Here is a 144179-nt window from a genome sequence, read left to right as displayed (position 1 = left end):
TAGTTCAACGTAGCATCTTCGTCTCCATTACCGCAAGACGTCGTTCATTGTCTTTTATGGTCGGCCAACACTCAGAACCATAGAGAGCGACTGGACGGACGACATTGCGGTAAATTTTAGATTTGAGACGTTCGTTGATACGTCGATCACAAAGGACACCAGTTGTGGAACGCCACTTCATCCAGGTTGTGTTAATGCGTGAAGCAATTTCATAACGCAGCTCTCCATTGGCTGATAGCGTTGACCCGAGGTATTTAAATCGCTCAGTTCTGGGCAGATCACTGCCGCTCACAGTGATTGTGCCTGTTTCACGGGGATCGGTCGTCAAAAATTCAGTTTTGTTTAAATTCAATCTGAGACCGTGTTGTATGAGGCGATCATTCCATTTTTGAACAAGTTGCTGGAGATCATTTTTGCTATCAGATGCTAGGAAAACATCATCTGCATAAAGCAGTGTGTAGGGCGCTGGACGTTGGATATCCCGTGTGACGGTGTCCATAACAAGGACAAAGAGGAGTGGTGAGAGGGCACTTCCTTGATGAACTCCAACAGAGACACGAAGCGGTTTGATACACCCGCCATACTTCGAACTTTACTTTTCGGATCGTGGTAGAGCAACTGAACCCAGCGCACGAGTTCTTCAGGCACGAAGTGTTGTCGTAAAGCATACCAGATGAGTTCGTGTGGCACACGGTCAACCGCTTTTTCTAGATCCAGAAATACAATGTAAAGAGGGCGATGCTTCTCACGGTGTTTCTCCATGAGTAACCGCGCAGCGTGTATTGCGTCAGTAGTTCCGCAGTTCTTGACAAATCCGGCTTCATTTACGGTTATTTCAACGATTTCGCGGATACGGTTGTCAAGAATGCGTTCCAAAAACCTCCATGGTATGGGAAAGTAATCGGGTCGGACGGTAATTTGAACATTCTGCTGGGCTACCTTTCTTTTTCCATATTGGAACAGGGGTACTTTCTTGCCAGTCATTCCTGAAAAACCCGGTTAAAGAATTCACTGAGCCACAGTGTTGGGTCCCAGCTCTTCGCTTTCCAGAGCTCTGATGCGATGTCGTCGGGTCCTGTTGCTTTCCCCGATTTCATTTGTTTTATTGCCTCCTCGACTTCAGTTGCGCTGACTCGTGGATCTGCTCCAAATGTCGGCAATGATTGTGGAAGTGAGCAAATTCTTCAGTTGAAATCTGCTCGAAGTATTCTCGCCATCTATCCGTCGCGGCTCAACGATCAGTAAGCAAAGTACCGTTCTTGTCATTAACGCAACAGAAGTGTTCGATATCCTGTGTGCGTTCATCACGGCTTTTAGCAAGTCGATACAGATCTCTCTCGCCATCCCGAGTGTCCAGTTTATAGTAAAAATTTTTGAAATGATTCGCTCGGGTGACAGCGACCGCTTTCTTTGCTTCCCGGTTGGCATTCTTATAAATTTGCCAATTAGCAGGCGTTTTATCGTCGAGAAATTTGTGGTAGAGGCGTTTCTTTTCACGGACCTTCATTTCAACATCATCATTCCAAAGCCAAATATCTCGGTTGATGTACCGCTTACCCGGCTTGATGACCCCGAGGGTTGCAGAGGCCGCTTTGTGGACCGTGTCTTTCATTTGGTTCCATGATTCTTCCACATTCGTAATGGTCAGCAATCGTATGAGTGAGACCGTTTCTTCTTTCTTCTCACCAAATCGCCACCATTTAATGCGCGGCGGGCCAGTGCGTTCCTCACGCCGTTTCATCGGTGGCTTAATTCGCAGGACAGCAATCAACGGCCGATGTTGAGGTGCGATGGTCTCATAGGGAACGACTTTGCAATCAGTGACAGTGGTAAAATGTTGGCGTTTTATGAGAATATAGTCGATTTGCGTTTTATTGTTCCCACTATAAAATGTGGGAAGATGAGACAATCGTTTGATGAACCATGTATTCATAAGTACAAGGTCATGGGTGTCCGCAAAATCGATTATACACTCGCCACCTTCATTGCGCGCTCCGAACCCCTTTCCCTCATGGCACCTGTTACCGTCTGCCTTTTCACCCACATGACCATTAAGGTTGCCGGCAAAGATTATGTAATCGTCAGCAGGCACGTGACAAGTCTTTTCATCGAGAAGTTGCCAGAAGGCATCTTTCTCGGCATCAGGTCGGCCTGTCTGTGGTGCATACGCGGTGAAGAAGTGAATAGTGCGATCAGCTGATATAATGGTGAGCTTCATCAGCCGATCATAAAATCGTTCGACTTCTTTAATGACATCACGGAAACCCTCCGAGATGGCAACGCCAACACCATATTGAGTGTGTGGGTTACCAAAATAGAGAAGTTTGTAGCCATTTTTACCGCGTTCGCGTTCAATATCGCAGCTTTTGGAACCAGACCATCGGGTTTCTTGCAGAGCGCAGATGTCAATCGCCTTTTCCGAAGAGCTCTTGCGAGTTCCTCGGTCTTTCCAGTTAGGGTACCAACATTTAGCGTGCAGACACGTATTTGTTTTGTTCGTTGTGTGCGGACTAACTTGCTTACGTCCGGACGCCGTCCATGCGTCAAGAACCCTTGCCCATTTCTCGACAGGACCGGGGCCCGTCCTGCCGCGTCGACTGAGGTGGACGCCCTAGCATTTCTCCGAGGCCTTTGACTTAATCTGATCATCATATTTGTAACGACATTCTATGCATTTTCTTGGTCGACCTGTCGCGGGGCCTGTCACCAAGAGAGATCAGGTAGGATTTAGCATAGTAGAATAACTCCAACTATACTCTATTTATCTCTTTCCCTGATCTCAGCATTTTATTTTTGTTTTACTGAAGATAGTACAGAGTACGTTGCCTCAAACCCTCCTCCTTTACCTGGGCTTGGGACCAGCATACTATGTTAATAGCATGGCGGAGTTAGTTCCCAGAAATTTCATGCAGTTATTTTACATGAATATTTCTTAATGTATGAATAACTGAATATTTCTTGAGAACAATTAATCTCTTTTATTAATTTCTCTATGATTCGATGATCTTTGACTTCATTATTCAAATTTAGATCATCCAAAAGTCCAACTTTGGGATAAATATTGAATATCTAGCGTGCGCTATGCGATCAACTCGTCTCGATCAACGGCATCGTGTCGAACGCCGAGAAGGAAGATACCCAGGGAAAAAAGAATTAGTAATACGAAATGAGAAATGGGACCACAAAACGATCAGGGAAAATACGTCAGAAAAAAATTGTACTTAGTCATGCCACATCATTTTGTAATATTCGCCGGCTTTGATCTTTTGCCGACAGTACTTTTCGCTTGGAGCTACTGTTGTGCTTAGTTCTGCTGGTCTTGCGTCTTGTTATTGGTGATCGGCAGCGACTCCACTATTCCTTTACGGGGTCCATACACTAAATGCTGATCCAGACTCCTTCCCAATGCTCTCTTTTGGATTAGATGCAACGAGCCCTGTTATTGAATTAGAGCCTCCCTTCATTGGGCTTCCAGACTCCCCTTATCCAGTTTAACCCCAGCTATCCGGATTTTCAGTAGATACCACTTTCCTACTAGTACAGAGTCAAGTGAAAGACAGAAGATACCACTTCACATGTGTATGATCACTTCTATCTTCAGAACTTTGCTTCCGTCTGTGGCAGATACATTCTGTAGTACGCGCCAACTATCATTTTTGTCATCAATCTGCAGAGTCCCGATTCGAATCCGGCACCACGGCTAGGCATAAACCCTCGCTGAGTTGGGGTCTTGGTTTCCAGCAGCCTCACTCCAATCCAACTTAGTATAATTGTTTTAATTTGCACATGTCTATGCACATATTCATACATACATACGTGCGCCACACATGCTTATGTAATAATTATCCCAGCCTACAAAGTTTTTATGTACTTAATGTTTAGGTAGCCCAGCTCGGCGTATAATAAAGTTATATGGATGGAGGAATATATTCTAGCCTAGCGGATAACTGGCGTTTCTGGTAACCTTATGCCGCCGCTTCATCTTCCCGGCAGACTACTGTGCCTGCTGCTGATCGATCGGATGCTATCAGGGTGGTCCGCAGCGCTCAACGCCGGTAATTATCATAATAAACTCCATATACCGATAATGGGAAATGTGGGAAAGTTTTATAGTTCTTTATCTTTCGCTTTTAATGAAAAGTCATAAAAAATGATGTCCAATTTAATCGGGAATCAAATAAAAGATTAACATCCATATGGAAATCAATTTTTAGCGGCGAGGGTAGCCTCGACGCTGGGGGGTTTGGGGCTAATCTAGATTATTATTCAGACTTAATAAGAACGGCGGGCAATTGAAGTCGAAATGAGGCTCTGAATATTCCTAGTTGCTTTTGATGTGCGTATCTATATATGTGATAACAGAACTGCAGTGAAATATCGGGAATAGTATGATGCAATGAGCCTGTTATGTATGGGCGAGAAGAGATTCAGGAAATGGCAACAGGCATATGTGAAATTTCAATTGTAATCAAAAAGACAATTGCACATTTGACCTAATTTGTCTGAAAAGGAAGGAACGGAGGAGTTGAAGTTCATCCTAGCAAACTGGGAACGATAGTGACTAGGCGGCACTGGGTAAAGCCTTCGAAATGTGGGCAATAGAGATGATTATGCCAAAGGTCAGGGGCAGCCCTTTGATGCTCCAGTGGACCTTCGCTTCTTAGCCGGTTTTCGATGCCTGACGTTCTTGTCGGTCTTTCCTTTTTAGGGATCCCCCGACATTGTCGGTTTCGGGGTAGGAGTACCTTGTCTAGTACTCGCTATACTCAGCCTGATAGCAGTAGATTCCCAGCTGGAAACCGCTAGTTCGTCCGGCGCCTCCGGGAGATCCCTGCGTTTAGTTTTTGCACAGCAGTGCTACTGTTGGTACCGATTGTACTACTATCGACGGCTACTGTCTCCTGGCTGGATGCCAGCAGCTCGTCCTCCGATGGTGCACTTGGTATCACCACTTTTTCTTTTCTCTAGTTGGTTTGTTTTTGATTAATTGCCCAAGGTATTCAAAGCTCAGATATTGAAGACCAAGTTCCCCATTGGCCACGCAGCCCTCGGTGTATGCTCTTCCACCTTAGCTTATTAGAACTTACTCCAGGTCAGAGAGGATGATCGCCGGGCTATTGCCTCGGCTCATCCCCTCGCCAGATCCATTCGCCCCTAACACATGACTAGCTAGCAAAGAGATCCTCGTCAGTTGAATGAGTTAATTTCCAGCCCGGCCCTATACACTCTTAGCCCGTCTGAAAACGGTTTCCAGCGGCCACTACGAGGAGGTCGTGTGAGGACCTACTGAATTATGCAACTTTAACGTGAAGCATAATCAGATCAGGCCGCCCTTCTCTGATGATTTGTTGATGCCTCTGACATCGCAGTAGGTGCTGCCCTTCACCAAAAGGTGGATCAAGTTTGGCAGCCATTGAGCTTCTTCTCGAAGCAGTTGAATTCCGCTCAACGGAACTACAGTACCTACGATCGCGAACTGCTCGCCGCGTACTTGAGCATCAAATACTTCCGTTTCTCCCTAGAAGGCAGGCCGTTCACAGTGTTCACGGACCATAAGCCGCTCACGTATGCTTTGAAACAGAAGCCCGACAAAGCGTCCCCTCGTCAGCTTCGACATCTGAGCTTTATAAGCCAGTTTACGTCAGACATCCAGCACGTGTCCGGCAAGGACAACATAGTTGCCGACGCTTTGTCTCGTGTCTCCGAGGTTAACATCCCCGCCTCACTCGATTTCTCGGCTATTGCCAAGGCGCAGGAGGATGACGCAGCACTTCAGAGCCTCAAATCCAAATTTCGGGAGTTGCCCATTTTCGGCTCAAACCTCTCTCTCTGCTGCGAAGACTCGGAAAAGGGACCTCGGCCATACATTCCGGCCACCCTTCGCAAGGAAGTATTCCACGCAGTTCACGACTTAGCGCATCCAGGCATCAGGACAACAAATCAGCTAGTCACCGAGAAATATTTCTGGCCCTCTATGAATAAGGATGTCAATTCCTGGGCCAGAGAGTGCATCGCATGCCAGAAGTGTAAAGTCTCCAGGCATGTAAGGAAAGAAGTGGGCTCATTCCCCCGCACTACCAAGCGGTTCCACACCATACACCTCGACATAGTAGGGCCTTTGCGAAACTCGCACGGTTATAGGTATTGTCTCACAATCATCGACAGGTTTACGCGGTGGCCTGAGGCAATACCTCTGAAAGACATTACGGCGCAATCTTGTGCCGAAGTCCTCTGTCGAGAGTGGATACCTCGCTTTGGCGTCCCTGCAGTGGTCATCACTGACCAGGGAATGCAATTTGAATCCACCCTTTCCTCGGAGTTAGGCAAACGCCAGCGGACTACTGCATACCACCCGCAATCCAATGGGATGCTAGAACATTGGCACCGGACGCTGAAAGCCGCCATTATGGCACGCGACGATCCGTCCTGGACCCAAGTCTTGCCTCTCGTCCTACTCAGTCGACGTACAACCCGCCGAGAGGAATTTGCTGCCAGCCCCGCGGAGCTGGTATACAGGGAGAACCCGGGACTTCCAAGTGATCCGGTCTTCAACAAGAGATCGGGTCTCACAGAATCGGGGTTGGTGCGTCTGCTGAGAGACAATCTCCGACGCATCAAGGCCGCTCCTCCCACCCAACACTCGTCCGCACCTGTCTGTGCGCCTAAGGAACTGGACACGTGTACGCACGTCCTGGTCAGGACGGATGCCGTCCGGAAACCACTGCAGCCTCCTTACGAAGGCCCGTACCGCGTTCTCGAGCGGGGAGAACAATTCTTCCAGCTCGAGATTGGTGGACACAAAAAGGCGGTCTCCCTGTCCAGGCTGAAGCCCGTGTGCAACCCTAAACAACGGCGCGTTCGCTTCAAGGACTGATGGGGAACACAGTTCCGGATTCGATCGCTGAAACCCCTCGGTTTCATCTGGGGGCGGAGTGATATGGCGCGACAGGATTCGTGGCATTCGGAATTTATTTCGAATGTCGCTTTGGTACCGAAGTCAAATGGATTCCCTCTACCGGCGGCTTCTACTGTATCTACTGTACCTCCAGCTGTGTCTACATCTCCTTCTGCCAAGGACGACCATACCAAGCCCCCCGTTTCAGCCCAATCACTGAATTCCGCCGAAAACGTGAACCGCAACACTGGTGCAGTGCCAAAAATGTAGCGATCGACGTCGTCATCTGCATGTTCCCGACGGCTCAGGAATCCGTTAGACGAGACTGTGACTTCCGAAAAGGCGCTTTCTACTGTGCATAACAATGTAGCCTGAACATCATCTCAGGAGTCTATGCACCAGGCCTCTCATTCTGTATTGAATTCGCCTGCAATGCCCTCCTACATCAGGGTTGCTTCCACTGGCTCTACACCCCTAATCCAGCGGCCCCCATGCGACGAATTACGGTCCGAGCCTCCGATCCTGTCTCGCTCCATCGCGCCTACGAGGGGACAATATCCGCAGCCTCCTCAGCAAGTTTTGAATCGGAACACAGCCGCCCCACTTTCTGACATCGTTCCAGTCGCCAACGAAGCTCCGCTTCCCGCTACCGCTATATATCCTGGCACTTCAACCATCCATACCAGTGGCCCCAAGTTAAAGGTGGCGTCCCCACCTAAACAGCTCTTCATCTCCAGGCTAGCATTCACAACGTCTACGGACGATGTTCTGGAGTATATAAGGAGCAAAGTTGGTTTACTCTCTCCTCTGTCCTGCATTAAACTCACAAAAGACGACAACACCGACCGGGTCATTGCATCTTTCAAGGTTACTTACCCACACGAAGTTGATGTCCTCGGCAACCCTTCTTTCTGGCCTGAAGGTGTATTCATAAAGCCGTATAAGCGCCCCAATTCGCGGGTAAATTTCAGGGCAACCCGCCTGCCTCGCCGAGCTATATAACTGGATCCATGTTAACTGTACGTCTGTTTTACCAGAACGTCAGGGGTTTAAGAACCAAGCTGGGGGCCTTCAATTTATCCGCGCTGGCTCAGCAACACCATGCTATCTGTATCTCCGAAACCTGGCTAGACGATGCCATATTATACTCCGAGCTCCCCGAAGGGTACTCCACTTTCCGTTGTGACAGGGACCGGGATGCTTCTCGTAAGTCCACTGGCGGTGGAGTCCTAATTGCTATAAAAGATTCACTCTCCGCTGAACTCGTCTTCTCCTCCTCTGGCTTTCCTTTTGATTGTGTCGCTCTTCGTGTCTCCCCGCCCAACTTCCTCCCGTTCATTGTTTCTTGTGTTTATGTCCCTTGTGCTAGCCCTTCTCACCTGTATGAAGAATTGTTTGACAGTTTGTCCGAACTCCTTACCGTCAGATTCCCTTCCCTCCCTTTCTTCCTTTGTAGAGATTTCAACCTCCCCATGCTCAACTGGCCTAATCATCCTAGTCTTTCAATTCCTTCCAACAACCTCTCCCATTCTTCCCTCCCTCTTTCTTCCTTTATGTATACTTGCTCTGCCCTCAATTTCAACACCACCAAAAACTCCTTGGGCCGCACTCTCGATCTCTTTCTTTACAACCTCCCCGAGCGCCACCTCTCTTTATTTCCTGGCACATCCCCGTATGTAAAAACCGACGCTCACCATCCCGCGGTTGAATTTGAAGCGGAGCTCCTTCGTTCAAAACCCAAAACCAAGCGTAAACCCACTAAGTTCAACTTCCGCAAAGCCAATTTTGACGGTCTGAACTCAGCTTTAGCGTCTTTCAACTGGGTTCATATATTAAGTAATTCATCGTGTGATCAAGCTCTTAACACCTTCTACAATATCCTCTCTGACCTCCTCTCCTGTTATGTCCCTTCTTCCCCTCCCTGCCTACGTTCTTACCCAACTTGATTCGCAACGGAACTTCATATTAACATTCGCTTGAAACATACACTGAGGAAGAAGTTTCGGGCTTGTAAAAATGACGCCGACCTTGCTCACTTTAAAGCTATACGATCTACTGTGAAGTCAATGGTCAGAAAGGCGCGTAAAAGGTACCTATTGAGCGTCGAAGCCGTCCTTGCCAGCGGTAACTTAAAACCCTTTTGGTCTCACGCTCGCAACTCTCGTAATCCAACTCAATCTGTTCCTTCTTCTATCAGCTTCGCTGACTCCACTGCCAACTCCCCACAACAATCCTGCGACCTTCTCTGCACCTACTTCTCTTCAGTGTTTTCTCCCTCGAGCCCTTCACCCTCTACACCTTTCATAACCACAGACTCCTCCGAATCACTAGCCATGCCTCTCCTTACGCCTTCCTTGGTCGAGTTCCTCATTGGTAACCTTGACCCCAATGTCGGACCTGGGCCCGATGGGCTTCCTAATCTCTTCCTCCTTAACTGTAGAAAACACATTTCCCTCCCCCTGTGTATAATCTACAACAAAAGTCTAGACGAATGCTACTTTCATCGTCTCTGGAAAGAGGCCCTTATCATTCCTATCCTCAAGAGCGGAGACCCTTCCCTTGCTGTGAACTACCGCCCCATTTCCCTTCTCTCCTCTTGCTCCAAAATCCTAGAAAGATACGTCAACGACTGGTTGACCGCGTACTTCGGTCACCTCATTGTCAAAGAGCAGCATGGTTTCGTGAAACATAGATCAACGGCTTCAAATCTTCTGGTCTCTACCAACTTTGTTGCTAAACGCTTGAATTCACGACAGGAGGTACATGCTGTTTATACTGATTTCTCCAAAGCCTTTGACACCGTTGACCATAACATTCTCCTCTCTAAACTTTCTTCGCTAGACTTCCCTCCCTCAGTCATCTCCTGGCTTTCCTCCTATCTCTCATACCGTTCCAGCAAAGTTTCTTTTCATGGTCACTCATCTTGTTCCTTCTCTCCTTCCTCTGGTGTTCCCCAAGGCTCTATACTTGGCCCGCTACTCTTCCTGTTTTTTATTAATGACCTCACCTCCATCCTCACCTGTCCGTATTTGTTTTACGCAGACGACCTTAAATTGTTTGCCTCTGTTTCGTCTCCATTGGACTGTGCTCTCTTACAATCCAACCTTGATAATTTAGCCCGTTGGTGTTCGGTCAACAAGCTAACACTGAATGTCAACAAATGCCACTGGATGCGCTATTCCCTGAAACCCTCCCCATCATCTTTTTCCTATTCTCTCAGTGGTCAACCCCTTTCACTACTGACCTCTTTCAAAGACCTGGGTGTAATATTCGACGATAAACTTCGTTTCAATTCCCACTTCGTTGACATCATCAATAGAGCTTCCAAAATGTCTGGTTTTATCCTACGTTCCTCGTCCGACTTTACCTCAATCCAGCCCTCCTTAACACTCCTCAATTCCCTTGTCAAAAACATCCTTGGATATTGCTGTGTAGTCTGGTCCCTCTACCGCATCCGTGACGGCCGCGCTCTTGAAGTTGTACAACGCAAATTCACCCGGATCCTCTTTTACAAAAAGAACCTTCCACGGGTTGATTATCCGTCACGACTCCGCACCCTCAATCTCCCCTCCCTACAGCAACGCCGTATCTTCCTTGACATGTGTACTCTTTTCAAACTCTGCAATGGTCTGATGGACTGCTCCGCCAACTCGGATATTACTCTCCGTATCGCCTCGTCTCATGACACACGTAATGCGGACATTTTTGATGTGCCCTTCGCCGAGCTCGAGATTTACTTTCACTCTCCGATCCCGAGGTTTTGCCGGTCCTACAATGCCCTACAGCTTGGTTCCTTTGACTCTATGTCCCTCTCTAGCTTTAAGCGCAAAATATGCCATTTACTTGCTCCTCCCTCTGAGGACAATATGTAATAAGAAATTTGCTTTCTGTGTATTGTCCTCATTAAATAAATAAATAAATAAATAAATACCAGCGGACAGATGACGTCACCGGCGCTCCACTCAGTTCAGACCTCGCTACAAGAGTGAAGAACAGAGTAGGTGACGAGAAACGTCAGATGAAAATAATATTATAATAATAAGAGAAGACAGTTGGCAGTCATTGTGAAAAGAACGAGTTTTGTGCAGCAAGAAAATAGTTACGGACGGAAATCAGTATAATTTCTAATTTCCCGGATTTATAATAGGAGTACTTTTTTGAAATTGTGTTTTGAACTTTGTTAAATAGAGAACTTTGTAAAATACAAAAAACATGCCAGAAAACTATTTCAAATGTACATGGTTTGTTAATATTAGCTGGAATTCCGGACGAATGGTCCCGGAAGGGATAAACTCATGCTAGTGAACCATGAAGTCTCTTTGCTCTTTCAGCTTTCGAATTTGGCTTAGTTCCCCTCCAACTGTTCTGTGGGGTCCAAAATCCCCTCCGACGACAACGCCTCCCCAAAGGGCTTCATCTTTTGTGTCTTGGAGGACATCTTGTCCCCAAGAACCTTCTGAGGTGTTGGCACATAGCCGCTATCAGTATAATCTATTCTGAAACTAGAAATTTTTTTTTTTTTAATTTTTGTCAAACAATATACAGTGGCGGAAAAAATGTGCTCAACGTTGTTAGAGATATACTCACTCATTTAAAATTCGAATTTTCTACCAAAAACTTTGTAATGAATTTAACGGAATAGGAGAATCAGACGATCATCCTACGTAGCCGAAAACGACCTAAAGGGCAGAGCTATCCCAGAAACCTAAAAGTTAGAGAAATTGTGAAGCCCCACCCGCAAAAATTGAAGTTCCATCAAAGTGCTCGGTCGACACGTTCTTGCATGCCTCTGTGCTCAGGAATGTGGGGGGTGTCCTTTGAACGTTTTGATCCCCCACGTGTCATTATTACAGAATTAACCTGTCTTTTCCGATGCGTGGGTGCGCATCGGATTTCAAAAAGACAATAAACGAAGGAATTCGCGACGGCCTAAGCAAATAAAAACCAGAACGTCTCCGGACCCGAGTGCCGCGATCAAGAGGAAGGATCCACGACGGATCACAATCCCGATCATCGTTTCTTCTGCCTCAGATCGTGATTGAGGCGCGGCCCCTGAGGTTTCCTCCCTTCTTTGACACATCCTCAGGCCATTATTTCAGAGGATGTCCCTAATAAAGGTTTTGCGGGATCAAGGAGGAAGAGAGAGAGAGGAAATTCTCAAATCAATCAAAATTATTTAAAAAAATTCAGTGTATGATGATGATACAAACGAGTTCACAATATTTGTAATAATGACGAATGAAGTCTTTGAACAATTGTCCACAATGGCAGAAATCAAAACTATGAGTAGCTCCGAAAGTGTAAAATGTGAATAAATCCATTAAAAACCCTAACGAATGGCTTTCATTAGCTCTGTGTTTATTGTCCGAAAAACAGAATTAGCACCAACCGCTCAACCAATCGACGGTTTGGGATTTGAATTAACATCAGCTTCTGGACGAGAGTGACAACCTCCAAAAAAACGCCACAAACCACAAACTCTAGCAATCACTTTTTGTTCGAATCGCCCCCTTTGTTTCTCGGAATTTCCACATTTTCGCCATTGGAGACGATTATTTGTCGACTTCCAAATGTTTGCGAAGGCAGTTAAATCCGCTTGTTGATGAATCCCGAAGATTGGGCCTGCCAATCAACATAACCAAATCCCAATCTATGTCCTTCAAGAGAAGCAAAATTACACCCCTGCTAATTAAAATTAATAAGGACGAGTTCGGTCAGAGACCTCTTGAACTCCATTATTCCTAAAACCGTAAAGGCAGGCAGATTAATTAAGTTTTTCAACTGGTGTTTTTTGAGGTCTCACACCCCGTAAGGCCATCAATCTCTATAGATCTCTGGTAAGGCCCATTATAGACTATCTGCTTGTATCCTGAGAAAATGCTTGGGACTGACCAGAACCACCCCATTGCACCAGATTTTTGCTTTGGCCAACGAAACGCCTCTCCGTTTCAGAAGACCCCTCCTGGAAGCCAAAGAACTTCTTAATTTAAAGGAAAGAAATCCCAAAACCTATCATTTGGTGGTTCAGAACCCGGATGCTGGAAATGGTCTCTTCTAATGTTATCCCTGCAATCTCTAATAAGATTCAGGTAGTCTTGTCGTATGATTTGGGAGCCACTTGTGGCAGAGTACAGGTGGCGACTGCATGTGTCAGGGCGATGGAGGGCCTCAAATCAAGGAGTTTTCTGGTCCTGGTGTCTGATGCTGCGTGGTGGTCCGGGTGGGACCCAAATCTCATATTTGTCTTTGGATGTCGGTTCGGTTTTGACGGCTGAACTTTTTGCTGTGCTTCCGGTCATGGTGGCTTTCAGGATGGGTGAGGAGAAGGTTGCTCTCATTACAGACTGTTGCTCTCAAACAAACTACGCCATCGCATTACCTAGTTGGCAAAATACATGCCCCTTTTTAAATCTGTGGTTATGGTGCTCAGCGCACGCGCGACACCCATTAAATGAGCTCGCCCAGGTAAAGGCCCGTAAGGCCTTGTGCTCTAGTCACACAAGTTTCGTCGAACCCTCACCTGTTTATATTCTGAAGGCAATTCAGGAACATTCCTATACAGAGTGGGAGGATGACTTTTTAACGATATCTCCTGTCAAAGGACCATTTTTCTCTAACTTTCACGCTGCTTTACCCATAATTCAACCGGAGGCTATGCGTACGCTTACAGCGTCCGAAGAAAAATTACTGAATCGCGTTCAGACCACTCACACATATAACCACGTTTTTCTCAATAGGTTTGGAAACATAGATTCACACTTGCATGGCTAGAGAAACTGAAGAACACATAATCTTCGAGTGTAAGGACTATGCCCGGTTTCGGGTTAAGGGTAAATGGTATAATATGTTTTTTAACCTTTAAAAAATTTTTTTGAATAGAGATCCTTCCATGATTGGTGACCTTTTATATTTATTTAAGGAGGCTAGAGTCAGATTATAATACATTGCATCGATCTATCATTTCCCCTCGGAGTTCCAATGGTTCGCAATGGTTAGTAGAGTCGCGGAGAAGCGCCTGATCCACACCGTGTCAGATACCTTTAAAATGCCGAGCAGCCTCTACGTGTTCATCCGTCAAGTTGCTACCGGCTTTCTGGTCTGGGCTGGGAGCCTTTCAAATGAAGGATGCAGTCAATCTTTTATTTCACCCGAAGGAATACTGAATTTTGGTTTACCGGACCTCAATCACCCTCGATTCTACAATGCATCCTACTTTTCCCGGCCTCTTATTTTTTTTTTTTATTCTAAAACTTGTAATGCATTCTGGTCATCATCATCAACTACGATAACGACTAAAAGACACTAACAGCCATCATCGCGTGAATTAATTTTTTTAGGAGGGAAGGTCAATGAATGCCAAAGGTGAAGGACTATATAAAAAAGTAATTCGGTTAGGACCCATGGAGAGCAGAAAATAAAAAAAAATATGGTTAGAGCTATTAGAGTGCTCTACAACAAATCGCGGCAGCAAGAAGGAAATTCCAAGGACAAGTCGAAAAAGGAGCGTGCGGGAAAAAGCTGTAGATACCTTCGTAGGGGTGTGGCTAGACCAACTTAATCAAGCAAGCGCCTCTATAGAAAGAGCTGTCCATGTGGCTCGATACAGCGCTAAAGCATGTGACCCGTCCACGCCTAGGATATGCTCATTTCCCAGTAGAAGACCAAACCACTGGCGAAATACTGACCTAGACAGCCTTCGATCAGCCTGTCACCGAGCGAAAAGAGTGACTCAGAGGACGGTAGGCAGAATCGACCTAAGGCAAAAAGAGCGCGCCTATAAGCAAGCCCGCAAAACACTTAAGTTCACCATCAACGGAGCAGGAGGGAATGTTTCAAGGAGCTCTGTTCTGAAATGGACGTAAATCCATAGGGGAGCGTCTATAAAATCGTGACGGGAAGATTTCGAAGCCGTTCATTTCTGCTGATCATGTTGTCCTACCCTCTTGTTGAAAATCGTCCAGGGGTTATTCAACCAGCAAGACGAAGGCACTGACAGCTTCCAGCTACCTGTGAATGTGACAAGCTGCTGGAGATCTGCGGTAGAATAGGAGATAACAAAGCTCCGGGTCTGGATGGCGCGCTGAATAGGACCCTCAAGCTTGCAGTGAAATCCAATCGAAGCGTACATATCCGAGGGGATATTTCCTATATCATGGAAGAGGCAGAAGTTAAACTACTGCCTAAGGCTGGTAAACCTCCAGGTGAGCCTACCTCCTACAGATCAATATGTATTTTTGACACTGTGGAGAAAATGCTAGAGCGAGTAATCTACAATACATTACTCGTGATTGTTAAGAGCCAGGGAAAGCTAGATCAACCATAGTTGGCTTGGCCGAAAATTCAATTCACGGAAAGTGTGGTACTATCAAATATTGCGTGGTGATGACCCTGGGAGTGAGAAATTCATTCATTTTGGCTAATTGAACCCTAATACGGGAAACTCTGGCGAAGATTGGTATTGCCGTCTATTACGCTGCTATTGCTAGCAGCTATTCACAAGAACGGACGTCGGGAGTGTATTGTCTCCACGGGTGTCCCACAGGACTTCGTACTGGGCCCATTGCTAGGGCACATCATGTACAACGATGATCTTAATCTTTCGGTTCTGGAGGAAGTGAAAGTTCTGGCCTGACACTTGCAGAGGAAAAAATGGAAGCGGTTCTCATCACCAAGCACCGTAAAAGAAATTATGGCCGCATTCAAATTATGAATCATATCATCACTTTTAAGCCTGCCATCAAATACTTGGGAGTGATGATAAACGGGGAGTTCAGCTATAAGTATCACGTGCAGTATGCTTATGACAATACATCCACCACTAGTATGACCCTGGTAAGGATAATGCCGAACGTGGGAAGACTATCTCAGATGATGATGACGAACATACACAATACAAAATCTATCGCAGATGAAGAACACCGGAAGGAACAGACAGAAGAGTGTTGGGAACGCTCACACAGGCTCATTCCTAGGACCATGAAGTGGTTGGAGTGACGACACGGTAAGATTAATTATAATCCTACTCAGTTTCTCACGGAGCATGGGGGATATCGCCAGTACCTGTACGGGTTTAAACTGGATGTCTCACCCGATTGTTCAGACTGTAATGGAGTCCCAGAGGACCTGGACCACGTATTTTTTCACTGTCCAAGATTTGTGGAAGAAAGGAAGAACCTAGAGGAGACTCTAGGAGAGGTGCTAGCATGTCAGTAAAATTGGGTTGCTATTAACTCCATGACCGCATCTTTTCAGAGCAAACTGCGAAAGACTGAGGAGATGAGAAAAGCGTGGTTACATACGCAACGTAAAGATGAAAAGTGATCAAGCTAAAGTGAGCTTACTCCGCCCCGTGATGTAATATGTTATGGTGGTTCCACGGGGCTTGGGGGGAGTCGGGGTGGTTTTAGTGGGTAAGAATCCCACACGCTGGCGTGCCTAGACTTGTGTCTTTTGAAGTTTTCCACCTCTTCAAAAAAAAAGATAGACAGAGAGACTTTAAACCAATTTAAAACCGTAAACTTGACTGTAAAAGCTGACAAAAGGCAATCTGGAATGTATGATTTCTTCACGTTATAATCTTTGTGATTTACTTTCCTCATAATTTTATCCATTATAAATTTTTTCAAAAATGCATTTGCATAATTAATTTTATACGAAACTCTCTATGAAATACGCTTGAAAATTAGAAATTATAAGAAATCAGAATTAACCAAAAATTTCCGAGCTGGTACTGTAATACAACTTCCTCCCCCCGTAAACCCATCATGATCCAGTTAATCGCTCAATGTAATCGTATTAACAATTCCATCTAAAAACCATACAACCTGGTCCTAAAGAGAGGGTCAATCGATGACAATTATCACTGTCGGAGCATTTCCCATAATTTAAAGGACCCTAATCACAAATATCTCAATTTCAAATGCTGAACACTCAACAGACCTATGTCGGCTTTATTGTTTGATCTCAAAAGGTAGAAAAATGGAGGAAGGTACAAAGGAAATGTCTCTATGAAGCTGTTAGAATTGAGTCATATGGAACTCACTCGTGATTACTATGCAGTAGGGTAGGTCGGCCAACATCAATACCGGTTTCTGGCTGTGTCTAATTAGTATTGTGAGAATTGATTATTTCTGGTAATTGTACGTTGGATAATACCAGGACAATGGCGATCATATTGTGTCATTTTTGACTTATAGACGTAGACCGGGATGGTTGCAATCTTTAATATAGAGTTCGGCTTTCTAGGGACTTCCATCCATGAAATATGCACCTTCACATGCCGACAATGTACTGAATTTATGAGACCGGATGGGAACATCGATAGTCGGTAAAGATGGATTATGTATCTTACAAATTGCGGTCCACCTTCAATAAACAGTTAACTATTCTACTATCCGAAATGACCGCCGCCAGTGCCTCGTGAACAGACTTCACCACTTATCACCATCAGTTCCAAGTGGGAAATTAGCATCTCCAAAGCTCTTAGCACTTTCCGTTTCTTTTACGCTTTGGTGCAACGGAAATAAACAGCTACTGCTTCTGTTCTACGCTCGCAAATATCTAAATCGCTTCTGAATACAATCTCCAAGTGTGTTGTAGATACGCTGAAAAGTACGTTTATAATCCAAGTCCTATCTTCCACAGTTCCAAGCTCCAACTCCAACAAAGATTGCTCATGTTTTTTTCGCATTGTTTGTACTCGCGCTTGGCTTGCTCCCCTCATTTTGGGCTTAGCTCCAGCTCAACTGTGACTAAACCCGTGTACATATAGCGGAAGCACGTGGGTGGTCTCCCCAATTCCATAATCTCATTTTATGTTCATGCGCTACGTGCCATTTGATTTCACTGTTGCCCGACGATAGCTTAACGCTTGGCGGTTAAGCGGCTAAGCGGTCGTCCTCAGAAGACAATTTTTAGTATTGTCCATCATCGAGCCCTCACCATGTTGTTGACGTTAGTACCCAACGCAGCGAGCAGTGGGAAGTGTGGAGCTCAAACGTGGCGGTAATAAGCAGACGATTGCATCTCGTACTAAGGGGGCTATATTTCTTCAGGGCAGATTAATCCTCAGCTATTAAGATTCCCACTTAGGTGGGTGTAACACCCTCACAAAAAGATCTTCCTTAAGTTTCAGCTTCACTTGTGACCACATATGCCCCATTCAATTCCCCTGGGTAGTCCTAACCATTCTATTACCTCGTGAGATCCCCAAATTGACAATCCCTTTGGTAAAATTCCACAACCGAATTCCATCTAATTGCTTGACAGCATTTATTGTGCACTGCCGCCGACTGCAAAGACCCCCTTAGCGTAATATGTGTATTGTATAATTTATTTACTCACTTTATTGTTCTTTACATTCAGCACTGAATAATAATTACGACAGCAGCTCGCATGCTTGGTGGCACGTTCTAAAGTGGAAAAGCTGGACACGAGCGGGGTGAAAACACGTCGATCGGGGAGCCAGCGGTTTGGTTGACGCTAGAGACTAGCGCGATCGTAAAATAATCATGGGGAAAAGATAATCCCCAAATGTTCGCACATTTCGCACTTTTCGCACATGTGTAGCTGCCGAGTCTCATGCTAGAAAGTGTATTGTGCTTATCAACGTCATTTCATCTCATGACCTGGTGCAGTGGTCCAGGCAAGATCTTTATCATTTCTGTAGCCGGCGAGGAAAATAGCAATGTTCTTGCATTCTACAGCGTAAACAAGGCACTTTGTCAATCTTCTCCACGTTATTTATTCATTCTTCGTTATTAGCCGCCGTGGTTTTAGGTGTCGAGTATCTTATGGAGATCTCGACTTCCTTGCAAGATGCTCGTAGTCAGCGTAGGAGATACCTATGTACTGTAGAGTTTGAACCCTTTAATTTCCTGATAGCACTCTGGGGATCAACGCAGAAGTTACCCTTCCCATTGACTCCCTGATTACGAGTGCTTGGAAAAGGACACCCTTCCTCCCAGCCAAAACACCCCCAAATTACATGACCTGTTTCTTCAATTTAATCTGGAATTTCACCCACCTTGAAACCAATTCAAGTCCTGCTTCATCAAATACTCGAGCAATCTAGTAAAAAATTTCAAGAATCTAGAGTTCCCTTAAATAACTGCAAACATCCAACATCATGGACGGATAGAGCGCATAGTATAGTACATGCGAGTAGATGGCCGAGATCGAAAGATTGAGACCTCCACCAGAATCACTCGGGATTGAGCGGGCAGCTGGTCACGGGTCGCACTGCTCCTCAAAACGTCGTTGGTGTTCCAATAAGTAAACTTCCAACAATATAATTTTCTTCGTACACAATACGCACGCACACATTGGCAGCCCAAAGACCGCACCGTGTGCGCCATGAGCCCAAATAAAATACACGCCATACAACGTCTTGCTTATGCACTATACGAGCACTATCTGCATCAAATTATTGCTGTTTTCTGCGCTGCCTTGAAAGCATTACGAGCATGGCAATCGCAGGCCACCTAGTAGTATTTTTCTTTTCGGTTACCCCCGCGCCAGCCGTTTACAATCTCAGCCCAGTTGCGGGTGTGTACGGTCGAGTGAGAGTGGATTGGTTTCCTCTCCAATACAGTCAAGAGTCCAGAGCTCCGAAACGTTTACCAAACCGATCAAGCCATAGTTTCTGGTTCTAATTCAGCTCCCAACCCTTAATGGCCGTCCTTCAGGCAGTAAATATTATTAAATCTGCTGGGAACTCGTCTCAATTCCATTAAACATGAATTCTACTTAATTTCCCATAAATTGAAAATGGCGCCCAATGTGGGATTCAAGGCAGCCTGGGCACTTCAGGCATAAAGGTTTTGTGTTCATCATATGTGAGAAACTCTCTACCCACGTTTTTCCAGCTAAGAGTGCAAAATATTCCGTCATATATTGCCGAACAAAATATGCATATGTACATACAAATTAAAGAGACACAAAATTGATCTAACGCATCTTCACGCAGTCCGATGCGTAATGCGACACGCAAAAAAGTTCAGAAAATTGAACTTCTGCGATTCGTGACAGATGATAGTTTGTTGATAGTTCACGTTATTTGCAATATGGCGGCGCTTTTCGTTTTCGACAGTTATTGTTGAATTATAATTAATTTAAATTAATTCGTTTTGAGCACTAGGCAAGGCACTATTTGCGTTGTCTATGCTAATTATTAATGTCACTTGCATTAGTCTCGTCGCTTCCATTAATAAAAAAATTAATTTAAGCCGGAAGTATGTGCATTCTTAGAACTCCGCCATGCTATTAACATAGTATGCTGGTCCCAAGCCCAGGTAAAGGAGGAGGGTTTGAGGCAACGTACTCTGTACTATCCTCAGTAAAACAAAAATAAAATGCTGAGATCAGGGAAAGAGATAAATAGAGTATAGTTGGAGTTATTCTACTATGCTAAATCCTACCTGATCTCTTTTGGTGACAGGCCCCGCGACAGGTCGACCAAGAAAATGCATAGAATGTCGTTACAAACATGATGATCGGATTAAGTCACAGGCCTCGGAGAAATGCTAGGGCGTCCACCTCAGTCGACGCGGCAGGACGGGCCCCGGTCCTGTCGAGAAATGGGCAAGGGTTCTTGACGCATGGACGGCATCAGGACGTAAGCAAGTTAGTCCGCACACAACGAACAAAACAAATACGTGTCTGCACGCTAAATGTTGGTACCCTAACTGGAAAGACGGAGGAACTCGCAAGAGCCCTTCGGAAAAGGCGCATTGACATCTGCGCTCTGCAAGAAACCCGATGGTCTGGTTCCAAAAGCTGCGACATTGAACGCGAACGCGGTAAAAATGGCTACAAACTTCTCTATTTTGGTAACCCACACAGTCAATATGGTCTTGGCATTGCCATCTCAGGGGGTTTCCGTGATGCCATTAAAGAAGTCGAACGATTTGATGATCGGCTGATGAAGCTCACCATTATATCAGCTGATCGCACTATTCACTTCTTCACCGCGTATGCACCACAGACAGGCCGACCTGATGCCGAGAAAGATGCCTTCTGGCAACTTCTCGATGAAAAGACTTGTCACGTGCCTGTTGACGATTACATAATCATTGCCGGCAACCTTAATGGTCATGTGGGTGAAAAGGCAGACGGTAACAGGTGCCATGGGGGAAAGGGGTTCGGAGCGCGCAATGAAGGTGGCGAGCGTATAATCGATTTTGCGGACACCCATGACCTTGTACTTATAAATACATGGTTCATCAAACGATTGTCTCATCTTCCCACATTTTATAGTGGGAACAATAAAACGCAAATCGACTATATTCTCATAAGACGCCAACATTTTACCACTGTCACTGATTGCAAAGTCGTTCCCTATGAGACCATCGCACCTCAACATCCTGCGAATTAAGCCACCGATAAAACGGCTTGAGGAACGCACTGGCCCGCCGCGCGTTAAATGGTGGCGATTTGGTGAGAAGAAAGAAGAAACGGTCTCACTCATACGATTGCCAACCATTACGAATGTGGAAGAATCATGGAACCAAATGAAAGACACGATCCACAAAGCGGCCTCTGCAACCCTCGGGGTCACCAAGCTGGGTAAGCGGTACATCAACCGAGATACTTGGCTTTGGAATGATGATGTTGAAATGAAGGTCCGTGAAAAGAAACGCCTCTACCACAAATTTCTCGACGATAAAACGCCTGCTAATTGGCAAATTTATAAGAATGCCAACCGGGAAGCAAACAAAGCGGTCGCTGTCACCCGAGCAAACCATTTCAAAAATCTTTACGATAAACTGGACACTCGGGATGGCGAGAGAGATCTGTATCGACTTGCTAAAAGCCGTGATGAACGCACACAGGATATCGAACACTTCTGTTGTGTTAATGACAAGAACGGTACTTTGCTTACCAACCGTCGAACCGCAACGGATAGATGGCGAGAATACTTCGAACAGATTTCAACTGAAGAATTTGCTCATCCTCCACTTCCACAATCATTGCCGACATTTGGAGCAGTTCCACCAGTCTGAAGTGAACTGAAGTCGAGGAGGCAATAAAACAAATGAAATCGGGGAAAGCAACAGGACCTGACGACATCGCATCTGAACTCTGGAAAGCGAAGAGCTGGGACCCAACACTGTGGCTCAGTGAATTCTTTAACCGGGTTATTCAAGAAGGAAGAACACCATCTGACTGGCAAGAAAGTACCACTGTTCCAATATGGAAAAAGAAAGGTAGCCCAGCAGAATGTTCAAATTACCGTCCGATCCGGTTACTTTCCCATACCATGAAGATTTTTGAACGCATTCTTGACAACCGTATTCGCAAAATCGTTGAAATAACCCTGAATCAAGCCGGATTTGTCAAGAACTGCGGAACTACTGACGCAATACACGCTGCGCGGTTACTCATGGAGAAACACCGTGAGAAGCATCGCCCTCTTTACATTGCCTTTCTGGATCTAGAGAAAGCATTTGACCGTGTACCACACGAACTCATCTGGTATGCTTTACGACAACACTTCGTGCCAGAAGAACTCGTGCGCTGGGTTCAATTGCTCTACCACGATCCGAAAAGTAAAGTTCGAAGTATGGCGGGTGTATCAAAACCGCTTCGTGTCTCTGTTGGAGTTCATCAAGGAAGTGCCCTCTCACCACTCCTCTTTGTCCTTGTTATGGACACCGTCACACGGGATATCCAACGTCCAGCGCCCTACACACTGCTTTATGCAGATGATGTTTTCCTAGCATCTGATAGCAAAAATGATCTCGACCAACTTGTTCAAAAATGGAATGATCGCCTCATACAACACGGTCTCAGATTGAATTTAAACAAAACTGAATTTTTGACGACCGATCCCCATGAAACAGGCACAATCACTGTCAGCGGCAGTGATCTGCCCAGAACTGAGCGATTTAAATACCTCGGGTCAACGCTATCAGCCAATGGAGAGCTGCGTTATGAAATTGCTTCACGCATTAACGCAACCTGGATGAAGTAGCGTTCCACAACTGGGGTCCTTTGTGATCGACGTATCAACGAACGTCTCAAATCTAAAATTTATCGCAATGTCGTCCGTCCAGTCGCTCTCTATGGTTCTGAGTGTTGGCCGACTATAAAAGACAATGAACGGCGTCTCGCGGTAATGGAGACGAAGATGCTACGTTGGACTAATGGCGTCACACGTTTAGATCACATCCGAAATGAGGATATCCGCGATCGTTATGGGGTTGCACCGATCGTGGAAAAGTTGCGAGAGAGGCGTCTTCGATGGTATGGTCACGCAATTCGTGCAAACGAGAATTCACTTGCAAAGATTGGTCTGAACATCGAAGTCGATGGTAAACGACCAAAAGGCAGACCTAAGCAACGGTGGCTTGATACGCTAGATGGGGATTTGAAAGCCTCGAGATTACACCCAGATCAGGCATTCGATAGAGCCAAATGGCGAAGCCGATCACGACGAGCCGACCCCGCTTGTGAACGGGACAAAGGCTGAAGAAAAAAAAAAAAAGGTCAGGGTTCAGTATCTGGCACGGCCTAAGGAAAATCGCTAGTGGGATTGTTTTGCCCTGCTCATGCAGTCTTCTAATTTTTGGATTTGGATGGTTTTCAAGTTTATTGAAAAACCGCTCCGTAATGTTGAGAATATATTCTCTAATGGGATCTATATTTGCTCGCCGGTATACTATGGCGTTCCGTTCCGTTCCGTTCTTAGTCTTCCAATTGTAAGACAATCCAGTGCAATGTCTTAATACACGGCGTTCGAAAGACATGCATTTATCCATGGCTTTCGAAGAGCAAGTGATCCACGAAGGGGCTCCGTAACATATGATGGGCCTGATGAGAGTCTTATATAGGATCAACTTAGTTTTGGTGCTTAGACCCACTTTTTTCCAAAGAAGAAAGTAGATCTTGCGCAATGCACCATTTGCTTTTCCAATGGCGAGTTTAACATGGTCGTTAAATCTTAGGAATTCGTTGAAATTGATTCCTAGATATTTGATCGATTTCGACCCTCTTACTATTGTATTCCCGATTTCCAGTTTCAGGCGTTTAGCCTTCCTGTGGATAGATCTAGATCCCGAGTATGTAGATTTCCTCCTGAAGATACAGACTTGTGTCTTGGTTGAGTTAATTTTAATACCCCAGCTCTGGTAGTAGTAGCAGAGGTCAACCAAGTAATCCTCTATATCGCTAACTGCCTTGTCTGGGCGAAAATTAGAGTAGACGAGTGTGTCGTCGGCATACTCCATAAGTTCTGTACCGACTACAGTTATAAGTTCATACTCCATAAGTTCTGTACCGACCTCAGGGGAGGGGACATCAGCAGTGAAAATATTGTATAAAGTAGGACCAGAAATGGATCCCTACGGCACCCCAGAAGTAACCGGTAAGAGATCGGAAATCTCATTTCCGACACTGACGTAAAAATGTCTATCCTCGAAGAAACTGATGGCAAGTCTGATCGTCGGGATTGGGAATTCGTATTTGATCAGTTTATAGATTAGCCCGTTTATCCAGACGGAATCAATGGCTTTTTCTAAATCCAGAGCGCAAGCTACCGTGGGTTTGTTATTAACGTTAAGTCTGCTGGCCACAGTATCGTGGAGGTAGCTCAGGGCGTGTTTAACACGGAAACCGAACTGATGGTCTGGAATAATGTTGTTAAGATTGCAGTGTTGGACCAGCCCTACGGTCCATGCTCTCTCAAAAAGCTTCCCCAGGTTAGATAGAAGTGAAACGGGTCTGAAGTTACCAGCTTCACAGGAGACACCTCCTTTGCGAATGGCTATAATTTTGGCTATTTTCCAGGTGGATGGAAAGTAGCCATTATTAATGCAGTTATTAAAAACCGCAAGCAGGAACCTAATGAAGGCTACTGGAAGATTTTTTTAAGACGAAATTCGTAATTCCATCTGGGCCTGCTGACTTTTTACCGTTAAGGTTATGGGTAATAGCAGTGAGTTGTGATAAACTCAGAAATTTGCTCGAATCAGTAGGCTTGTTGGAAGGGTTCTGGGCAGAGAAAGACGTGATTCTGTAGCAGTTCCTAGAAGTGAAATCTCTGACTGTTGAATCAACAGTCTTAGTGAGAGCCGTTCTGTTGCTCGGAGGTGTTGCGTTGAGCTGTCGCTCGAAGAATATCCCCAAATGTTTTTGCTTTCTCAGCATCACTGCAGACTCGCATTTTGTTTTAGGTTAGAACAAAGTTGCGGGCTTTGTATTTCCCTGTTAGCCTGTTGATATTTTGGAACATATTAGCTCCAGGCTTAATGTCTGCAAGTTTGCGGGTCAATTCCTTGCTACGGAAGGTCGCTACCATACCACGGATTAGCGTACTGAGACAGTTAATCCGGGAGAGTAATGCATTATATTCCGCATTTATTTTATTCCCGTACTCGTGAAATTTGCGCTTAAGATTACGCCTCCAAATCTGCCTAACTTTCAAGTGGAGCATTATCTCATGTGGAAGAGAATTGAATTCAAACTCATCGACTTTTATCAGCTTAGGGTTTCTGCGTGTAGCAGTGTCAATAGCGTCAGACACCAAGTTAATAGCCTCGTCGATTTCTTTGTCCGACAGATTGCGATTATGTGAGAGCTTTTTCAAGTTGAGTTTTGGTGCTAACTCAGCCCTGAATTTATCCCAGTCAGTGTGGGCGAAAGACCTAATTGTGGTCATTACTCTCTTTTTCAGAGAAAGAGGTGAGGACAGTTTGAGATTGACCGCGAAATGGGCGGACATGCCTGGTAAGGTATCACATGGTATTACCTGAAAGCTTTGCTTCATTTCCATAGACAGAAGGAAGTAGTCTAATATAGATTGACTACTGGGCCTTGACGGAGAATTCGGCAAGATCATCACGAGATTGGTAGGCGAGAAAGGGTCGTGGATCCATTTGAGCAGGGTTTTCCCATTACAGTTAATGGCCGTGTCGCCACAGTGAGTGTGCCTGGAGTTAAAGTCGCCTCCAAAGACAAGGTAGTTAGATTTCAACTGGAGATCGCTCAAGACTTTTAAGTCATGGCCCAGTTCCTCATTTCTAGATTGGCACCTAATATAAACGGAGACAATGAGAATCCGTTTATTGCCTGCCGTTTTAATGAAAGCCGCCGCGGCGGAACAGGTTAGCAGGTTGTCTACGGCGACTTCCTCGAATTCATAATCTTTTTTGATTAATAGGGCAGAGCCGGTGTTGTTATCATCCCGGATGGTATTATATCCGGTGAAGTTCACGTTATGCCTGCTTTTAAGATGGGTCTCCGAAACGCAATAAAAGTCTGCTTTCAGAGAGTTGATCAACACCTGGGCAGTGGCACGTTTGGCGTGAGATACAAGGGACGCGGAGTTAAAAGTAACGATACTTAACTCCATAAATTAAGAATAAGTTTAATGGCAGCGAATTGCCGTTGTTCATTCGTGCTGGCTGAGGTGAGGGCTCCAACCAATTCACGGAATGCAGCCGGCTGGTTTGGGAGAGACTTTGTTAGAGGTGGAGGTGCAGGGGCCACGCGGGGCAGTGATTGTTTCATGGCTTCGGCGTAAGATATGCCTGGTTTGGCCAAACTTTGTGACAGTTGTGTTTGGTCTGCTGTGCTTGTTTAGATTTGCGGACTTTGGCAGCTTCTTTTCGGGCCAGCATATCTTTATATGCTGGGCAACCGCGGAAGCTGGCGGGATGTCCGACTTTGCCGCAGTTGCAGCGTTGGGGCACCTCCGTTGAGGGGTGTGGGCAGTCGCCACGCGGATGTTTTGTGGTGCATTTAACGCACCGATGTACAATTATACAATTTTGAGCAACGTGCCCAAAATTCTGACAATTGAAACATTGAATCTGTTCCAACGGTCTTTTTTTTCTAAGGTAACCTTCTGGTGTAGAATGTATTTCACCTTGAAGGCGTCGTTGAGCTCTCGAGAGGGCTCGAAGGTCACTATAAAAAGTCCCGATTGAGACTTCATTGGGAGAGAAGGGTTCTCCTTATGTATCATAGAACTTTGTCCTAATTTGTCAGGAAGTCGGCTACAGACCGGATTTTAAGCTGCGGATGCTCAGCTTTGAGCTCCGCCAGAATTTCTACAGCATCGGTTTCCCGATGTAATCCTCGAATAATGAGGGACTGCTTCCTCAGGGATTGAGGGGTGCTAGTTGTGGCGTTTAAGCCTCGCTCTTTGATGAGAGCGAAGATTTTGCCGTGATCCTCCATGGATTCGGCGAAAATGAGGATCTTATCCGCCCTCGTGTTCTTGAACGTTGCCTTTATCCCTTTTGTCTTAAGGAACTTTAGCAGAACAGGAACATTTAATGAATATCCGGTAATCACCGGTATCCTTTGCTTCTTTGGTTTCTGAGCGGGGGTTGGGGTAATATTTGCCTGGGGAGTGCTTTCATTAATCTTAACACTTTTGGCACTAACCTTACTCCTTTTTGGCTTACGTCTTGTGACGAAGTTGAATGGGTCTTCGTCCTCCGATGTTGCAACAGTGATGTTGCTCGTTACGGTTTTGTTGGCTCCAACGTTGTTGGCTTCAATGTTGCCGGCTACGATGTTGCTGGCTTCTAAGTTGGTCGGCTCTCCCGAGACATCTCCGGCGAAAGCAGACGCACATCCCACGATGTCGTCTACTTCAATGGGCTGCCCGGCTTGCAGGTTTTCCTTCTCCTGTCGTTTTTCACGTTCTGCTCTGAGCTCTGCCCGGAGCTCTGCGATCTCCTCCTTCAGCATTTTTATTATCTCGAGCAGATTTGCTCGATTCTCGTCTCCGGGGCTCGGGCCACCCTCTTCGTCAGAGGGGCCCCCGGTCTTCGCCCTCTTGGCAGACATTTTGTCCCCAAGCCCGTCCTGCGTGGATGTCAGGAATTCGGTTCACTAAAAGAAAACAGAAAAAAACAATCGCATGTAAATTATGCTTTAATATACGGTGTCTCCATAATATTGAGATCCACTGTATATTGTTAACAGAACGATACTTCCTTTGTTTAATTGCTCTACAGAGCACTCCGCTTAACACTTCCGTCGCTTTTGTCACTTTTTAATTTTCCGTTCCTAGAACACTTGGATTGCTCCGCAACACGTCCGCTCACTACGAGATCTCGAAGCGAACTCCATTTTTTCTTTGATTATGATTTTTTGTATATGTCAGAACAATTTGCCTCTCTTGAGCGGACACCCCTTTTTTCGGGGATAGTAGATTTTATAATTTAAAAAAAAAAACTCTTAAAAGCATACACGACACACAAAATTGTTCGTAGAAATTCAAACGCAAATTGTCCACAAACTAATTTGGGGACTCCCCTGATAATAAATGTGTGTGCTAATTTCGTTTATGATCGCAACATTGTCTCATTCAATCGCAGCAAGTTGAAGTGAAAAGTCTAAAAGGTGAAATAATTAATGATGTCAGAGAAAAAAGTGCTTTCTTTAAAAGAGAAAATAGATATTCTCAACGCATATGAAAATGAAAAAACATCAGTGCATGTGGTAGTCAAAAGGTAAAACTATAGGCAAATAATGTAAAGGCGGTCAAAGGGTAGTATAGATTGGTATTCACGATGGAGCATAAAACCTGGGAAACATCTGCTGAATCGACACCAACAGCTCTACTACCAAACCCTATCTCCACCTCCACGTGGTGATCGCTGGGAATTCTTTACAAATTCTCAAAGCTATCAGCCGGTAAACCGGCTTACCTGCTTCCGTCTCTGAAAGCTTGTAAGCGCCTCTGCCCACATAGGTAACGAGTTAAGCAGGATGGAGCGCACGACTCCGCACCATACGTTTAAGAAAGTGCCGCGGTGGCACTGGCTTCCTTTTTGGCATGCAAATTTTAGCTGTTATCTAAAGCTCAATTTGGTGTCAATTATCAACACCAGGCTTTGATACGACCGTATATTCACCGACTTCCACTTTCACAGGGTTCTTTTTCCTGCGGTTCGTTATTAACACCGCTTTCGTCCTCACGTCCACCAAGATCAGCCTAACTCTTTCCTATTGCCTACTGTTTTCGTCACGTGTACCTTCACATCTTCTGAGTGTTTTGCTGCAACAATAGCTAGGTCATTAGCAAAGCCGACAATCGTAGTCCCCTCTGGGATGGGAAAAGCAAGCACCCCATTATGCATGATAATCCATAACAGGAGACCCAGTGCCGTTTCCCGTGGTACCCCGGCTGTAACAATGTACCCTTTGGGGTGCTCATCCGACCCGCACCAGAGAGTCTTCTCTGAGAGGTAATTTTCGACCAGATTCGCTAAATAACCGGGGATACCTATGTCAGCCAACACCATTATAATTCTGTTCCAGTTGGCCGAGTTGAATGCGGTTTTGACATCCACCACCAACACGGCAGCAGCCGCCAGAAATCAGTACGCCTTTGACAGTTTTACTACCAGGGTAATTGCGTTCATCGTAGAGTGGGCACGCCGGAAACCAAACTAATGCTCCAACAAACCATAGTTGGCTTCGACGATAAGTAGGAGTCTGTTATAGATGGCTCTCTCCATCATCTTCCCCATTGTATTCAGCAGGCAGATAGGACGATACGATGCAGAGTTTCCAGGTGGCTTGCCATGTTTCGGAATCAACACCAACTTCTCCTTCTTTAAGGCACGCCACGAAAGTGTTGGCGAAAAAGTGGGGCCTAGTCATCACTGTCAGTTTCAAATTTCGGTAGGGGATACCATCCAAACCTGGGGTCTTGTTGTCACCGATCCTACCACATATTTCCCGTAACTCCTCCACAGTTACTGGAGATGTTATGCCGTTATTTAATTCGGCACCCGTCTGCCTTCCCCTATTTTCGTGGTGAGGGAACAGAGTGGTAACAATCTGTTTCAGGAGGCGCGGACAGGTCACCTGGGGTGATCTCCTCAGCCTTTTCATTACCACTCTGTAGCCCCTCCCCCACCGACCTGGTTGTTCCACCAGTACTTAGGTTGCCTACTGGGGAGCAATCGCCTTCTGGGCATAGTAGCGTCGCATGCTTCCGTCGCCCATCGATTGTTTTGGGTGTCTTTTTCCCCAACCGTACCATTCAGCGAAATGTAGGGTTTAAGCGTCGCGGAAAATGTGTCCCCCTCAAAAGCTTTCACTGTCCAACCGAGCATATCATCCGGCATTCTGCAAGAACTCTTTTTCAAACTCGATTCGCCCTTGATTTCCATACAGATTGCCTGGTGGTCGCTGTGAGTATAGTCCCCACTGACATGCCAAGCGACTCTACTGGCTAAAGAAGGTCAGGTAAAATATAGACTCCAGGTCCCTTCCCCTGAAATTGTACGAGGCCCCAACATTCGCCAGTATTACGTCTAGCTCCGCGAATGCTTCGTCACCTCACATTAGTTATCCGGCTGCCTATTCAAGAGCCCATGCATTAAAATCGCCTGCTATTATGGTATTCCAACGGTCTCTTGCATCCAAAACTAGAGCGGGAAGCATCTGCCCATACTGGATAAGTGCAGCGCTGGGTGGAGCATACCAACTATAGATGTGGACGCCTTTGACCTTCGTTCTCATGAAACCCTCTTCCGGGTGGTTTTGTTCTTCACAGGCCCATAACGCTGCTTGGCCCGTTTGGTCTTTGGCCCAAATGCTACCACCGTGGTTTCGACATGGCTTACTAATTATGGTCACATCGATGTTTCTCTCGCGGATGGTTTGCGAGAGTAAGTCTTGCGCCGCCTCGTAGTGGTTGAAGTTGATTTGTATTAACCTCATCAGAATGAGCAACCTATATTGCTGAAATTATACTGAAGTTGTCGTTGTCGAGCCTACAAAGATGCATGCAACTTCGCATTGTCCCACTGCAGGATGACTTCTCGAGATTTCTTCAATTTTCGCGGCTTCATTCAATCTTTGACTGTTTCTCTTAGTGGCTGGGTACCAGAATTAGTTTGACGCTAGTCCTTCCCCGTCCATCCCGCGTGCGTTAGGTTTTTATGATTAAGTCTCCTTTTCCTTTAGCTCCTTTTGTTAAGAAATTGTCGGTGGTATCTATTTATCTATTAGATTAGTTGACCCACGGTGGGTTTATTTTTTTTTTTTCTGTATTGAGTCTAGGCACGTGAGTAAATCTCTGACTATTGAATCTGCGCATGATAAAATCTCTGTGTCCTGACAAGGAGACAATATTTGTGAACTAAGATCCCTGGCCCTCATCTCGCTGAACTGCTAGGATTTGAGTTAGCTCCAGCACGTGCCGTCCGGTTCCAGATATTATCTCGCACAGTCGGTAGTCACGACTGGCAAGCTTATTAGGGGATTCCTCGAAGGCTTTTGTTCTTAGCAAAAAATTGCGAAATCTGGGCCGCGTTCGAGAGAAGAATCCTCCGACGCTCCGCTTTTCCAAGTCCCTCTCCTGTATATTTTTCATTGTGGAGTTTACCGTACACCAATTTCCCTCCGACTTCAGCATTTCCCCAACGATGTTCTGCCAGTTTATATTGATTTTCAGAGAGTCTTCCAGGCTCCTCCTCTCTGAGTAACATCGTGAACATTAGAATATATCATTCTCCGGTCCTCAGGTGTGCCACCACATTCAGGACAAAAAGGAGAATTATCCATCCTGAGTTGGTACAATTACTTCCTGTAACCACCATGTCCTGACAGGAATTGCCTCAGATGGTAGTTAATCTCGCCGTGTCCTTGGATCCACTTCTCAATACGGGGAATCAAAGTATGGGTCCTGCGACTCCTCTGCGAGTCATTCCACCGGTGCTGCCACTTTTCCAGCGACTCTCACCTTGCCGCCTTTCGGTATTCTATATCCTTTTCAGGTGGCTTCGCTCTCCTTTTCTCGTCCAGGCAACCTCCATCGGGATTATTCCCGCAATAAGACACGCTGCGTGTTCGTAAGGTGCTGCACACCCTTAGTGCCACTAAGCGGTAAGTCATCTTTACCCTCTTCCGATTACTCTCTCATGCTAGTGCTTCCTCCACAACTGGTGCCGCGTATAATCCTGTGGAGCGAACCATTCCTGCCACAAGTAATTTGCGACTGTATCTTGGACCTCCAATGTTAGGCATCATCCGCGCTAATGAAATGCTGGTCTTTGCCGTTTTCTCATGGGGAAAGTCCAGGTGTCCCTTGAAATTGATTTTAGCGTCAATCATCACCCTCAGGTATTTGATAACCGACTTCGAAGCGGTAATGTGACCAACACAAAAATTAACCCTATTCCCCTTCCTATGATTGGTAATCAAGACCACACCCATCTTTTGTTTCGCAAAGTCAAGCCCACGCTTTTATGGCACTAATGGTTTCGTTACGACAACCACGGCTAGATCATCAGCGAAACCGATTATCGTGGCCTCCTTTGGCACGGGAAGGACAAGGGCTCCATTGTACGTTATGTTCCACAGGAGAGGACCCAACACCAAGCCCTGTGGTACTCCTGCGGTGACGGCGGACTGCTTGGACGTCGTCGACGTCCTCTCGCGGATATCTTCCTTGGCCGTGATTTCATCAATGTCCTTACATTTTATAACAATCTCCTGCTTTCTGGCCGGTATTTGTGCTTCTCCACCTTGCCGAGGAAATTTTCAAACGTTTTGCCCAAAGACTTTTTCAGCACCAACATCAAATCTCCTTTTTGGGAGCGTTTGATTCGGCTGATGTTTTCTCCAAGCTCCACCAGCTCAGGATCGAATTTGGCCTTCCTGAAGGTATCGGCATAAGTCACATCACCTTTTTTAAGATGATAATCAATTCGGGCCGTAATCCTCTTTTATGCGTCACATTATCCTTCAGCCAACTTTGGTCCATGCTTGGTTCCTTTTTGGGGGCTTTTCGGCTTTGGCGGTAAGAGACCTTTTCGACTTTTGGTGTCCTGCGAGGATCCAAAAGAATCGTTCGCGCACTTTCTACTCCTCTTTTGATGCTTATCGCTCTTTAGATTGCGTTGCCTGAGTAACGCTTAATTTCTTCGAGGCATTTTTTCGTCCTTGGCACTATTGCAAAGGTCACGAATGGGCTGTACCATGTTTTTGATGGCCTGTGTTTGTCCTTTATGAATTTGGACAACTCTATTATTTTTCCTCCGAGTAGGGCAAACGATGATTCGTCCTTATTCTGGCACTGCTCCTCTGCTTGGTTTTCCCAATGGGCACTTCCGCATTTATTAGACTTCCGGAAGCTTCCCTGATTTCCTTCCTCCATCAACGTTGATTTCGGAGGAGATCGCAGAATCATCGCTTCTCCTAAATGAATCAAATACCAAGTCCTAAGACATGTCCCGACCAAGTGTAGTCACCCCCCACTGTGGACTGATGAACTAACAAACTGGTGAGGCATCTTTCCGTGTTTTTTGAACAGGCGTTCTCGGGAGTGATGTACTCCTTTTAAATGCCTCTTTCTCCAGGTTACTTGTCATATTTCATGCGACGGCGGCCGAGTAATGCACCATCGAGGCACTGCAGTCGAGGGATATCGACGGCCGGGATCCTTCTTGCCCACTCCCAAAAGCCGCCGGTACTGGGGTTCCGAGTCCCTGCACCGTAACTTCTTCTCTCCTTTCTTCTTCCAAATTGGTTTTTTGCTCTGGGTGTCCTTCCCATAGCCATTTTTCTCCACGGGTGGGTGTTTTTCTCCCATCTACCCGACCTACGCGAAAACATGCCCAACCACGCACTCCTCCCAATGCGTACAAATGCATATTCCTACGCATCGCTGAGCTTTCCTTTATCCGCATAAAGGACGCATCTGACGGGAGATTTGGCAACTCCACACAAGTTCGCTTGTCCGTCTGTCTGTCTGTCACACACGATTTATTCAGAAACCACTGAACGGATTGTTACGAAATTTTCTGAGAACATGTGGTCTGTGTGTCCCTTTATATGCTCCGGGTGGTGCCATTTTGTGTTGAGGAGGACTCCCCATACATGCGAAAGGGGTGTGACAATTTTTTTCACAGAATATGGCCGTGTGAGATATCAAATGAAAGGTTTCGATTAGTACTTTTCGAAACTGATCTCATTTCTGATGTTGGGTGACACATAGGCGAGATAGGCTCAAAATGTACATATGGAATGGAATATCGTGCATAGAGAGTTTCTTACATAAGATGAACACAAAACCTTTATACCCGAAGCGCCCAGCCTCCGGTATTCCAACTTGTTTTTTGTTGTTTCAAGAAAAAAAAGGGGTGGGCCGCAGCTGAGCCATCATCTCATCGGGCCCCTCATGAAGAGGAAGGGAAGACGGGGGCACCCGTCACGTGGGTATCAAAATCAGCTTGAGGCTAGTCCTTCCCCGTCCATCCCGCGTGCGTTATTTTTTTGTTCTTTAGTCCCCTCCCCTATTAGGCCGTTTGGCAGCTTAGCTCCTTTGGGAATAAAATGTTTGGTGGTATCACTCCGCCTCGAGACTTCACGTCTCTTTTAGAGTAGTTTACCCCGGGTGGATTTCGTTTTGTTGACTCAAGGCACGGGATAAAATCTCTGTGTCCTGACAGGGAGATAATATGTGAGAACCAAGAACCCCGGCCCTTATATTATCTCCTGCAATCGGTGTTCACCCCTGGCAAACCTGTTAGGGGAATTTGGTTCGTTGACAGCCTTGGTAACCGTGTTGGTACCAAGGTGATGCAATGCTGGACTCTCATGGTAGCAGAGGTGGCGCCCAACGTGGGGCCACAGTTGTTACGTACAAAACAAAGTTGACGCCCAACGTGAGGCCACAGTTGTTACGTACGGAACAGAGTTGGCGCCCAACGTGGGGTCACAGTGGTTGCGTACAAAACAGAGTTGACACCCAACGTGGGGCCACAGTTGTTACGTGCGGAACAGAGTTGGCGCCCAATGTGGGGTCACAGTTGTTACGTACGGAACAGAGTTGGCGCCCAATGTGGGGTCACAGTGGTTGCGTAGAAAACAGAGTTGACGCCCAACGTGGGGTCACAGTTGTTACGTACAGAACAGAGTTGGCGCCCAATGTGGGGCCACAGTTGTTACGTACGGAAGAGAGTTGGCGCCCAATGTGGGGCCACAGTTGTTACGTACGGAAGAGAGTTGGCGCCCAATGTGGGGCCACAGTTGTTACGTACGGAAGAGAGTTGGCGCCCAATGTGGGGCCACAGTTGTTACGTACAGAACAGAGTTGGCGCCCAATGTGGGGTCACAGTGATTGCGTACAAAACAGAGTTGACGCCCAACGTGGGGCCACAGTTGTTACGTACAGAACAGAGTTGGCGCCCAATGTGGGATCACAGTTGTTAGGTACGGAACAGAGTTGGCGCCCAACGTGGGGTCACAGTTGTTACGTACGGAACAGAGTTGGCGCCCAATGTGGGGTCACAGTTGTTAGGTACGGAACAGAGTTGGCGCCCAACGTGGGGCCACAGTTGTTACGTACGGAACAGAGTTGGCGCCCAATGTGGGGTCACAGTGGTTGCGTACTAAACAGAGTTGACGCCTAACGTGGGGCCACAGTTGTTACGTATGGAACAGAGTTGGCGCCCAATGTGGGGTCACAGTTATTGTGTTCATAACAGATGGTTTGCGAAAGTAAGTTCTGCGCCGTTTGACAGTGGTAGAGGTTGATTTGTTTCAACCTCATCAGAATGAGCAACCTATATTGCTGAAATTATAGAAAGCGATTTTGTGGTCAATACATCTGTTATTCTTTTAGATAAAACCCATATGAGTTAAATATCCAAAGATTTAAGTATAGAACTTGCAGATTTCTTCAAAAAAGTGTCATTTATTGAATGCTCTGATTGAAGACACCAACTCTCGTGATAGCGTACAAGTGATTAGCGTTGGCTAACTCTGCCAAACTAAATGTTTAGCTCAATATGGCCGTAACTTTATAGTATGAAGATACTCACCCACAGTGTAATACACACAGTCGGCAAACATGGTGTAGTGCAGGCGACAAAATACTATCTCGACTAGGGTATCTTTCAATACAAAGTACGTGCTCTTGTACGAGCGAGCCGTACGAGTACATATGGGAAAGATACAAGATACTCATTCGAGCGTCATGGGTTGGTTTGGGCAATTCTTCGGAAACTGCTGAGACTGAAATAGGGTCTTTTGACTTGTTGTTGTTGCCGATGTTGTTCTTGCTCAGGCTGGTCGCTGAGTTGAGCTGATGCTATTGTTGTTGCTGTTGCTGTTACTGCTGCTGCTTCTGCATGTCTGCTGCTTTCCTCCGTTGCTTTTAGATACACGCAGCATGGCAATGTGTGTATGAGTAAAAACAAGTCTCGCGCGGATCCAATCTTCCTCTACTGATCAAGAAACATTTTCTCTCGTCACGGTGAACAGATTCAATCAGATTGTCGTAGATCCTTAAACTTGGAACATCGTTATCCGCCGAGGAGAAAAGTAGTTGTAGTGTATCTTGTGTCTTGAAGCAAGCATCCAAGATTCTGGTGGCCTTCGAAGATCTTTAGATGTTTTGCGTCCACGGCGAAGTAGTAAGACGGTAGTGTCGAGATAGTGTAGCGAATTTCCGAGTAAATAGAGGAAGATACCACAAGTATCTGATCGTGGCAGCTGAGCATCCACTCAGAAATCTGTGCATCGGCTCGAGATAAACCTGCAAGTGATCTTTCGCGTAACCAATGTGTATTCTAGTTATGAATTGATGAGTGCCACCCGCATTTCCCATACGTCCGCCACTCATCCACTACGATCACTCGGCGCGATCGCTCTCTGGTATTTTCCCAAAGGTTGAATGAAAATTAAGAAATTAATGAAAACAAGTTAAATAAAACGGAAGAGGACGCGGCGAGGGAGCGGAAAGTCGAGGCTACCTTACAAATTAGTCGGAGTAAACGAAAAATGTTTGAAGACTGATCGATGTGATCGCGCGCGGCGACGGCAGTGTGCGGTTAGCTCGAGAAGTGCTTACCTGTTCTTGCGGCTCACCTGAGATTTCCTCGCCTTTCCTACTTGGCCAGTGATCGTACTGGACCCCTTGGTCTTAAGAAAACGCAGCGGAGGTTCGACGGTTTCTTCTGGGTGTTTTTTGTGCATCCTCGCCTCCGATTTCTGACATCTCAATTATCTGTCTAGTGTTGTTTTGTTACTTAATTGGCCGTTCATGAGAGCGCGGTGCGGTTACTCGAGCAGCTTCACGTTCAGCCTCAATGGCAGTGAATATGTTTACGTGAATGGCTTTCTTTCGGGCGGTTAACTCGACGAAAAGCAGTTAACTCAATCTGCCGTTGAATAACGTAAATTCTCGAAAGTATCTTAGATGTAAGTCGAAAAAGATAATTTGATGAAAGTAAATGCAACCCGCAATGGCATTGATGACGGAAGTAAGTGATTTAGCGAAAAACTCGCCGCGATGGGGGGTTTGAGTGATTTGTTATTCTAGTTTGCTAACTAAGAAATGCTACTTTAAATAAACGAAAACGTAATCGAGCGCAAGAAGTTAATCGAATCCGAGAAGATGGTTGTACCGACAATGGATAATTTACCACGTGTTCCAGACGCTCATGGGGATGTTATCGACGAGAAGCTGTTTTCGGACCTGTATATACGAACTACTTGGGTGGACGCCCAAGTAGCCCTGGATCAAATCGATAAGGTTAGTTTTCAAGAAAGATACTCAGCTTTTCCCCTCCTTGTAGGCGATAAGTCATACTCTAAAACTAAGTACATATCAGCAAAGGAACATAGGTATCCTGGATAAAAAGGAACAGTAAATATCTGACTCCTCCTGTATAGCTCCCTATGCCCCAATGGATAGATAGGAATGCGAATACTACCTAATTAAAACCCTCAAACAGTCCCTTTATCATTGGCATCAACTCGCTAGTCGAATCAAAATTTGTCTTCACCCTTATCCTGAAAGGGCTTGGTCTGAGACATCTTTTTTTTTCCGGGGACTATATTTTTAAACCTTATGCCATTAAACGATTCAGAGAAAACTTACCAGACGCGGCCTTACTTCTGGTCTGGAAGCTGCATGACCGAAAGCGGTTACAAGGTCTTATTTGCTCCTTGATCATATAGGGTAGGTGGGGGTAAAAACTCACATTTTTTTGCTCTAGCAATTGATCGGGCGCAGTGAAGAGAAATTGCGGCGCAGTAAAGTTTAAATCAATTAGATGGAGATGCTAGATCAGTTTGCCAGATGAGCAGCTCTGAGAGTTGAGGGTTGTTCGATGGCTACCTAATTGTCAAACTAAAGTTTAGGAATACCTAAAAGTGGAAGTTTTCCATGATCAATAACGCAACAACCGGTATTCGGTCTAGGTCTGCATCAACAAGGAACTCCAGACACCCCGGTTTTGCGCGGAGGTCCATCAATTCGGTATCCCCAAAAGCTGCCTGGCGTCCTGGCCTACGCCATCGTTCCATCTCAGGCAAGGTCTGCCTCGTCTTCTTTTTCTACTATAGATATTTCCCTGCGAGATTTGTTGATGTCGAATGGTGTTGAGAGTGATCCTGCTGCTTTTATCTGGCCTCGCACATTGCTCAGAGTCAACCTAGTCAATCTTATTAATTTCGTCGGAATACTGAATTCTCTCATGGTCGTGTACAGTTTTAGCCTGAATGAAAAGATGGTGCAACTGATGGCCACATTCCAACAGTTTTTCCATCGCTTGCCGGAGACAGAAAATCTGATCTGTTGCTGATTTGCCTGGAGTGAAGCCTCTTTAGCATGGGCCAATGATGTTCCGAGCGTATGGGGCTATCCAACCTGGCATGATAGCGGAGAGTACCTTATAGATGGTACTCAGCAACGTTATACTTCAATAATTGTTGCACTGTCTGATATCTCCCTTTTTATGTATTGGACAAATAATTCCTCGTTGCCAGTCGTCAGGCATTGATTCGCTGTCCCACACCTTGAGCATAAGTTGATGAACCGCTTGGTATAATTGGTCGCCTCCTTATTTAACCAATTCGGCTATAATTCCATCGACTCCTAGCGACTTTTGACTGTTTCTTCGATACTTGGAGGTGGTCCGTCATCTTCAGTTGGCGGGACCTCCAACTCGCCGATGTTCAGGTTGTTCAGTAGCTCATCAAAGTACTCAAGACATCACCCCAATATGCCCATTCTGGCGAAAATCAGATTTCCCTCTTCGTTTCGACAGGTTGACATCGAGATGTGTAAGGCTTCATCCTGCTGACGTGTTGGTAAAACTTCCCAGCCTGGTGCGGCTGCATCCTGTACTTTTCGAGTTCATAGACCTGTTGGTTCCCCCAGGCTTTGTTTTTCCGTCTGTGAAGTCGCTTCTCCGTTCGACAGAGTTCGTGGTAAGTATTCGCGCGTGCCCGGGTCCTTTGAGAATGCCACATTAGTCGGTATGCAGCATTCTTCCGTTCCATTTCTAGCTTACATTCATCGTCAAACCCGCCATTCCGGCTCTTTTTGCGGCTGGGGCCAAGTATATTTGTGGCCATATTTATGATAACGTTCTTCAGGTGATTGTGAAGATCATTTGTTGATGTTTCATCTCCAGGATCTCTGTTGACTGCGGTTATTGCGGCATCCATTTCCCTCGTATAGGTGTCGCGGAAGGCTGTGTTGTGGATAGCTTCAGTCTCAAATCTCACCTGATTGTCAGAGGGTATTCTCGATGATGTTGTTATCCGAGTCCCCCTACATGTTCTGACATTCATCAAGGTTGAGAGGAGGCGGCGTTCAATCGTCCCGTCTAGAGAGTCCTACGTTTTCCGCGTAAACCAGGTACCAGGTAGAATAATCCGCAGTCCGATATCATTTGTATTTTGATGTAAGCTATGAGAGTCGACGTATCGCCTAAATACAGGCTCCGTCCCTACTTGGCTGTTAAAATACCCGAGTATGATAATGATATCACACCAACCATACGGGCCCGTTTTACGCCATTTTCCATCCCTCTTGCCAGAACTTCATTCGACAGCTTCTCAGATTCTGTCAAATCTGAGGCTTGTTGACGTAAACCCGCGACATCAAAAAACCCAATAAAAGAAATCTGGAACGGGTAAATCGGGAATCTGGCTGGCCAGTATAAATCACCAGAACGAGAGGTTAAGCGACCCGGAAAAACTTCCTCCAGAATATCGGTTATGGCTCGTGCAGTATGCGCCGTTGCACCGTTCTGTTAGAACCACATATTCTCCAGTCCCAATTCATCCAATTGAGGAAGAAAAAAATTGGTTATGGCTCTGTAACGTGCGCCGTCTATAGCCGCCGTTTGGCCTACGGCGTTTTCAAAGAAAAATTGCCCGATGACTCCCCCAGCGTAAGCAACACACCACGCAGTAACTTTGGCCGGGTGTAATGGCTCTTTGTGGGTGACACACAGATTTTCGGTGCCTCAGAAACGATTATTTTGTATATTCACGTACCCACTAAGATGGAAATGTGCTTCATCGCTCATGATAATTTCCGTTGAAAAATCGTCCTCCTCTTTGTTGAAAACCAGGATGACTTGAGCGTAGGTTAGTTTTCTTTGGGATAGGGTAGGTGAATGTTGGACCCATCGTCAGAGAGCTAGCCTGGAATTGTTTGTCACATTACTTCGGGCTAGTCCCCGAACTCTCAGTTCAAGGAACCCCCTGCCACCGGTCGAGCTCTATATTCTTTGCAACGAAATGGACCCGGGGCAACACAGCTCCACTTGTCAGCACTCCTCAGCATCTCATCGACAATGTTGTCTAGAGAGAGATCCCCTGTGTTTATATAAAGCTCCTGATGAATCCCATCTTCCCCAAAAAAACAGTGTGATGTGCTTCATCCACAACTCCATTGCAAACCACACAATCCCAAGATCGTGCCTTTCCAATCTTGTGCAGGTCAGACTGAAAACCTCCATGCCCACTTAAGAACTGGGTAAGGAAATCAGTCTTACCATGCTTCCGATTCAGCCGATGAGCCACGCAGTCCATCTCCCTCTGGTTCCATTTTGCCAAGAGAGTTGTCACTCGTCTAGGGTGCGTTGGTGGTCTTCACGAGTAACCACATCTCTTGGCTCTTCTCCCTAGCGCTTCCTATGGCTTGTCGCTCTTTAGCATGAAGGGCAACAGGGGTCACCCACGCGATCACCATCATGGCCGGTTCAGAGTCAGTGTGGTACGCAGACGCCACCCGCAAAGCTCCCGTCTCTGTACTTACGCGAGACGTTTACGATATACCTCCTTGCCAAAAGCATCAGCCCATACCTCTGCCCCGTAGAGCAGAACAGACTGCGTTGCACTCATCAGGAGACGTCGCCTGCTAGACCTAGGACTCTCAATATTTGCCATTAGCCTACTTAACGCTGAAACTCCAGCTACAGCCTTGTTCGCTGCTGCTTTGATTTGCTTAAAAAAAGCTCATCTTTGAACCAAGAGTCAGCACGAGATACTTTACCGCCGGTTTTGAGTCAATTATCGGCTCGCCGAAGGATATGGTATGCGGGGTCAGAATTCTCCTTTTAGTCAGGATGACTACTTTGGTTTTTTCCAGTGCGTCTGTTCGATAGTGCGTCCAGCAACAAGCGCCGTGACATCATCTGCATAATCAACCAGGCGCGACTCCTCTGGCATATCAAGTTTAAGTTGACTATCAAAGATAGCGTTCCAGAGGTCCGGCCCAAGGATGGATCCCTGTACTACCCCCGACGTGACCTCCATCCTCCGCTGACCCTCTAGCGTTTCATAGAGCAGGGAGCGGTTCCTCAGATAGTCTCTCAATATCCGTAAGAGATAGTTCGACCGTGGAAAGTATTGTCTAGTGTGTCTAGAATGTCGTTTCCGACGTCAAGCGTTACGAGGAGCACCACCCGACGAGTTCGGCTGCTATGCGCCTCCGCTCGTCGAATGGCATCCCCGACTTGCATGATAACACCAACTGTGGATATCCCCACTCTAAAACCGAACTGCCGTGGAGATAAGTCTGGCGCAGCGCATATCGCTTCAGCGAGTCTACTTCTGATGAGCTTTTCGAACACTTTTCCAAAGTGGCGGCATAAAGACGGCAACTCGAGGTCGCCTTTCCCTTTGCTGATCAACGCAAGCCTCGCCACCTTCCAACAAGTAGGGAAGGTGCTCTCTTCCAGGCAAGCGTTGAATGCGCCGAATAGTAGATCTGGCCGACGTTGGAATATCAGTTTGTATACCTCTGCTGGAATACCATCGGGTCCTGGCGCCTTCTTGTTTTCATAGAGAGGACTGCCTGTTCCAATTCTTTTATAGAGAAAAGTGGACAGTCATTAGCGCTCTCCGCGCCGAGGTCATCATCCTGTACGGAGTACGCAGAGAATAGAACCCATACAATGCGGTCCACCTACTCCGTTTTAAATGAACAGGATTTCCGCAGAATCTCGATTTTTCGAGTTACCAGTTTTTAACCGAGTCCCCACAGGTCTCGTCGACCAGATTCTGCGAGCACCGAGCTTTACTCCTGTTTACTCCGCTGCGGGGTCTCCTTTTGGCTAATTTGTATTCCGTCATTATAGCACATGGCTTCTCCCGGTCGTTTAGATTTTGTGCTAAGCGGCGGAACCTGTGACAGTCCTTCCGGAACTCTATAATGTCCAACGTCCACTAGTACATAAGAGATTTGCCACGTCTCGATGCCCTCCTGGGCATGAAGGCTCTGCAGGCCATCGTTATCAGGATCACAACTGAATTTACGACAGCATCAGCTGCAACGCCACCATCCGTAGGAGTACCCTCCAGCGCGGCCCTACCTGTTCCAAGAGTTTCGACAAACCTCCTGGTGTCCTCCAGAACTCGCCACCCGTCCACCAGCAAAACCAGTGACTCCGACGGGAAAGTTACCTCTGGAATGCTCCCTCACAGCCTGGGCGTCGAAACGTTGAGGTCGATCCGGCATTTAGAACTACCAATCCTGTTCTCGCTGCCATTTCGACAATTCGTTTCCCTCTGGAGTCTGGATGGGGCATGCCTCAAGTGGCCTGGCACTGAAGTCACCCCCGGCCAGGATCCGCCCATCGCAGCATAGCCTCATTCGGCGTAAGAGAGACATTGAAAACGCTATCCTTGAGCACCGAATCCAGACAAAGCCGCCCCCTCGGCCGTGGGTAAGAACCCTAAGGAGGGTGCCGTCCCGAACCCATATGGCACCCATGCCGGCTGCTGGGAAATGTAATTACGAAACCATGAGCTATGGATTTTAAGTAGCTCGAAACTAAGTCCACAGTCAACTCCAACAATTTTTCTCCATTTTGAGGTATCCAATGGACTTTGTATAAGGCCTACAAATAAGTTCTGTCGGTTTTTTTTTTTTTAAATTTGAAGCTTTATTGTGAAAAATTGGTTAAACATTCATTGTTCAAAGCATTGTCCATCGCTACCCACAACTTTCTTCCATCTTTCAAGCAATTCATAGATACCATCGCGCCAAAAATCGTCCGGCTTGGCCGCTATCCACTCAGCGACCCATTTTTTGAGTTCGTCGTAATTGGAGAAGTGCTGGTCAGCCAGGCCATGCTGCATCGACCGGAACAAATAGTAATCAGAAGGAGCAATGTCTGGAGAGTACGGCAGGTGGGGTAGGACTTCCCATTTCAACGTTTCTAGATATGTTTTAACGGGCTGTGCAACATGTGGACGAGCATTGTCATGTTGCAAAATAACTTTACCATGCCTTTGCTGGTATTGCGGCCGTTTTTTCTTGAGTTCGTGGCTCAAACGCATCATTTGACGTCGGTAGAGTTTGCCCGTGACCATTTCGTTCGGTTTTAGCAGCTCATAGTATACCACACCCAGCTGGTCCCACCATATACACAGCATGATCTTCTCACCATGAATATTCGCTTTGGCCGTCGATGATAAGGCATGGCCGGGCTATCCCCACGTTGCCCGACGCTTGGGATTATCGTAATGGATCCACTTTTCATCGCCAGTAACTATTCGATGCAGAAAACCCTTCCTTTCTTGTCGTTGGAGCAGTTGTTCGCACGTGAAAAAACGGCGTTCGACGTCTCTTGACTTTAGTTCATACGGAACCCAATTTCCGACCTTTCGGATCATTCCCATTGCTTTTAAACGGTGGGAAATGGCTGGCTGAGTGACTCCAAGTGTTTTGCGTTTGCGGTGGATCTTGGTCGAGCAATGCCTCTAATTCTTCATTTTCAAAAATTGTTGGCCATCCGGCGCGCTCTTCGTCTTCCAAGTCAAAATTGCCACTTTTAAACCGTCCAAACCACCTCTGACACGTTCGCTCAGATAGCGCATGGTCACCATAAACTTCCACCAAAATGCGATGACTTTCGGTTGCTTTTTTCTTCATATTGAAATAATGAAGTAGAACTCCCCGCAAAAACACTTTATTTGGTACAAATTTGGCCATTTTCGTTGATGAAAAAAATATTGTTGTTTACACTTCAATTAAATAATTTATACTGACGTTTGTGCCTATTGACAGTAGCTTTCCGATGAATGTTTGGAAATGTGGATCAATGGAATAAAAAACAAGCTACGCCATCTATTGTGAAAACCGACAGAACTTATTTGTAGGCCTTATAATTAATTTCTAGCGTGTTAAGTTCATTAACGTATTTAGCATAATATTAAACAGTTCGTCACTGAATTCGTTATCAACTCAATATAGCTTGTCGCCTACATATAATTTGCCCTTGACTAATGTGCATATCTCTTTGATGTGGTGGCCTTTAGAATGTCGACAAAAAAGATCGTTATCTTAAAGAGCACATAACCTTCGCCAGCACCAGTTCCGATAACTCAACTATGCAACCAGTCGTGGTCCACAGAGGTAACCAGTAATCATGGCAACCAAAAGCAGGGTTCCCTTCACCAATCACATTTGTCATGCTCTGATGCATTTCTCAGAGATACGCTTGCATTGTATTCACCTTTGGCTACCAGTTCGACTTCAATCGCTAGGAGACATTTAGCTATAGTAATCTGGTTAACTTTTCATCTATTGGGATTTTGGAAGTTTGTAATATCTGCAAATAAGATTGCGCAATGGAACTATCTAAATAGATGTCAAAATAACGAAAGAATTCACCACTTCTTGGGAAACTGACTGAGTAGGCGGCTTATCTTGCCTCCCCTATCTCTGGCATTCTCTATTAAAATACCAGCCAAATGACAGTTTGCTTATATCGCCTATCGGAATGCTATTCCCGTAATCTATGACTCTATTATTGAAGATTGTCTACTATACATTCTACGACGCTCAGCATTGTTTCCTTGAGGGTCGACACCAACACATCCCATTTGAATCTCTACGGTCAGAACGCTCTGTAACAACGTTACGTGCGTGTTATCTACCTCTGTCCCTGCGTTCTTGTTTCTCGTTAAAAGAACTCGCCTTACACCATTGTTATTGGCAACAGATTTCCGAGTAGGCACTGTGAGTCTTCCATGTTTCCTACACGCCTCGTAAAATCTCTAAATCGACAATCTCTCTACGAGTCTACGAATCTATGAATCTTTACCTCTCTATATATGTCGAACTATTCACTCTAAAGCATGGCAAATACTTCCTGATGTCTCAATTTTCTATACACAACTTAATGGACTTCCATTCTACAGAAAGGCCACCTGGGTGGTCTTCACGGAGATCTTTTTGACCGCCCGGAATATGTCAATTAATTAAAATGTCAGAAGACGAAAAAATACAACATAGTGCGCGCAACATACCAGAGAAACCAACAACGAAGAGGTAAAAGTATTAAGGGGTATTTCCACTTTGGAATTGATATTTGGATGAATAGATTTGAAGGAGGTATAGATACTTGGATATCTCAGATAGAAGAGATTGCCATAAGTATCTGAACTATTTTGACGTTTTGGTTCTTAACTAGAGAAGCAGAAAATTCGGTGGAAGTCCTTATAAAAAAATTCCAAGGGGTTCTTGTTGGACCCTTCTAATTTGTCCCAAGTTTTCCGCAGGACTCTAATTTTCACAATTTTTGGCACCCCCTCTAGTGAAGTCTTTCTCTCTTTTGAAGTAAATCGCTGAAAATGTCTGACAATTTCCGTGGCTCTGGAATATGCAGGTTAGATGATGTAACGCGCTACCTCAAAGTAAGCCTACCCCCTTACTATTCACCGAAAAGCTATAAGAAAGCGGCTAAGGCAGAAGGCAAAATAAGAGAAACGAGATCATCGTCAATATTATTACGACCAGTTTCAGCACGCTTCAGGTTGATTTCAGTGGAGCTTATTCCGTAGTGTGGCGACTACATCACATCATCATCGGTCCAGGTTGCTCTCGTAGTTCATCCAGCCTAGCTTCTAGCTAGCCATAAGCCAACAGATATTCTACGCTAGATCTCTATGGAAGTAACGAACCAATTTAATTGTACATTTGGGTCAGAGAACATATGTGAGTACACCACGATGGAGAAGATGAAGATCATAGCCCAGAGGAAAAAATATCGCACAAGATCACATAAGATCTGCAAGATCACCAGATCAGCCGTGGAATTACTTACTTACAACATTCTGTTGCGATGGTTGACGACGATGAAAACAACGGGTAGACGAACGTACGACCACCAAATATAGACTATATATATAATCTGTAGATTGAAGAACATAACGTCTACCTAGAAGATTGGAATGCGGTTGTTTGGGGCTATGTTGGAGCGCCTTATGGGCGCCCATCCTATTCAAGCATCTTACTTTATTAGAAGCTGCCAAGTAGTGGAAATTGAATTGGGTAATTAAGATTTCAACGGTTGGAATTATTCAAGTGCACGTGGATAGATTTTGAGTAATAAAGATGTAAATGAAACCACCAGGAAAATTAGATAAAGATTGCAAATTCTATCACCTATTCATCTTGGAAGTATTTTGCTTTACCGAAAAGATACTCCTATCAAGCGATGAGGGGTCTTCCCTTCCCTGGAAAAAAATTGTTATTACAAAAGATGATGTCATGATTTGAAAACATAAAATATCTATGACCTCAAGAACGATGACTATCGCAATATATAAAAGTCAACCTTTAACTAGATTCTCCCATCATCATCAACATCAACAACCGGTATCCGGTCTAGGCCTGCCTTAATAAGGAACTCGAGACATCCCGGTTTTGCGTCGAGATCCACCAATTCGATATCCCTAAAACCAACGCCATCGCTCCATCTTATGCAGGGTCTGCCCCGTCTTCTTTTTCTACCATAGATATTGCCCTTATAGACTTTCCGGACTGGATCACCCTCATCCATACGGATTAAGTGACCCGCCCACCGTAACCTATTGAGCCGGATTTTATCCACAACCGGACGGTCATGGTATCGCTCATAAATTTCGTCATTGTGTAGGCTACGGAATCGTCCATCCTCATGTAGGGGGCCAAAAATTCTTCGGAGGATTCTTCTCTCGAACGCGACCAAGAATTTCCAATTCTTCTTGCTAAGAACCCAAGTTTCCGAGGTATACATGAGGACTGGCAAGATCATAGTCTTGTACAGTAAGAGCTTTGACCCTATGGTGGGCCGTTTCAAGCGGAACAGTTTTTGTAAGCTGAAATAGGCTCTGTTGGCTGACAACAACCGTGCGCCGATTTCATCATCGTAGCTGTTATCGGTTGTGATTTTCGACCCTAGATAGGAGAAATTGTCAACGGTCTCAAAGTTGTATTCTTCCTGTTTGACCAGTGCGGTTTGATGTTGTTGGTTGATTCGTCTTCGGTGCTGACGTTGCCACCATATATTTTGTCTTGCCTTCATTGATGTGCAGCCCAAGATCTCGCGCCAATCGCCGCCTGCTCGATCTGGATGAAGGCAGTTTGTACATGTCGGGTGGTTCTTCCCATGATGTCGATATCGTCAGCATAGGCCAGCAGTTGGGTGGACTTAAAGAGGATCGTACCTCTTGCATTTCCTTCAGCATCACGGATAACTTTCTCGAGGGCCAGGTTAAAGAGGACGCATGATAGCGCATCCCCTTGTCGTAGACCGTTGTTGATGTCGAATGGTCTTGAGAGTGATCCTGCTGCTTTTATCTGGCCTCGCACATTGGTCAGGGTCAGCCTAGTGAGTCTTATTAATTTCGTCGGAATACCGAATTCTCTCATGACCGTGTACAGTTTTACCCTGGCTATGCTATCATAGGCGGCTTTAAAGTCGATGAACAGATGGTGCAATTGTTGTCCATATTCCAACAGTTTTTCCATCGCTTGTCGCAGAGAAAAAATCTGATCTGTTGCTGATTTGCCTGGAGTGAAGCCTCTTTGGTATGGGCCAATGATGTTCTGGGGGTATGAGGCTATCCGGCCTAGCAAGATAGCGGAGAATATCTTATAGATGGTACTCAGCAACATGATACCTCTATGATTGCTGCACTGTGTGATATCTCCCTTTTTATGTATGAGACAGATAATGCCTCGTTGCCAATCATCAGGCATTGATTCGCTGTCCCATACCTTGAGCACACGTTGATGAACCACTTGGTGTAACTGGTCGCCTCCATATTTAACTAATTCGGCTGTAATTCCATCGGTTCCTGGCAACTTATGATTTTTGAGCCGATGAATTGCAGGGACTGTTTCTTCTAAACTTGGTGGTGGCAGTATTTGTCCGTCATCTTCAGTTGGCGGGACCTCCAACTCGCCGATGTTCTGGTTGTTCAGTAGCTCATCAAAGTACTCAACCCATCGCTCCAATATGCCCATTCTGTCGGAAATCAGATTTCCCTCTTTGTCTCGGCAGGATGAGCATCAAGGTGTATAAGGCTTCATCCTGCTGACTTGTTGGCAAACCTTGCGCGCCTAGTGCGGTTGCTCCCTGTACTTTTCTAGTTCACAGACTTGTTGGTTCTCCCAGGCTTCCTTTTTCCGTCTGTGAAGTCACTTCTCCGCTCGACGGAGTTCGTGATAAGTCTCTGCGCGTGCCCGCGTTCTTTAAGAATGCAACATTACTCGGTATGCGGCATTCTTCCGTTCCGTTGCTAGTTTACATTCATCGTCAAACCAGCCGTTCCGACTCCTTTTGAGGCTGGGGCCAAGTATGTTTGTGGCCGTATCCATGATAACGTCCTTTAGGTGATTGTGAAGATCATTTGTTGATGCTTCATCTCCAGGTCCTCTGTTGACTGCACTTATTGCGGCATCCATTTCCCTCTTATAGGTGTCGCGGAGGGTTGTGTTGTGGATGGCTTCAGTGTTCACTCTCACCTGATTGTCAGAGGGCATTCTAGGTAGTATTGTTATTCGAGCTCGGAGCACCATGCCAACGAGATAGTGATCCGAGTCTATATTGGCCCCCCTATATGTTCTGACATTTATCAAGGCTGAGAGGTGGCGGCGTTCGATCACCACGTGGTCAATTTGGTTGAAAGTGGCCCCGTCTGGAGAGGCCCACGTATGTTTGTGGACCGCTTTCCGCGCAAACCAGGTACTTCCAACAACCATTTCGTGTGACGCTGCTAATTGAATAGTCCGCAGTCCGTTATCATTTGTTTTTTCGTGTAAGCTATGGGAGCCAACGTATCGCCTGAATGCGGGCTCCTTCCCTACTTGACTGTTAAAATCCCCAAGTATGATTTTGATATCATAACTGGGACAGGCTTCGAGGGTTCGTTCTACTGCCTCGTAGAAGGTATCCTTCTCCGACTCTGCAGTCTCCTCTGTAGGGGCGTGAACGTTAATGAGGCGTCCCCGCGGAACTACTACAAAGCATTTCGTCGCGGGATGGACATGGCTCCAGCCTCTCCTTTCGCCCATACATCTGCCCCTCTCAAATCGCACTGAGTCCGCCTCACCATGCCATTTTCCCAATTATATTTTCTGTTCCTCCCAATGTCTCCTCTCGACTCTTCCTTCCCTCTGAGAATCTAGGACAATGGAGAAAACATGCCTCGGGTCCTCCGGAATACCATCGCAGCTGGGACAGTTGATTGAGCTGTCTAGGGTAAACCTATAGAAATTTTTACGGTAACCGCCCTGTCCCGTGAAAAACTGCATTAGACCATACTTTATCATATCAATCTGTGGGTGTATCGACCCTTTCCCGCCCGCTCCTATCGTTGTTATCATCTGCTTAACGATTCCTCCCTTTCGGCGTTTTTCACGTGCCAATCAGAGGAAGAATCGGGTCATCATATATGCGTGTCATCACATCATTCCGGCTACTGCATAGGCCGCTTCGTCTGAAATAGTTCTATAACCGCAGCACACTCTTAAGGCGGTCTTTGTATAAACCGTGCTCATCTTTTGAGTTTGCAATTATCAGCTATAAGCAGTCTACGAGTGCACCGCGAGCCCCCAACATTTGGCATCATCCTTGCTAGGGCCATGCTAACATTGGACCCCTTAATGAAACCATATTGTAAGTGTTGCTTAAAATTCAACCTCACATGTGTCATCCAAGATATTTAATTGCTGGTTTTGAAGTGATGGTATGCTTCTCCATTCTGATACCGGCAGTGGTTCCCTTACGCGGCTACGTGGTAAGCACCACCTCCGTTTTATCCTCCGCGAGTGCAACCTTTCAGTCACTTATTTATAGCAGTGATTGCTTCGGATGAATATAAACACCCGCCAGATGTTTTGTAACAACAATCATCGGCGTAAACCACTATTGTGGCCTCGCTAGCATCTGGAACGTCGAGGATATCATTATACATGAGAGAGAGAGAGAGAGAGAGCAGAGATCTGGTAACTCCTCACAGCTTTGTCTGTCTGTCTGTCTATCGCATGCATTTTTTCTCAGAAATGGTTTTAACGATAGACACCAAATTTGGTGCAAGGTGTACGTTACGCATACAGTGAATTACGTCCTTCTACGTAGAATTTAAGGGTGGCCCCCATATACGCAAAAGAAGGTATACATTTTTTTCATCGTAGATAGACATGTGGAGTATCAAATGAAATGTCTCAGTACTTTGCGAAGCCGGTCTTAGTTTTCACAATTGTTGGAAAGGTGTGGAGTGCCGGGGTCTAAACTGATCAATTCTTTCACGGATCCATTCTCAGGAATTGCGCAAATGTAAAATCTGAAAAAAAAATTGCCACCATATGTCTGACATAATATATGCATATACGTTACGTGCTAAGGGTGGGTAGATGTTTTTTTGTAAAAGAAATACACAAAACCTTTCATACTAGCTTCCGGTTTCCCAACTTGTTATATTTTTGCCCTTTCATGGGCCTTTCATTTTTGGGAATAAAAAAAAGTCTGCTGGGACTAGATCTGATGAGGGAGGAGGCTGAGGAGCAAGTGTCATTACATTTGCTGTACAAAAATCGCGAATGCGAAGTGAAAAATAAAGAGGAGCGTTATCGTGATGCGGCATCTACACTTCACTGCAACACTGGCCTCTTCTTCTAATAGCTTCACACGACGGGGTGCCTCCTCTTCAAACCCGATGAAAACTCCCTTTTAAAAGTTATAGCCCGGTATAGCACGGTTTTTTTATATCACAATGGCTCAGTTTGAATTTTCAACCCTACCCAACTAAGGGGGCGGGATAGCGAGGATGTGTAGAAAATCTGATCCCGGGGAGCGGCGGACACTCTTTCTTAAAAGCCATGGCTTCTCGAAGTGGAGGTACTTCCATGTCAAAAAGTTGAGATTTCACTATGAACCCTATCCCCGCAGAGTTAAAGGAACGTATGAAGGGAAAAGCGGAAGGTCCTCTCTCTCAAATCCCGTTGAAAAATCGCGGCGGTCAACCCTCTTAAAAGTATGATGGCTCAATTGGTGGATATTTTTCAAAGGGGAGTGATCGCCACGAGTTTTCATCGAGTTTGAAGGGGGGAGAGGTCCCCCCTCATCTCCATTAACTCTTCGTCTCCTTCGGGGGTGGGGTTAAAAAGTCAACTTTTACCAGAATTTTTTCAAGTGTTTGGACAGCAATTACTGCTTCAATATTTAAGGGGGTCATCCCCTGTGTCGGATCCGCGAAATCGAATTTTTCTTTTTGGCATCAATTGTATCTAGATATAGTGTACAATATATGGGCAAAGTGATTTTTTGATATTCGGAGTCGTTCGGAAATTTTAGTGTTAAACACGTGATAAGATTTATGTCGATCGCCGTAATAAAGCTCGTATTTATCGGTCCGAATGACTTTGCTCAAAGGATAAGAATTGAAGCCAAGACCGTACACCTTTTTTTGGAGATGGGTGTGTAAATTGCTTTGTATTTCAATAACGAACTATGTGATCGGGCTGGAAAAATGACTATGCATGCTCAAGATATTAATAAATATATGGTGAAAAATTCGTATTTGCATCTTTCTCCAGTTCTTCACAAAAAATTTATAAAAAAGCCAAAAAAACGGCCTTCACACGGGATGACCCCCTTAAGATTTCAGCGGTTGGAATTATTCAAGTGCACGTGGATAGATTTTGAGTAATAAAGATGTAAATGAAACCACCAGGAAAATTAAATAAAGATTGCAAATTCTATCCCCTATTCATCTTGAAAGTATTTTGCTTTACGGAAAAGATACTCTTATCAAGTGATGAGGGGTCTCTCACTTTCCTTGCCTTACTTAACAATTAGTTACCTTAACTGACTACTCCGGAACAAAAACCATTCAATAATATTCTTCTTAAAAGATCGTTATTACAAAAGATGATGTCATGATTTGGAAACATAAAATATCTATGACCTCAAGAACGATGACTATCGCAATATACGATATAAAAGTCAGCCTTTAACTAGAATCTCAAAGAAATATAATATCTCTTTGCAGGTATCATATTTATGCCTCCCAATTTTTAGAAGATGTCTATGGGTTTTAAGAGTTAGTTCCCAGAATCTAAATTGACGAGATGCATTTAATGGTCAATTTTTACAATCTATAAATAATATTTTATTATGACGTAAAAAAAAACCTTATTAAAATCGGTCTTTTTTTTGTAAAGAGGATTTCAATTTTCAAACCGATCTGACCTGGCCACGCCACTCAAACTACTGCATTGGGTGAGATAATAACTAATCTCCCCATGTTGTTTCTCCACTTCTTAATGGTACGTCATCTGAGACGGTTCTAAAGGCAGAACACACCCTTATTTGCCAGGGCCATACTCATCGTGGATCCCTTGTCACAACCATATTGAACGTGCTGTTTAAAGCTTAGCTTCGTATCTATCATCACTACCAATGTCATTCCTGATTCTAATTCGGCCACAATGTCGCTTCTGACGCTTTCTGATGAGGAGCACTTCCGTTTTTTCTTCCGCAAGTGCCAGTCCAGCTTCGCAAGAGTATAACTCATCATCCTCTAGATGCTTTGCGACTACAACTAATTCTATATCATCGGGGTAACCCACCACCTCCGGAGCCGGAAGGTTAAGTACATCATTGTTCCGGAGTAGTGGGCCCAGTACGGAACCTTGTGGGACTCTTGCGGAGACAACATACTCCTTGGGTCCATCATCGGTGTCATACCTGAGAATCCGTTCTCGCAACTATCAAAAATGGCTGCAAGATAGGCGGGAACACCAATTATCGCCAGGCACTTTCGTATAAGGTTCCAATTGGCCGAATTAAATGCATTCCCCAGGACCAGGATCATCACCACGCAATATTTGCTGTCGCTTCCATGCTGTAGGGAATATCCCCTCGGTCATGCACGCTTCAAACAATTCAGCAAACCTGTCCGGTCTGGATTTTATGCCGAGCTTAAGAGCTCGGCATGCCGTCAAGACCGCAAGCTTTGTTGTCACCTATTCTTCTGCAGATCTCCAACAACTCGTCCGTGGTTGCTGCAGGAATTGTCACATTCAAAGACCTCTGAAATATATCAGTGCTCCTCTCTTGCTGGAGGAATAACCCCTGGATGATTTTCACGTGATCACGTTATCTGTGAGGATGACCGGCCTCTCAATCGTCCCATTATAATTCTATACTCGCTCCCCCATGGATTTAAATCTGCTTCCAAGCAGAGCTCCTTAAAACATTCCCTCTCGTTCCGCGGGATGGCAAGCTTGAGGTTTTTGCGGGCTACTTTTTAAACATGTTCCTTTTGTCCCTAACCACTCCCACATACCGGCCCTGAGCCGTTCGTCTGGCTCGGTGGCAGACTAATCGAGGGTTTCACTATTCCACCAGTAGTGGAACCTTCTAGCCACAGATGCGCCATTTGTCTTGGCGATGGATTATGTGACATGGATAGATCTCTCCGTGGGTCCATTCGAGGCCCCAAGCGTTGAAATCACCAGCAAATACCTTTGGACTTCGTCCGCTTGCATCAAGAAGAAGACTGTCTAACATGTCTTCAAATTCAGACAATGTGGCCCGATGTTTGCGTTTGATCTGTCGTGATGAGAGTACGGCGTTGCATCACCTTGGCACTAAAACTGTCAGCAAAGCTGTCAGCCAACCAAACTCCCCTAACAGGTTTGCCCGTCGTGAACATTGACTGCGCGAGATAATATGTGGAACCGGACGGCATGTGCTAGAGCTAATCCGAATACTAGCAGATCGGCGAGATGTGGACCGGGGTTCTTGCTTCTCAAATATTACTAATTAATTTCAATCGACACTTTTTCTGCCTCACGTCTTCAAGACGCGCGGCCTTTTAGATTCCCATAATTTCTTGGCACCTGGAGGCCATAAAAATGATGGATGATCATTTATTAAGGTGAGATCAGGGAAGTTAGGAAGGAGAAGGGGACGAGAGGGTCCTCAAATAAAAGATTTAGATCAACTCCCAGGAAAGAAGTCGTAAACCGGAAGCTCAGCGCTTCAGGTATAAAAGGTTGTGTATATACGTTGAATATAAATAATATTCAATTCGATGTGGTACTAATTTTTATTTCTTAGGGGCGATAATTCGGTGTGAAAGGGACAACTTTGATCTACTATAACTTTATTAATAATAGAAGGATTGTCACCAAAATTTCCAGTATGATGCTCGGTGTTAGTCTAGGATGAACTTAAAGGGGGTTCGCAATAAAATTTCAAAATATAATAATACACTATTATTAACTTTATTTGAGCAGATACTTGGATGCAAGGCATTTTGAGGCCTAGATACCGTGTGCATGGACCACCATGATTTTTTTTTCAGATTCGTCGGTTGGGTAGTTTCTTCGAATGGGTCCTTGAAATAATTGACACTTTTGGGATCCCCATACTCTCCTCTTTTTGAACCAATGCCAAAACTAATATTTGCTTCAAAAAGCACTAATCGAGACCTTTCATTTGATAAAACCCCATATATTATAGTATTCGGTGAGAAAAAAATCGCATCCCTCTTTTGCGTCCCCTCCCCGCAAGTCACGTAGTCTACTACGTCCGACCGCCCATCCGACTTTTCTTTCTACTTTGTCAACCTCGCTTTCAAGCATCGGCCTCAGATTCCACTTGATTCCCTGAATTGTGTGCATGAAGGAGAAGGAGAACAGAACAAAAGAAAACCAGACGCTCCTAAGGCTCTACGAATAAAAGCTCCGTCCCAGACAATAAAGAAACCAACTCAGTCGTACTTACATCGAACCGACCTCTCCCTCAAAACTCAAGAATTCCAGCAATATTGGCTGTTTTTCCGGCACCTAAACTCGTTTCAATTTCCAAAGACAAACACTAAAAATTCTTTTCTAATGATAATAATAATCGTTGGCACAAAAATCCATATTGGATCAGGGCCTTGAAGCGTGTTAGAGTGATTCATTCAAGACCATAACGGTACACTACAGTACACTGTACTTCTAATGCACAGCATTACCTCGTCTTTGTGAAAACAACAACAAAAAAGAAGTTATTGATCATTTTGAAATATTCTAAATTTTGTTTATTACTTTTGAAAATACTATAAGGTTTAAGGTTTCAGGAAAGTTAATAGGGGGAAGTGTTTTATGATGAAAATTACAAAAGATAGTAACAATAATCACTTTTAAATTAAAATTTTAAAATATACTACAGTTTGTTGGTGTAATAATGGATAATGCAGGTGCTTAAGAAAACTATTATAAATAGAAAAAAAATGAAATATGCTGCATACAAGCAAATGAATCTTCTCTTCTATTCATTGCTACGCTGCCATTTCCGCACAACTGCTAATTCCTAGGAATCCCAGATCCTACTCCGAGAATCGAAAAAGAGGATGATCGTCAAGATTCTGAAAAGGGCACCCATCCGAAGTGCGACAATTGAAGTGGTATTTGCGTGTCTTTACCTCAAGATGTTAGCTAACAAAGAACAGGCTGGTTTTCGCTCTGAATGACCTGGTATCGACAACATTAACATCTTTTGGATCATTGTCGAGCAGTGTACTCGGTTTAGATTCCCGCTCCACCTGCTCTTCATCGATTTCTAGAAAGCTTACAGCAGCGTCAGCAGAGAGCGTATTTGCAAGAGGAACATTCCAGATAAACTGATAGCTATTATCAGAGCGACAGATAATGACGAAAAATGTGCTGCACCGAGATAAAATCTGAGGGCAATTTGTGGCCCAAAGCAATTCCCGACAGGGTTGTAACACCGATATTTTTCCTTCTTGTTATCGATGGTGTTCTTCATGTTACCTTCTTCAATCTTCAATGCCTAGATCAGAATAAGGCGTTCCTTGGAAATGTTATCTCTGCACTACTATATGGATGGTAGTACAGGCAGTGTGGCCACCATTGTTAGTCAAAAGCTTCAATCCTCCAACATTTTGTATCTACGTCAAATCAAAAAGGACAGCAATGTCATTGTCGGTTATGCAGTAAAACGACGCTAACCTAAAATGGCTGACAAATGGATCGCACTAGAACTACATGGCGCTGTGTCATGTGCATATGTAATTGATAATTGTGACATTGCTTAATAATTAATGATTAATCTCCACTAGACTTCATCAGCCTTTTTTAAGGTTTTGTGTAAAACAAAACCTTATTAAAATCGATTCAATGTCTGTCTGTCTGTCTGTCACACGCATTTTTCTCCAAAACGGTTAAACCGATTCGAACGAAATTTGGTGGACAGGTGGGAACTATGAAATCCCACGCATACAGCGAGTGGCATAAATTTAGGTAGAGATTAAAGGAGGGCTTCCCATACATGCAAAGGAGGGATTCAAAAATTTTTTTCACCGGATATAGTTGTGTAGGGTATCAAATGAAAGGTCTCGATTTGCACTTTCCGAGATTCACATTAGTTTTGGCATAAATTGCAAAGTGCGTGAGTAAGGAGTCAAAATGTACGCACTTGAAGTGAGACAGGACTGATTTTCGGAAACTACCCAACCTAAAAATCCGAGAAAAATCAGGGTGGTGCGTCTAGATGAAATCTAGGCCTCAAAATATGTCCCATTCCGATATCTGGTCAAATAAACTTGCTAATAGTATATTACTACTTTCTAGAAATTTACTGAAAACCCCCCTTAAGTTCATTCTAGGACTTCCGAATTTCGTACCAGCATAAAGGACAATATTTCGTATATACGTGCTAAATTTCGTGGAAATCTGGCAATTACCGCGAAAGTTATAGCAGTTCAAACTTTGCAATTTCGCGCGAATTTACCGCTTCCAAAGCCATGCAAATCACATGCTGACGTCATAATTACCCGGAATAATTGACATTCTCGTGGAATATTAAAGTCGCATTTATGAAGAATCTATTTATCTGCAGCCCTTTTTAAGGTTTTGTGTAAAACACTTATGCGAAATCTAATCTTCGAGGGATGTCCCATTACGGTATCTGCTCAAATAAATTTACTAATAGTATATTATCAACTTTTAGAAATTGATTAAAAACTCCCGTTAAGCTAATCCTAGGTGTACCAGATTTTGCACCGGCATAGAGGACAATCTCGTGCATACACATGCCAAGTTCCATGAAAATCCAACTATTAGTGTCAAAGTTATAGCAGTTCAAACTTATCAATTTCGTGCTAATTAACAGCATCCTAAGCCATACAAATAAGACGCTGACGTCATAATTAACGAGAATAATTGAAATTCGATAGAAATATTAAAATTCCATTCAAGAAGAATCTAATTCTCCCTAGCCCTTTTTAGCCTTTTTAGCCCTTATTAAAATCGGTTTACTGTCTGTCTGTCTGTCTGTCTGTCTGTCTGTCTGTCTGTCTGTCTGTCTGTCTGTCTGTCCGTCACACGCATTTTTCTCGGAGACGATTGCAGCGATTGACACCGAATTTGGTAGAAAGCTGGGAACTGTGAACGCTCACGCATACAGTGAATTACATCCTTTTACAACGAATTTAAGGGGGGGTCCCCATACATGCAAAAGGGGGGTGTAAATCTTTTTTTCATCAAATATAGTCATGTGGGGTATCAAATTAAAGGTCTCGGTCAGTACTTTTCGAAGCTGGTCTTAGTTTTCACATTTGTTGGGAAGGTGGGGAGTGCGGGTGGTTGAAAGTGACCATTCCTTTACGGGGGCCATTCTCAGAAACTACCCAACCGAAAAATCTGAAAAAAATCAAGAGGCTGCCACTATATGGTGCCTGGGCTCCGAAATACCTTTCGCACTGATATCTGCATAAATAAAGTTAATAATAGTATATTACTATAATTTTTAGTAATTCGCTGCAGAACCCCCCTTAAATTCATGCTAGGACCACAAAACGCAACAGTATAGGGTATAATATAGAGCATGATCTTACCAAGTTTGGTGGAAATCGCACTATCACTAACAAAGTTATAATACGTCAAAGTTGTCGCTTCTTCGCAAATTCAAGACTATAAATGTCAATATCATCCGAAAGTGGATATTCCCACATAATATATGCATATATTACGTGCTACGTACTAAGGAATACACAAAACCTTTCCTACCTGAAGCGTCCAGTTTCCGGTTTCCCGACTTGTTTATATTTGATGTTGGTTAAATTGTTGGCATTTGCTAATAATATTAAACTCAGAGTGTGAAGCGTATGAGGTTGACTATTTCAATACAGGGCTTTCCATCAAATGATTTATTTAAATTACTTTCTAAAAAATAGATGCCAATAGAATGTTTAACTATGTGACACGGAACTGTCAGGCTCACCGCTCCTCACATCTTCTTCTTTTTCTTCAGCCTTCAGTTCACAAGCGGGGTCGGCTCGTCGTGATCGGTTTCGTCATTTTATTTTATCAAATGCCTGATCAGGATGTAATCGCGAGACTTTCAAATCCCCATCCAGTGTATCATGCGACCATTGTTTTGGCCGGCTTTTTGGTTGCTTACCATTGACTTCGATGTTCTCACCAATACTGGTTGTTGAATTCTCGTTAGCGTGAATTACATGACCACACCATCGAAAACGCCTCTCTTGCAGTTTTGCCACGATCGGTGCAAACCCATATCGACCGCAGATATTCTCATTTCAGACGTGATCAAAACGTGTCACGCCACCAATGCAATGCAACATTTTCGTCCCCATTACCGCAAGACGCCGTTCATTGTCCTTTATAGTCAACACTCAAACTATAGAGAGCGACAGACGGACGACATTGCAGTAAATTTTAGATTTGGGACGTGCGCTGATACGTCGATCACAAAGAACACCAGTTGCGGAATGTCACTTCATCCAGGTGGCGTTAATGTTTGAAACATTTCATTACGCAGTTCTCCATTGGCTGGTAGCATTGACTCGAGATATTTAAATCGCTCAGTTCTTTCAATGGCAGTAATCTGCCCCTCCAGATATTTAAATCGCTGAGTTCTGGCAATGGTGGTAACCTGCCCAGAACTGAGCGATTTAAATATCTCGGGTCAATGCTATAAGCCAATGGAGAACTACGTTATGCTCCTCACATAGGGAAACACAAAACCTTTTATACCTGAAGCGTCAAGCTTCCGGTTTCCCGATTGTTCATATCTATGACTAAAGCAGACTCAATATGTCCCAATTTCTCTGTCTAGACCGAAATAGTATAAGCCTACAAGCCTCTTTCTAGGCTTTTAGAAGTGAATGAAGTTCAATCATCATGTCATTGTCTCAAAAATAACTCCAGTGGTGAAGTTGCTTATTCATTGCCCATTCCCACAAGTTCCCGCAAGAAACGAAATTTTTCAACACATGTAGATATGCATATGACCTTTCACCATGCACGCATATTCAACTCGAAACCTCTTTCAGTCTTGATAAAGCATCTTTTCCACACTTCATTGATCAACTGGGAGTCCTCAAAATTCTAGCTGCATAATGTAATACAATACCCGAATAAGCATTAGAAGTATCTACGACTGTGGTATCTACAGAGTTGTAGTTGCAGAAGATTCACTCTCGGGTGGGTAATCGCTTTGCCTGTAAGAGGTCGTAAATTTGTTCGCGGCTATGTAAATGGGAAGTGATAAGAATTAATCATTTGACGAGTATGGAAAGGGGTATATATAGTGAGACGTCGTCGCGCCATGAGCATCATTAATGAGCCCGAAAGAGGAAGATATTAAGATTCACAAGTCGCATCACAATGTAACGTTAGCGTTAGCAGTGACAACGCAACGTCCGATTCGATTCAGGCATGACCATTGTGTTTGTGATGTTCAGCATTAATCAGCACTTAAGCACACCAGATACTTTTGTACCCAGTGATAAAAAGCATATCAATACGTGATTATAATAAGAGCAGACTTCAGGATAGCACTAAACCGGGGCCATAAGCCCGAAGATTCTCTACAGGAACCGCTTGGAGGATTACGCACGTTCTGCCGGTAAAGATACTTCGGTGTATCTATATCAGACCATATCAATAGAAGTCACCTGCACATGAGGCAATCGAATTTCCCAAGTCGCCGTTTTAATATTTGATTAGTACCCATACTGAATGTGCTTCATATCCTCAAGCACAATAGTAAAGGTGAATCCAAGAGCTAGTTCCATCGCCATCGTATAACTCTTAAGAGTTGCATTCGATCAAATGGTAACATGTGTAGGATCCCTCAGCTTTCGATTCGATCACATTACTTTCTGGAAGTATCAAGAGGGCTAAAAGATTTGTTATTTCCACCCACAACAATATACGGGCCACATCGATCAGGTTTCCAATTCACTCCCCCGAAGGATTGGAATCTAAGTATCTGAAAACGATTGAACGGAAATCGACCCCACGCACAATTCATATACCTTAAAAGATTGTCTGGTAAGTTTGTGAGGGGGCGGTTGTAAATCACCCTAATAAATCTGTACTAAATTGAAAAATTATGAATTTCACTTTCAAGGCATAAAAGTATAAGAAAGGTTTACTTGCGGGTGGTATTCTGTAGAATAAATTCATTTCCGCCTTCAATAGAATGTGATGTGGATAGTTTGTTGATTTCATTTGATTTTTCACGAATCATTGAATACACTTGATAACCTTTGCTATCCACCCGAAGGAATACTTCGAGATATTAAGAGAAAATTTATTGGTGATGATGGTGGGTATGTATGTATCAGTGGCCGCTCCGAGGAGCCCAATTAGCGCTTTGGTGCGCTGTTTTGATGCCACAAACTCCTAAGACCGTGACTGTTGTTATAGGAACAGGGAAGCAGAGTCCAGCTGGCTCGGATCTTCAGAGCCAGTCCGTAGCATTCACGAAGGAAAGCAGCTCTCCGACCCTGTAACTAGAAATCTCACTGAGGTCCCCAAAGAATGGTTTACCCAGTGTCCGCAGCCTGACTCGAGCCAGAGCTGGGCAAGCGCAGAGAAAGTGCATGAGGGTTTCCCTTCCTTCTCCGCGGCTTCGGCAATGCGAGTTGTAGGGTAAGCCGAGCCTAGCGGCATGGTCCCCTATGGGCCAGTGCCCCGTGCAGACCGCCGTAATCTTGCATTTGCACGCGTCTGGCACAGGAGTTCTTCTGATCGGGCTATGTTATAAGCGGGCCAAATTCTCCTTGATTTGGCACAGCTTGTAAGCCTTCGCCATCTCAGGCCCGCGGCTGCTAGGTAGTGCGAGTAGACTCGGCCCCCGACAGCCGCCAGCGGAACACCGACTGTATTCCCCGAGGGACTGCCAAGAGCAGAGCCTTGCCTGGCCAATCCGTCAGCCCGCTCATTCTCCTCTATGTTCCTATGCCCGGGAGCCCAGAGGAGAGTGATCTTGAGCATGCCGCCCAGATGGTTGAGCGTGTCTCTGCACTGCCCCACCAACCGGGAAGATGTCGTCGTTGAATACAAGGCCTTGATGGCCGCTTGGCTGTCGATCAGAATGGCTATGTTACGCTTGGGGCTCGAATCACGCTCGAGCCTCGAAAGACTTCCAATATCGCCAGTACTTCCGCCTGGAATACACTGGCGAAACCTGGGACACCATACGACTTGGATACACCGCGTGTATTCGAGAAAACCCCCGCGCCGACTCCATAGGCCATCTTTGATCCGCCCGTAAAGAATACCGTGTCATAGTCTCGCAACACGCCGCCGGTCTTCCACTTTGCCCTGGTTGGAAAGTCCACAGCAAAGTTTCTCGTGAAGTTCAGCTTGCGTGTGACATAGTCCGTGGGGGATGCCCAGATTTTTCGAGGTATTTCATCTAGAATGTTGCTGTGGCCGTAGGACTTCGCTGCCCAGCATCCGGACTCACGTAGTCTGACGGCACTGCACGCTGCAACATATTTGATGTGGAGGTCTAGGGGGAGGAGATGCAGGAGTACATTGAGAGCATCTGCCGGGCAGGACTGCAGAGCCCCCGTAGCACCTGCACACGCGGTTCTTTGAATCCTATTAAGCTTCGTTCTATTGTATTTCTTCTTCAAAGCCTGCCACCATACAATAGAGCCGTACGTTAGGATCGGACGCACTACAGCGGTGTACATCCAGAGAACCATCCTCGGCCGGAGTCCCCATTTCTTCGCGAAGGTTCTCTTACAGGCATAGAAGGCTATACAGGCCTTCTTAACCCTCAGTTCTATGTTCAACCTTCAATTTAGCTTAGGATCCAGGATTACACCCAGATACTTTACATTAGAGGAAAGAACCAATCTTTATTCATTCAGCCGTGGTAGATGGAATTCAGGTATCCTTGTCTTGGTGGTGAATAGCATTAGTTGCGTTTTGGTTGGGTTTATGCTGAGTCCGCATCTTGCGGCCCACAGGCAAACCTTTCGCAACGCTCCTTCCATGATGTCGCTCATAATGGACAGAAACATCCCTGATACTAATATCACCAAGTCGTCGGCATACGCCACCACCTTCACCCCGCTGCTGTCCAATGTACGTAAAATTTTGTCCATTACTATTAACCAGAGCACCGGTGAGATAGCACCGCCCTGGGGCGTGCCTCTGTTCACAGCTCTGGTCAAGTGGTTGCCTCCCAGATTGGACTGGATTATCCTGGTACTCAGCATGGATATAATCCAATGCGTGCGATACCCCTCCAATCCAATACCGGTCAAGGCTTCCTTGATGGCGTTGTTGAAAGCTCCTTCTATATCCAAGAAGGCAGCAAGGGTATACTGCTTGTATTACAGCGACCGCTCAACCGTGTCAATTACCTTGTGGAGGGCGGTTTCTGTGGATTTTCCTTTGAGGTAGGCATGCTGGGACTTAGAGAAAGGCGTTCTCTCCATAATCGTCCTTAAGTGAATGTCCAGGACGCGTTCTAGGGTCTTCAGCACGAAAGAGGTCAGGCTGATTGGCCGCAAGTCCTTCGCGGACTCATGACCTCGCCTGCCCGCTTTCGGTATGAAAACCACCCGTGCGCGCCTCCAGGACTGCGGTACGCATCCTAAAGTGATGCAGCTCCGTTAAATCTCAACAAGCCATGGCACAACCCTTTCCTGCTGCTTCTGTAGCATGACTGGCATTATGGCATCTGGGCCTGGAGATTTGTATGCGGAGAAGCTGTTTATAGCCCACCCGATCCTATCCCCGGTAATTACCGATTTGATAGTCTCGCACAGCTGGGGTTGCCGCAAACCCTCCAAGCGAGGTTCTGACTCACAGTCCTCCTCGCTGGAGGGAAAGTGCGTTTGCACCAGCAGCTCCAAGGTTTCGCTAGAAGATTCCGTCCAGGAGCCTTCCGACTTTTTAAGGAAGGATGGACTCTTATGTTCCTTGGACAGAATCTTATTGAGCCTCGCGGATTCACTAGTGCTTTCAATGTTCTGACAATAGTCTAGCCAAGACCGCCTCTTGGCGGTCCTGATGGCCGACTTGTACTTCTTTAGGCAGTCCTTGTATGGCTGCCAGTATTTTTCCTGTAGCAGATGTTGAAGATTTTTCTGGTCAGCTTCCTGAGACTAGAGAGATCTTCGTTCCACCACGGTGGCAGGGTCTTTTTTTTGTACTTAGCAGGGCACGAGACTTTGAAGGCGGTATCAAAAGCCTTCTCCAGAGCCCCGACCTTTGACTCCAGTTCGTCTGTCGTGCCAATCCTACCAATTTGCGCACCGGAGAGTTTATTCTTAATTACCTGACCAAACTTTCTCCAGTCGATCCTCCTGGGGTCTCTAAAGGGCTTGGAGACCTCTGCGGCGAGATCTAGACTGAAGAGTATCCAACTGTGGTCAGAGAAGGATCTCTGGTCAGACACTCTCCAGTCCTCCACCCTAAGAATCCCGTTGTCGGTTATTAGGGTGATATCAAGGACCTCCTCCCAACCGTCACAGTTCTCCGAGCAGGGGAAATGAAAGGTTGGTGTACTGCCCCTGTTACACACCGATCGATCTGAAGTAATAATAAAATCAAAGAATGACTCACCTCTTTCGTTGATTTCGGAGCTGCCCCAAAGCGTATGCCTTGCATTTGCGTCGCAGCCTATCAGCAGGTTGGCTTTCTTTGCTGTTATGGTGTTCGTCAGATGTTGTAGTTCTTCTGGCGGGGCTGATCGGTCGTGAGCCATGTACGCCGAGGAAATATACACGTTCTCTGCCCCCACCTGCTCCAGCTTGACCACAACTAGGTCACTGGAACTCAGGTCCGGGCACAGGAAAGCGTGCAGACTCTTCCTCGTAAGAATACATGCTCTAGGTTTAGCCTGATCAGCGTCTCCTGTGCTGTGGAATAAATTAAAATATTTGCTTTGGAGCCCTTTGATGGTTCATTCGCTTCCGACCCAGGCTTCTGTATTAATGCGATGTCGATCCTCGAGTTGAGTCGATTCCTCTAAGAGGAAGACGAGCAGATTAGCCGAGGCGCACTTCGAGTGCTGCAGATTTATCTACGTTACCCTCAGCATGATCTGCTTGCGTGGGGGGTTTGTCAGCCCCCGTCGGACCGTCGATCGTCATCTCCTCCAACAGCTCGTTGGCGGCGTCGATTGGGCCAAGGTCGTCGTCCGGTTTTGCAGAGCGGAACACTTTTACTTTGGCATTCCTGACTCCGAACCACACTTTATAATCAGCCTTTTTCAGTGCCTCCAGGCACTCCCCGTTTATGCGGAGTAGTACAGGCTGGCTGTTTGTCTGAGGTTCCTCCTCCTTTATAACAACCCAGTCGTCCGTGGGAATCCCGGGGTTGTGAAGGCGCAGGAAATGGAGGAGCTTGTCCTTCTCCATGCGGATCTTCGGCAACCAGATGCGAGCGACCGGTCTCCTGGGAATCTCGTCGTAAGGGATAATCTTGAGTTTAATGCCCTCCCAGGCGTCGCTGATCTTAGCGACACACGAACCGAGAAAGTCCTTAGAGAGCTGGTCCATGCAAGCTATTACGTGGAACCCATGGACCACCTGAGATGAATCAAAGTGGGGAGTGAGTCCCGGGTGTTTGCCTCCGGTCTCCACGAGATGTTCATAGACCATGCCCGACAGCCTAGCCTCAACACTGGTCCACACCTCCAGCGTTAGTTTGCCGCTAGCAGAATTGCCATCCGCCAGCGCCACACGTAAGTGACTCCTGGCCACGCCGCTGAAGGGCTTCGCAGTACGTGGCCCGCCGGCTGACGGTTGCTGTACAATTTCCTCCGTATGTTGCTTGTCGTCTGCGCTCTTGCCCACTCTGCTCCGCTTCTTATCTTGTTCGACCTCATCTTGAAATCGGTTGGGTTTTAGAGCGATGGGCTTCGCCTTCTGCTCGTCAGCCCGGCGTTTGCTGTTGTATTCATCAACAATCGCCTGGTATTTAGCGAGGCCTTTTTCATCCCGCTTGTCGACAGTACCGGCCTCCTTATTCTTGGCAATCTTGCCGAGAATATGCATGGCCTTCTGGTACTGGCTCTTGAGCAGGACACCCGTGGACCTTCGCTCCTTAGCCGGTTTCCGGCGCCGACATTCTTGTCGGTTTTCGCTTTCGAGGGATCCCCCGGCGGTGAGGGCTTCGGGTCAGGAGTACTATGTCTGGTATTCGCTACACCCAGCTTGACGGCAGTGGGTTCCAGGCTGGAAGCCACTAGTCCGTCTGACGCCTCGCTCTGGGAAGTTCCTGCGGTTGGTTTCAGCACAACGGCGCTACGGCTGGCACCGAGTGTACTGCTCTCGACGGCCACTGTCTCCTGGCTGGAGGCCAGCAGCTCGTCCTCCGATGATGCGGCTGGCATCATCGCCTCCTCTTCTATCGTCGTTTTAGTTTTTTTGTTAATTGAGTCCATGTCTTGGTCCCACGAGTAGTCCGGGAAGAATGTCCACCCTGGCTGGCCCGGTCACCAGGGTAAGGGTCTTATTTGAAACTGAAGGTGCCCAAGGTATTCAGAGTTCGCATACTAAAGACCAAGCACCCCATTGGCCACGCAGCCCTCGGCGTATGCTATTCCACCTTGGCTTGGGGTCCTATTAGCACCTTCTCCGATGCAGGGAGGGCGATCGCCGGGCTGTTGCTTCAGTCCATCCCCCCGCCAGATCTACTTGCCCCTAACACATGACCAACAGACAAGCAGATCCTCGTCAGTTGAATGAGCCTAGTCCCAGCCTGGCCCTACACACTCTTGGCCCGCCCGAAGACGGTTTCCAGCGGCCACCACACGGAGGTCGTGTGAGGACTTGCCGAATTATGCAACTTTAACCTGAAGCATAATAAGACCAGGCCGCCCGGTGATGATGAGTAGTAGTAATAAACTAGTGAAGGAGTTCCGGTGCATTATATTTAACACGGTTTCCTTCACCGGGAGACATTTTGAGTTTTCCATTGACCCCTTTAGAAGCGATGCGCTCATTTGTTTGAAAACAGCACTGTGGGACATTCGCGTAGATGAAGTAATCTTTGAATCCATTATCAGTGTGATACTAGAGCCTTCGTTCTTGCAAATAGCTATCGATAACAGCAACAAGATAAGATCGTCGCCAAGAACATCCATATAAGGCCCCACATTTCTTATGTCCATGGTTAAGCGCCACACAATATTTGCTAATACGACATTTTCCATGAATTGCTACCTTGGTCAAGGCATCGATGGTTGGTCTAGCTTTACGGAATCTATACTGTTGATCTGAAAAACCACAGTGTGTAAGTAATATGTGGGTCTATAGGAGGATGGTTCGCCTGGAGGTTTACCAGTCTCTGTCATTTCCATTATGAGGGATATGTACCCTCAGGCATGCATACCTAGGAGAGTGGAGTGGACTTCACCCCGAGTTTGAAAGAAAAATTCGGTATTCTGTGCAGACCCGATGCTTTATTGTTGCTGTAGTTACTGCGAACCTTGCCGTCGCATCCAGAGGTCTCACAACCGTCAATGAGCCTCTGAGCCTCTCATCAGTATTCAAAGGAATGTGAACCTTTTTGGCATAGACTCGTCACATACTTTAGTGATGGTATGCGTGATATGCCGACCCTTAGGCTGGTTTAGCCACACCTCCAAGAATGTAGCTTTCGCAGGCCAATCTAACCTTCTTTTCGATTTTATCTTTGGACATGCGATTTTCCAGTCCTCCCTCCATATTGTGTTTAGCTGATGGTCGCTGTAGATAAAATCTGTTCTAATCAGTTTTATGCATCAGTACAGGGCTGACATAAATCAGATCTACAATTGATCACGACCCCCTTTCCGATAATTGCTTCCATCACCTTCGTTGGCCAGTACTATATCTAACTAGGCAAAAGCTTCTAATAAGCTGCGTCCCTTACATTAGCCGCTTTGCTACTCAAGGGTTCACACATTAAACCCTGTCTATCTGTTTGTTTGTCTGTCATTTCTTTTAACGAAAGCTCCACTAAAACTATCTCCTTCTACTCTCCCCATAGGAATTCCATACAGTATTGCATCGCAGGGCTGGGTCAGAATCTATTCTGTTCGTATTACGTATTTCTTCCTTCTGCCAAAGCTTCTTATTGATGACGACTTTTGTCCATATTCCCTTCGGCTTCAAGTACTCCCCGATTCGAGCTTCCAATGCAGCCGTATGAATTGGAAACCTCGGGTATTGAAATAAAATGCGGGTTGCATCCTCCGCAGTGTTCGTGCATTTCGAGCAATATGGTGAACCCTTTTGATCAGGAGGGACACTTAATTACCTCCGTGTTCGCTCAAAACTCCATTAAGTCGAAACTTACTTTGCCATGGAGTCGCCCGTTCCATCTTCGAATATCCCATCTGATTCTGTCAGTCCGGTGGACCTGTTATGACCTCCTCTTTTGTGATAGTTTCGCTCCGTGGAAACGACTTCACAATTCATCATTCCACCAGTACTTGGACCTTCTACCGTGAAATCGGCATCTCTAAGGCATGGATGCTTTGGCGATGCATTGTACCAGATGGAACTCTCTCTGTAAAAGCGCCTGCTTGGTTAGATTGGTCTTATCACACTTCTATGAAGGTATGCTCATCCAAAGCTTTTGTAGACTAGCCTGACATCTTTCTCGGTTTTGGCACGACGGTTTCTTGCCCTGTAGTTCCCCCCTTAGTTCAAAGAGGATTACCTGGTAGTCGCTGTGGGTGTAGTCCCCGCTGAAGCACTAGGACCGTACCAGTGCAGGGCTGACCAAGATCATGCCTATGGTTGAGGCAGACTCTACCTTCCGAAAGATGGTTACATCATCCTCGCTGGCCAGGGCTATATCAATTGCGCAGAAGCCTCTAATAGCGCCCCTCCCCCCGCACTTGTTTCTTTACTACCCCGCTCAAGTACCGAAATATTGACAGTCACCGACAATCACGTTTGGACTTCGTCCTCTTGCGTCAAGAACTAGATTGTCAAGCATTTCCTCGAATTCAGACAGTGTCAGGCTTAGTGGGGCGTAGCAGCTGAAAACATATACACCACCTATTTTCGCCCACACGAAGACACAAGTTATCTGATTCCGCAAGCCCATATTGACACTCGCTTCCGGTCAAATTTGTGGTCCATTCGCCACAGTGACGGTTTCGATAAGGTTCACTTATAATGACAATTTCCATCTCCGTTTCGTAGGTGGTCTGCAATAATTGAGATTTATTTGAACATTTCAATCAATGCCGTCCTGAATTTCGCGGATTTACCACTTCCGACAATTTGCCAGCTATCCCACCCCTCCTTTTCTTCGCACAACAGGCATTTTGGGGTTTCACTGCCTGGCAATATGGCCTTTCCTCCCACTCCTTCCGCGTTGATCGGATGTGGCCCTGGCGCATGCCCTCGATAGTGTCCAAACATTGGGCATTTAAAACCCCTGGTTATCTGTTCTTTCGAACAGCAGACAATCCATCCAATCCGAACTTTTCCGGCGTGCCTCCACTGGTAACCGTATTGCGGCCCTTAGAGTCCTACCGCAGGCTGTTCTCAAACTGACAATAGACTCCTCCGCAAGCTCTTCTAACTTGAATTGTTCCTTTAAGGCAATGACAATTTCTCCTTTCGATGCCACTTCATTAAGATCCTTACACTGTACTATAGATGTTTTTGGGTAAGTACTAAAGCATTCTCCCCAAGTGAGTTTTCAACTTGAGTGCGAAAGCTGTCAGTTTAGCCCACGTTAGATGTTTTCAGCTCGAACATGATATCCCCTTTTTGGTTCCTCGATTCCTCGGATTCTGTTGACATTTCCGCTCAGATCCCTTAGGTGGGGATCAGCCTTGATCCTTTTGAGTATCTCCGGATAGAACAGATTGCCTTGGCTAGAGAGACCTGCGGCCTCTGACTTTTTGTTGGTAACCTCGATCTAATCAGTGGTTCCGTTCCCCTTGAGTTTCCTTACACTAGTCGGCGATCGCACTTTGGCCCTTTTCGGAATTGCCGGTGCTCCTTTCTTTCGCTTAGGGGATTGTTGATTCCCTACGTGGTCCCTCCCTTCCTTTTCCCGTACTCTCAACAAAACAAATATGGTTGTAATTTGCAGTATGGTTAGGCGTCACTTTAGTGGCCTGTGATACTGTTGCGACAACGGTGTGTTCTTGGGATTTCTTTCGTCCCCTGCGATCTGTTATAAAGGACTCTGATAGCCCTTATCATATTCTTTATGGCTTGGTGCACGTTGCGCTTGTCCTTGATAAATTCGGACAGCTCAACTATTTTTTCTCCGAGTTGGATGAAGGGTAATTTCTGCGGATCAGGGCTCTGTTCTCTATCAGCCCGACAGGATTACTCCTTTTATACGCTCCTTCACCTTTGGCTTGTATGGACTTTTACCTCCATTCTTTCTGTTTTTACAGTCTTTGGCATTGGCGAAGCTCCCAGAGTTGACGAGCTCCTCTTGAATGGGTTGCTTTTATTACTGATGTTCCCAGCAAGATGGTACTATCCCTGTACACTCCTTTCTCCGAACCTAAAACACTTGTAGCATTAGATGTCACGGTCACCAAGTTGTCCACTACCGAAGCACTACGGTCGAGTGATATCGGCGACCGCGAGCCCGCTTGTTCACTCCCAAAAGCCGGTGGCACTGGGGGTTCCGCACCCCTACTTCTCCTCTCGTCTTCTATGGTGGTTTTATGTACTGGGTATCCTCCCCATAGTCATTTGATGAGCAAAATCTAACCCATGCACAGTCAGATAGGAAAGTGCATAAACAGATATTTGAACATCAATAGGTATGTCCCTTTCCGCCTTCACAATCTGCCTGCCTGTCTGTCTGTCGATCTATCACACTCACTTTTCTTAGAAACGACTGTACCGATTGGGACGAATATTAGTAGGAATGATCGCCCACGCATATAGTGAATTACATCGTTGTATGTGCAACTTAAGGGGGTCTCAATGCATGCAACAGGGAGGGTAAAATTTTTTCCTTCAAATATTGTCATGTGGATTATCAAATGAACAGTCTTGATTAATATTTTTCAATGCTGACCTCAGTTCTGACATTTAATACAATAGAGGAGAGGGCGGGAACTGGAAATTGATGATTTCTTTCGCGAACCCATTCTCAGGACATACCCAACCAAAAAAATTTAAAAATTGATTTCAAAATCTCCCTTACTTTCATCCTAGAATCATGAAATTATAATAAAATATAGAATATAGATTATAATATAAAACATGATCCTACCAAGTTTGGTGGAAATCGTACTATTACTAACAAAATTATAGTAGGTCAGAGTTGTCGATTCAATGCAAATTCTAAGACTTTGGTTCTGATATAATATAAGCATGTACATCACGCGCCAGGTGTTGTCCACTCACATATTTTTATATAAGAGATACACGAAACTTTTCATACTTAGAGCATGAAATGTTCCCCTCCGAAAGCTTCGTTAAACTTCAGCAGGAAAATTCGGTAATAACCGAATTTAGCATAAAAAATATCGAACAGATATCGTAATGTCGTAATGTCATTCGAAATTTGCTTTTTGAAGTGGTATAAGCAAGTGAGAAGTGAGATGTTGGAAACATCACCTCGAAGTATTCAAATGCGTCAATGTGATTATGAGTGAGAATGAGTTTTGACAGATATCTAATTTACGTTCGTTAAAATTTCTGCTATTTCGGCTATAGTCACTGCGTCCTCAAAAGGATCACTAACTCTTTCTCCGGTTGTTGCAAGAGCATAAACCTTCACGACAATACCATTTCCTCCTATCAGCAATATTCGAACATTCCACAAATTCTAATGGCCATCTAAAGACCGAGTACTGGTTCCCCAATGTCGTCCAATACCACGAAGCAAATAATAAATAACTCAGTCTAAGCGAAAATTCCGAGGGCACACTGTTTGCCTGTTTATTCTAATTGAACTGGACAAAACAATACACAACAATGTTTTCGCAACAACCCAATAACACTTGATATTGCTAAAACAATATCGGAGGTAATCGAATTTCTGATAAAACTGCCCAACATCAACATTATCAAGAGGACATTCAAATATCCGGTACGTTCGGGTACCTAATCAAAACACCGCAGTCACCATTGCCGGCAACCTCTAGTAAGTATCTTCTATCTACGTTCACATGTTGTAAATCAACGTGTAGAAACTGCCAAGGTTGTTCTCGAAACAGTATATGACTCTATTAGCGGCGGACCAACAACAAGCACGGGATTTTTGCCGATTGCGATATTATGTTATACGTAGCTACTTCTGTGCTACACAGACCCTTCCAGATTGTAATTGAGAAGTCAGGCGCGGTCATACCTACAGACATGGGACTCCCAAGAAAATCACCAAGAAAAAATCAAGAGCCCAAAATTAAGATGAAAGTAGCAACAATAACAATAACAACATCGAGCGTAGGACGTGGGTAAGGTAACCTGACGGCAAATAAAACCTCCGTAGTGAACAAGGGAACCTGGTTATGAAGACGTATGGCTGACTGGGATGTTGGTCGGCGAGCGAGGCGAACACATCGATGCCGATGACACTATTAACGTTTTCGAATGAAGGCATTTACACCTTGGCACACATCATAATCACGAGAGTTCTTAGTGTAATACCTGTAAACCTGGGCCGGAGGAGAGTCAGGTTCGCAGCACAGGCGGACGCAACAGTACAACGAGACAAGAACACAGCAACCGTTCTCAAGACGGAAAGAACTATTATCACAGAACCAGGCCAGGGTCTCCCTCTTTAAGAACCTACACGATGTACGTGTACACAAGATCTTACTTACGGTAAGGAAAGCCAACCTGTAGACGGAGGGCACTTGCGTACATGGAGGTAGCTAAGGTAGCCAGAGGCTGCAATTTTCATTCAATGACGTCGAGTTCCATCCAACATAGACGACTTCAACCTTAGACCCAACATAGGCACATACATATCTTGGAAAATTCGATGAAACTCACTAAATTGAGATTTGTTGCTTTGCTACAATTGTAAGCGAAAGTCTTGCACCATCTGGAAAGTATCTCGAATAAATATTTGATAGATACAAGAAGCGCACTGCAATGTACTATAATTGAGGAATTATTCCGAATCTATAAATCATAGTTCTGAGATCAAAAAGATGTAGATAATAGTCCTTTGCTTTCTAAAGACAATCCCAAGTTTGTGATTGGAGTTATTCGAGCTATTGACTCCGCATCATGTCTAGCTGGAAAGTCTAAAAAGTGAAAAGTTCAGTTCCAAGGAAAGCGTCTCTCCTAAAATTATTGGTGGGTGTAGATGAAGCTACGGAGTGGGCGGTCTTTAAAGATTCAAGTTTCCGTTAATAATTCTTTCTCTTTTTTTTCTAGCGAGAAATGCCTAGATGCCAAATTAATCTAATCTCTTTAAAAAAGGATACATCTTTCACTAGGATCAATATTTAAGGAGAGGAGCGTGTTTAGATGTGGAGATCTTCAGGGTCCACGTTCCCTGAGAGTGGGATTTTTACGTGTGTGTGTGTGTATGTGTGTGTATGGTGGGGGAGAAGCTACAGTTTCTGAGCACTCAGGCCGTGTTGGCCCATTGTACTCGCCTCCCCCGTCTAACGGAATATTCCGGATTCGTTCACGTATCGCAGGATTTCCGTTAGTGGATGTGATGGTACCCGTCGCAATTGGAGAACATCGGCACCAAAGATCTGATGCCTGATGCGTCCATAGGCGGGGCATTCACATAGGAAATGCTCCGTGGATTCCGCTTCCTCATTACAGGAGAGACACGTATCATCTTCGGTAATTCCTATTCTGAACATATGCCCAGCTAGTGAATTATGGCCTGTCAGAATGCCCACAATACACCTGCAAGTCCTCCTGCTTTTCGACAGGATAAACTTTGCGGTACGTATGTTCGGTTCTGGCAGGAAAAGTTTGGTGTGTCGAGCAGCATTTAAGCTCTGCCACCTGTCATTATGGGAAACTTGTTCCCAGTTTTTGAAAACAGATTTAGCCAATGCTATTGATACTCCAATTGCTGGCTCCGGTCCCGGCATAGGGGAGATTGACCCCTCTTTCGCTAAAGCGTCCGAGATTTCATTTCCCTCTACGCCACAGTGACCAGGTACCCAGAGTAGTTCCACCGTATTGAATCTAGACATAGAGTTCAAACAGTTTCTGCATTCCTGAACGATTTTCGAGGTGATCAAAGGACTGCTCAATGCCTTCAGCGCAGCTTGACTGTCACTGCAGATTGCGATGCGCCTGCCCTTCAACCGCTCGTCAATCACCCAGTTTGCCACCCTTAGGATCGCATAAACTTCGGCTTGAAAAACTGTGGCATATTGTCCCAAAGGAAAAGCCCACTTCTCGTTTTTATTCCAGCGGTAGGCTCCAGCTCCAGAACCCTCTTCTGTTTTTGAGCCATCGGTGTAGAAGACTTCCGTATATCCCGCCACGCATTCCTCTGGGTCTTCCCAGTCCTCTCTACGCTTCAGGTTAACTACATATCTTCTACCAAACAGATGTATGGGGACACGAGAATCGGAAGGCATTGTAAGAACTGGATTCAGTCCTCCCAGTAACTCTTCCAATGCTCTGTGCCCCCCACATCCGTTGTTTTCCAATAGCTCTAATCGAATTAGCCTATGAGCTGCTCTCATTGCAGTGCTTTGAATAAATATATTCAGGGGCTGCAAATTGAGTAGTGCATTCAGAGCTGCGCCGGATGTCGTGCTCATGGCACCAGTGATACCCAGACAAACAGTTCTTTGCAGTGCGGCTAGTTTACGGTGAAAACCTTTTTGTCTCACCTTAACCCACCACACTACGGATGCATATACGAACATCGGCCTAATGATGGCAACGTATATCCACATTACCACATGAGGCCTGAGTCCCCATGTCGAGGCAAAGGTCCGTCTGCACAGCCAATAAGCTGTGAGAGCTCGTTTCATCTTTACCTCTACATGTTTGTTCCAAAGAAGTTTTTTATCTAGAGTGACCCCCATATATTTCATTTCTTCGGAGAGTTGAAGGGTAGTACCCCTCATCTCAGGGAGACAAAGTCCATCCAGTTTTCTCCTTTTTGTGAATAAAACCATTGTGGTTTTATTTGGATTAACTGACAAACCATGTCTAAGGCACCAGCTGTCTATCAAATCAACGGCATGCTGTATATTCCTACACACCGTTCCAAGATCCCGATCAACAGCAAGTACAGCCACGTCATCAGCATAACCTTGAGCGTGTATTGGCAAATTTTGCAATTCGCATAGCAGTGAGTCGATCAGCGCTTCTGTGGAGTACCACAGAAGCGGCGAAAGCACACCTCCTTGGGGGCAGCCCTTCGTTGCTTCCATAGTCAGGTAACGATCGACTCCTACTTCAGCGCGCAACAATTTTTGCGTTAGCATAGCATGGATCCACTTAATTAAAGCATCATCAACACGATGCGCTCTGACGGCATCACAAAGTTTTTGAAAAGGCGCACAGTCAAAAGCCCCTTCAATGTCCACGAACACCCCCATCGCGTACTTACCATTCAAAGTTGCATCCTCTATCTTTGTGACCAAAGAATGAAGAGCAGACTCACAGGACTTTCCACGTTGGTAAGCATGTTGGTTTTCACTAAGTGGGTGTGACCTAAGTGCGTTTTCACGAATGTGACGCTCCACCAGTCTCTCCAAACCTTTCAGCAAGAATGAAGTCAAGCTGATCTGTCTGAAGTTTTTTGGATTAGAATAGTCATCTTTCCCAGGTTTCGGTATGAAAACTACTTTAACCTGTTGCCAAGAAGAAGGCACGTAGCCCAGAGCAAGACATCCTCGAAAAATATTTCTTAGAGGTCGCTCTAAATTCTCCATACCCTCCTTTAGCATTGCCGGATAGATGCCATCCATGCCAGGTGCTTTGAAATGTTCAAAGGACAGTATAGCAGCCCTCACCTTTTCATGGGTAACAATCGCTTTCGCAGTGTTCCAGTTCCCCTTGCAACACTTGCGTGTTGAAAGGGTTGCAAGAACCGTCAACTCTCCCCCTACCACTTCTCTCACCCGTTCTCCCGGGTGGTGTGCTTCCAGGAGGGTCTGTACTGAGTCCAGTCTGGAGCTCGTGAAAGTACCGTCGGGTTTTCTAAGAGAATCCAACTTGGCCGACTCATCCTTTTTGAGGACTCTCCACAGCCTTGAAGTCTCCCTTTCGCCTTCCAGTTCCTCACAGTACGCTCTAAAGGAGTCTCGTTTCGAGCACCTCACGAGCCTCTTATATTCACGTTGTGAGTTCCTGAACTTTAACCAGTCTTCGTCCTTGTTACTTTTGCAAGCACGATTTAGAATTCGCCTGGTTGATTTCCTGAGTTTTTGCAGTTCTCGGTTCCACCAAGGAACCGTTTTACCGCTTTGGCCTCGGGAAATAAGACAAGCCTCTTCATAGCACTCTAAAAGTGTGCCGTTCAGAGTTTTCAATTCATCTTCCAGCACCAAAGGAGTCCTTAGTCGCCTAGGGAACCGTACTTTATTGCCAAGAAGTTCATTGAACTTTGCCCAATCAGTTTTCCTAGGGTTCCGTCTTTGTACTGCAGACTGCTCGCCCGCAATAGTCAGATTGAATTCTATATATCGGTGATCTGACAGTGAGACCTCGTCTAGCACTCGCCAGTGTGTAATCAACTCTAACAATTTTGGGGTACAGATTGTTAGGTCAATTACTTCGCTTCTTCTCGGTCCCACGAACGTAGGGGCGCACCCTACGTTTGCAGTCATAAGACCAGCTGAAGTGATGAAATCAAATAGCTTCTCTCCTTTTGGATTGCATTTGCTACTGCCCCAACAAATATGTTGAGCATTCGCATCGCAACCTATTAAGAGTTCGAGACCACTTGATTCTGCATACGCCACCAGATCCCTAAGTTCTTGCGTCGGTGGAGGATACAAAGAATCATAGGGTAAATAAGCGGAGGCAACTATGATGTTTCTTCTCTCGCCATTTATCTGGTATTGTATGATGACCGTAGCTAAGTCCTGGGAACAATATTGTCTCAGCATAGTTGCCTCTAACCGTCTTGACATCAGGACGCAAGCTCTCGGTCTTATGGATCTTTCGTCGTAGAAGATCCTAGCCCCCTTTACTGATCCAATGCCACAGATTCTGTTAAATCGAACCCACGGTTCTTGCACCAGAAAGGTATAGGGGAAATCCTGTAGCTTTGTCATTCTCGCTGCCAACAGGTAGGAGGGAGCTTTGGCATGCTGCAGGTTGATTTGACCAATCTTTATGTTTTTCGACATAAACTTAGTCTATTGTCGCTGACAGAAGAGTCTGGTGCGTCCAGTGTGGATCTTACCGGGGTTTCCAGTTTATCCCCACCTTCCGCCGGAGATTCCGCTTCCTTGTATCCGATTTATCTGGGCGTTACTGCGCCTAGTGGTGCAGCCACGTCCATGTCCTCATTCCCAAGGTGCTTCATCTTCCTTCGCAGTGCTCTCTTCTGCCGTCGGCTTCGGGCCTTTCCAGGTTCACGGTGTCCGGACCGCTTGGATCCATTTCCACACACCGGCGTTAAACCAGTAGTGTCCACGTCACCAGCTTCCCGTTCTTCCGCTCTTCCTGGTAAGGATGAAGGAGAAGGTTCTGACAGGCAGAATTCAGCCGTAGTCGGATTTCCAGTTTCCCCCAATTTGAAAGTTTCCGTACTTTCCTTTCTGGCTAACTTCGCCGTAGGCACCAAGTGCAAACTTTCCACTGAGTCGGAAAGCATGCTTTCTACAGATTGATCTGTAGGCGAGTATGAATGTGGTGAGGCCTCCAAAATCCGCGCCTCGGCCGCGACATGATTGCTCACAGTCGCGGGTGGATTCGAAGTCTGTGACTTCTTACCACTTGGAGAGTTTAAACCCATCGTTTCCATATTCATATTTTTGGACACCCTTAGTGTAGTAGTAAACTACTACAGGCTCCCCCACCACGACAAGGTGGTGTCCGAAGGGGAGCTGATGAAGAGGACTTGCGATTACGTTTCTAGGCCTGATTTTTTGCCTGGATTGGCCTTTGGTGTGGGAGCAGCAAAACCAACTGGGTCAGGACCAACTAATGCTGCCCGAAGTTATTAGGATGTGGACGGTGCAATGAACGTAGAAAATGCAAGATGCTGTTGCAGTTAATGTCCTTGCAACATCAGACTCTATTGTTGACACCTCTCCAGTGCGACCAATGTCGATATCGGTGTCTAGGAAAACTATGATATATTGCATACGTCTCCCTCTTCATCGGGTTCTTTGACCATTAGATTCTCATTGCTAATTTCTGCCGCAAGAAAATCGTCACCTATAAATATGTCAGAATTTACAGGAAAAATTGCCGTTGATACGAAGCCTTTTCAGATATTCAAGACCGTACAGCTCTGAATCAAGGCCTTGTCAATCACTCCAGCTACATGGTGTATCTCGAACTTTCGCCCGGCATTACTGAGACACCATTCATGAACTTTCACCGGGTATGATTTTTTGACGGAAACAAAAACAGATACATCAAGCGGTTGCATGGAGTGGCTACAATGAGGCGGCAGTGTCAAGACATTAATACCATTATCAATGCATAGATCGATAGCATCAATCGAAACATGTGACCCATGATTTTCCATGGATCAACAATAATTGATTGTCTTTCGAGGCCGAAGTGAACTTGATGAAATGCTTCAGGAAAACGACAAAATCCGCTGCTGTCATCCAGCCGCTTTCATTTGCATATCCAACAAATTTTCCATAAAAAGGGATTTCATGTTTTTGTGATGAAACAAAGCAAGTCGGGAAACCGAAAGCTGGAGCCCAGGCACCATATAGTGGCAGCTTCCTGATTTTTTTCAGATTTTTCAGTTGGGTAGTTTCTGAGAATGGCCTCCTAAAAGAAATGATCATTTTCAACCACCCGCACTCGCCACCTTTACAACAAATGTCAAAAATAAGACCGGTTTTGAAAAGTACCTTTTATTTGTGACTATATTTGATGAAAAAAATCTTATACCCCCCATTTGCATGTATGCAAACCCCCCCTTAAATTCCATGCGTATGCGTGAGCGTTCACAGTTCCCACCTTTGTACCGAATTTGGTGTCAATCGCTATAACCGTCTCAGAGAAAAATGCGTGTGACGGACAGACAGATAGACGGACAGATAGACAGTAAACCGATTTTAATAAAAAGGTGGATTTTCGTTGGTGTGGATATTTATTCTTGCAAATACCGATATTTCGGGAACAAGTTAGCACTGATGAAGGGAACAAGTGGTTCCCGAAATATCGGTACTTGCACGAATAAATATCCACACCAACGAAAAAGAAACAACAAGTTTTTATTACTTCAATTAAATAATCGTTGGAAACACCGCATAATTTCACTCAGGTTGCAAACTGGTTGATTGTGGTTTCCGCAACGATATATTGGGATGGTAGCCCATGCGTCTGTAATACCAATCCCTAATCGCTTCACCAGCTTCTTCAAATCGGATGATCCCCTTTCACCAATTTAATTGCTGCCCAAATTGCTTTAAAGTTAACCGGAACAGAAATAGCTTTAAAATATTTTTTTTTTTGAGAACGATGGGATCCTAAGTCCGCATCAACTTAATGCTGGACCGCACCAAATGGGGAGCACCTTACTCCTTCTTTCCTGGTCCACGGACTCCTCGCTCAGGGCTTGCATCCAAACTTTATAAAAATGTCAAGCGATGACGGCTTTACGGTTTCTTACCAGGGCAGAGGCAAATCGTCAGACGCTACCTCACCTCTGCCCTGGGAGCAACGTGACCGAGCGGCTCGCAGATGTTGATCTTTATATAATTCCCAGAGCACAATATGACTGCGAATTAAATGCGCCTTATTGACCAGAGCTTGGCCAGAGCTAGACTTTTTTTTTGAGAATTGTCGGGTCCTAAACGAGGGGTCCGTGGACTAAAAAAAAGAGGGAGTAAGTTGCTCCCCATTTGGTCCGGTCCAGCATTAAGTTGATGCGGACTTAGGACCCCACAATTCTCAAAAAAATATAGACATATTGTTTTATAAAATAATGATAAAATATCGAAGACTGAGTGTTGCACATCACCCCACAAAAAGTGTTGCACATCAGCCCAATAGCACTATTTTGTGCGGATTGGTATCACGCTAATACCATATTAGATAATTACAAACTCTCTTTGGATTTTCAGAGGTAGAGTAAAGAACTCACCACATAACGAAAAATGTGACTTTTAGCTTGGAAAATCTCACGAAACAGCCTGCGTCTTATCCCGTGTGTTTTCTATTAAAAATAAGGTACTACAAAAAGATACAGTATGCGGTTCTGTTGAAATTCGATGTACATACCAGGTATCACCAGTGTTACACAATCACCCAACTTCATCCTATTGTATACATTTTTCACTATGATTAATATTTAAGGAGACATGGTGGGGGGCGTGGTGGTTTTGTTCAGATGTGGATACCTTCAGGGTCCACATGCCCTGAGAGTGGGATTTTTACGCACTTAAATCACCTACGACTCAAATTTGCCCATCAAATTTGTCATCTTCAATGAAGAACGTGACCGCCCGCCAAATAAATTTGAGGACTCAGAATTTTAGGCCATTTTAAGCGAAGATGACAGGTCTATCAGTCAACTATTTCACGACGTTTACAAGCATGAAAGTCCTAGGGGTTTAACGTGAGTACCTACCGTGAAGGCATAATCCCACGGTCCTTTTCGGACACGGATTGATTTTTGGACCACAATCAGAGCCCCGCTATGCAAGCACAGCGGTCCTGGTTTATACTGAGTGCAGGCTCAGCATTCATACCAGTGGATGCGAGGCCTATCTAACACCTCTGCCGCAACTAAGGAGTACGGCACCCGAGTTGTACAGCGCAAATCCACGCTCGAGTTCCGAGGTGCTCTGCCCGCGATGTAGGCATAGCCACAACCAGAGCGACTTCAGATGAGTCCCTTGCGGACTCGGGTCTGATCACCCTCCTCGACGTTTATGAGCAACAAGATAAGAAGAAATAATTCTTTTGCATGATAACGCATCGTCACATATGGCAAAGCCCGTCAAAGATCAGTTGACAGCTCTTGGTTGATAAGCGTTGTCCCCCCTGCCACATTCACCAGACTTGTCTCCATCTAACTACCGTATATTTCCTTCAATAGTACATGCACTTATGAACTGGCGCTTCCAAAATTTTGAGGAGATCGAAAATTGGCTTGGTCTGATCTGAAGGAACACTTTTTTTTGAAGAGTGGTATCTATAAATACCTGGAGAGATTGAAGGCATTTTTGGTCTCTTGTGAACGCTTTATAGCTTTATACGATCCTTATAACTCGTACGAGTCGCTAAAACCGACAACCGTGATTAGTACTTTCTTTGTGCAAATTGGCATTCTATATTCCAAAGGAGTACTCAATGCGAGTGTCCACGCCCGTCGAGCGAATATAAAGCAATCCTATTACTAGAGCGAGTTGATTCCCCCAACGATATGTTTCCACACTATACTCGACTGTATAACATATTAGCACCATAAAGGCCAATTACACACCTGAATCTTTAGTTTGGTGCTATCTAACATCTAACACTTATCTTTTAGAATGTGTCTTATCCAGTTGAGCTTAGGATCGAATCTTCTTCTTCTTTAACCCTTTTCCCGTTCAAAAGCGGCGTTGGCTCGTCTCGATCGGTTGCGCCATTTTGCTGGTTTATATGCCTGATTTGGATGGAGTGAATAAGCTCTCAGACTCTCACCATCTAGCGTGTCAAACCATCGTTGTTTCGGGCGGCCTTTTGGTTGTTTCCCATCGACTTCAATGTTCAGACCAATCTTGGGAAGTTAGTTTTCATCAGCGCGAATTATATATCCATTCCATCAAATATCATATTTAAATACTTAACTACATTCGCCTGTAACACGTCTTGTTCGTTGATGATCACTTCGGCTGGATTAGGAGTGGGAAGGTGTGGTGTTCGCAAATTTTAAAACAAGTCAGGTATGAAAGGTTTTGTTGATTGGTTCCGTTCGTACATAGCTCGTAGTTTTTTTTTGGGTAGTAGTAATTTGACGGGAAAAAGGTAACTTTTACCCACTATAACTTTGTTAATAATAGTAGGATTTCCGCCAAACTTTCCACTATGATGCCTCATACTAAGAGGTATGTATATTACTGCAGCCTCCTACAACGATCCTTTATGGATGGACTTAAGGGCTATATTTACGCTATCCTATTATCAACTTTATTTAAGCAACCATCACAATGGATATTATTTTGAGGCCTAGATACTGTGTCGGTGGATTACCATATTTTTTTTAAAGTGTTTTGGTTTTTTTAACTTCTGAGAATGACTCCTTTAAAAAATTGACCGCACCTCCACCAGTGACAAAACTAACATTTGCTTTGAAAATGACTAATCGAGACCTTTCATTTGACACCCCATATGTCTATATTTGGTAAAAATTATTGTTGTACCTCTCTTGCTGGCTATCATGCCAGAACATACCACACAGAATAGCAGAACTGGCAAAGGTCAAGTCCACCGATGACCGATTAGCCAGAAATACCATCGACTATGCTCCCTTCCATTTGCTTCTATGCTAGTCTACTCCAGGGCGCAAGTGTTGAAATCACGTTCTCCTGCGGCGAGAATAAGGTCGTAAAGGATGCCCTCAAATTCAGACAAATTCTTTTCTTCTAGTATAATTTCATAAAGATTCTTCAACTGTTTGTAGATCTGACGTTTTTGAGTGCACAATGTGGCATTCTCCCCAAGTAAGTTTTTAACTTGAATAGGGACGCCATCAATCAACGTCGGATTTTTTCAGCTCAATTATGAGATCCTCTTTCTGGGTTCCTCGATCCTGTTAATTTTTTCGCTCGGGACTTCTAGCTCAGGTTCAGCTTTGACCGTTGTATATACCCCGACCTAGGGCAATCTGTCGCCCTTCCTAAAGATAAGCTAATTCTAAACTTTTCCCTCCCTTTCCGCTTTTTGTTGGTAACCTCGGTCCATCAGCTTCTTTCGTTTCCTTGGGTTTTGCGTTGAGTTTATGTGCGGAATATGTGGAGTATCAGATGGAAGGGCTCATAAAAGAAAAAAAAAAATCACACCCAAAGCGTTCAGCTTCTGATTTCCCGACTTGTTTCTGCTAGGTACCTGCGGATTTCCCTAGCTGTGCGGTTAGATGTCACTTAGATAGCCTTTACCATTGACGGGGATTTCACAGTTGATGAGTTTCTCTTGAGTGGGTCCTTCTGTTGATTCTGAAGTACCCCCTGATGTCACTCTTCTTGAAGTAATGCTGTTGAGGCTGTCATCGTTTTTGTTTCCCAGATTCCTCTACTTTTCTTCTCGAGGTAAAGGGACGTCGACACTAAAAGGTTTACTTGTTCACTCCCAAAAGCCGTCGGTACTGGGGTTCTATCTATTTATCTGTTGGCGGCCAGTACGTCGTTCTGTCTGTCTATCTGTCACCACCAGTCTTAGCATCCTGAAAAGAGTATTGCAGTAATTGAAATATAGACATATGGTAGTGATGAAAACTAGTAGGGGTGTAATCCTCTGGAAACAACTAATCAGTAACGAGTATTTTCGTTTTAAAAGTTATATTTGAAAAATAATATAATGAATTTAGGGCCTTTTGGAAACAAGCTTCTCCCTTGCTTACTAATTATCATCCAATTAGTCCTGAAGGAAGCTCTTCCTCCTTTTAGGCAATCTATCAAAATAATATGGAACATGCTCAAATTTCTGTCGACCTCACTGTAAACATTTAATTTGAACTACAACTTTTTTGGATGGTTCAATTTCCTGATACAAAAGGGCGAATTAGGCAGAGAAGAATACCGTCAAGTTGTAGTTCCCAGTACCATGCCACTAGCACCCAAAAGAGAACCTTTCGAGAGAAAAATAATAATAATGAAAAAAAAAATCAATGGTTTTTTCCTCTTATTCCTCTTAGCGGAGATATTTTGAAGAAGCCACATAAGACAGGCAAAGTGGGAAAAGATATCCTGCTGAGATGTTCTGGGATTTCGTGGGCACATAATGGTGCAAAGTGTACTCGTATATTATATGCGTTAACATCGTGTGTACGACGCGGGTCTCGAAAGTCCTGAAGATGTTTCACTTCAGATCGGATACAGGGCAGCAGCTGCACAGATTTTTTGAACCTCAGAGGAAAGAATAAATTTTTCGATGTCGGTGGTCAAAGCTAATAAATTCTTCTTCCTCCATCAACAATGGATTAGTGATTTTTTGTTGTTGTTATGGTTGATGTTGTTGTTGATTCTCTTCAGCCTTCGAAATCTCCAGGTTCTCCGTTAAAACTCTTTAGTGGTTTTTCCCTGATCACCTCTCTGCTCTGCATAGTCTTTTTATTTGACTTCACCCTGAGTCGTTGGGTGGCTTATTTCTCTATTAGTTTTTGTTTACGTGACATGTTGAAGTAAAGTGTAATCAGACATTTTAATTGATTATAAATTTCTGAGTAATTGCTACGATTGAAATGATATTTTTAGTTTTTCGCACGATATACACTGGGTTGGTCGTAGATTTCCAATTCGTAGGCATAAATCCAAGTCTTATCTCCAGTAATAATCCATTTCATGATCGGTTGATAATCAGAAGGCATCTCTTCGCGGGTCTTAAAGCGACACTCTTTTTCCAAGAAATTGAGTTGTTTTGGCAGCTCATGCTTATTTCAGGCTCAAAATATCTTTCAAAATTCTTTGATTTTCTTGACGTGTTGTTCATCTGTAGAGGTTGATGTTCGTCCAGAACGCTCTTCTTCTTCAACCATTTGTAAACAATCCATCGCGACAAAGCATGGTCTCCGCAAGCTTTCTTTATCATTCTGAATGTTTCTGCACCAGAAATTTCATTCCGCAGACAAAACTTAATGCAACTTCTTGTCTCAATATAATTAGACATTGCAAAAATAGCCAAATGAACTTTTAACGTTGTACAAAACCAAGCGTAAAACAAAAAGTAATGAATGCTTTGACATTTGTCACAGATGTCTGTCACAATGCTGCGAACGTAGAAAATGTGAGGTGCGATTTACCCGCGCGATTTAAATTGAAAATTAGTTTTACGTTTTGGGCACAGTATAATAGTAGACGGAAGCAATCAGAATACACCTGTTACTGGAAATTTTCACTATTGGCGCCACAACGGAATAGGGATGCAATTTCTCGATAGCAACTCCTATTGTTTTTACTGATTTGGGGATGTTTCTCGTTCATCTCCTGCCAAATGTTGGCGGAATCCGCTTCCCCAGACTGGGAGGGAAGAAAGAGGAATGGGATGGCGGATTTTAGTTCGGTACCCACTATTTGGCTAGCCAAGCAAACAAAGGGTCGTCGATTTACCCTGTTGGTACAAGATTGATCTCATCTTTTGAGAACTACGCACTACTGTATTCCCAACGTGTAGCTTCAAGTATTTAGCTTTTCTGTGGGTAGATCTAGACCCAGTGTATCCTGATTTTTTTCAAAAAGTAATGACTTGTCTTTTTGCCTCATTTATGGTAGTTCAAAATCGGTTTACTGTCTGTTTATCACGCCTTATATCTCAGAAGCGGTTACTCCTATTAATACGAAATTTGGCAGAGAGGTGGGACCTGTGTATCCTATTGCATGCAGTGAGCAACATAGTTGCACGTTGAGTTAAAGGAGTGGAAGGGGAGGTCCCCATACGTGCAAAAGGGGGTGTAATTTTTTTTCACCAAGTATAGCCATGTCGAGTATCAAATGAAAATTCTCGATTAGTACTTTCCAAAACCGGTATTAGTTTTGACATTGGTTACGAAGGAAAGGAGTGCGCGGGGGACCCTACATCTGGTGCCTTTATTGATGCAGTATAGAAAGCGTAACAACAGAAATCTGATTAATATATTGTTAGAAACGTTGATAACTGGAGCATGACTTCGATATGTCGGTGTAACCTGAATATTGAAAGGAACTCAGACATTTTTTTTTTGTTTTTTTTGTGCGTACACGGAGGTGGAAAATCTTGCAGCTCCGCCGCCCGAACGGCGGAACTACAGCGGGCGCGTGTGGGATTCACACCCACTAAAAACCACCCCCGGTCTCTCCAGCCCCAGCCCCGCGGGACCACCATTGAGGTATTACTTCGCGGGGTAGGTTTGCTCTTAGGCACTCATCCTTCTCCTATTTGCAGCTTTTCTCCTTCTTTGTTCCTTCAGCAACTCCTCCTGCATTTAAATAATAGCGGAGCCAACCGCAAGCCACTTCTCCTCGGACTTCAGCATCACCGCAACCAACGACTCCGGGGTCCCGCTCCTGCCCAGCACCTGGTTTAAGCTCCTTCTCTCCATCGCAAATCGTGAGCAGTGAAACATCGCATGCTCTGGATCCTCCAGTATGCCATCGCATCTGGGACAGTTCGGAGAATCATCTAACCCAAAGCGGTACAGATACTGCATGTAGCAACCACCGTGCCCCGTGAGGAATTGGGTAATGTGGTAGTTGGTCTCCCCATGTTTTCGCTCAAGCCACACCCTAATGTTGGGAATGAGCCTGTGCGTCCACCGACCTTTCGCAGACTCCTTCCATCTACATTGCCAGAGATCAAGCGATTTCTACGCTGTGCATGCCCCTCCATATATCTTGCATTGTACAGGACACTCATTTCTTTGGCCAGAATGTCAACCGGGATCATGGCTGCCACCACCAATACTGCCTCATCTGATGTGGTTCTAAAAGCATTGCAAACCCTCAAAGCCAACCGCCGGGAAACCGAGTTCACCTGCTTCCGTTTCTGAGAGTGTTGCAAGCGCCTCTGCCCACACAGGCGACGAGTAGAGCAGGATGGAGCGCACCACTCCGGCTAGCACCAACCTCCGGCAATATTTCGGCCCACCAATATTTGGTAACATTTTTGCAAGTGCCGTGGTGGCACTGGCTGCCTTTTGGCATGCATACTCTAGGTGTTCCCTAAAACTCAATTTGGTGTCAATTATTACCCCCAGGTATTTGATAGCCGGCTTTGATACGACGTATGTCCACCGACCTCCACTTTTACAGTGTTATTTTTCCTGCGTTTCGTTATTAAGGCCGCTTGCGTTTTCGCGTCCGCTAAGGTCAGCCCGGCCTTTTCTAGCCAGGACTTTACCGCTCTCACTGTTTTTGTTGCGTAAACCTCCACATCTTCTGGGTGTTTTGCTGCAACAACCACAGCTAGGTCATCAGCAAAACCGACAATCGTAGTCCCCTCTGGGACGGGAAGAGCAAGCACCCCATTATACATGATATTCCACAGCAGGGGACCAAGTACCGATCCCTGTGGTACCCCGGCTGCGAGAATGTACTCTTTGGGGCCCTCATCCGTCCCGTACCAGAGAGTCCTCTCTGAGAGGTAGTTTTCCATCAAATTCGCTAAGTATCCGGGGACACCTATGTCAGCTAACGCCCGTTTAATTCTATTCCAGTTGGCCAAGTTGAATGCGTTTTTGACATCCAACGCCACCACGGCACAGCAGCCGCCAGAAATCAGTGCACCTTTTGCCAGGTTTACCACCATGCCAATTGCGTCCACCGTAGAGTGGGCACGTCTGAAACCAAACTGGCGTTCCGACAAACCATTGCTGGCTTCGACGATGGGTAGGAGTCTGTTGTAGATGACTCTCTCCATCATCTTCCCCATTGTATCCAACAGGCAGATAGGACGATAAGACGCTGAGTTTCCAGGTGGCTTGCCAGGCTTCGGAAGCAACACCAACTTTTGCTTTTTCCACTGGGTAGGGAATATTCCTTCTTTTAGGCACGCCTCGAAGGTGTTGGCGAAAAGTCGGGCCTAGTCTTCACTGCCAGTTTCAAAGCTCGGTTGGGGATGCCATCCAAACCTGGGGCCTTGTTGTCACCGAACCTGCCACATATTTCCCGCAGCTCCTCCTTTCACTGTCCAGCCAAGCATACCACCCGGCATTCTGCGAAAACTCTTTTTCGAGCTCGATCCGTCCTTGATCTCTATGCAGATTGCCTGGTGGTCGCTGTGAGTATAGTCCTCACTGACATGCCAAGCGATTCTACTGGCTAAAGTGGCACTCACGTATGTCAGGTCCACTATAGACCCCAGGCCCCTTCCCCGGAAATTGTACGAAGACCCAACATTCGCCAGTACCACGTCCAGCTCCGCGAATGCTTCGAAGAGAACACGTCCCCTGACATTAGTTATCCGGCTGCCCCATTCAAGAGCCCACACATTGAAATCGCCTCCTATTATGATCGGCCAACATCCTCTTGCATCCAAAACAAGAGCAGCAAGCATCCGCTCATACTCGACGAGTGTAGCGCTGGGTGGAGCATAACAGCTGTAGATGTGGATGCCCTTCACCTTCGCTCTGATGAAGCCCTCCTCCGGGTGCTCCATTATTTCCTGGAAGGCTTGTTCTCCACAAGTCCACAGCGCTGCTTGGCCCGTTTGGTCTTTGACCCAAACGCTACCATCGCGGTTTCGGTATGGTTCACTTAGTATGGCCACATCGATGTTTTTCTCGCGGATGGTTTGCGCGAGTAGATCCTGCGCCGCCTCGCAGTGGTTGAGGTTGATTTGTATCAACTTCATCTGCGATTTGTGCTAAGGGCTCTCCTGTATTCCGGGCACCTGCTGCTGGTCCACACCCTCCTTTCCTTTGCACAGTAGACAATTTGGGTCAGCTCCGCAGTCCTTGCTGATATGGCCTTCCACTCCACATCTCCTGCATTGCTTTGACCTGTCATTTGGGTTAGTGCATGCCTTCGCAATGTGACCAAAGCCAAGGCATCTAAAGCACCGTTTTAACGCCACCTGTTCCCTAAGGCGACACATAACCCAGCCTATTCTCACTCTCCCTGCTGCTAACAGTTTGAGTGCGTTCTCCGCTGGTAGGCTGATGATGGCGGTTTGTGTTCCCCCATAGGCTTTCCTTAGCGTTTTCACCACTGACTCTTGTAGTCCGGCAAGATCGAACTGTTTCTCCAACGCTTCGCAAACCTCCTCCTTCGTCGTGATTTCATCTATATCTTTGCAGATTATAGTGATCTCCGGCCTGCTAGCTCTTATGTCGGCTTCCTGCCCTAAAGTCTTCCCGATTTGGTTTAAGAATTTGTCCGCGGTTACATCCTTGGATTTATTAAGTTCGAACATAAGATCTCCCTTCTGCGACCGTCTAATGCGACTGACGTTGTCTCCCAAATTGGTGAGTTCGGGGTCTGCCTTCACTTTCCTGAGAATGTCGGCGTATGACCCTTCGCCCCGTTTGGAAATGAAAACCACCTCCGGTCTAATCTTCCTCCGATAATTTTTTCCCGCGGTTCTACCTTCCTCCAAGCTTCCGCATCCGCCTTTGAAGGTTCGATCCCTTTTCCCGAGGTAAAGTCTTCCCGATTTGGTTTAAGAATTTGTCCGCGGTTACATCCTTGGATTTATTAAGTTCGAACATAAGATCTCCCTTCTGCGACCGTCTAATGCGACTGACGTTGTCTCCCAAATTGGTGAGTTCGGGGTCTGCCTTCGTTTTCCTGAGAATGTCGGCGTATGACCCTTCGCCCCGTTTGGAAATGAAAACCACCTCCGGTCTAATCTTCCTCCGATAATTTTTTTCCCGCGGTTCTACCTTCCTCCAAGCTTCCGCATCCGCCTTTGAAGGTTCGATCCCTTTTCCCGAGGTAGCCACTGCAGTATTTTCACTGGCAGCTTCAGACCTACTTTTCATGAACTCCGCCTTTTTGGGAGTTGAGTCCTTTTTTCTTTTCGGGGTTTGCTGGCCTGTTGAGTCATTCCCGGTTTCTCCCCTTTTGTGTTTCGAACCGGCGTTACTTGAGTTGCCTGGTTCACTTTTCCAATCGACGACTTCCCTACTCGTTCATCTTGGGCCTTGCCGTACGTCAAACGGATGCCTCTTATCATGGCCCTTATATTTTGGTGAATGTTCCTGCGCTCCTTTATAAACTCACACAGTTCCATGATCTTTTTACCGAGAGCAGTAAAGGCAGCTCCAGACTGATCATTGCCCAAAACATCGCTCGGGTGAATCGGCGTCAGTGATTCTTCCTCATCGAAGACTCCCGCTATACGCTTCCCACTGGGGGTAGCGATCGTGGGGGATTGTGCCCGTGTGGGAGGGGATCTGCGAAAAATCGAGCTCCTTCTGAACGGATCCATCACTGGAGCCAGTTCAAGTTCCTCCCGTACGCTTGTAACATTAGATGCCACAGTAGCCAAGGTTCCCACTACTGAGGCACTGCGGTTGTTGGATATCGACGGCCGGGAGCCCGCTTGCTCACTCCCAAAAACCGCCGGCACTGGGTTTCCAAAGCCCTGCACCGTAACTTCATTCTTCTTCTGCTCCTCCATGTTTGGTTTTATTTCTGGGTATCCTTCCGAGCATTCCCTTACCCGCACGAAGGGACGCGCCTGATGGTAGATTTGGCAACTCCACACAGGGATAATTGGAGCAACTGACTTCGATATGTCGGTGTAACCTGAATATTGAAAGGAACCCAGACATTTATACTAGCCTAATTCGGGTAGACCTCCAGCAGACACCTAAGGCGATTCTTATTATTCAAGAAATTTTAATTTTGAAGTCAGTCGGGTGAGAAATTAATTATAAACTGGAAAATCGGGTGAATACCAATCGATTATTTCAAATTTTTCCAAATTGCTTTAGTGCTTTAATTAACGTCTACAAAGCTGTTAATGATACATTCTCCAGAATATTTGGAATTCGTGATGAATGTTAATTTGACACCTCACACCAGGCAATATTTCAATTAGAAATTCTGCCAGCAGTTCTGCATTTAAATAAAGCCATTATCAAGTCCGTTTTGCACATATTAGCGCAGAAGATTGTCAATGGAAGAATTGTATCTTTATTATAATTTTCTATTGCCATCATTGCAGTATATGTACGAGGGCGATTAGAACATCTAATGATCCTCTTTATGGTTATTCCTTTTCTTCTCTTGCATTCATATGCGTGAATATACATATTCATTATCGGTCGGAAGAGTTATTTCCCAATCGAAGGCTACAAAGTAGCTTCCAAGGAGTCGAGGTCTCCATTCCTTTTCTTATCTCCTCACTTTCAAGTAGTCGATGCGGTCATCATGGCGACATTGGCGCAATATTATCTCATATTCTCTTTAAAGAATAGACAATTTGATAGCACTGCATGGAAACACGTGAACGACCAAAACGATCTAGAATAATCAGAATTGCAAATTCAAGACATTTCGAGAATTTCAAGAGGATTTCGACGACGGTCACTTTCGCTATGACCGAAAGCCCATTGAGTGCAAGCATGACGTGTGCGTGTAATAATGGGATTTTGATTATCTGTTGTTGTCTGCTTCGAACAATTTGGGTACGATGAATTCACGGAAAACCCCCAATCACAATTGTTCAATATATCTATATTCCGTATTAATGTATAATAGCTGATTAGGTAGAAAGTAGCATTGTCAAAATCGTAGTTGAGGTAGAGAGTGATTTCTAGCCAAAGTTCAAAGAACTACGAGACACGTCCAGAAAATAAGTGTCCTAGGGTTGCAGGGAAAGGTTCTTTGACATGTTGGTGACACTGCCATATAGCCTGACCCCAATCTTTTCCTTCAGCCTTTGTCCCGTTCACAAGCGGGGTCGGCTCGTCGTGATCGGCTTCGCCATTGGGCTCTATCAAATGCCTGATCTGGGTACAATCTCGAGGCTTTCAAATCCCCATCCAGCGTATCAAGCCACCGTTGCTTAGGTCTGCCTTTTGGTCGTTTACCATCGACTTCGATGTTCAGACCAATCTTGGCAAGTGAATTCTCATTAGCACGAATTGCGTGACGATACCATCGAAGACGCCTCTCTCGCAACTTTTCCACGATCGGTGCAACCCCATAACGATCACGGATATCCTCATTTCGGATGTGATCTAAACGTGCGACGCCACTAGTCCAACGCAACATCCTCGTCTCCATTACTGCAAGACGCCGTTCATTGTCTTTTATGGTCGGCCAACACTCAGAACCATAGAGAGCGACTGGACGGACGACATTGCGGTAAATTTTAGATTTGAGACATTCGTTGATATGTCGATCACAAAGGACACCAGTTGTGGAACGCCACTTCATTCAGGTTGCGTTAATGCGTGAAGCAATTTCATAACGCAGTTCTCCATTGGCTGATAGCGTTGACCCGAGGTATTTAAATCGCTCAGTTCTGGGCAGATCACTGCCGCTGACAGTGATTGTACCTGTTTCATGGAGATCGGTCGTCAAAAATTCAGTTTTGTTTAGATTCAATCTGAGACCGTGTTGCATGAGGCCGTTATTCCATTTTTGAACAAGTTGCTTGAGATCATTTTTGCTATCAGATGCTAGGAATACATCATCTGCATAAAGCAGTGTGTAGGGCGCTGGACGTTGGATATCCCGTGTGACGGTGTCCATAACAAGAACAAAGAGGAGTGGTGAGAGGGCGCTTCCTTGATGAACACCAGCAGAGACACGAAGCGGTTTTGATACACCCGCCATACTTCGAACTTTACTTTTTGGATCGTGATTGAGCAATTGAACCCAGCGCACGAGTTCTTCTGGCACGAAGTTGTCGTAAAGCATACCAGATGAGTTCGTGTGGTACACGGTCAAACGCTTTCTCTAGATCCAGAAAGGCAATGTAAAGACGGCGATGGTTCTCACGGTGTTTCTTCATGAGTAACCGCGCAGCGTGTATTGCGTCAGTAGTTCCGCAGTTCTTGACAAGTCCGGCTTGATTCACGGTTATTTCAAAAATCTTCATGGTATGGGAAAGTAACCGGATCGGACGGTAATTTGAACACTCTGCTGGGCTATCTCTCTTTTTCCATATTGGAACAGTGGTACTTTCTTGCCAGTCAGATGGTGTTCTTCCTTCCTGAATAACTCGGTTAAAGAATTCACTGAGCCACAGTGTTGGGTCCCAGCTCTTCGCTTTCCAGAGCTCAGATGCGATGTCGTCAGGTCTTGTTGCCTTCCCGGACCATCGGGTTTCTTGCAGAGCGCAGATATCAATGCGCCTTTTCCGAAGGGCTCTTGCGAGTTCCTCGGTCTTTTCAGTTAGGGTAGAAACATTTAGTGTGCAGACACTTATTTGTTTTGTTCGTTGTGTTCGGACTAATTTGCTTACGTCTTGATGCCGTCCATGCGTCAAGAACCCTTGCCCATTTCTCGACAGGACCGGAGCTCGTCCTGCCACGTCGACTGAGGTGGACGCCCTAGCATTTCTCCGAGGCTTGTGACTCAATCCGATCATCATCAACATTGTATGCATTTTCTTGGTCGACCTGTCGCGGGGCCTATCGCCAAGAGAGATCAGGTAGGATTTAGCATAGTAGAATAACTCCATCTATACTCTATTTATCTCTTTCCCTGATCTCAGCATTTTATTTTTGTTTTACTGAGGATAGTACAGAGTACGTTGCCTCAAACCCTCCTCCTTTACCTGGGCTTGGGACTAGCATACTTTGTTAACCGCATGGCGGAGTTTATAGCCTGACCCCTATGGCAACTGTAATAACTACAAGTGAGATTGCGATGGTCAAACGACCATCATAAGTGCCCGCAGACGACCTAGAGAGAAGAGCTATCCCAAATCTTAAAAGAAATCGACTAAATTAACATGAAAGTCTCCCCGCAAAAACTCGTCGATGGCCAAAATGCCACCCCAACCTCATAAAATTGTGTGTACAAAAAATTTCCGCCTACTACCTCCGTATTCCATCAAGGATTCATCTCATCCGTCGCTTCATCCCTACGAAGAAGAATGAATATTTTGTTCTCCAGAATCTGAAACGAAGAGATAGTCGTCTTCCATAAAGGTAGGGAAGGGCACTCCTCAGAAGCTTGGACGGCAGTACCTTTCAGCTTATAGCCGCAAAGGCCCGTAAATCCAGGGACTTCTGGAAGGCAGTCGCCTACGAGACGTTAAGTCTCAAAGCCAAACACAACAAACGACTAGCTCTTGTGACAGACTGTCAAGGTTGGGGCAGGGAACTCTACTTTACAAGATGAGAAGGAAAAATTTAGGCTTAGGAGCACTTGCTTCTGGAGAAAAGGCGTGAAACCTAAAACTAGAAGGATGAAGTCAAATCTACGTGGAGCCTAGCCGGGAACAATGTTGAGAAACTATTGTTTCTCTGTCCCACACAATAAAACGAAGTTGTGAGCCGGAACAGGCTATCTTCCACGGATTCAAGGAACCTGAAACTTAGAAAATTGTATGCCTGAACGTTCAGCCCAACGTTGGGCACCATTTGTAATGATCATTGTTCTGAATTGCGACCATCCTGAGTGGCCGGAGACGACCTAAAGGGAGGAGCTATCCCAAAAACTAAATAAATCAAAGATGAGTGGGAACCTCAGAGGCCGCGCCTCACTGAATATCTGAGGCAGAAGGAAGAAGCATCAAAGATGTTATCCGCCGTGGCTCCTTCCTTTTCATCGCACTAATCGGATCTGGAGATTTTTTTATTTTTACTTCCAATTTAGCTCACGTATGGTTATATCGTTAGGACACCCGAATCCTTGCGTTTATTCTGAGTACTTTTCAGAATCCGGTGCGGACTCAGGCACTTTCAAAGACACGTGAATATTGATTTAATGACACATATCGAAGAGCTCAGAGGACACATTTTTGACTGGCAATTCTCCATGCATAATCAAAAATTTAGCTGATTTTAGATGAATGGGTTTTTGTCTGAAAGTCGACTTCAAATTAGATTCACTGGATTGATGATTTCCTCGAATAATCGGAACAGCTGTTCATCCACCACCCTATTTTCACTCTCTTCATGACATTTTTTTCTTTTAACTAACTTAGTGACTACCTCAACAGTGAACTTATTCAGTTTTTTCAGTTTAATGGCAGTTATCACAGCTCCAAGAGCTCAGGACTTTTCTTAGGCCAATTTTATTACCCCCCCCCCCCCCCCCCCCCTCCTAAACAGGCTATTCAATGACTGCGGCGTTCCCAGGCTTCTATAGATCTGAGAAAGTCTTCCAGAGGTAGAGAGTACATAAATTCGTGATTGAAGCAAAACCTTACCGAAGAATTATAGGACAAACAGTTTCGTCCAGGGCAGAGGCAACTCGTCAGACGCTACCTCACCTCTGCCCTGGGAGCAGCGTGACCGTGAGTCGCATCAGATGGAAAACGCTCACGGTCACGCTGCTCCCAGGACAGAGGTGAGTCAGCGTCTGACGAGTTGCCTCTGCCCTGGACGAAACTGTTTGTCCTATAATTTTTGTAATGCTTGGGTGCCATGCCCCAAACGAGGGATCCGCGGACCAAAGAGACGTGGGAGTAAGTTGCTCTCCATTTGGTCCGGTCCAACAACAAGTGGTTGTGGACTTAGGATCCCTCACTTATCCTGAACAATTAACTTACCGAAGTATTTTTGTCTGAAATCTGACCAGGACGGGCTCCTCTATATGAAGGGTGGAACTTCTCGCCCTCTTCCTCGTATTGGCTACATATACCCGAAACTACCAATTTCCAATGTGGTAGTTTAAGGAGCAGTATCCCTACTATGATTTCAATTTCCCACTTCTTAAGAGGTAACAATAATTCCGTTCTAGCGACCTTGGATACGTTCACAAAGGATCCTACCTATCGATAAGAATTCAAGTTTCTCCTTTTGGTTGTGTGAATCCTTGCAATTTCACCCTTCAGAATACACTTGACAATAGATGGCCGAATACCAAATGCTGACCCTAATCCCACCATTACATATCTAGTGCCTTAGCGAACCTATCTGTCTGTCTCGTCATTATAGGCGATATTTGAATCAATTTGCTGCACTGTCTAGGTTCAACTCCACAACAATAGGTTGTTACTACTTAGTGCTAATAACGCTGCTCGACTGTCAAATGATGCGACCTCATACGCTCCCAATAAAATATAATATGAATCCTTCTACATGGACATTCGCACCTTTGGAATTCGTGGTATCTCGTAGAAATGGCCAAGTTTTTCTGGCATTTTCCCCGTGATGTTAGTCGGACCAACAGCATTCAGGAGCCCTCGTATATCGCCTCAACGATATAAAGCAACCGTAGTCGATTGCTGTTACCGACATCCACTTTGGTAAACTGTCTCCTCATCCTGTTAACTGACTTAACGACCTCGTCCAGTTTTTCGTAGAATTCGGCGAATTTGTTGAAGCCAGCCAAGCTTTAAGTAACACTTTTTGTTGGGGCATTGTCTGCAGAGTCGTAATCTGATCATGTTGTAAAGAGTCGATGTCATGGTAGACCTGTTCATTGGCCCCAAAAGCTCCTGTTAGCATCTTCCCAGGTAGTCTTCTTTTATTTCTCTTCATTACTGGAATATCAAGAATTTCATTGATTTTACGGATAATGTCCCTACACTTATAGTAGGTGCCGCAATAGTGTATCATTGATACTAATTCTTCTAAGTGCTCACACATTTCATATGTCTGGTCCTCTTCTTCTTCTTTTTCTTCAGCCTTTGTCCCGTTCACAAGCGGGGTCGGCTCGTCATGATCGGCTTCGCCGCCCTATCGAATGCCTGATCTGGGTGCAATCTCGAGGCTTTCAAATCCCCATCCAGCGTATCAAGCCACCGTTGCTTAGGTCTGCCTTTTGGTCGTTTACCATCGACTTCGATGTTCAGACCAATCTGGCAAGTGAATTCTCGTTTGCACGAATTGCGTGACCATACCATCGAAGACGCCTCTCTCGCAACTTTTCCACGATCGATGCAACCCCATAACGATCACGGATATCCTCATTTCGGATCTAAACGTGTGACGCCACTAGTCCAACGCAACATCCTCGTCTCCATTACCACAAGACGCCGTTCATCGTCTTTTATAGTCGGCCAACACTCAGAACCATAGAGAACGACTGGACGGACGACATTGCGGTAAATTTTAGATTTGAGACGTTCGTTTATACGTCGATCACAAAGAACACCAGTTGTGGAACGCCACTTCATCCAGGTTGCGTTAATGCGTGAAGCAATTTCATAACGCAGTTCTCCATTGGCTGATAGCGTTGACCCGAGGTATTTAAATCGCTCAGTTCTGGGCAGATCACCGCCACTGACAGTGATTGTGCCTGTTTCATGGGGATCGGTCGTCAAAAATTCAGTTTTGTTTAAATTCAGTTGCTCGAGATCATTTTTGCTATCAGATGCTAGGAAAACATCATCTGCATAAAGCACTGTGTAGGGCGCTAGACGTTGGATATCCCATGTGACGGTGTCCATAACAATAACAAAGAGGAGTGGTGAGAGGGCGCTTCCTTGATGAACACCAACAGAAACACGAAGTGGTTTTGATACACCCGCGATACTTCGAACTTTACTTTTCAGATCGTGGTAGAGTAATTGAACCCAGCGCACGAGTTCTTCTGGCACTAAGGGTTGTCATAAAGCTTACCAGATGAGTTCGTGTGGTACACGGTCAAACGCTTTCTCTAGATCCAGAAAGGCAATGTAAAGAGGGCGATGCTTCTCACGGTGTTTCTCCATGAGTAACCGCGCAGCGTGTATTGCGTCAGTAGTTCCGCAGTTCTTGACAAATCCGGCTTGATTCACGGTTATTTCAACGATTTCGCGAATACGGTTGTCAAGAATGCGTTCAAAAATCTTCATTCTGCTGGACTACCTTTCTTTTTCCATATTGGAACAGTGGTACTTTCTTGCCAGTCAGATGGTGTTCTTCCTTCCTGAATAACTTGGTTAAAGAATTCACTGAGCCACAGTGTTGGGTCCCAGCTCTTCGCTTTCCAGAGCTCAGATGCGATGTCGTCGCAGATATCAATGCGCCTTTTCCGAAGGGCTCTTGCGAGTTCCTCGGTCTTTCTAGTTAGGGTACCAACATTTAGCGTGCAGACACTTATTTGTTTTGTTCGTTGTGTTCGGACTAATTTGCTTACGTCCTGATGCCGTCCATACGTCAAGAACCCTTGCCCATTTCTCGACAGGACCGGAGCCCGTCCTGCCGCGTCGACTGAGGTGGACGCCCTAGCATTTCTCCGAGGCTTGTGACTCAATCCGATCATCATGTTTGTAACGACATTGTATGCATTTTCTTGGTCGACCTGTCGCGGGGCCTGTCACCAAGAGAGATCAGGTAGGATTTAGCATAGTAGAATAACTCCAACTACACTCTATTTATCTCTTTCCCTGATCTCAGCATTTTATTTTTGTTTTACTGAGGATAGTACAGAGTACGTTGCCACAAACCCTCCTCCTTTAACTGGGCTTGTGACCAGCATACTATGTTAATAGCATGGCGGAGTTAAAGAACTACAAGATACGTCCAGAAAATAAGTGTGCTGGGGTTGTAGGGAAAGGTTCTTCGACATGTTGATAGCGCTGCCGTATGAGCTCTCTTTCAAAATAAGTAACATATGACACAGAATCATTTCTTGCGAGAAATGTCGATCCAATCCAGTTTGAAGTTCTTTATGAGGTTGAAACTATTTTCGGGTTCGTCCACTACACTCCTGAAACCAAAAGGCAGTCTTAACAGTAGTGGAACATCTTTTCACTCTCCGCCAATATTTAGGGAACGAGTGAATTTACTTTGCTCATTTTCAAGAGCACGACAATCACAGTTACAGAGGGTGACCAGATCACGGAGCAATACTCGAGGGTATTCCCCACGAGGAAATTGAAGAGAACTAAGGAGGGTTGGATGAAATCAAAATCAGAGGAGGGGCGAAGTATAAAGCTTGACAGTTTTGCTGCTCGATTGGTGACTTCGAGGTAATAGTTGCCAAAGCAGAGCTTATTGGCGAAAGTGACTCCGAGGTCTTGAGTGGAATTTAAGCAGGATAAGGAATGCCCATTAAGAGAGTAGGAGAAAGAAGTGGGAGAGGATTTTAGGGAGTAGCAAATAGAGTGTCACTTTCTGACGTTTAGCGCTAAACATAACAACAAGGGACCCAGAATAGATCCCTGTGGGACGCCGGAGGAGGGGGAGAAGGAGCGGGAAGTACAGCCGTCAAAAGAGACGCGGCAGGATCGGTTGGAAAGGTAAAAGGCAAGCCATAAAACAAGTGGTATGCGAACTTTTAGAGACAAGAGTTTGGATAGAAGTATCTTGTGGTTTACAGTGTTGAAGGCTTTAGCAAAGTCAGTGTAAATGGTATGCACTTCTTGCCGTAAATTTAGACATTTGGCGACAAAATTGGTAAAGTCAAGCAGATTGGAGGCAGTGGACCTACGTTTAACGAAGCCATGTTGCTCTTTCACTATGTGGTGGCCAAAGTGAGCGGAAAACTAGTCACTGACATATCTTTCCAGGATTTTGGAACAGGAAGAGGTGAGGGAAATGGGACGGTAATTCTCGCAAGCGTGCGGTCGCCACTTTTATGTATGGGGATGATGAGAGCCTCTTTCCACAAGCCGGGAAAATGATTCTCTTCGAGGCTTTTGTTGAAAATAAGAGATAGGGGAAGGGAGATGGACTTACCAGTTTTGAGCAAAAAGAGGTTTGGAAGACCATCGTAATAAGAAGGAAAATGGTAGGCGATGCGGGGCAGGCTACATCCACTATCGTGAGGGATTCGGAGGAAGGAGGGGGACCATAGACTGACGAAAAGTAGTGGCAGAGTAAATCACAAGATAGTTTGGGGGAGTTAGCTGAGAATCCAGAGAATTTAATGGACGGAGGAAATAACTGTGTGTGCGACTAGAAAGGTTTGAGGTTTCCGCGCATTAGTGAGTCTTCCACATTGGTCAAATTTTCGTTTCTGGACTTACGTATTAAGGATTTGACTGATGAACGTAAAGATTTGAAAAAAACTAAGTCAGCATCGTTTCTAGAAGACAGTAACTTCTTCCTCGCAGTCTCTTTTTGACGTAGTTTTATGTGAACTTCAGTGGTAAACCAGACGGGGTAAGAGTGTAAGCACTTAGGAGAGGAGGGAACCTAACAAGGAGGAATATCAGATAAAAAGGTATAGAAAGTGTTGACTGCTTGGTCACACGTAAATGGAGAGAGGAGGGGGACCCAGTTGATTGACGCCAGGACTGAGTTCAGACTTTGTCCGGAGTTTCGTGCCATAATTTGTGAGCCATATGGAAATCAAAGTTGTAGCATTTGAGGGAGCAATTTTTCTGCGACGCTTGAGCTTGACATATCCCTGAATGATACGGTCATAAGAAAAGTCATCCAAATCACTCAACAGGTGACAGAAGCACACTATGCTACGATGCCCAGAAGGCGACTTCTCCCTAGTACACCCCCTGTTTCCCCACCAACAAAACAGTGAAAGGCAAACGATGGTGTAAGTCAACAAGTGGGTGGTACCTCTATTTATCTAGGTGCAGTAGCGTATCGCCTGACTTGCCTCTTGGATACAATGACAGAACACCCGTGTGCTTTTCGGTTCGCTCATCTTGCGGCGGATACAACAATCACGGTGGTAAGCCTGTCAAAGACGCACTGAATCTTGGTACATTCTGTACCGTGTTGTCACTGGATGTTACTTTTTTCAGCTAAAAATTCATAGCAACCGTGTTTTGGGACTATGGAGACATAACTTTTGAGTGAATATCTGGCTCAATGGGAGATATCAACGCAGCAAGACACTGTGACACCTCCAAAAAAATGAAGGAGGCGATTCAGAATAAAAGGAGGGGCATGTTGATCTCACACGGCAACTGCTAGATTCGTTTGTATGGGTCGTTTTCAACCACCTTCTGCAGTCGATTTTCTAAAAACAACTTTCTCCACGGAGCTCCACTGGAGTCCTCTGCACTCCCGACAGGATTACAATATGATGTGCTCTTTCAAGAAATATGATCAACGGCCGTTATTTTTTTGAAGAAGACAACCTAGTCGTTCCGGTCAATTCAGCTCGTTACATGACCATGATCCAGAATTTTTTCTTCCCTGATTTGGATAAGCTTGAACTGGAAGACATCATTTCAGCAAGGTTCTCCGGACATCTTACTTCTTTAAGAAGAGATTTGAACTGGCCAGCCACGCTCTCCTGATCTGGCCCCTTGAGATTTTTTCTGTGTGGATACCTCAAATCCAAAGTTGACAGTGACCGCTCTAGGACCCTGGAAGCCCTCAAGAACAATATCCGGGCCAATACCGCAGAAATTCCTGTTTGAATGCTTCAAAGAGCTTCTTATAGGCCTGCGAGCACTCGCCTACAGCATTTCCCGGTGCCTCCGCAAGGTTGTTCTCCTCGGCCACTTACAGAGGCTGACATAGTTGCTGCCATGTCTTCCTCACCGCCACCTCTGAGCCGCTCTCAAAACTATAGTATCACCATCATTATCGGCGGTTCAACAATCGGCAACCGGTCTACCGGTCTGCCTTAATAAGCAACTTCAGACATCCTGGTTTTGCATCGGGGTCGAAAATTTCGATATCCCTAAAAGTTGTCTGGTGTTCTGGCCTACGTCATCGCTCCATATGAGATGGGATCTACCACCTCGTCTTAGATAGATATTACCCTTATTAGGAATTAAGTGACCCTCCCACTACAATCTGTGCCGGATTTTATCCACAATCAGACGGTCGTGGTAAAGCTCATAAATATAATCGTTATATAGGCCACGGAATCGTCCATCTTCAACTATTATTTGGACGTTCATACACTTTGTGCTACAGATATGACCTATAGTTTTCAATGGGATTCATATCCGGGAAATTTCCAGGCCAAGGAAAAATTAAAAGAAAGCTGCCTTGTAAGCGACCTATGTTATGATATGGCGTGCCACCCTGGATAAATGTATAGGATGCTTAGTAGGTGCTACTGCTCACAAAACCATTTAAGCGCCATGGAAACATCGACACACAAATCCATTACTCACTTGGGTCAAAAATACACAATGACATTACGTGCCCCATTGCTGTTGGATTTACTCCTCCTGTATACAGTTTTCTCGGTCTGGTGTATGTATTACATATGACTTACTGGAGACAGGTGAACATATTGCTGGCGATATCATCAGATGACAACCAAAGCGTTTGAAATGAACTATCCAAGAAAACTGTCCAAAATAGGTGCACAAACAACTGATTAATTTTTCAACATGGCAACGCCAGACCTCATATTGTTCTGTTGTTGAAACCTACTTGGAACAGCAGGACTGGGAAATCCTACCGCACCCACCGTACTCACAAGACATAGCTCCTTCAGATTACCTCTTGTTCCGATCGACGCCGTTAGTCCTTGCAGACCAGCGATTCACTTCTTTCATGTGAACTTAGCTTGCTCAATGGATCGCTTCAAAAGGAGTGGTCTTTTTCAGATAGCGAAACTCTAAATTTGTGTTTGGAATATGAGGAATCCCAAGTCAACATTCACTTGATGTTGGACCGGACCAAATGGAGGACAACTTACTCTCGCGTTTTTTGGTTGACGGACCCCGCGTTTGGGGCACAGCCCCCAAGTATATAAAAAGAAGGACTAACGATTTCATCCAGGGTAGAGGCAACTCATAAGACGCTGTTTCACCTGATGAGTTGCTTCTGTCCTGGAGGAAATAGTTAGTCTTTCTTTTTATAAACCTGTGCACTATGTCCTAAAGAAGGGTATTGCCCTCCCCCCCACGAGGGAAAAGTCACCCTAAAAATCTGTCCTCAGAACCGACATGCAATTCCACTTAAATATACCGTTGATGTGAGCCTGTATACTTTTGTGTTAGCTAGCCCGGGGGTATGTCCAGATAGAACCTGAAGCGGAAAAAGTGTCCAATGAGGATGCGGTCTGTCGTAGATCTGCCATTCTCGATCGCGCAACACTGCCTTTCCAGCTCTACGTGGGGGGTGAAATAGTCCTTTTTAAGGTTTTGTGTGAAAAAGGACCCTATAAAAATCGATTCGATGTTTGTCTGTCTGTCACTCCCAATTTACTCGAAAATGGCTAAACCAACTGTCACAAAATTTGGTGAGAACATCTGGTCTGTGAATTCCTTTACTTATAGCAAGTTGCGCCATTTTTTGCTGAGTTTAAGGGGGGAGGCTCTCTAAATATGTAAAGGGAGGGTGCAATTTTTTTTCACCAAATATGGTCGTGTGGGGTAACAAATGAAAGGGCTCAGTTAGAACTTTTTGAAACTAATGATATTTTTGAGACTGGGTGAAACAGAGGGGAGTGAGAGCTCAAAATGTGTACCTCAAAAATGTAACCGGTCTCGTTCTCGGAAAATATCCAATTGAAAAATCACAATAGTGCATCCTTACGAAATCTCGCGCCATGTATTATTCAAGTTTAGAGGAACCCGTCGTATTCTAGGACAGGTCATTTGAGTGAAGTGCACATAGGTGCTGGTGGACTCCCATGATCAATTTTCGCCACTTTTCAGGTTCTGAGAATAGCTGCTGACTCGTGGATGACCATAGTCAACCCGGATGGGTATCATTCTTCCCGCTCTGTGGCTTCAGCCTGGATTTCTTCGAAGAGATTCAAAAGTGTTTTCCATACTTCCTTAACAGACTCGTCGAACTGAATATGGAAGGGCAGAGATGGGATTCACTACGGGCCCAAAGTTATTTAAGAGATCAAGAATAGAGGAACTTTAACAAAACTGGACCATTTACTCAGTTTCAGTGGGGATCGCATTATTCTCACCCTGCGCCCAGTATTCCTTCCCTACGACCCTGTCCTTAGCAATCGAAATATATGGTTCAATTGATTTAAGACAAGTCATATACTTCCAAATGACGGAAGTAAACCATATGGCTTCGAATGGATTAAACTAAGTTTTCTCCATTGATCGATTCCCTGGCCAACTGCCAAATAAATCATACGATATTATTTGCTATGAAAATTTACCAGCATAATGCATGCCTGCCTTCATACACTCTGCATACTTGGTCTGCTATTTATATCCAAAATTCATGAAAATATTAGCATATGTTTGAACATTATCAGGAACATAAATTAGTTTTAAATGATGAAATTTTGATTTAGTACGAACAGCAAGTTGATGGGGTTTTTTTTTGCTAGATTTGGTGTAGACTTAGCTATTGTGTTTTTCATACGTATTCAGTTTCATTATTTTTTACTAATGCCTCCACACATCTGATTGAGGTCAAAGTGATCCCTTCTCTTATTTTTAACTTTTCAAGGAGCCTAGAACACCATCTGGTTTTGAAACCACGGGACGAAAGACGAATCTATTCTGAGGACGGATTTAGAAACTGGTCAATTCATCTCCCTTCCCCTATTCCTTATTTTCAACAAAAGCCTCAAAAAGAATCATTTTCCCGGCTTGTGGAAAGGGGCTCTCATTCCCAAAAGTGGCGATCGTATGCTTGTCGAGAATTTCTGACCAATTACCCCTCCCCCCCCCCCCCCCGGGTGGAGAACCTGCTCCAAAATTTTGGAAAATATGTCCTTGACTGGTTCCGCCCAGTTTGGCCGCCATATATTAAAAGAGTAAGATGACTTTTGTTAAGCATTGGTCTACTACCGACTTTACCAACTTTGTCGCCAAAGGTCACGTCAGGAAGTGCATACTATTTACACTAACTTTGCTAAAGCTTTCAACACTGTAAATCACAAGATACTTTTATCCAAACTTTTGTCTCTAAGCGTTCCCATACCACTTGTTTTATGGCTTGCCTCTTGCCTTTCCGACCGATCCTGCCGCTTCTCTTTTGATGGCTGCACATCCCGCTTTTCCTCATCTTCCTCTGGCGTCCCGCAGGAATCTATTCTGGGTCCTTTATTATTTTTATTTTTTATCAATGACCTCCCTTCGTCTCCTTACTTGTGCTTGTTTGCTCTATACCGACGACCTTAAACTGTTTTCCGCTATATTGTCGCCTAAGGACTGTGTCTCCCTTCAATCTAACCTAGAAACTGTGGCTCGTTGGTGCTCTGCTAATCGTTCAGCGCTAAAGGTCAGCACTCCATGTGCTACTCGCTTAAATCCTCACCTAGTTCCTTTTCCTACTCCCTTAACGGACATATCTTATCATAGCTGAATTCCACTCAATAACTCGGAGTCACTTTCAACAATAAGCTCCGCTTCGGCACCCATTGTCTCGAAGTCACTAATCGACCAGCAAAATTGTAAGGCTTTGTATTGCGCACCTTCTCTGATTTTGACTCTGCGACGGCACATCGGAGACGCAAATCTGAACGCCACCGCGAATTCGCCTCTGTCGCCGCATTGAATGGCCGTGGAAACAGCTGACGGCCTGACAGGAAACCGACGCAAGATGAAAAGGTAGACCGTCGACGCGGTGAGAGTTCATCGTGAGAAATGAAGAAGTGGTACGTTTAAAAGTAAATAAAGTCAACAAAAAAAAGCCGTTTTCTTTTCCTATCCGAGTTGCCGACCAGCGCTTCGTGCACTCCTCAGAAAGTATCGCAACATTACTACAGGAAGTAATTTTCCCAGCCGGTTAAGCACGATATACAGCACCACATCAACATTACCGGCTCTACAATCTTCTCAAAAGTGCGTCCACTTTCAGTCCACTGGGAAAAAAGATGATATTTTTGGTCGCTTCCTCTTCAGAATCTGAACACTTAGAACATCTCGATTGCATTTTTCATCGTCTCCTTGAGGGCGGACTTGCCCATTCTCGGCTACTTGATAACCCCTGACGGTATCCAACCTGACCCAGACAAGGTTGAGGCGATAAAGAGCTTTCCCCTACCAATCACGGTAAAGGATCTGGAAAGGTTCTTGGGCATGTTGAACTTCTATCGTCGTTTCTTGCCCAAGACCGCTCATTACCGGTCCTGAACGCCTACTTGTCTGGGCCCAAAACTAAATACTCCCGCGAGGTTGCTCAGGCTGTCCATGCGTATGAGTCGGTCAAACAAAAGCTTGTTAATGCAACACTGCTGGCATTTCCTCAGCCAGATGCAACCTTAGCTGCGTTCGTTAATGCCTCAGACACAGCGGTAGTTGTCGCTTTTCAGCAACAGGTGAACCAAATCTGGCAACCGTTGAGCTTCTTTTCAAAACAGTTCAACCCAGCTCAACGCAACTACAGTACCTATGATCGTGAACTACTCGCCGCATAAGTCGCCATAAAATACTTCCGTTTCTCCATTGAGAACAGACCGTTCGCCCTTACTTTCGCGCTTAGACAAAAGTCCGATAAAGCGCCCCCTCGCCAACTTCGGCACTTGAGTTATATCAGCCAGTTTACTTCTGATATCCAACACGAGGCTGGAAAAGGCAATGTTGTTGCAGACGAATTGTCTCGAATCTCGGAGGCCACAGTCCCCGCCTCGGTTGATTATACGACAATCGCCGAGGCACAAAAAGACGACGCAGAGCTTCAAAACCTGAAGGTAAACTCCATATACAAATTTAAGGAGTTTCCTATTTTCGCCTCAAACTCCTATTTACTCTGCGAGACCTCAGATAAGGAACCCAGAGAATTCATTCCAGCCGATTTTCGCAGGGAAGTATTTAAAGCAATACACGACGAACCGGTTAGTCACTGATAAATACTTCTGGCCGTCCATGAACAAAGACGTAAACTCTTGAGCTAGACAGTGCATCCCGTGCCAGAAGTGCAAGGTCAACAAGCACGTTCGAAAGGAAGTAGGTGTGTTCCCTCGGTGAACCAAGCGCTTCCACACCATCCATCTCGACATTATCGGCCGTCTGCGAGACTCGCACGGATTCGAGTATTGCCTCACAAACTTCAACAGGTTTACGAGGTGGCCTGAAGCATCCACAGTCTAATGGTATGCTGGAACGTTGGCACCGGATGCTGAAGGACGTCTTAATGGCTCGCGACGATCCATCATGGACGGGGTCCGTACAGCCCAACGAGAGAAGTTCATCTCCAGCCCCGCGGAGATGGTGTACAGCCGACCCTGTGCTGGACATCAGAGCAAGGTTAGGCGACTGTGGAATGCTGCGTCTGGTCAGTGACGCGCTTTCGAAATTACGACCGACTCCACCTTCCCGACACACGACAACGGAGGTGAACACCTCCAGGGACCTCGAAACATGTTCACAGGTCCCCATTCGGGTGGACCCTCCTCGGAGGCCGCCGCAATCACGATACGATTGCCCCTTTAGAGTTCTGAGACGAGGCAAACACACGTTCAGACTCGACGTCCAAGGAAGGCCCAAGTGAGTGTCCTTGTCGTGGCTGAAGGTTTTCGACGAGCTGGTGGCTGCTTCGAAAAACCGCCCGCGAAGCATCAGAATCGCTCGGTGACCCCCATTGGCGGGATCGCGCGGTCGGTTTGCTTCGCTGAACCTGCGTGGTTTCGGCTAGGGACGGAGTGATGTGGCGGCACTTCGAAACCGCGAACCTGAACGCCACCGCAGATTCGCCTGTCCTGCCGCATTGCACGAACGAGAAATGTCAAGATGACAAGAAACTCTCGGCGTGGTTAGAGTTCATCGTGATAAATGAAGAAGTGTAACGTTTGAAAGTAAATAAAGTTGAAAAAAATAAAAACGGTTTTCTATTTGAAATTGGGGGAAAACCTATCCAAAAAGCTCCGTCCAACCCTCCTTAGCTCTTTTGAATTTCCTTTGAGGAATACCCTTGCGTACTGCTCCCTGATCTGGTCATCTTGGCGTAACTGTAATTGTGTTGCCCTTGAAAATGTGCAACGTAAATTCACCTGTTCTCTTTTCTTTAAGAAAAACTTCCCTCCATCCTTCCTCTCATCACCGTTTTCTGAACCTACCCTTCCTACAACAGCGTAGATCCTATCTGGATTTATGGACCTTTTTTATACTTTCTTAAGGTCTGATGGACTGCTCCGCCTCCAATGACATCACCTGCCATCCTGAGTCTTTAAATACACGTGACGCAGATATTTTCAACATACCCTTCGCAGAATTGGAAATCGACCTCCTAGGATTTGGCAAAGTTACAACGCAGAGCAGTTTGGTCCTTTTAACTTCTCTTCTTTAAGTAGTTTTAAACATAGTATAAGGTTATTGCTTTCTCCTCCTCCTAAAGGCAATAAGTAATTGGGGTTTACTCTGTTTATTGCCCGTTATAAATAAATAAATAAATTAAATAAATAAAATAAATTAAATAAATAAATTAATTAAGTTAAATAAAGAAATTAAATTAAATTAAATTAAATAAATAAAATAAATAAATAAATTAAATAAATAAAATAAATAAATTAAAATAAATAAAATAATTAAAATAAATTAAATTAAATAAAATAAATAAATTAAATTAAATAAATAAATTAAATAAATAAATAAATTACTTTCAATTTCAGGGTAAAGCGAAAGGAAATCGGACGGCAATCTATCTACGATCAATATTCCAATCACATCTTCAATCATTAGGATGTTCTGTACAAAAGCATGCCGGCAAAGTATTATTTGTAGCTGTTTTGGTTTTAAGTACATTTTGCGTAGGTCTTAAAAGTGCTCAAATACACTCCAAAGTCAATCAACTATGGATACAAGGTAATTATTAACTGCACCAAAAGACCAACCTCCCTGAACAAGCCAATTTTAAACGCATCTCTCAATAAAACTATTTTATCCTTTCCAGAGGGTGGACGATTAGAAAAAGAATTAATTTATACACAAAAATCAATCGGTGAAGTGGAATCATCGACACATCAATTAGTCATACAAACATCTCATGATCCGAATGCATCAGTTCTGCATCCGCAGGCTTTACTGACGCATCTAAAAGTACTGAAACAAGCGATATCTGTAACGATACAAAAAGATGATTCAACGTGGAGTTTACGGGATATTTGTAATATTCCAACTATTCCTAGTTTCGAAGAGCATTTTATCGAACAAATTTTTGATCATATTATTCCGTGTTCAATCATGACACCACTCGATTGCTTTTGGGAAGGCAGCAAACTTTTTGAGGAAGACTCGCCGGCACACATACCGTAAGTGTTGAAATTGCTTCTAGTTATTTTCAGATTGTCCTTGCCATAGGTTCTGTCAGTCAAACAAATCTGTATTTCTCACGAAGTAATAAACCAAATCAATCGAAAATACACCATTAGAAAAGGGAAACTTAGAGCTTCCATACGAAAAAAAAAATTTATTCAAAATGTCCGCTGGTAGGAGCTATACAGGCCGGAAGTCTGATAGGCCATGCATCGTTCGCTTCACGCACAGTATGAAGCGCCATTTCTTGAGCTGGACGCACGATGCTGGCCTTCAAACTCTCCAAATCGGTATAAGTTCGATCGAAGGCAGTCTTCTCTAGCTTAGCCCAAAGGCTATAGTCGGGAGGATTCAAATCTGGGCTGCATGAGGCCCATCCATCCGCGGTTATGAAGTCAGGAACATGCGCCGCTAACCACTGCTGAATTATCTTGGCTTTGTAAGCGGGGGCCGAGTCCTACTGGAAGACGACGGCTTTCCAGCGAATAGAAATTCACTCAATGGCTCGACTGCATCCTCTAACATGCTTTCGTACACGCTCGCATTGGTTTTGACGCCGGCCTCGCAGAAATGAATATCAGTTACTCCGTGATATGAGACGCCCAACCATACCATGGCAGAACTCGGATGGTGACGACGTTGGACTCGCGGAGCATTTTCTTTGGCTTCATAGCAGTTGTGAGCATATACTCGATCATTTTGTCGGTTGAATTTTTCCTCGATGGTAAACATTTTTTCATCAGAAAATAGAATTTTGCGATATTTTTTACCGGGAAATCGTTGCAGAAGAGCAGCATACCGAGTTCGTCTTATTTCCTTCAGTTTTGGCGCTAACATATGGCTAACGCACCGCCGGTACGCACCAAGACCAAGATTTTCCTCGTAAAATACGATTCATACTTCAAGTTGGAACGCGCATTTCCGCCGATATTCGTTTCTGCTTACGGAGAGGCTTGCGACGGACATGCTGAGGCACAGCATGCACGACATTCGGGCGAAGTACGGAACGCGGGCGCCCCTAGCGCGGCCTGTCAACCAAATCAGCTGTTTCGCGCGCGAGCTAATGTTCTAAAAATGAATCTTTCGTTTACCGGCAGCCTTTTTAACAAACTATAAATCATTTTCGGTGTATTCCCACATTGGTGCAACGCAATAATCGCGATTGTTTTTTCGTAGTTACCGAACTTCATCGTGTTGTCGTTCACGCGCTACTGACTTTCGGAACCTGTAAATCTGACGGAAGTGGGGTATGGTGAGGTTCTCTCCGTGTACAGTGTTACCAGTTTCGGCGGCCTAAAATTTCTCCCTATATGCATCGACTGACAGAACTTATGGCTATACTCTGTATAACACATCGTTCAATAAGTCCCGGGACTAACTATGAAAACAACATTTTATCGGCTAAATTCTTTATTATTCATCAACATAATCTCCTTCAAGGGTTATACAATCATTCCAACGCTTCTCTAGCTTTTCAATGCCATGTTGTAGAACGATTTGTCTTTTGACTCAAAATGAGCCTCAGTAACAGCGATCACCTCCTCATTTGAGCCAAATCTTTTTCCCTGGAGCATCTTTTTGAGATCCGCAAAGAGCCAGTAGTCGCTGGGGGCCAGATCCGGCGAGTACGGAGGATGAGGAAGCAGTTGGAAGCCTAATTCGTTGAATTTGGTCATCGTTTTGATTGACTTGTGGCACGGTGCGTTATCTTGATGAAAGATGACTTTCTTCTTCTTCATGTGTGGGCGTTTTTTCGCTATTTCGGCCTTCAAACGATCCAATAACACCATGTAGTAGTCGCTATTGATGGTTTTTCCTTTTTCGAGGTAGTCAATGAAAATTATACCATTCACATCCCAGAATACGGACGCCATCACTTTGCCGGCCGACTGTTGTGTTTTTCGACGCTTCGAGCGGCTTTTACCGGTCGTACGCCATTCAGCTGACTGCCGACTTGACTCCGGAGTGAAATGGTGAATCCATGTTTCGACCACTGTCACATATCGAAGCAAAAAATCCTGTTTATTGCGAGTAAACAGTGCCTAACAGCTCTCCGAATCATTGATACGTTGTTGATTTTGTTCCATTGTGAGCAAACGCGGCACCCATTTGGAAAAAAACCTTTTTCATAGCCAATTTTTGGTGCAAAATAGTAAATGCACTACCAGTTGATATGTTCACCATCTTAGCTATCTCGCGCACTTTCATTTTGCGGTCACCCATCACGATTTTCAATACTTGCTTGGTGTTTTCGGGAGTTACTCCCTCATTTGGCCGACCCAAACATTCCGCATCATTTGTATCAGCACGACCGTGTTTCACGTCGAAAACCACCGACAAATGGTTGTTTTCGACGGAGTAGAGTCCGGATAACGTTTTTCAAGCCATTGCTGAGCTTGACCAGTGTTTTTTCCCCATTAGAAAACAATGTTTTATCAACACACGAAACTCATTTTGGTCCATTTTTTCACGATTGCAAAGGTAGCGTCAGTTTAACCACTATAGCTTTCTTGGTTATGTTTCGAATTACATCAAATTTTGACACATCTTATCTGAAGGTTGGTACTTCTGAACCTTGGCATATAAATGGCATTATTAGCGCCTTTTCTACGCTAGTCCCGGGACTTATTGAACGATGTGTTACAGTAATTTGACTATAGTCGGCTTACACTTTGGTATACTAACAAAAACATCATTTATCCTTACAGTGGCCTAAACGAAAGAGTGAAATGGACTTCCTTAAACCCAGTTCGCATCGTACAACTTATGAAAGAAAAATTCAAAGATCAGTTTCCATTTGACATAGTGGAACAATACATGAAACGTGCCGCCATAACAACAGGCTACACTGAAAAGCCTTGTCTCAATACATCTGATCCTTTATGTCCAGATACTGCGCCAAACAAGAACAGTACCCAACCTCCAGATGTTGGTGCCATACTAACAGGTGGCTGCTATGGATACGCAGCGAAATACATGCACTGGCCTGAGGAGCTGATAGTGGGAGGTGTTGTAAGAAATCGAACGGGCCACCTGAAAAAAGCCAAGGGTCTACAAACTGTTGTTCAACTGATGACTGAAAAGGAGCTCTTCGACTCCTGGTCCGATCAGTACAAAGTGCATCACATCAGTTGGACCCAAGAGAAGGCTGCTGAGATTTTGAATGAGTGGCAGAAAGCATTCTCGAATAAAGTGAAATCTTTACTAAGCTCATCGGAATACAACGCATATGACATTTTCATATTCTCTTCAGCGTCTTTGGATGATATTCTAGAGAAATTTTCGAACCCAAGTCCAAAGAGCATAATTATCGGAATCGGTGTAACTGCCATTTACACGTATATAACGCTCCTTCGCTGGGGAGATCCAATCAAGGGACAGAGCAGCGTGGGAATAGCAGGGGTACTACTAATAGGCATGTCAACTGCAGCCGGTCTAGGACTTTGTGCATTGCTTGGAATTGTTTTCAATGCCGCCTCCACTCAAGTGGTCCCATTCCTAGCTATGGGGTTGGGTGTTGACCATATTTTCATGTTAACTGCGGCTTATGCAGAAAGTGACTCTTCGGAGAGAATCAGAAATATTTTGATGAAAGTTGGGCCGAGTATCCTGTTCAGCGCTGCCACTACTGCAGGCTCCTTTTTTGCTGCAATATTCATTCCTGTACCTGCTTTGAAAGTATTTTGCATCCAAGCGGCGGTTGTGGTATGCTTCAATTTAGCAGCGACTCTGTTCGTGTTTCCGGCTATGATATCCTTGGATCTAAGAAGGAGGTCTGCAGGACGTGCAGATATTCTGTGCTGTTGCTTTCCAATCTACAAAGAGAAGTCAAACCTTAATAACACGATCCCATGCAATCGAGTTGGCAACAATCTTCCCAAAGAATCGGTGAACAACACACGACAAAAGGAGAATCTCCTGACAGGCAACGAATCAAAACGAAGTCCTGTTTCGATATCTCGTTTCACCTTCAAATACTACGCTCAATTTCTAATGAATGGAACGGTTAAATTTTTCACGATAATTATATTCGGAGGTGCGATTATCTTCAGCTTTTTAACATCGGCACAGCTACAGGACGGCCTGGATCTAATAGACTTAGTTCCAAAGGATACCAATGAATACAAATTTTTGAACGCTCAGAGCACCATGTTCGGATTCTACAACATGTTTGCAGTAACGCAAGGAAATTTTGAGTATCCAAACAACCAAAAACTGATCTATGAATATCATGAAGCATTTGTACGAGTACCGCATGTAATAAAGAACGACAACGGTGGATTACCAGAGTTTTGGTTGAGCCTATTCCGAGACTGGCTAATCAATTTACAGACAATTTTCGATCGAGAATACAAAGATGACCGACTCAATCAGGAAGGATGGTTCAAAAATGCGAGCAGTGACGCGATTTTAGCTTATAAACTTTTAGTGCAGACTGGCTACGTAGATAATCCAGTTGATAAAAGTTTAATAACGCATAATCGATTAGTTAATGATGATGGCATCATAAACCCGAAAGCATTCTATAATTATTTGTCGGCGTGGGCATCCAATGATGTCTTTGCTTATGGAGCGTCACAGGTTCGTAAAATTCCAACTATTTTGTTAAATCCTCCAATGATCATCATATTTCCTACAAAGAGAACTATCCTTTTATCAACAGGGCAAACTACGACCGGAACCACGGCAATGGTACCATGTACCGGCAGAATACGATTTGAAAATTCCAAAAAGTCTACCGCTCGTATATACCCAACTACCCTTCTATTTACACGGACTAACAGACACTACAGGCATCAAATCCCTAATAGGACACATTCGGGATCTAAGTATGAAGTTTGAAATGAAAGGATTGCCGAATTATCCTTCAGGTATGGAATCAACCCCATTGAAACATTCGAATCCCTTTTTAAAACGCTCTTTCTTTTCAATACTAGGAATACCCTTTATATTCTGGGAACAATACATGACGCTGCGATCATCCTTGGCGTTAATTTTGAGCGCTTGCATCTTTGGAGCATTTGTCCTAGTTTTCATATTGTTGCTTTCATTATGGGCAGCTATCTTGGTTGTCCTCAACGTGTTAATGTCGTTAATACAAATATTTGGGGTAATGGCTTTACTAGGCATGAAGTTATCAGCAATTCCAGCCGTTATACTGATATTGAGTGTAGGATTGCTTGTCTGCATCACAGTAAATATCGCATTGGTGAGTAATACTATTTTACTATCATTTCTTACATATATTTTTAGAATACTAGAGTTTGCATAATAGACCATTCCCGTTCTGAGGGAGACTATTAGCTCGAACACCTCCTGCTGCTTCTGGGAAAATAACCTGAAATTGTTTGGCATATTACATCGGGTTCACACGATAGCTCTGAGTCCCATTTTCCATCCCAGAGGCCCTAATCGTTTTGTTTCCCTCACTTCCTCTCATCCTCTGTGGCGACTTTAATCTTCCTATGCTGTCCTGGCCCATTACTCCTGGCCTTCCCTCCCTCCCTAATAACTCGACCCACTCTTCTCTTCCTCTATCCACTTTCATGTACACCTGTGGCGCCCTCCAGTTTAACCTTTCTAAAAACCACTTAGATCGCACTCTTGACCGTGTCCTCTCTAACCTTCCTGTACGTTATCTTTCCCAATCTCTTCATACGTTGCCCCTGACGCCCATTATCCTGCTCTCGAGTTCGATGTTCAGATATCCCGACTCCACTCTCCTGTCGAGTTCTGGAAGACTTTTCGGCAAGTGACCACCAATACATTGCTTTCGAAGTGGTGGACACAAACTCTCGGTGTGCGCCACCCCAGCGATCTTTCTGTGTATGGAACGTCGCGAAAGTGAACACCGGGAAGTTTGTCGAAACTCTGGGAACAGGTGGGGCCACGCTGAAGAGTACTCCTGGGGGAGGTGGCGCGCTGCTGACACTGTCGTAAATTCAGTTATGAGTCTGATAACGACGGTCTGCGAGCCTCCATGCCCAGGAAGACATCGAGGCGCGGCAAACCTTCCATGTATTGGTGGACAGTGGAAATCGCAGAGCTCCGGAAGGAATGTCACAGGCTCCGCCGCTTAACACAACATCTAGGCGACCGGGAGGAGGCATGTACCACAATGATGGAGTACAAATCAGCCAAAAGGAGACTCCGCAGCGCAATAAACAAGAGCAAAGCTCGCTGCTGGCAAGACCTGATCGACGAGGTGAATGGGGATCCGTGGGGACTCGGTTACAAACTTGTAACCCGAAAAATCGGGGCTCTGGGGAAACCCTGTTCACTTAAGGCGGAGCAGATGGACCGCATTGTGAGGGCACTCTTCCCTGCACACCCCGTATGGGATGGTGACGTCGGCGCGGAGAGCGCAGAGGACTGTCCACTTTTCTCTGTAAAAGAGTTGGAACAGGCAGTCCTCTCTATGAAAAACAAGAAGGCGCCAGGACCCGATGGTATTCCAGCAGAGGTGTACAAACTGGTATTCCAACACCGGCCAGACCTACTGCTCGGCGCATTCAACGCTTGTCAGAAAGAGGGCATTTTCCCTGCTCGTTGGAAAGTTGCGAGGCTTGCGCTGATCCCTAAAGGGAAAGGCGATCCCGAACTGCCGTCTTCATATCGCCCACTATGTATGCTTGATACTGCTGGGAAAGTGCTCGAAAAGCTCATCAGAAGTAGACTCGCTGAAGCGATACGCGCTGCCGGAGATTTATCTCCCCGGCAGTTTGGTTTTAGGGCAGGGAGGTCGACAATTGATGCTGTCATGCAGGTCGTGGACGCCGTTCGACGAGCAGAGGCACATAGCCGCCGAACTCGACAGGTGGTGCTCCTCGTAACGCTTGACGTCAGAAACGCCTTCAATTCCGTAAGATGGAAAGACATTCTAGGCACACTAGAGAATACCTTCAACGTGCCGAACTATCTCTTACGGATTTTGAGGGACTATCTGAGGAACCGCTTCCTGCTCTATGAAACATTAGAGGGTCAAAGGTGGATGGAGGTCACATCGGGGGTAGCACAGGGATCCATCCTAGGGCCGGACCTCTGGAACGCTACCTATGACAGTCTGCTTAAACTCGACATGCCAGAAGAGTCGCGCCTGGTCGGCTACGCAGATGATGTCGCAGCGCTTGTTGCTGGACGCACTGTCGAACCGGCGCAAAGCAGACTCGGCATATTGATGCGACGGGTAAGCGGATGGATGACTACTCATGGTTTTAACCTTGCACTGGAAAAAACCGAAGTAGTCACCCTGACTAAGAAGAGAATTCCGACCCTGCGTCCCATATCGTTCGACGAGTCGATAATCGAGTCAAAATCGGCGGTAAAGTACCTCGGGTTGACTCTTGACTCAAAGATGAGTTTTTCTGAGCAAATCCAAGCAGCAGCGAACAAGGCTGCAGCTGGAGTTTCGGCGTTAAGTAGGCTGATGGCAAACATTGGGGGTCCTACGTCTAGTAGGCGACGTCTCCTGATGAGCTCAACGCAGTCTGCCCTGCTCTACGGCGCAGAGGTATGGGCTGGCGCTCTTAACAAAGAGGTATATCGTAGACGCCTCGCGCAAGTACAGAGACGGGGAGCTTTACGGGTGGCGTCTGCGTACCGCACAGTCTCTGAACCGGCCGTGATGGTGATCGCGGGAGATATCCCCGTTGCCCTTCTTGCTAGGGAGCGTCAGGCCATATACATGCGCAAGGGAGGTGGTTGCTCGCGAAGAACGGCAACACACTCTAGACGAGTGGCAGCTCTCTTGGCAAAATGAAACTAGATGCAGATGGACTGCGCAGCTCATCGGCAACTTAGGTGCGTGGCTGAATCGGAAGCATGGTGAGACTGACTATTTCCTTACCCAATTTTTAAGTGGGCATGGAAATTTTCAGTCTTACCTGCACAAGATTGAAAAGGCGCCTTCTCCGGATTGTGTCTTTTGCAATGGAGTTGTGGACGATGCCCACCACACTTTTTTTTCTTGTGGAAGGTGGGATGGGGTTCGTCAGCAGCTCTATTTAAACACAGGGGATCTCTCTCCAGACAACATTGTGGAAGAGATGCTGAGGACTGCTGATAGCTGGAACCGTGTTACCCATTACGTTCGGGCCCTTCTCGTTGCTAAGAAGATAGAACTCGACCGGTGGAGGAGCCGGATGGCAGGGGGTTCCTTGAACTGACAGTTCCCTTCCTCCTCTCCCCTCCCGTTGGTGAAAGGAATTCCCTGATTTGAAGGCTCCGCAAAGCGGGAGAGTTCGGGGGCTGGCCCGAAGTAATGTGACAAACGGTTCCAGGCTAGCTCTCTGACGATGGGGAGGTGTTTAGTTGGTAGTCCGATGACGTACCGAATCGGGAGTCCAACACTGTGTGCGTAAATGCATTCACCTACCCTACCCAAAAAAAAAAAAAAACCTCCTGTCGCTCGCAAGATTACCAAGTTCAACTTTCGTAAGGCGAACTTCGAAGGTCTGAACTCAACTGGATCCCCCTCTTCTCTCCATTTACGTGTGACCAAGTACTCAACACTTTCTATACCATTTTATCTGATCTTCTTCCTTGTTACGTTCCCTCCTCTCCTAAATGCTTACGCTCTTACCCCGTGTGGTCCACCACTGAAATTCACAAAAAACTACGTCAAAAACAGACTGCAAGAAAGAAGTTCCCGACTTAGTTTTTTTTTTTCAAATTCCTTCGTTCCTCGATCAAATCCTTAATACGTAAATCCAGAAACGAATATTTGTCCAGCGTGAAAGACTCATTTAAGGCGTGGAAACCTGAAACCTTTCTGGTCCCACATTCGCAACTCCCGCTGCCCTGCCCAGTTATCCCCTCCGTCCATTAAATTCTCCGACTTCTCAGCTAACCCCCCCCCCCCAACTATCTTGTGATTTACTCTGCCGCTACTTTTCGTCAGTCTATGTTGCCCCTCCTTCCTCCGAATCCCTCCCGATAATGGATGTAGTCTGCCTCGCATCGCCTACCATTCCCCTTCTTACCCCTATCCTTGTCGAATACCTCATTGGCAAACTTGATGCCAATGTCGGACCTGGCTACGATGGTCTTCTAAACCTCTTTTTACTCAAAACTGGTAAGTCCATCTCCCTTCCCATATCTCTTATTTTCAACAAAAGCCTCGAAGAAAATCATTTTCCCAGTTTGTGGAAAGAGACTCTCATTATCCCCATTCACAAAAGTGGCGATCGTTCGCTTGCCGAGAATCACCGTCCCATTTCCCTCTTCTCCTACTGTTCCAAAATCCTGGAAAGTTATGTCAGCGACTGGTTGTCCGCCCACTTTGGCCAACACATAGTGAAAGAGCAACATGTCTTCGTTAAACGTAGGTCCACTGCCTCCAACCTGCTTGACTTTACCAAGTTTGTCGCCAAATGTCTAAATTCACGGCAAAAAGTGCATACCATTGACACTGACTTCGCGAAAGCCTTCGACACTGTAAATCACAAGATACTTCTATCCAAACTCTCGTCCCTAAACGTTGCCATACCACTTATTTTATGGCTTGCCTCTTACCTTTCCAACCGATCCTGCCGCGTCTCTTTTGACGGCTGTACTTCCCGCTCCTTCTCCCCTTCTTCTGGCGTCCCACAGGGGTTATTCTGGGTCCTTTGCTATTTTAATTTTTTATTAACGATCTTCCTCCCCTCCTTACTTGTCCCTGTTTGCTCTATGCAGACGACCTTAAGCTGTTTTCCGCTATCGACTGTGTTTCCCTTCAGTCTAACCTGGACAGTCTGGTTCGTTGGTGCTCGACTAATGGTTTAGCGCTAAACGTCAGAAAGTGTCACTCTATGTGCTACTCCCTAAAACCTCACCCACTTCTTTCTCCTACTCTCTTAACGGGCATTACTTATCCTGCTTAAATTCCACTCAAGAGCTCGGAGTCACTTTCGACAATAAGTTCCGCTTTGACACCCATTGCTTCGATGTCATCAATCGAGCAGCAAAATTGTCAGGCTTTATACTTCGCCCCTCCTCTGATTTTGACTTCATCCATCCCTCCTTAGCTCTCTTCAATTCCCTGGTGAGGAATACCCTCGAGTACTGCTCCGTGATCTGGTCACTGTGATTGTCTTGCCCTTGAAAATGTGCAACGTAAATTTACCCGTTCCCTCTTCTTTAAGAAAAGCTTCCCTCGTGTGGATTACCCCTCCCGCCTCCGCTTTCTGAACCTTCCCTTCCTACAACAGCGTAAATCCTATCTGGATCTATGCATATTCTTTAAACTTTCCTCGGGTCTGATGGACTGCTCCGCCGCTGACGAGACCACCTGCCATCCTGCGTCTTATGACACACGTAGCGCAGACATTTTCAACGTGCCCTTCGCAGAGCTCGAAGTCTACTTTCATTCCCTGATTCCCAGGCTTTGCCGAAATTATAATGCGAAGCAGCTTGGTCCTTTTAACTTCCCTACTTTAAGTAGTTTTGAACGTAGGATAAGTTTTTTGCTTTCTCCTCCTCCTGAGGACAATAATTAACTGGAATTTTCTCTGTTTGTTGTCCGTAAATTAAATTAAATAAATAAATTAAATATCATATGGATAAGCATTTCCTGCCTTTTGGGGTTTGTGACATGCTACCAAGGTGTCTACCCCAAAAGCATACAGCTTAGTTTGATAGCTTGGCTTCTATGCCTCCGTCAGCTTCTGCTTCTTTTCACCGTTGGTGCATCCGTTTCACCACTTCCACTGCTGCATTCCACGCGGTATCCGACTTCACCATATAGCTAACGAGATTTTCCACCATTAACGGAGACCTCAGCGCATTCTCTAACTTTCTCCTTGGGGATTCGAATCTCGGGCAGACAAAGAAAACATGCTCTGCATCTTCTGCTGCACCTTCACATGTAGGACAATCTGGCGATTCACCCAAACTTAACCTTTAGAGGTACTTTCTATACCTACAATGTCCACTTAAGAATTGAGTCAATTCGTAACTCGTCTCGCGTTTAGCGATGGCTGGGCGCGAATGGTATGTGAGGTTTTTTCGAATACGTCGCTTCGTACAAATTGCCAGCTCCGTTTTCTGTTCGGCAAACTTCAGCCCGAAGCCTTCAAGCCAAAACTTGATCGCGCCTCACTCGCATAAATTTCTACTTCGTCAGCGTAATTAGACGTTGTGGCCAGCCCAACGTCATCTGGGAACCACCCAGCAACAGCCTGCTTAGGTATTGGGAGCCGTAGAGCGCCATCATACATTGTCTTCCATAGCAGAGGGCTCAGAACAGACCCCTGTGGAACCCTTCATTCGAAACGCAAAGTAATTTTCGCTGTCGGATGATCGCTTCGATTATACGACCCCATCTGGCAGAATGGAATGCGTTTTCGATAACGAGTGTCACCCATGCGCAGTATTTTCCTTCGTCAAAGGTTTTCCTGGTCAGTTCAAAAACCACTTTAGCGGCATCAACCACAGACCGAGCCTTACAAGTTTTTGTAATTTCCACTCCGCGGTGAAAGATCCTTCTTTTAGACAGTCTGTGGACATTTGTACGAAAATTCTTGGTGCCATTCTCATTGCCAGTTTCTCTCGTTTTACTGCGTTCAGAACTTCGTCTGCGGTTACTGGAGGGATATCTTCCGTACTCAGTGAGATCGCAGGAAATATAGTTTCCGAATGTTGAGAAAACAGTGTCGAAACGATCTCCCGCAGCAATCTGGGGCACATAATAGAAGGAGACATTTTACTGCCGACATAACCGCCTTGTACGCACCTCCCCAAGGGTCAGAAGATTGTTGATATCGTCAGCAGAGGCTAGTCGTTTGGTGGACTCAAAAGAGGATCGTTCCTCTTGCACTTACCTCAGCATCACGGATCACTTTCTCGAGGGCCAGGTTAAAGAGGACGCATGATAGCGCATCCCCTTGTCGTAGACCGTTGTTGATGTCGAATGGTCTTGAGGGTGATCCTGCTGCTTTTATCTGGCCTCGCACATTGGTCAGGATCAGCCTAGTCAGTCTTATTAATTTCGTCGGGATACCGAATTCTCTCATGGCCGTGTACAGTTTTACCCTGGCTATGATAGCATAGGCGGCTTTAAAGTCGATGAACAGATGGTGCAACTGTTGTCCATATTCCAACAGTTTTTCCATCGCTTGCCACAGAGAGAAAATCTGATCTGTTGCTGATTTGCCTGGAGTGAAGCCTGTTTGGTATGGGCCAATGATGTTCTGGGCGTATGGAGCTATCCGGCCTAGCAAGATAGAGGAGAATATCTTATAGATGGTACTCAGCAACGTGATACCTCTATAATTGCTGCACTGTGTGATATCTCCCTTTTTATGTATGAGACAGATAATGTCTCGTTGCCAATCGTCAGGCATTGATTCGCTGCCCCATACCTTGAGCACAAGTTGATGAACCACTTGGTGTAACTGGTCGTCTCCATATTTAACCAATTCGGCTGTAAGTCCATCAGCCCCAGGCGACTTATGATTTTTAAGTCGATGAATTGCACAGACTGTTTCTCCTAAACTTGGTGGTGACAGTATTTGTCCGTCGTCTTCAGTTGGCGGGACCTCCAACTCGCCGATGTTCTGGTTGTTCGGTAGCTCATCAAAGTACTCAACCCATCGATCCAATATGCCCATTCTGTCGGAAATCAGATTTCCCTCTTTTTCTCGGCAGGATGAGCATCGAGGTGTATAAGGCTTCATTCTGCTGACTTGTTGGTAAAACTTCCGCCTACTGTGCCTGGTGCGGTTGCTCCCTGTACTTTTCTAGTTCACAAACTTGTTGGTTCTCCCAGGCTTCCTTTTTCCGTCCATGAAGTCGCTTCTCCGCTCGACGGAGTTCGTGATAAGTCTCTGCGCGTGCCCGCGTTCTTTGAGAATGCAACATTACTCGGTATACGGCATTCTTCCGTTCCGTTGCTAGCTTACATTCATCGTCAAACCAGCCGTTCCGACTCCTTTTGCGGCTGGGGCCAAGTATGTTTGTGGCCGTATCCATGATAACGTTCTTCAGGTGGTTGTGAAGATCATTAGTTGATGCTTCATCTCCAGGTCCTCTGTTGACTGCAGTTATTGCGGCATCCATTTCCCTCTTATAGGTGTCGCGGAGGGTTGTGTTGTGGATGGCTTCAGTGTTAACTCTCACCTGATTGTCAGAGGGGATTCTGGGTGGTGTTGTTATTCGAGCTCAGAACACCATGCCAACGAGATAGTGATCCGAGTCTATATTGGCCCCCCCTATATGTTCTGACATTCATCAAGGCTGAGAGGTGGCGGCGTTCGATCAACACGTGATCAATTTGGCTGAAAGTGGTCCCGTCTGGAGAGGCCCACGTATGTTTGTGGACCGCTTTCCGCGCAAACCAGGTACTTCCAACAACCATCTCGTATGACGCTGCTAATTGAATAATCCGCAGTCCGTTATCATTTGTTTTTTCGTGTAAGCTATGGGAGCCAACGTATCGCCTGAATACGGGCTCCTTCCCTACTTGGCTGTTAAAATCCCCAAGTATGATTTGAATATGATATCCGGGACAGACTTCGAGGGTTCGTTCTACTGCCTCGTAGAAGGTATCCTTCTCCAACTCTGCAGTCTCCTCTGTAGGGGCGTGAACGTTTATGAGGCTTATATTTCTAAACTTGCCTCGCAAGCGCAGAGTGCATAGCCGTTCGCTTATACTTTCAAAGCCGATAACAGCAGGTTTCATTTTTTGGCTGACTAAGAAACCTACTCCGAGCACATGGTTTACTGGATGGCCGCTATAATATATGGTGTAGTGGCTCTTCTCCAGCAAACCGGTCCCTGTCCATCGCATCTCTTGCAACGCTGTTACATCAGCCCTATATTGGGACAGGGTATCGGCTAACTGCTTATCAGCTTCATCTCTGTACAGGGAGCGCACGTTCCATGAGAAAATGCGCAAATCGTTGTTCCTTTGTCGTTGCCGGGTCCGTCGTTTTAAAATCCGTCCTATCCGAGGCTCCTGTTGTGGCTTCGTAACAGGTTGTTTTCCGTGTAGGGTTGTCAGCCCTACCCAACCCCCAACCTGGAGGACCAGTTGGTACAATTTGTCCCGTTTTTAGGCGCGGGAGACTCGCCTTCATCCTTCTCCGTCTGCAGCTTTTCGTCATGGAAGAGCTCCCAGCGGTCACCACGTGGAGGTGGAGATAGGGTTTGGTAGTAGAGCTGTTGGTGTTGGTTCAGGTTTTATGCTCCATCGTGGGTACCAATCCACGTTTCGCCATGGGACCTATACTACCCTTTGACCACCCACATTACAGTATTGGACTTTTCAAAAATACATATGTGCATATAATCCCTACGACGTAGGAGGTCTTCTCACGTAAACAAAACAATCAAACCCAGATTTAATTACACGAAAAATAGATAAACAAATCCAACTCTATTAGTATCAATTAGTATGCAATCCAATGGTACTCAACATGAATATATTAAATACTACGGAAGTCGCATGGGCCTGTAGCTGAGCAGGGCTAGAATACCTGATGCTTTATTTTTCTAATATCATTAACGTTTCTTCATTTGAAAACTAATTTACATATTCATATTTGCAGGGTTTTATGACGTCACTTGGAAGCAGGGAGAGGCGAGTAGCATTGGCGCTTCAAATATCAATGGGACCGCTCGTTCATGGACTGCTTACATTGACTCTTGCAGTATTAATTTTATCTACCTCACCATTCGAATTCATAGTTCGCCATTTCTTCCACCTACTGCTAGCTGTGTTAGGAATTGGAGCACTAAATGGTCTAGTTCTGTTTCCTATTATTCTGAGCTTAGTTGGCCCAGAAGCAGAACTGATACCACTGGAACATGAAAATCGCATTTCAACCCCATCACCGATTCCACATCGCAATCGACGTGCCAATAAAACAATCATCGTCAATGGAAGGAGTTCACGTTGTGGCAAATCTTCACATAGTCATAGTAAGAATGTCAATGTTAACAACGAGCCATCACTAACGACAATCACCGAAGAACCACAATCATGGAAGTCATCGTCCTCATCGATTACCTCGAATTTCGATAAACCACAGAATCATCATCACCAAAATCACCATCATTATCAACCGTCATCGTCGAACAGCAGTAATGGTGGAGGAGGGGGAGGAGTTGAGCTGCAAAGTATCGTGGTACAACCTGAGGTCACAGTGGAAACCCATCAAGTGGGCACGGACGCGAATACCACAAAGGTCACAGCAACGGCGAATATTAAAGTCGAACTAGTTACGCCAGGACGAGCGCGAGCGAATTACACCTATTCAAGCTAGCGTTGACAAGATAGATATTTTAAGTGAATTCATGTAAATTAGATATTTATTTATATCGTAGAATTTTCACATTCGAAGCCTGATTTAGCCCAAAGTGTGCATGCTCTTATAAAAATTAATCATACATTTTTGCTCCTATTTAACTGTAAAAATAAGTTACAAAACCGGCCCCTGACCGAATGTAGAATCCTATTCACTGAGAGCCGATACATATAATTCATCACTTGAAAAGATACAATTCCCACCAGTATAAATTCGCCAAAGAAGCAGATACGTTTCCTGTTACTCCCAGTTTCTATCCATTTACAAACGTCTTTCCGATTAATATGAAGCAATCCTTTTCATAGTTTCAGTGCTGGCTTAATGTCGGCACTCATACGTAATTTCAAAACTCATTGCCTTGTATCACACATCTTGGGGCCGCTCCAAAATTATCCACACCATCGAATCACAGCCATATCAATCCTCAACTTTTTCACTTTAACTCATAGAAAGACTGAGCTTGGGTCAAATTACTTTGCATATAAAACAAAGCTTATCAGATACAAACTGTTATTTATAATATTATTTTTGTTTTTATATTAGAATTCCAATAGAAATCGAAAACAAAGAAAAAAATTTAGATACGAGGTTAGACAATTAAGTAATGAAGCTCATTCCATAAAAACTTATTCTACAACTCTGTCATCTCCTTCAAAGTAGTCCCCTTGGACAGCTTTACATGGATTCCAGCGCGTTTTCCACTCTTCGTAACATTTCTAGAACGATTCGACTTGAATTTCCGCAAGTACCCTCGTCACGGCTGCTGCGATGTCCGTATTTGACTCAAAATGGATTCCTTTGACAACCGATTTTATTCTAGGGAACAAAAAAAAGTCAGAGGGTGACATATCATATCGATCAAGCAGCGTGGGATCGTTTCCCACTTGTTCTAAACAGTCTTCCGCGATGGTCATTCGATGCTGCTTTTGCTCCTCAGAAAGGTTCTTTGGAACCATCTCCACTCCTGTGACAAGTTCTAAAAAGTCGCGGCGAGCGCCGGTGGCGTCATCCATCCGCTCGCATTAACAACATTCGAAATAAATTTCGCGGCGAGCAGTTCTCGATCGTAGGTATTGTATGATAGTTCCGTTGAGCGGGGTTCAACTGCTTAGACAAGAAACTCAACGGCTGCCAGACCTGATTCACCTTTTGGTGAAGAGCCCCACCTACTGCGATGTCAGAGGCATCAACAAAAACGGCTAGGGGGGCATCTTGCAGAGGAAATGCCAAGAGTGTAGCGTTGACAGAATTTGTCAAACGCACGAATAGCCTCTTCAGACCACAAAATCTCTCGTGTGTCCTTTGTTTTGGGGCCAGACAAGTACGCGTTCAAAACGGACTGGTGTTGGGCGGCCTTGGGCAGGAAACGACGATAGAAGTTTAGCATGCACGAGAACCTCCTCAACTTCTTCACTGTCTTCGGATGCGGGAAGCTTGTAATTGCTTGCACCTTGTCTAGGTCGGGCTATATTCCTTCTGGGGAAATGTAGTGGCCGAGGAATCTCACTTGTTTTTGAAGGAATTTACATTTCTCAAAGTTTAGAACTAACCCGGCCTCAAGAAGACGTTGAAAAATGCACTCGAAATGGGCTAAGTGCTCAGACTCGGTGGAAGAAGCGACCAAAACATCATGCAAGTACACGAAACAGAAATTGAGGTTTTGCCGGACCGAGTGAATGAACCTTTGAAAGGTTTGCGCCGCATTCCACAATCCGAAAGTCATCCGGGTGAACTCGAAGAGTCCAAAGGGTGTGCATATTGCTGTCTTTGGTATGTCTTCTGGAGCTACAGGGATTGTAGGGATTAACGGCTGGAGCAGAAGAGACCGGTTGTTTTCCATGCGGTCCCTCTGTTTCCAAAGAACGGAACGTTTTCACCGCTGGCTCTCCACTCCTGTGGCGTCATCCATCCGCTCGCATTAACAACATTCGAAATAAATTTCGAATGTTGTTAATCGAAATAAATTTCGAATATTGTTAATCCTGCTGCGCCACAACTTTTTCATCCTGAAATCGTCTGTTAAAATTTGTCTGACTGTTTCACGGTTCATACCCAGTTCCGAGGTCAATATTCGAACTGCTTAAGGCCGATCTTCACGGATTAGGGCGCGCACACGCTGCGCATTCGCATCAGTCCGCACCTCGTCTGGTCTCCCGCTCCGTGCCTCGTTTTCCACGCTTTCACGCCCCTCCTGAAACTCTTTATGCCATCGAAACACCTGAGCACGACTAAGAGCACTATCACCATGCACTTTTACAATTTTAGCGTACGTTTCCGAAGCTGTTTCGCCCAATCTGGCGGAAAATTTTATCGCGCGTTGCTCTAGATTTCGTTTCTCCATTTTCGTGACGAGTACCACCAACACACATCTACTCAACACGACACAGCACGCGAACTAAACAAGCTAAAGCGATGCTGAATATATCAATGGAGAGGGTAAGGATGCCGGGAAAGGGGAATGGAATTTGAAGGTTGCAGGGTTACCATAAATGCCACAATAAAGTCTGTCTCATTACATTAATTGTCTAACCTCGTACATATGCATGAGATTTTATAATGTAGTAAGTCTCCTTCCTAATACAATATTTTTTGTTAGAAAAGATAAAACGCTCGCAGGAAACCTATTTATTTGTTTTGAATAATTTTATTTTGTTGAGTAATAGTAATTAAAAAAAAAAAAAAAAGAAGAAAACATTGTGTATATGAAGGGCCGACATTCAGAATGATACGAACTTGCTCGCACAGTCTTCAAGCGAAAACAGATACTAAAATACACATGTGTGCTGTTAATTTGTTCTATTTTTTGACTATTTATGCATTTAATATTAAGACCAATCGGACTATATATTTCATATACAAACAAAACATTGAAAAGTGCTTGAATGCGTATTATATATTGTATAGTATTTTATCATTTGTGTGCTTGTTATTTTTAAATTATTCTCTGCTACGTGTAGAAACTACGAGTATTTTTCATTTAATTATTTTTTAAACTAAATTATTCCTCTACGTTAATATCTAGGCATTGTTGAAGGGAGTCGACTTTCCCCGTTCAGATTGTTTCTTGTCATAGTTTCCTATTGGTTTGTCGACTTGATATCCAACGAGTCGCAACAGAAGGTGAATTCGATTTAGCAAAACTTTAATATTCAAAGGTATACCATGTGTCCATTTAGAAGCGTAGGCTAGTATTCGTATTATTTAATAGACTTATGGTGATGATGATATAAAATAAACGTATTCTTCTCATTTTTGTAATTGTATGTATTGTGAGGCAATTTTGAGAATGACGACAGTATCACTGTATATTCCTAGCTTAAGATGCAACGCAAACGAAAATATGTAGCATGTATATAGAGTGAAATTAATAATTTATAAAGATAAACGTCATTATACAAATGAAGACAACTGCAAAGACTACAAATTTTAGGTTACCAATAAAAAGAGAACTTCTATATTGAAAAGAATATCTGTTTTATTGCAAGTGCATGTGATTTCTTTGGTGTGTTTGCTAATTCTACCAAACATCGTGTTGCTAGATAAGGTGCGGCCGTTGTACCATAAGTAACTGTCTTCAAGCGATAGTACCTCAGGTCTTCATTAGGGTTGTCCCTCCAAACAATGAGTTGTAGATAACTGTCCTCTGTGCTGACATTTACCTGGCGGTACATCTTCTCAATATCTGCTGAGAAGGCAGACTTATGTTTTCTGAATCGTAGAAGGATTGAAAATAGGTCATCTTGCATTGTAGGACCCTTGAGCATGATGTCGTTGAGTGAAATGCTATTCGATGTCTTTGCTGAAGCAAGTTCGCTTGTGTCCGCCAAAGCGAATGGTTCGTTCTGACGATTGCTCTCGACTGTGTTCAGATCGAGGGACTTGAAACCACAGCGTATAAAGGACGCGGAAGCAGCGTACACTGCCGCCGCCCATGGATTGGGCAATCCTAATATCTTGACGTAACCGCTCCACTCGGCCGACAAGAACACTACGGTCAAACAAATGATAAGCGACGACGGCCCCGTCATAACTGTCGACGACGACCAGAGCTGCCCTCCTGGGGACCAGCCCGACGCTCGGACTGGTGAAGAAGACTACTGCGTTAACTACATACAAGGATTCCAAGAGGATTTCAAACTTGCTGCAGGTAAGTTTGTTTCCAAACGTAAACAAACAGACTCGGGCATCTCGGACAACGGGGCCCCAGCGAATAAAAACCGATTCCTTATACTCTCGGACAACGAGCATCGCCCCGAAGCGACGCACGCACGACCCGGAACATCGAAATCCACTGACTCGGCCATTCCACCGTTAGTTAAGAATAAAATAAGCTTTCTCCCCCCGATTTTCCTGTACGGTTTAACTGCCAGGGCACTGGGCCTCGTAATCAAAAACATAAACAAAAATGCCACTTTTGAAATCACCAACCTACCGGCAGACAGGCTCAAAGTCCGACTCACTTGTCCTATTATACACAGGAAACTAATACATTTAATTAAGATCACCAAATTGGAAGGACATTCCTTCACTCTGAAAGAGGAGAGGAAGCCAACCCTCATCCTCAGAGGAATCTCCCCCCATGAGTTCACCCCCGAAGACGTGGCTTCGGAAATCAAAGAGCTAACGCAGATCACACCTATCCGAGTAACTAGACTTTCCACCCCGTGGTCACGAGCCAATAACACTAATCTGAGCCTCTTCCGTGTGACTTTCAACTCTGACGCAGAGGCCAATATAGTCACAAAAAAAAACACCCTCCTGCATCAACGGATTAGCTGGGAGAAGCCCCGAAAAGGGGAAGTCACCCAATGCTTGAATTGCCAACAATTTGGCCACGTATCCGCAAACTGCGGATACGACCCCAAATGCGTGAAGTGCGCGGGCCCACACGCCTCCAGGGATTGCCCCCGCTCCAATGTAGAAGACAACCCCGAAAAGGAGTCGGCGGCACCACTAAAATGTGCAAATTGTGGCCAATTGGGTCACCCTGCCAACTTCTCTAAGTGCCCCCGCAGACTGGAATCTATCCAGCGCAAAGAAAGAGCAAAAAGCATCCCGCACTCTCGATCTGCTTCGTTCTTCCCCCACCTTGGCAGACCCTCCCCTGCTCGTGTCTCATAGCCTAACACTCTGCCTCACGCCAACTGGACCGCCCCTCCCTCACCAACCCCGTCTTTTGCCGCAGTGACCAGGGGGCAAGCAAGACCCGAAACCCTTAGCCCTTTTTCACCTACACATTCTTCCATTCCAAGGGGCTTCTTCATGAAAGCGAGGTCTCTATTCAATATGCCTTTCTCCTCGCTGTGGAGCACAATTTCCGAATTCTATCACAACTATCTCCGTCTCCCCCCTGAAGACAAACCCGAAGCATACCTACAATTCCTCTTCAAATTGCTAGATAACCAAAATGAAGGTGCTCACACTCAACACTAATTCGCTCATTTCTAACGACAAACGTTTCGCTCTCCACAAGCTCTTAGAGGATTCCAATCCTAATCTCGCTCTCCTAAACGAAACCAGACTGGGGGAAGCCCCCAACGTAAAATTACATGCCCCCGGCTACAGTACCTTCCGCAACGACGCGGGCGGAGGCACAGCCATACTAGTCAAAGCGGGACTAAGGGCAAATAGTATCCCATCGGCTGCACTGGCGTCAAACTGCCTGTTAGCAGTAGTCAAACTTCCTGTCAGGGGTGGTGGCACCCTTCGAGTCCTAATCGGCTCCCTCTACTTCCCAGGCGGTACAGGTCGTCACCTCACTCCCATTCTGGACGAACTCTGGGAATTCGCGAGCAGTTTCGACGCCTTCATACTCGGCGGCGACCTCAACGCGAGGCACGTATCCTGGGGCGACTCAGTCAACAACGAAAACGGCAAAGTGCTCTTTGATTGGTTCCAATCAGGTCCATTCCTTAGCGCGGACATCATTAACGCGGGAGTGCCATCCTTTCCTCGTGGATCCTCTTTCCTAGCCGGCTTCATAATCTCGTCCAATCTCTCAGCATATGTCACTAGCTGCTCCTCTCTAGCAGCACACTCGGACCATCATGCCCTCAGCCTCTCTCTACATCTACAGCAAAGTCTCCCTTCACTCCACCATTCGCACAAACGCAGATCTTTCAATCTGACAAACTGGGACGAATTCCAACGCGACTTAGACAGCGTGCTGGGCCCTCCCCTGGACAAATCGCGCATACACTCTAATGCTGAGTTAGATAGATACATCCGGAAAGTGAACTCTGCCTTCGAATCAACAATCGACAAACACGCCCCAGTTAAAGAACCTGGGTACTACAAATACGGGTGCCTTTCCCCCTCAACCCTCCTCCTAGTCCGCGATAGAAACAGTCTACTGCAGCGTAGGAAACGTTTATTTCACCGGTCACGGAACAGATGCAACGCTGACTACCGTCTCCTCTCCGAGATCATCAAAGACCTATCCAACAAAATCAACGGAGCTATTCGGTCCGAACTGAATGCGTCCTACAAGAAACTCCTCAAATCCCTCAAACCCGGCCCACAAGTTTTCTCAGTAATTAATCGATTGACCGGAAGAAAGAAAAAATATACTAAGTTCCACCAAACCCCGATAAAAATAGATAACCTCCAGTGTCACTCCCCCGAGGAAAAAATATCCGCCTGTGTAGACTATTTCAGCCACTTATTCAGAGCAAAATCGCCAGCGGACCCCATCTGGAACTCGGTGGTCGCCAATGCTGTCAGCGATAAAAGGCTGAGCTTGGAAGGTTCTTACCTTTGCCCCTTTTCTCCCAGATGCCCGGCTGATGTAGTCAGAACAGGCCCGTTCGCCCCCTTCTTTACCTCACTAGAAGAAGTCGAACTTGCAATCTCCCGGTGCAACAATAAAAAATCTTCGGGCCCCGATGGCATCTCGAACTTTGTTCTGCGGAAGTGTGCGCCTACCATCAGTGATCGGCTCGCCATCCTCTTCAACAACTGCCTGAACAACGGCCACTTCCCGGTAGCTTGGAAATCCGCCCTCCTCATACCTATCCCTAAAAAGGGTGCTCGGGCGATCTCAAAAATATGAGGCCCATCTCTCTTCTTTCCAATATCGGAAAAATCTTCGAACGTATCCTACTAAGTCACCTCAATAGACACTACTCCGCCATCATTCCACTTAACCAATTCGGCTTCGAAAACCACAGATCCACCGAGCAGGCAATCATGTACCTGCAAGACCATATCCTCAATCAACTGGAAAACAGGCATTGCACCGTAACCTGCGCCTTAGACCTCGAAAAGGCGTTTGATTCTGTTTGGAAAGAGGGATTGTTCTACAAACTAATCCAGCCCAATTGCCCCCTCCCCTTGTTCAGAATTCTCGCAGATTTCATCGTCAACAGAACTTGTCACGTGCGTTTCGATGGACTACCCTTCAGCGACTTTCTGGTAAACTCAGGAGTCCCTCAGGGATCTACTCTAGGCCCCAAACTTTTTAACATCTTCCTCCACGATATTCCCCTCCCCCCCGTAAACTTATCCCTCACGAGAACGGCAACTCAGGCAGCCCTTCCCCCGCCCCTCCCGTTAATTCCCTTAAGTCTGAGGTTATTTGCTTCAGAAACCCCAGTGGGAAGTGCCACTGAAATCCAACCCCCACGTCAGATCTGCTATCGCCAAGGCCTCTAAGGCCTCAGCTGCCTTAAAAAACCTCCTCTCGTCCCGGGCCCTGTACCCTGCGACCAAAACCCTTTTATACAAGACTCTCATTCGTCCAACCCTGACCTACGGTTTCCCAGCATGGGCTACCATGTCTCCGAACGTAGCAGAAGCCCTCCAACGCTTTGAAAGGACGATACTCAGGAAATGCATGGCCAAATACAGAAGGCCAAACCTAAAATTCCACCAAAACTCTCTTCTGTACGACCTTTCCGGGGTTTGCCCCATAATTCCGCACATGATCAAGCTGTCGCGCGTCAGACTGAAAAAGTGGCTGTCCCACCCTAAACCGCTGATAAAAAATCTCGCTAAACGCAATGCACTATTACGCGAGCAGAGGTACTACGTGTCAGGGCTGACTCTCCTCTCGGACAGTAACTCTCCTCTCAACCACCACGCCTCCCCTCCCTCCTTCATCCCCTCCTTCTATCAAAACTCCTCCCCGGACTTCCACAGAGGCTAACCGCGTAAGCCCATTGTTCTGGCAGTCAATCCCCCGCGCAGATGTAGATCACCTCCTATTATTTTTTTTTTCTTTACTTAGTACAGATTAAGACAATAGACACTAATTAGCCTATACATAATGTAATATCGCCAAGCATTAATTTCTTCCCTAAATTAAGGTCCCTTCTTCTACCAATTTAGCCCCACAATACATGCCCCGCAATCCCACAGCCCTTTTCATCCCTCCCCCCTTGGGTCACTGTCCTCGCACAAGCCCAAATCGAGTAAAAGGTAGCCCTTTCTCAGAATGCTAACACCATTGAGAAAGGACTGCGCTTTACTCCAATTCCGTTAATCAACCCTGTCCACCGGTGCCTAAAAAGTCCCTTTTTTCCCTTTCCCAGTACGGAGTACTATTTTGTATTATGTTTGCTTAGTTTGTTTAGTTGTAAGTTATAAATTATTCTTAGGTACAAGCACATGTTATGTCAAATGAGCACTGACATGCACCATCTTTTCACTTTATAACATGTAACCGGCTAGGCCGGATATCTCCGTAGGTTAGCGTTACATACTTAATTAGTCACGCTTGAGCTTTTAAGTTATTATTCCTTTGTACAGCACATGTATTTCTTTTCTTTGCTCAATAAATAAATCTGAATTCTGAATCTTTGCTGAAGCATCGAACACAACTCTGAGTTTGGTACTGCTGCTGGATGGCTTGAGGACACAATGGTGGGGAAGAAAAAAGTTAACCTCTGGAATTGGAGACTTGACTTCCTCCATGTGACCCAGAGAAGCGTATTGTCTGATGAATTCTGCGTACTGCTTCTTGAGGTCTGGTTGTTTTTGAAACTTCCTTTCAAGTGCAAGGAAGCGCCTAATTGCTAAATCCCTTGACTGACCAAGTATGGATGGATTCTGGCACAGGGGTAACTTCACTTCAAATCGTCCCTCTTCGTTACGGCGAAGATTAAGTGCCGGTTCTTCTGCGTTGGAGTTCACTGTCAATGGTGCTTCTTCAATAGACCAGAACCTCTCCATGTGTCGGTCAAGGTCGATCATGCCCACTCCACAAAAACCCTCAGTTGATTCGTTTGTCGATACGCGGCCTAGCACAACCCATCCGAAAACGGTATTCTGTAAAGTTGGAAGATTTGGACCTAACTTTATCTGGCCAATGGACAGAAGCTCACAATAAAAGCTCCCAATAGTAGGTCGATTCGCTTTGGAGTATTAAACCTCGAGTCAGCAAGATGAATATTTTGCGGAATTGGCCACGATGTTACCTCAATGAATGATGGTGTTTGGATAGAAGCAATTGTTGGTATAACATATGCTTCCACTCGGGTCGAGTAACCGGAATGCCTTGAAGAAACGGTGATGCTCACTCTTTTCGAAGTGCATGTTTCTGTCGCTCCTATTCCACAAATGTTGATATTTGAATTCAGCCCGGATAGTTTCAACTTCTTGAGCATTCGACCGCTGATGAAGTTGAGCTGAGATCCGGAATCGAGAATGGCTGTACATGTTTCGAGAGATCCTAGATGATTAGTAATATTTACCGAGGCAGTTCCCAACAAAACGTAGGTGCTGTCATATGGCCTCTTGGTGTGGGCTGCCAGCGCAGTGTCGCTAGGTTTGATGGACGGGAAGTTATTGCTGGGCACCGCTGGTCTCTTCGACTTGGTATCTACCCTTTCTTGGTGCAGCAAAGTATTGTGCCTACCTTGACATTTGGAGCAGCTTATTGATGTACAGTTGCTTACAGCGTGTCCGGCCTTCAAACAACTGATGCGCAGTTTGAGCCCTTTGATTGTGGTGAAGCGTTCGTGTGGTGTTAGTTGGAGAAGTTGCTCGCGGTTGAAGACCTTGTGGTTCCCCTTGCATACTCTGCAGCACTCGCCAGAAGTAGATGATACCAAAGATGCTGACTTAGCCTTGGGGTGCTTCTCCTTGCCCAATGCCTCCAATGACTGAAACCTTGTTGCGAGAAACGCATCGATAGTCTGTACCTCGCGTGGACGCCGGAGTGACTGCTCGTACAAAGTATGTGTTGCTCTGTCGAGTTTTTTGAGCAAGAGATGGAGAACAGGCACTCTTTGGGCGTGTCATGAAATCCCTTTATGGATAAGGCGGATTCATTAACAATCGCTGGTTGTGTTACCAATCTGTCGATTAGTGATGAAACCAAGAGTCGTTGGTTATTGTATCGTGCCTGTAGGGTTTCCCATGCAATTGTGTAGTTGCCATCAGAGAGATGGAGATGACGAATCAGGCGTTCAGCTTCACCAGTGACGTTGTTCTTTAGATACCACATCTTCTGAGTATCGCCCAGTGGTTGAGCGTGGATCATTTGTTTGAACAAGTCGTGAAACTGCTTCCACTTCAAATAATCACCATCGAATTTGGGTATGGTGATCTTTGGTACATTAACTGCAGCCGGTGTAGTGTGCACGACTATGACTGGTCTTCTTTCTAGGCAGTATTGAGATATGTACTTGGCGTGTAGCCAAGCGCTGTCACGTCGTCGGCACTTTCACATATGTCTTGATGCAGCCCCCGAGCATCGTCCCAGAAACGATGGAGTATGGACAATTTTACCTCATAAAATTGCCTCGGTTGTCCGACTTCTATGCTGTCAATCCCATTGATGAGGTGTACTATTGATTGTATAATAACACCTTGCCGCCTGATGAGATATTTGATGCGTTGTTTGTCAGGTGTAGGGGAATCCATTTCCTCCAGTGGTGCATTTGGGGTTTTGAAGTGCTGAACGTCATCCTTCGCCTCTGTTGATACGGCTGATCCGGATGGTGACGATGCCTCCAAATTATGCAGGAGTTGCTGGATGTTCCTTTTCACCTTTATGTATTCCGCACTGACCTTGGCGAAATACTGTTTCTCAAAGTACGGATGCTGCGAATACGTCCCAGCATGAGGTTCCAGCTCTGTGTTGTTGATGTTGAAGGTTGTCCACAACTGCTCCAACTGCTCGAGCTTGGCCCTCAGGTATTCGGGAGTTTTCCGACTGGATGGGTCCTTCCGATAGTTTGTAACAAGGCGCTGGAACTCATACCCCAACTCCTTTTGCTTGCTTGCAATGAGATATAGTTGCGATTCCTCCATCAGGATGTCTGAAAACGACGAAACTTACCAAAGTTTATTAAACGTGACGTATCACGTCGGGGTCACCAAATGTTTAGGAAGTCGCTGGCTTCCTTGTCAGACGGCGTTTCGTCTGGCAGTGAATTCAATGTGTAGAAGAATACTGATAATTTTATTTTTGAACAACTTAATTTATACAAAGCAAACTTACAATTATTTGCTGACACCTTTGAGAATTATTCCAAATTGTTATCATGGTTTCAAATTTGTCTGAGAATTTTTAGTCTAGTCTAAATGGTTTGTCTAGCTATCAGGTAACATGAATAAGATGGTACGTGTTGATTCAAGTGAATGTAATATGATGATTATGAGAATGGAATGTTTGAATGTTACATGATCATTATGAGAATTTGTATGTGAATGAAAAATGCTTATGGTGTACAAATTTATAAATGATAGATTATTAGAATAAATGATAACATAGATTATCAGGGATAATACTAAATGATAGATTATTAGACATGAAGTATTTGAAGTATCCTTCCAATTTGAGGAATATTACTAGTCATTTACTCCATGGAAGAATGAAGCATAAAAGGAAAAAGTATCAAATGGAGACTCTTATCTTATGATGCGAAATGGACCTCTAACTAGCTTGCGGTATACAGATTATAATGAGTGAGTCAGCTGGCCATGGTCCAAAACCACCCTGTGTGGGCGAAGTCAACAAAGAGAGGGAAGCCATCGTAAAAAACCTAAAAATTCCGCTTTAACTACTTGAGTGAAAGCCAATTGGGTTCTTCGTCCGATACCGGCATTCCTTTATCAACACGACGTTTAAAATTCAATCTCTAGGTCTTTCATTCAACCGAAATCCTTCTACTTTAGTTTTTTTCCTTTTCCTCTTATTCCGAATTTACAGGAAAACTATGTCTCTCCGGTACCGAACCAACTCCCCGAACCAGTTGACTTGCCGGTTCATCTTCCTGCCCTATGTGCCGCTAACTTTTCGACCCATACCTTCAATCTAAAATTTCTCAACATCTGGACCGACAAAAGTCTCGAATTTTTCTATAATTTGTATGAGGCCATCCCAACCTGGAATTGGTCTCATTACAAAACTAAAATCACCACAGAATCCCTAACGCCATGTGCATAACATGTTGCATTAGCTAGAAATAAATGTTAGAAATTCATATAACAATATGCAGCATGCGCAGGTCTATGTTATAATAACAACAAAAAGGTTAATGTTCTTTTATGGAATATGCGGAAACTGTAATAACAAAATGGATTTGCCGATGGTTAAACAACCATCCTTACTGGCCAGAGATGACCAAGAAGGAAGAGCTAACCCAAAAACCTAAAAAATATGGCGAAATTAACCCTGAAGTCTGCCCGCAAACATTGAAGCTCAATCGAAGCGCTCCGTCGACACGTGCTTGGACGCCTCTTTGCTAGCCAAACTCGGGAATGTGGGAAGGGGGAGGGCCTTTTGAACAATTCGATCCCTCACGGGTCATTGTACAAAATTCACGTGTCTCTTCCGGTGCGTGGGTCCGCACCGGATCTTGAAATATAATTCCAGCACGGGAATTCCTGTGCACCTATCGAAATACCAACACGCGAACTAAACCTGAAAACAAAAACAAACAAGTCAGGAAACAGGAAGCTGGACGCTTCAGGTATGAAAGATTTTGTGTATTCCTTTCATTCGCTTTAGATTGCCTATTCGTTTCGCTTTCCTAATTTATCGATCTTGCGCAAAACCTACATGTTACTCTATCCCACGTTTCCCCAAAAACATTCTCTCTACTTTTTCACACTTGGTGGCTTCGTCTTTTTCGAAGGCGGAATCCTGTCTTCCGGCTCGGAATGGATGTCGTTGCTGGAAGCGCTCACTATAATCCTTAGAGAATTGTTGCCGGGAAATTTAGATCCGAGACGTGTCCGCGGCTCACAAGCAAAAACAAACCACCAATTTCAAAATACCGTATTAAATTATAATATAATAATAACATACATATATAGCCAGTCCTCGGTCTCGCTAATTTCGTGCAAAAATGCATTTTCATTCGCCTCAACCAGACCAACCGTTAGGCCTGCACTCCAAAATGTATGAACCGGGCAAGTTTGAGAAAAATTTTAGGGAAAGTTAACAGATGGTAGGTTTCGATAAATAAAATGATTAATGATCAACGAATGTCGGGGAGGGAAAGAGGAAATTGGGAGAAGTATGCTGGGGAAGGTAAGGAACGTTAAAATGGAAGAAAAGGGGAGAATAAGTTAAGAAGTTAAAAGTGATAGGTTTTTGTAAATAAATTATAAAAAGGAAAATAAAAACTGATAATTTTTAAATATTTGGAAACAAGTGAATGTCGCGATGGAAAATAGGAAATTGAAGGGAGGATAATGGAAGTGTTGAAGGAAGTTAAAGAAATGAATTTCTCGTCAGTTCGTCACCGGCCAAAGGGAAAGAAATGATGCAGATGTTGCAAAGCCTTGGACACTACAAGGTTGATTGCTCCGCGAGGAATTGTCCAATCGTCAGCAAATATTTACACTATCAAATTCATCTCCCACGCTATAAACCCCTGAACAATGTAAAACGGCCGAGACGAGAGAGAGTGGATGGCAGGTTCTCTGTGCCGTAAAACAGGGATTTGTGCGACCGGTTGACAACCTTATCACAGTATTGTCTTCAAACATGAAACTGAGCCGACGAATACGGCAATGGCAAAAAGACTACGAGTTTGGAACCTAAAACGTGATCTACCTGTTCAGAACTAGGACTCTCGAGCACTTATCGAATATATCGACAAATACAAACAAAAAATAAATTAAATGGAATGATGAGTCCATACATTCCGGCACCAATGCAGTGCAAAAATTGCTTCAAATTCAGCCATTCCGAAAAATGATGCAAAAATATCCCGCTTTTTTATTTTTGTTGTTCTACAGTTCACGACCTTACATTTTACTCTGCAATTAAATACACAGATTGCAAACGCATAGTGCTCAAAATAAAGAGTGTCCAGTATTCAAAAATCAATCATAGAATATGTAATGACAGAATAGGATTGGCGATGGTTAATGACCATCCTGAGTGGTCGGAGACGACCAAGAGGAGAGAGCTATCCCAAAATCCTAAATGAACCGTAAGGGAAGTGCTTGCACCATAGATTCGTCGAGCGTTTTCCGCTATACGCGCACGATACTGTACAGTGGGTCGCAGACCAGTAAAAAAATCCCTCACAGCTTCCCTTGATATCCTGGGACTCTCACACAGTTTAGTTCAAACCATGCAGAGATACACCATTCTCCATACATGCTTGATGTTACGGGGAGTTCTTGGCAGCTTCTCCTACTAACCCACCACCACCAGAGCCCTTTTTATCTTTTAATTAAGTAGGATCGTCCGAGCATAGACGCTTGCCACTTATTGCTAGTATTAGGTGAAATCCGGCTTCTGCCGTAATTGTGATGACTTGGAAATAAAAATGAAATAAATTTAAAATGATAATACCATAAAAAATATATACAAAAAAACATATAATAAAAAATAAAAATCCTTCACTCAAAGCTCCAGAATAGATGAACAAATTTTCCGTTACAAAAATTCGCATTGACGGTGCTTCTATGTATTATATATTAATTAATTCACTAATAACTCCGTCTATTTCATAAAAGCAAGCAGCCCCTACTTCTATTCAAACTATTGTCATTGTTAAATGTATAATACAACTTACTCCCAGATGCCTACGATTCTCCATACACATGATGGATCCCAATATCATCAAAGGCCTCCGTAACGCAATATATCAAGAACACACCTTTCAACCCACGTTAACCCGTACCAGCTGCCGTTCTTGCGTCATTCGAAACGAACCGAATCTTTTTCAAATCTAATGGATGCAGAGTGAGTGCAGATGCTACCCCTCTAGAAATTCCAACAACAAAATATTCTACGCCAGTAAATATATGGTGATCTATGGATCTTCCTTTACTTACTCCCAGGTTCTCTCACAAAGTGAAATTAATTTTTCGCCAATCTTAAAATCCATACTATCGAATAAAAGTGGGTCATGACCGTCACTACTCGGTATTTTACCCGAGCGCACACAGTCCCTTTTTTTTTTAATTTCTGGCCGTCTTCCAACGGCAACAACTCCCCAACCATTAGTAATGGTGTCCTCACCCATCAAAACTCAAAGTCAATGCACTTCCTTCAAAGACGAAAACGGATTTGCCTTGCTCCGTCCAGCTGACCTACTGCCAACCCAATCAGCCGGTCTCGGTCCCGCTAATTCCTACTCTTGCCGAAAATCCTCCTTCCCACCCAACTATACAAACGTTTATAAAGATTAGACTAGTAACTGCCAAAAAATGGCGTGACAAGTCTACAACGCTTATGAGAGTAAAATTTATTAGATGCACCCCCTATAGGGGATCTGTTAACTACCTAACTCGCCAAGCTTTTTGCGCGTCCAACTTTTTAGTGTTTCCGCATTCCTTGATGATATAAACGTTGTCCCATGTGATGCTGTGTCCTTCCTCTATGATGTGCCGTGTTACTATGGATTTCAGGGACGGGCTCTTCTTTCCCCGGTATATCTAAACCAATCTATTCTTTTGCCCTAAATAGCTCTTCTCCCGATCTGAACACGTCGCTTTATATGAGTTTTAGTTATTATAAGATATAGCAGAAACCTTCATCCACATTAAAATTCGAAAGCTCCAGTATTCAGACAATCTAAAGAATATGGGCGACAGAAGAATTCCCAGGCGCCTATTCAAAAACAAGTAGGAAGGTAGACAACCGCCTGGTAAACACGGAAACAGATGAAAGGACTCACTGGACAACGCAAGGTACTTGATGTTCGGTTCCGAAAATGGAAGACACGGTCCCTTGGCCGAGAACAGTAGCGACGAAAACGTTGAGGGCCAAGGACCAACAGGAGACTAGTGTCAAAGAAGCTAGTATCGCCGGTTGTTGTGTTACTTGGAGACTTTGGAAAGCAAGGACAGGAATTTGAAGAGGGGAATTTGTTAAGGAAGGGTTTGAGTTTTGGACCAGATAGATCCGACTCTACTGCTGTTCTTTCCCCACCCTTCTATTGGAGAAGAGAAAAATATCAATCGAAGCACAAATATCATTTCTAACAATCAATAATTTTATTAAAACTTTCACAATACAACAACCATTCTGCAGTACTAAAATTAATATATTTATAAAATTACATATTACAACTATGTGGCCAACGTGGAAAAGGTGCTACGTCCCGTATATTTCGTACACCTGTTAACAACTGCACAAATCTTTCAAATCCTATACCAAAGCCTCCAGTTGGTACATAGCCGAATTTCCGTAAATCTGCATACCATTGCAATGCCGGCGGAATACACGACACTATACGATCGTAATTGGCTTCACGCAAACTCCCCCCAACTAACTCACCGACCTGGGGCATAAGTAGATCAATAGCGTCAACCTGAAATGATGATAACATTTGATTACGCTTTTCACATAACCATTTTTGTTTTCAGAAAAAATATGTCATGTTTTTACCTTCGTTGAATCAATTTCAGAAATTTTCATATAAAACGGTTTCATTGATTTCGGCCATTGTGTAACGAAAACTGGACTATTCAGATGTTTCACTAGAAACAGTTCATGTTCTTTCGAAAGTCCCTCTTCGTATTTCAGCTCCTGTTTTAAGTCATCTTTGTGTCGCTTCAAAATCTCAATAGCGTCGTCGTACGTTAAAATTATCCACTTTTTCTCAAGAAGTGTTTTTAAATCAACATCTTTTTCAGCATTAGTCGCTTTACAAACGTCTGCATCCATTGCACATTTGTTCAGGACTTGTGTCGTTACAGTCTTCAGCAGATCTTCAATGAATGTCGTCAGATCAACGATATCGGAAATAAATGCTAGCTCTGCTTCGAGCATCTGAAACTCCGAGATATGCAAGGGTGATTTTGAATTTTCAGCACGAAAAGCTGGCATAAAAGTGTAAACATTCCCCATTCCCTGAGTTGCGGCTTCAAGCGCAAGTTGTCCTGATACAGACAGGTAAACCTTTCTATCGAAATAAGCCTCATCGGGGGATGTGCCCTCTTTCGCCATAGATTTTAGGAGTTGCTCATTGTCAGGCCTTACTAGAAACACCTGCATTACAGTAAAATCTTTCATTCACAATTTGGCTCATCAATAATTTCAAAAATAGTTACCTCACCAGCCCCTTCACAGTCGTTTGATGTTAAAACAGGAGTGTGGATGTGTAAAAAGTCGCGGTCTATAAAATAATCGTTGATATATTTCGTTGCCCAGTGACGAACTCGCAAAACAGCAGCGAATTTGTCTACCTTCGGCCTTAAATGCAAGTACTCCCTAACGTATTCAGGAGGATGAACTTGACGTGGGGTGAAGGGATATCCGTCCTTGATATCACATTTACATAATATATTCAGTGTGGTTGCTTTTATTTCGGCGTTGCCCTGGGGTGCTTGGCTCACTTCACCAAGTACTTCGACTGAGTCTCCTACTGCAGGCTTCATTGAATCACTACGTTCCGTAACTACCTGAAGGCATTTGCTTGAAGAGCCATCATTTATATCAAGAAATAAATTCTTTTTCATCTTTCGGATGTTTTGTATCCAACCCTAAATTGACGCAAATAAGTGAAACACTTTCCATGAGAACGAAAGAATGGAAAAATTACCTTGACCATAACTAATTCTCCGCATCTTCTTTGTTCAAATGATGAAATCCGACAAAAGGTATGCGCTAAACGAGCAAATGTTAAATTACTCAGGAATGACATCTTCCTATAAACACAATTTATTATTTATTTTATCGTTGAATATCAAATATGTATTTATATACATATATTTATATATACCCTATGCCGGACATAGCGCATTAACCGCTATTGAACCCTATCAACATGTTTCAATCCCATCAATGATTTTCGGAGAAGCTTGCACTTTCCCTCCCCTACTCTACGCCGCTGGTTTAATTACAGCACCGGTAGAAAATTAGCGCAGACAAGCCTTGAAATAAGAGTATATCCAAATCACGACCACCTGCAAACTCTTCCTAGTCTGGTATACTTAGTGAAACCCGTGGTAAGTGTGGCAGCTTTTGTTTCCCTTTGTGACGGAGGAGCTCCGCCGGTAAGCGTCCATCAGATGATAGTCCCTTTCGAGGCCGATGTCAGCATCTCTTTTATTATGCACATTCAGAAGACAACTCCTAAATCTCGAAAGGATCACCATCTGATGGTCGCTTACATTTGCTTGCGTATTGCGTCTGCCACGCAGGGTTGGAGAGCTGCAACTCCCTAAATTCAACTTCGAGCTATCTTGCTGATCGAGCGACAGATCTACTGAGTAACCCGCCTGAAAATATCGGTGAGCACTGGGCCGCCATCAAAAATGTTCTTTTCTCGGGCGCTGCACAGGTCGTCGGCTACGTCCCAAAGAGCCATCATAAGATCTGGCTGACTATGGAGCGGTGAAAGCGGATTCATGAACGGAAGGATTTGAAGGCTCTACTGACCGCTGCAAGTTATCGCGGTCGTGACGCGCTTGAACGCCGATACCGAGCTAAATCTCGAGAAGTTCAGCGTAGTGTTGACCGTGACAAAAAAAAATTAGCTATTGCACTGGTCAGCGAAGCGGAAGTTGCCGCGGATCGTAATGATTTCAGAACTGTATTCGGTATCATGAAAGAGCTTGCATGTTGTCGCAAATCTTTCGATGATCCTGTAAAGAATATCAAAGGCCGACTTCTCATCCACGATGATGAACAACTGAAGAGGTGGAAAGAACACTTCACCAGGGTTCTTTATCGTATCACATTCGGTGAACTTCCTTCTTCTTGCGGATGAAGCGGTTAGTGGCCATAACATGCGGATAAGGACTGTTCTCCCAAGCAGAAAAAGAAATCATTTCGGCCATCAATACACTGAAACCAAGTAAAACCGCTGGGCTTGAGGTCTCCCTGGAAAATTATTTATCGCTGCACCTGCTACTCTCACTCGTACCGAAATCTTGGGAATCCGAGACCTTTCCCAAGGAGTGGAAGAACTGGATGATCGTCAAGATCCCAAAGAAGGGGAATCATTTTGATGGTGACAATTGGAGGGATATCTGTGTTCTCCCTGTAATGCATCAAAGAATATCTCGAAAACTTGATCGACAGAAAGCAGGTTGGTTTCCGCTCGGGATCCTCCTGCATTGATCACATCAACACCCTACGAATCATTTTGAAACAGTGCACAGAGTTTATGTCTTCGTTACACCTGCTCTTCCTCGATTTCGAGAAAGCTTGCGATACCGTGAACAAAGGGTGTATCTGGACTTTCGAACTTTTTCACGAACGAGCTCTTCTTCTATTTCTTCAACCTTTGTCCCGTTCACACATTTGGTTCTATCAAATGTCTGATCTGATTTTCAGGGACGACCGAAAAAGTACTAACTTTGGTACCTTTGGTGCTAAAAAAAAGACAACACTGATGGGGCCTTTGCTGTAGAACATAATGTATGACATGCCTTTGCATGCCAACGAAGGCAACGTTGATTGGTTGTGCAGGCGAACTGGCGGTGGTAGTAGTGGCGAAGTAGCCCGTGGACGTGGAACTTTATGAAAGCCCCAAGATCCATTTATGCTAACAAGGCATGGTCATAAATAGTTAAACTGGACGTGGCGGACAAAAAGATGAAAGTGATCTTTATTACCAATCGCAGAAACGTAAATACTGACAAAATCCACCCTGAGAGTAATGACGGATGCCAAATTGAGCTTCAAGGAGCACCTGGACTATCATCATCAACGGCGCAACAACCGGTATCCGGTCTAGGCCTGTCTTAATAAGGAACTCCAGACTTCCCGATTTTGCGCCGAGGTCCACCAATTCGATATCCCTAAAAGCTGTCTGGCGTCCTGACCTACACCATCGCTCCATCTTAGACAGGGTCTGCCTCGTCTTCTTTTTCTACCATAGATATTGCCCTTATAGACTTTCCGGGTGGGATCATCCTCATCCATATGGATTAAGTGACCCGCCCACCGTAACCTATTGAGATGGATTTTATCCACA

At 45.0% G+C, this 144179-nt stretch overlaps 2 protein-coding genes across 2 annotated transcripts; one reads left to right on the top strand and one right to left on the bottom strand.

The window, feature by feature from the left end:
* The first annotated feature begins 37271 nt into the window (after positions 1 to 37271).
* Positions 37272 to 124897, top strand: LOC119655565 (protein patched). The gene is made up of 7 exons (XM_038061497.1): positions 37272 to 37409; positions 107908 to 108100; positions 108189 to 108546; positions 111259 to 113131; positions 113214 to 113421; positions 113488 to 113759; positions 123079 to 124897. Exons 1-7 carry the CDS (start codon positions 37272 to 37274, stop codon positions 123793 to 123795), a joined length of 3759 nt encoding a protein of 1252 aa, XP_037917425.1. The 3' UTR covers positions 123796 to 124897.
* Positions 124898 to 140232: 15335 nt separating this feature from the next.
* Positions 140233 to 141822, bottom strand: LOC119654150 (probable asparagine--tRNA ligase, mitochondrial). Its single transcript, XM_038059313.1, is given in 3 exon segments — positions 140233 to 140564; positions 140642 to 141244; positions 141307 to 141822. Coding segments are annotated over 3 exon segments (1374 nt in total). The 3' UTR covers positions 140233 to 140309.
* Positions 141823 to 144179: the final 2357 nt, after the last annotated feature.

This window comes from Hermetia illucens, chromosome 4 (assembly GCF_905115235.1).
Source record: "Hermetia illucens chromosome 4, iHerIll2.2.curated.20191125, whole genome shotgun sequence".
In the NCBI taxonomy this organism is placed as follows: Eukaryota; Metazoa; Arthropoda; class Insecta; order Diptera; family Stratiomyidae; genus Hermetia; species Hermetia illucens.
This window is presented reverse-complemented; position numbering and strand designations above follow the sequence as displayed.

Coding starts and splice junctions, on each gene's coding strand:
- LOC119655565 (XM_038061497.1), top strand. CDS start 37,272: ATGGTTGTACCGACAATGGATAATTTACCACGTGTTCCAGACGCTCAT. Junction 113,422..113,487: donor ATTGCCGAATTATCCTTCAG/GTATGGAATCAA, acceptor TTTCAATACTAG/GAATACCCTTTATATTCTGG. Junction 113,760..123,078: donor TCACAGTAAATATCGCATTG/GTGAGTAATACT, acceptor TCATATTTGCAG/GGTTTTATGACGTCACTTGG.